At 43.9% G+C, this 124,883-nt stretch overlaps 1 protein-coding gene across 1 annotated transcript; it reads left to right on the top strand.

The window, feature by feature from the left end:
* The first annotated feature begins 29,635 nt into the window (after positions 1-29,635).
* Positions 29,636-124,322, top strand: NIN (ninein). Its single transcript, XM_080807323.1, has 31 exons — positions 29,636-29,783; positions 30,251-30,304; positions 38,671-38,874; positions 50,612-50,693; positions 62,139-62,299; positions 75,320-75,359; positions 76,718-76,908; positions 81,008-81,154; positions 81,809-81,976; positions 82,461-82,597; positions 82,909-83,049; positions 83,300-83,474; positions 85,928-86,038; positions 86,451-86,540; positions 88,566-88,704; positions 90,512-90,633; positions 91,917-92,422; positions 93,267-95,414; positions 96,695-96,820; positions 96,933-97,002; positions 98,408-98,623; positions 101,340-101,453; positions 104,491-104,613; positions 105,681-105,794; positions 106,581-106,727; positions 108,286-108,465; positions 110,080-110,229; positions 112,768-112,872; positions 116,910-117,110; positions 120,585-120,698; positions 122,849-124,322. Exons 3-31 carry the CDS (start codon positions 38,692-38,694, stop codon positions 123,056-123,058), a joined length of 6,411 nt encoding a protein of 2,136 aa, XP_080663449.1. The 5' UTR covers positions 29,636-29,783; positions 30,251-30,304; positions 38,671-38,691; the 3' UTR covers positions 123,059-124,322.
* Positions 124,323-124,883: the final 561 nt, after the last annotated feature.

Genomic DNA, 124,883 nt, shown 5'->3' with positions numbered 1-124,883 from the left:
CTATGCTGTTGAAGCTTTGTATTGTCTTTGCCTATATCAGATCTAATTTAAGGACTGATTTATTTTAGTTACAAGAGTGGGTGGTTGTTCTCGAGTTGAACTTGAGGGTGTTAATATGAGCTTCCTTTTAGCCAAAGGGGTGATTTCTTGGAGAAGAGAGAGCAATGGGAGAGCTGAAACAGGAAGTGAAGAGCTTGAGTGCCTTCTGTCTTCCCAAGAACCCCCTGCACGTTCCCAGACGTGGCCCACGGGCTCCCGTGTTCCGTGGCATGAGATGGGACTCTGGTTTTCCCTGTCTGTGGAAGCCCTGAGCCAGGAAGGAGTAAAACCCCGCGGTTAAAACTCCTCCCTCTCTAGGTGCTCTACTCCAAATTCCTCCCGCCATTCCTTAAAAGTGACTTGTTCTGTAGGCTTCCTTCCTAGCCCTGCTTCTCTTCTTGTGTTATACCAGTGTTTCCAAAACCACATGCAACTATTTGGAAAGCTTTGGGCTCAACGCAATAAAATATATTTCTTTGGCCAGAATCTCATGTCTCATAATCGTTACTTGGCCAACGTTCTATGAGAATCTCAAGAAGGAGGTATAGAACGCCACTTCTCTCTAACTCCATCGCTTCTCCTCCTTCCCCCAAACCTGTCCTATCTTGAAGAACAGCTCATCACACACCAGCCTTCCCAAGCCACAAACCTAGGATTCACCCTGGATTCTTCTGCTATCCCTTAAGCCTAGAATTCCCTCTAATATTCATTCACTTAACAAACACTTACTGAACTCATTTTAGATATTATCTGGCTTGGGAGGCTTACACTTTAATCGCAGGGACAGGACCCACACCGAGGAAAAGCTGAATAACAACCTGGAGCTCTATCACTAGGTAAATAAATAAATATGCATTACAGATAATATCGTGGGGCAGGCTCAGGAAACAACAGCTTTGTGGGCTGAAGAGGTCAGGCGAGGAGTTGGGGAAGTACTGTTCTGTTGCTTGGAAACCGCTTTCATAATGGGTGGTAATTTAAAATGGCTATCCAAAAGGCCTCGGAAGATGTTAAAACTGGAAGAAATATAAGCAATCATTTGCCAATACTCTCATTTTACATAGAGGAAACAAGAGACACCCACCCTCCCCACAGAGACCAAATGATAGATGTTCAGTAGCATTCATTCAGTAGTTATTGAGTTTCTACTGCATGCAGAGGCCACACTCATTCAGAAGAGCAAACAAAGTGAGAGTAATTCTCAAAGGAAACATGGTATCAGCGGCCCAATACCCTGTATCAAAGCGGCTCCAAGGAGCAGGGCTGTGACGGCAACATGATGGGACCCACTGGTGGTTAGAAACGGGGTGACGAGTCCTTCCACTTGCCCTTTAAAATACAGGAATTCAAATAGTTAATCACAGGTTAGTTATTTCTTCTTGGTGAGTCATGGGGGCGGAAGAATCCACCACCACCCACAGTGCCAGTCATCCCATCAGATAGCCAGGTAGGAGATTCTGAAGCAATCTTTACAGTGTCCACTCCACGGAAGCTGACATTGCCAGAATTTTTGTGAAATGGAAACACCATGGGTTGGTATTAGGACAAACAGACAGCATTGGGGGAGACTCTCACTGGCAGGGATTTTTTTGTTTGTTGTTGGTTTTTTGTTTTTTTTTTAACTTCTACTTGAGTTATTTTTTAAATGTGCCTCTAACAGATTCAGAGAAGGGCACTTCCATAACCACAGCCCAGCCTAAGGAAAACAATGACCTGGGGTTTCCATTCCCAAGGAAGTCTAACAGGAAAAGCGGAACGATTAGGTGAAAATACATTCATCTTCCTGAAAATGAAGGCACACTCCTGGAGAAATTGTGGAAGACAGGAAAAAAGTCCCAGCTGTGGATAGAGTAAACAGGAACTGGCCTTGCAATCCCAGGAGAGCAGAGATTTCCAACTCCGCGCTTTCTGGATGCCTGACAGGAGTTTGAAGTCATCTATTTCTCATTGTTTGTCCAATCTCCAACGTCGGTCCTCAAAGTAGCCTCATTTCCTTAGTTCCCCCTGTTCATGCCCCGAGTGTCTGTGCGCTCCCAGCGCAGCTTGAAATTCGTGTACTTTTTCATCTTTGCCTTTAGTTTTTAAACCAGCCGGGAGAGAACCCACGGGACCGGAGGCGCCTGCGCAGCGCGAGACTGCCCTGCGGAGGGATGTCGGGTAGCCCGAGGCGGGGCTTCATTATCCTCAGCCGGCCTGGCTTTGCAAGCTTGGAACAACCTGTCCCTAGAGAGGACTTTTAAAATAATCGTATGTAGTGTGAGATGAGATCATAGATATGAAAGCTCTCCTTTGAAGTTAAAAAAATTTTCAGCGGCAAATGCATGGTATTGATATTATTTATTAATTAGTGTATTTGATACTGTCTTTGTCCGGCTCCTAGTCCGATTTGCATGCATTCATTTAAAAATGCAATCATCAGCAATATGGCTTATAGACTAACATAGAAGTTTAATGACTAATAAATACAAACACACACATAGATGTACAGAGGAGGCCATGGGGCCGATCTCTTCTATTTCATCACCAACCAAAAGGAATGAAAAATTGATATCACAGGAGACTCTCTTCCTTCCCTGCAGCGTGAGAGACAAAGGAATGCCTGGGGGGGTGGGGGCAGGGGATGCTCTTCCCTCTCTTGCCTACTTAGTGTCAAAAAGGGTAGCAACTCCCAAAGGAGCCCTCCCAACGAAGCGATCACTAATTACTTAGCAAACACCAGCTCTGGGAGAGGGGGGCATTGAATACCATTGTGAGGTGACCAGAGGGGCTATAGGGTTTAGCATATAATCCCATAGTCTTGCAATGTATGAATCAGGAATCCTTGCCATGTTTGACATTCCCTGTCAAGTTGAAAACAGCATGGGTATCCCCAGGTCCAAGCATAATGCCTGACACAAAGCAAGTGTTCTGTAAGTCTTTTGCAAGATGAACGGGTGACTGGAAAACTTGAATCTGTTCAACAGTCAGTCCAGCGCCACAAAATCCCAACGTCCCCATCACCGTACGTTCTCTAGAGGCCCCTCCAGCATTCTCTGATTCACGCCTGTAAAATTCTGAGCTGTGTGATGAAGGAGAAATAGAACCCAAGACAGGCAAAAGTGCTGGAAGGTCTAGAAGCCTATGGCCGGTCCACTGCCTTATTTTCACCTTCCCCACCCAGGGCCAGGCTACAAGCTTGCTATGGCCCCCGTGCCCTCTGTAAGGGTGAGGTCTCTCCCCTCTCTGCCTTGGACCCATCTGAGGATTTGCTTCTCTCACGCAACTCCACTCAACAAGCATTTTAAAAAATCCAACTGCACATGTTATGCCATGCCAGGCACTATGGAGAAGAGCAGAAATGATAAGATATGACCCCTGATCTCAAGAGCCAAGATTATAGTAAGGGAAACTCTGCATTATTCTTTATCTATTCTACAAGTGTTTATTGAGCATAATGGGCTAAGTAGTGTTCAAAGTGTTGGGGATTCAGTGTTAACCAAACCAAAGAAATTCCCTTCTCTTATGATGCTGACATTCTACAGGGCGAAGACAAAAAAAAAATCTTACAAACCAGCACATAATACAAATTCAGATAAGTGCTATTAACATGAAATCAGGTCACAGAGGAGCTATTTTATCTGAGATCTCAATAACAAGACTTGAGAACAGAGTTCCAGCCAGAGGGAAGAGCAAGTTCAATGTCGCCCAGGTGGGAACACAAACTTCAAGTGTTCGGTAATACTACCTGTCCATTCACACTGTGCCCTTTACAGCTTCCTTTTGGGAGGAGACACGGGATTGGGTGGAAGACAATCTACCTTCAAGGGGCTGCAGCATCCTATGTGGGCTCAAAATTTGACTAGATTTGTTTGATTACTTTAGAGGAGCTAAAGCTCATGTCTTCTACCTTAGAGCTATTTTTGGATTGAGCAGCAAAAAATCCATGAGATCCACAGACAAGCAACATCTGCAACAGAAGGTTGCAGATGGCAGGTGACTTTGGGAAGTGACACTAGGGCTGCCCCTGCAGTATAGAAAGAATCTGGGATGAGGGTTAGGGGATGGCCCTTGCCTCCAGGCAGGTGATGTTTCTGCTAAAGGAAGTGACTCCTTGATCTATTCAGGATGGAAGGCATTTTCCAAATTCTATCCAGGACAACATGATATTCTGTGTGGCTCCCAATTTGTAAGAAGCGAGATGCAATGGAAATAAACAGCATGGATGAGCAAGAAACAGGAAGAATTGGTGCTTAATACAAACTCACAGAGGCAGGCTGGTTCCCATCAAGATGGGGATCCAACCGGCTCACTAAAGTCAAAGGTAGCAGGTGAGCACAAGGGAGGTTGCATTTTGATGTGCATTTGTTTGAGCCATTTCCCCAAAATTATTTCACATCAGAGACTCTGTGCAAACTTTCAGCCATCCTGAATACAGGATTTTTATTGAATGGTATAAATAAAACATAATGCACATCAATGAATAAGTCATGTGGTTTCTCTGCAAGGGGATATCATTAGTAAGACTTACATTGATAATATAATCATAACCCCTCCCTCTAAGGATTAATTTTAAATGTATCCGTCCAGCAAAGGCATGGTGAATTGAAAAAGAAAGGAAGAAAGAAAGGAAGGAAGAAAAAGAAAAGAATGAAAAAAGGTGATATAATCACATCTTCTAAAACGAAATTTTAAAATCTCACTTGGATTATACAGCTCTCACTAACAGCCTTAAACATTGCTTTAATTCTGCGTTTTTTATTGTCATGGGAGCTAATAGACTGGTGGGGGGTGGTTCCACCATTTATTCCGGAAGCCAAAAACTGTGTGGTGATTTTTAGCTCAGACACAAGGAGGCAGCAGTGAGCTAACGAGGAGCATAAACAATGGTAACAGCTTGGAGCCGGAAAAGTTTGACTCCAGACACTGAGAAACCCGCTAGCTGTTTAAAATCATTTAAACCCAAACAGAAACACTTTATTTAAAAGACTTTAAAATTAAACATTAGAAGAATTTACTGTTCTAGCATATGTTTTTTGCTCCCCGTTAGTGCTTACTTTCCCTACTTCCCAGATGTCTTTGTTTTTCCTACTGACGATTTTCTTTTTTAAGATTTTAAGTAATCTCCACACCCAACGTGGGGCTCGAACTCAACAAACCTGAGCTGGAACCTGGCCTGCTGTCCTACTGAGTGAGCCAGACAGGAGCCCGGACAATTTTCTTTTTTAATCCATTTAGGAGTTGGAGGAGTTGGAGCATTTTAAAGCTCCAGCATCTTTCTGTCTAGTCCAAGGTGAAGGCCGGGGCGCGGATCAGTTTGTTCCCAGCCCACCAGCACAGACAGCAAGCTTCTCGGCGGGGGTGGCGGGGAAGGCACAAGGAAACAAGGACCGCCTTTGGGCAGAACCCTCTGAGGACCACAGCTGACAACACTATTAGAGCAAATTGGCTTCCAAGGGCTCCTTTCCTTTAAATCCTCTTCCTCCCCAAAGAGGAAGATTGGTCTCCTCCCTGCCTCTCTGAAAACGGACTGGGCACCGCAGGCCGGGCATTCCGTGAACAAAGGTACCACACCCAATCCATCCTTCACCCACAGGCGAGGGTGCAGAGACTCCTGGAAGCAAAGGAGGGGGGTGTTGGCTGGGGGCAGGCTGGTCTGCCCCGGGGCGGGAGGAGGTATTGGGACTGACACCCCGCCCGGGAGGGTCTGGGCTCCCTCCCCTCTCCCCACCCCGTGGCCTCAGAAGCTCCGTCAAGGAGCACCCAGGGCCGTCCCCCTTGCTGCACCTCACAAGAGGCCTTTGTTAGGCGGTCAGGCCCGGTTTTATTTTTAAGCTCGCCGGGGGCTGCCCTCCTGGCTCCGGACTTTCCCCTCGCACAGCTGTGGCTTCTGCGGGCCTAAGGCCTGGCCCGAAGGTGCCGCGCTTCCCCTCGCCCGCGTCTGCCCCGACAAGTGGCAAAAAGGATGCAGCTGTCAAGGGGGGTCTGGGGCAGGTGGCTCCTGGGCCGAGGTTCCTCCTCCAGCCTGCGCTCCCAGATCCCCGCTCCGCCCGGCCCAGCCCTGAAGCGGTGGGCCTTCCCTTGTCCCCCCCACCCCCACCCCGCCCGCGCCCCCGCCCCCCGCGGGCTCCAACTTGGGCCTTTTCTGGAACTCAACCGCTGAGGCCCCGGGTGGGCAGCCGTATGGCGCAGAGCGTCCAACTCCAAAGCCTGCTCTCCTTTCTGGGCGATTTCCATCCAGTCTGCCTCTCTGGACAAATCGAGGAGTAATTTTACATTTCTGATTTTTTTGAGCCTGGCTGAACACAGCTGCAAACCTCCCTCGGTGGGTCTTTAAATCCGCACAGAAGCAGAGATTGCCTATGGGGAACAGGCAGCTGGGGGTTTTGTTTGTTTTTACTTTCTACCCTTCTTCGTTGTTTCGCCTTTCCCCGATTGTTATTTCATCATGTCTGAAAAGGAAAGAATGAGGACAGCTCTGACCAAAGTCAGGGTCATTGCCACGCTGGAAAGCAGGGCTCACACAGCCGGGTTTTCTCTTCTGTTCTTAAAACTAGGCTTCAATTCTTGCTCCCACTATTGTAGTCTCCTTTGCTAAGAGTATTAAGTGCCTAATATGTCCTTGGATGCCTATTTCCTGAGGAGCAGGCTGAAGGGCTTCCTGGTGGCCCAGCCCAGTGGCCTGCATCCCCAACCCTCCTCCCCCCAGCAGGCTGCGGTTTTTCCTCGTTTTCAGAAGCATGATGCTATCAGGCCCAAGAATTGGCCAGGGAAGGGCTCACTACAGACAGGACCTCTCAGAAAAACGGTCAGATAAGTCCATGCTGCATACGATACTCTGAAAAGCAAATTGTCCAGAGAGTGGGAGCAAACTGGCTGCTCTTTAACACTTTGTCCTCCGATTTGCATTCTCTCCTTAATCCAGTTAGCCTCCAAACACCCACCCAGCTCAAGGCTCTCTGGTTCTCTGCCAGTCCTGGGTTACAAAGGGAGGGAGACACATCCCGCACCCAGAGGACCCCACCTGTGTGGGATACAGTTCAGGGATGGGTGGGGGCCACAGAGCCCAGAGCCTCGGCCAGCCCCGCCAGCCCAGGTCCCAGAAGGTTGTCAGGAGGAGGAAATGCCTGAGGCGAGTCTGAAAGGACCAGTTGGCCAAGCGGAAAACATGGGAAAGGCCATTCCCCATGAGGGAAACATGAAATAAAAAGGGGGTCCTGCTGTAATTGAGCTTCTCTACATGTCCTGTTCCCCCCATTCTGAACACTGTGTGGGTCGTACACTTAGTTCTCACAACACAGTGGGGCAAGTGCTCTAACGGCTCCATGTCAAAGCCAAGGTCCCGGAGGCACGGAGGATGGAGTGATTCTTCAAGGTCACACACGCGTCATGAGCAGGGCAGTCAGAATTTGAGCAGAGGCAGTCTGGCTCCAGAGCCCTTGCTCTAACCCCCAATTAATTATCTTTCAGTTTGGGTAACTCCAGAAGTACGAGGTGACTGCAACAGAGTGGCAGGAACTGGGTGGAAAGGTAGGCAGAAGCCACAGGATGCCAAGGAGCCCACATTTGATACTGAAGTTGGGGAGAGGCTTGGAAACAATGGAGTGTCGTTATCAGATCTAGGTTTTAGAGACATCTGGGCTTCTGGAAGGATTGGTGAGGCGAATAGGGCAGCAGCCAGGTGGCTGTGAGCCATCTAATGGATGACTGAGGTGGTCAAGCCAGGTAGAGAAGGTGGATATTTCCGAGCTCTACTGAGAAGACAAGGCCTGATACTCAGCACCCAGTTTAGGGGATGGGATGTGGGGGTCTCTGCTCAGGTATGCTGGGGACACGGCAATGATAAGATCAGGCTTGGAAGTTGGGGGAGGAGCCAATCAGGGGTCTGTGGAAATTCCATACGGACAGAAGGACCCTAATTAGGTCACTGGCAGGAGGAACGGAGAAGAGGAGACAAGTGCCAGAGATCATTTTAAAGCAGGCGTTCTTAGCCTGGAAAGAATTCAAGAGGTTTGTAAATTTGTAGGGAAGAAATATTTTTCTTATTTTTATTTTTACCTTTCTCTTACTAAAATGTATCCTATTCTGTGATGATTAATATAAAAACACTACTGTAGCAACATTAGCAATATTTATGGCTTTGTCACCCATAGAAATCACAGATTTTTCACATCACATTTCACCGAGTATCTGTGAGTATCATTTGTGTTCAGCACTACTTTAAAATGATGGTAATTAGACTTGACATCGGATCTGAGTATTTAATACTATATTAGTGCATTATTACAATTTAGGGGCACCCAGTCACCCCTAAAAAGCATTATTTTTGAAGCAATCCAAAGTCTTCACCATGCCGCCAAGGTGGTTTAATGATTCAAAAATAAATAAATAAATAAAGTTACGAGCACCTGACTGAGGGGCACCTGGGTGGCTCAGTTAGTTAAGCGTCTGCCTTCGGCTCATGTCTTGATCCCAGGGTCCTGGGATTGAGCCCCACATCAGGCTCCCTGCTTAGTGGGGAGCCTGCTTCTCCCTCTCCCTCTGCCTGCCACTCGCCTTGCTTGTGTTCTCTCTCTCTCTCTCTTTCTTTCTGTCAAATAAATCAGTAAAATCTTAAAAAAAAAAAAAAAAAAACCTGACTGAAAGGTAAGGTAAGTTATGCTTGTTAATGGCTGGTGATGAGAGTGAGGGGGAAGAAGGAAAACAAGGAGCCTAAGAGAGCACCTGCATGATTGACAGCAGCACCTTCCACCACGGAGTACACAGAGGGAGGAGAGGTTTGGGGAGGATGGGGAGCAGGATCTTCATTTGTGAAAATGGCAGGTACAAGAAGCAGTTGGAGCTTCCTAGTGGAAAGCTGGAAACGTGGGCACAAAGTTCAGGAGCAACCATGGGAATGGAAATCTCGTTGCAGAGTCAACAGCAGAGATTTGTCATGGAATTGACAGGCATATCCAGGAAGAGCCTGTGAGATGGGGAGACAAGCGGTTGGAGCCTGGGGGACACTGGTAGGTACTTAAGGGAACCTGGGAAGGAGGGGGAGTGACAAACGGAGATCAGGCAGCCAGAGGGCAAGGAGGTGAACCAGGAGAACTGGCCATCCCATGGGGCCAGTACAGAAAGGATGCAGGGGACTGTGTTGAAGACACTGGCAGAAGCAGCACAGACACCCCATGAGATGAGGACCAATCAGAGGCCAGAGGCTGGCCCTGGCGACCCTAGGGGGTGGTTCTCAAAAGCTGTGAGGAACCAGATCTCAGTAAATAAGTAAGGAAAGAGGAAGCGGAGGCCATATATAGGAGCTTCTCTTTCAAACCATTTAATGGAGAGAGGACAAGAGTCAGGAAGCTTCTAAAACAGAGGAAGGCAGGGAGTGGGTGAGCAGAGTCAGGACAACACTCCTGAGCATGCTTGTGGTGTGACAGGGAAGAGTCAGTGAACAGCCATCCAAAGGTGGGGACATCAGCAGGAAGAAAGAGCTGCTGGACAAGGTGGGCGAGTCAGGTCAGAGGCCAGAGCCTGTCAGGGCGCATGTGGAGGGAACGAGTGGAACCATCTGTTCCTCTTGTAGGACAGAAGATGTTAAGTATAAAAGAACACACAGCTCAGTCTGGACGAAGTGAGAAAGGAGAGAAAACACATCCCCTCATTCTGGTTTCCTCCTGGGAGAGGTGGCTCCGGGGCTTGGGGGCCTGAAATGCATGCAGTTTGGGAGGAAGTCCTGTTTAAGAAAAAACACACAATATACAAAATCAAAATTAGGGACAAAATGGATATTATTTAGAATGAGAAAAGGAGTCACATAAATTACACCACAAACCCTATACCATTCAGAAGATAGTATGATTTCTATTCATTGACTGGCATGCCTCTCCAATACTTTATTTGCCCCTACATCTGTGGCCATAGATTCTGATCATATCTAAAATGGAGAAAATTTTGTAATATTTTCTAAAGAAGTCGTAGAAGAAGAATGCAATACTTCTCATGTGCTTTGTGGAAATTTTTTATTTTTAAAAATTTTAAAAAGGTTTTATTTCTTTTTTTTTTTTAAAAGATTTTATTTACTCATTTGACAGAGATCACAAGTAGGCAGAGAGGCAGGCAGAGAGAGAGAGGAAGGGAAGCAGGCTCCGTGCTGAGCAGGGAGTCCGACGCGGGGCTCGATCCCAGGACCCCGGGATCATGACCTGAGCCGAAGGCAGAGGCCTCAACCCACTGAGCCAACCAGAGAGAAAGAGATCACAAGTAAGCAGAGAGGCAGGCAGAGAGGGGGAAGCAGGCAATCCCAGGACCCTGAAACCATGACCTGAGCGGAAGGCAGAGGCTTAACCCACGAGTCACCCAGGCACCCCAAGAAATTGATTTTTTAATTTTGATGGGTGGGATGCATAAAGCTTGAAACCTCAACACAGACCACTTGGTGTTTGTAGAACTGCCATGGGCTTCTGGTCTGCAAATGCAGGAATTATAGTTTGCTCAGATGTGATTCCCATTAAAAAAGGGGAAAAAATGTACAATGTGTATCTTAGCTTAGGCCATTATAACAAAATACCCCAAACAAGGTGGCTTAAACAACAGACATTTACTTCTTCCAGCTCCAGAAGCCAGGAAGTCTGAGATCGGGTGCCAGCTGGGGCAGGTTCTGGTGAGAGCCTGCTTCCTGGCTTGTAGAGGCTGTCTTCTCGCTCTGTGCTCACAGGGCAAGGAGAAAAACAACAAGCTCTCTGCTCTCTTCTTATAAGGCCACTAACTCTGTCATAAGGACCCCATCCTCATGTCCTCATGACCTCATCTAAACCAAATTACCTCCTGAAGGCCCCGTCTCCAAATACCATCCCACTGGGTATTAGAATGTCAATGCCTACATGGGGGGGGGGCACAAACGTTCAGTCCATCAGAATGCATTAATAATTATTAACATTGCATTATCTGGCATGTTCCCGATAGGGAAGAATTCCTGTTTTGACTATGCCCTGAGAACCAAATCCTTTACTTATAATTTTATACATCAGAATTATACAAACTTACCAACTTTCCAGAAGACCGATTTCTGGCTCTGCACATTTCAAACCCTGTTTTCTCCTCAACCACTATGCTCCTGCTGTCATCCTGTGTGGGACACATTCCCTTCACCATGTCCCACCCTGTCCCTACGGCACAGTAGGTGGGAGGAGGCCTGGGAGCTGCCTCTACCCCGGGATGGCCAGCAGTAACCGCCATTGATATGAAAGTGGCCCAAACACGTAGATGTTCCCCACTAAACTCCAACTAAATGTGTCTCCAACTCAACTCTGTTAGCTGAATCCCCAAATGCCCCCAGCCACCTAATGCTACCTAAAACAGAGACATCTTAACCAGTGGGATTAAATTATCTTACTTTTATTTATATATGTGTGTATGTATATATCTTACGTTTGTAAACTTGACAAAAACACCACAGGAACACATCATTAGGACCTCTCTCAGGGCCTGGAAGTGAGTGACTTTGCCAAGCAAGGAGTTTTCCCTTCCAGGTGATTTGATCTCTGCCTGGGGGGCACAGGCTGTGAAGGGGAGGGTGGGAGCCATGATGAGACAGCTTACTGGGGGAAATGTTACTTGTGTATTAAGTCATTGAATCCTCTTAATGATGCTGTGAAGTTGGTACTATGAAAAATCTTCATTTTACAGATAGGGAAACTGAGTCATAGAGACATTAGGCAACATGCCTGGGGTCAGGCATATAGTAAGTGCCAGACCTGGGATTTGAACCCAGGCAGTCTGGCTCATATTTGTACCTAGAACAGGAAGCAGCCTCTCCACAGCATAGCTCACAACCTCCATGGCCCCTTAGGACACTGCAGTCCCACCTGTAACTTTCTGACAGTATATATTTCACTTATTTGCCTATTTTCTGTCCCTTGCTACTAAAATATAAACTTTCTGTGAGCAGAACTGTTTATTTTGCTCATTGCTGTCTCCCTGCACTTGGAATAATGCTGAGCCCACAGTAGGCATATAATAAACATTTTCTGTTTATCATAAATTCTTTAGTATTCTCCTAAACATTTTTTTAAGATTTTATGTATTTATTTGAGACAGAGAGAACATGGTGGGGGGGGGGGTGGGACAGAGGGAGAGGGAGAAGCAGACTCTCCCCTGAGCTGGGAGCCTGACGTGGGGCTCATTCCCAGGACCCCAGGATCATGACCTGAGCTGAAGTCAGATGTGCATGTAACAGACCGGGCTACCCTGATGCCCCATTCTTCTAAACTCTTTGAGTTGAAGTACTCTAATTGGAAGAATACAAATAAATAAATAATATCTTTGGAAAACTGCAAAAGAAAGTGAAAATTAGAGGAAGTGCATACCAAAAAAAGCGGGGGGTGGGGGGGGAATTTTGGCTGATATGAAATCCAGGAGAGAAAATGAAATTTATTATGTATTTTGAATATACGTAATACATTCACTACGGCTCTGTTCTAAGTGTCTGTGATTCATGTTCTCCCGTCCCATGTCTCTCAGATCAGGTTGGTTATACAGGGAACCAACAGGGGTGATCAGATCATCTTGAAACTCAGATGATCTTGAATGCCCAGTTGAGGTTTGAAATTCAAAATTTGTACTAACTCCTGATGGTGTATGTATTATGTGATTTTCTCCATTAATATTCAGGGCCCAAAGAAAATGGATAAATGGATCCAAAGTTGAAGCTTTGTTGACTGGCTGTGCCATTAAGTCAAAGGAGGAATGATGACAATATCCTGAAAACCAAGAGGGCTGGTGGCTGTTAGCTGGGGAGACCAAAGGCCAGATGCCTTGGTAAGACTGAAGATGGGGGGGTGCCTGTTAAGCAGCTAACTATTGGTTTTGGCTCAGGTCATGATCTCAGGATCCTGGAATGGAGCCCCATGTCAGGCTCCTTTCTCAGTGGGGAATCTGCTTCAGGATTCTCTCTCTCTCACTTGGCCCCTCTCCCTTCTCACTCTCTCTAAAATAAATAATTTTTAAAAAAGACTGAAGATGGGAGGAATGGTGGTGTAGGGTAGGAAGGTATAAGGTTGAGGTCAGAGTGGAATTTCCAAGTTCAAGATGTCAGAGGTGAAACAGTTCTAGGTGATGACAAGGTCTTGTAACAGGATAGGAGATATTGATGACAGGTGAGTACAGCTCTCAGATGAGTCATAGGATATGAGAAAATTTGATAGGATGTGGGTTAGGCCTGGATGTATAAGTTCATCGGCTTGAACCATGATTTGTAAACTGTAAAGCCAGCCTTAAATAGCACCTTCTCCAATACTCCACTTTTGACGGACAATACTTTATCTGCAATAATTCTAAAATAATGACCCTCCCCAAATTAACAAACCAGGCTCCTAGCATCATCTCAATTCAGTAGGCTTATAAAGTCGGGGCAGTTTTGCTTGTTGAAGGATTAATTCTGTTCATTTGCAGATAAACACACAAGAAAGAAATGTTGCTTCACAGCTCCAGTCCCTTTTAAGATGATACTGAAGAACCCATATTTTATTCAGTGTTACACACATCATAAAAGACTTGTGGTCTCCAGAAGTTCATATTCCAAGGTGACAAGCCCCTCAGTCAATGCATAAATATGATGCTAAACAATGGGAGGATGGATAAAAGCACTTATATCTCCCAGACACCCTGTCCATGAAGTGCTCCAATTACCAATATACCCAGCTGATTTTCAGAGAAACAAAGAACTTTACCAGATATTCACCAGGAGCTTTTAACATAGATAATAGAAGCTTGAAATTGGATGTAATGTCCAGTGAGGAGTAAGGTTTCAACTTCTTTCACTGTCAGGTGCAGCTGGGGATAGGCAAAGAAATGTTTTGTTTGGTTTTGCAGACTTTTTTCATTTAGAACTTAGCCTGAAACCTTAAAGAGCGGTATCAGAAATCCCAGATCAGCAGTAGCCAGCCAGGAAATTGATTTTACTTTAAGGGTATTCATAATAACAGAACCAATCTGTATGTTCATTAAATTCACCTGAAATGATAAGAAGTCTCACAGAAGTCTTTCAAAGTGGAGGTTTTGCAAAAAGGCTTTCAACCCTGCACATTTTCTAACCAGGGAGTAACTAGGCAATTTCTCCTCTCCCTGCTCTGGAGGAAAGATCGACAGGCACCTGGGTAATGTAGACGTTAGAAGTGAAGGAATCCATGGGCCAAATCTTGCATGTGAAGTAATTTTTAGAGATTTTATGGAGCTAGGGAAACAATTTTGCCCTTTCCATTTTTCCCCTACTGAGTTTTCCATATCTCCAAGACAGATGGAGCACATGTAACAAAACCAACCAAATGCAGAGAATGCAATCTGGGATATTAAAAATAAAATCTTTTCCAAATCTTCACAGGCTCCTTTAAAAACACTTCTACCCAAGTGCTAAAGCAGCTAACAGAGGTGTCTAAAAATGGAAAGAAGAGGTGCCCCAAGGGTTCTTTTTTTCAAAACCAGTCAGCATTAATATTTACTTCTCAGAAAGGGTTCTATACACAATCAGCAAATATGACCAAATTTAGTCATATGTGGATTGAAGATGATTATATCCCAGAGAGCTCTCCATTAAGAATCTTTAAATATAAAAATGTTGAATCTAATCCAGAAATAAGGCAAACGGGCAAATGCAATCAACACCCGGGTAAAATGTTAGTATTTCAATGGGCTCCAAATAAACACTCAGTACCATTATATTACTCAAAGAAACCAGTAAAGAGAATATGATGAGATAGATTTTGACATTGTATTGTTTGCCCTTTTACTAACTATAAACTTTATTATGGACATGCTGTAGCTTATATTTTACATTTTCATAGCATTTAAATTTTACATTTGTGTAATATTTAAATGTAGGAACCTATCAATCATGGCTCCTGGGTTTTTAATTTTCTATGTAAAACTAATTTATTCTGAACCGCATGTAATTTCAGATTTTCTAAGAGTAGATTAACCTCACAAAATTGTGTTCAAATATCACTATTCCTTTGCCATCATCCAAAGAATACATCAATATTCAATTAAATGTAAATAAAATTAATTTTTTTCTCCTTTTTTCCACTGGGGCATATAAGTAAATTGTTTGAAATGTATTACTGATGGAAATTAAATGTAAATTACTTATTTCTTAGTTTCTGGAACCTCCGTGCACTGGGAACTTATCTAGGTGCTGGGGATGAACAAAGTGAACAAGGCCCAGTCAGGCTGAGGGGGGAGCGGGGGTGGGGTATGTATGGGCAAAGCCCCATAAATAAGCAAATGAGTGAATAAGACCATTTCAGATAGCGATGAGTACTGTAAAGGAAAGGAAATCTGCTAATGGTATAGAAGGTGCTGAGAGGGGGCGAGGGGCAGGGAGCAGGGTGGTTGGGAAATTGGAGGCAGTGGTGTTTAGATCACTGGAGGGGAAGGAGGCAGCAATGCAGAGAGCTGGGGGCCCTGCGGTGGGGGGAGGGGGAGGCAAAGGGAACAGCGAGTGCAGGGAGGAACTCACTGTGCTCCTAAACAGAAGTGTGGCGGGTATGGCTGGGCTTGGCGGGGAGAGTAGTGAAAGATAAGATCCAGGTGTTAGAGCCAGCCTTTGTAGTAAGATTTGGAGTTTATTCTAAGAGTGAGAAGAAGCCACAGGAACTGACTGCATTCTTTTAAAGATAAGTCTGTCTCCTGCGAGGCAAATGGATGGGACGGGGCAAGAATGGAAACAGGGAGACCAGCTGGACTGATGTAGGACACTAGGAGAGCCACGATGGTGACCCCAAGTGGGCTGCTGGCAGTGGCCTTAGTGGGGATGGTGAGAAGTGTTCAAATTCAAAACATATTTTAGAGATACAACCTAAAGGACTTGCTGGTAGTTAACTGCATTTTCCCAAGCTAAGTTCTCTCTCTTGAGCTACATTTCCAAAGCTTTTCTGAAACAATTTTAGGTCCAAGCTCCTTGCCCCTCACCTCCCTACTCATATGCATATACATGCATATGAGTAGGCCATTGGGCCTCAGGAAAATGTCCCCCCAACCCCTTATTTTTTTTTTAAGATTTTATTTATTTATTTGACAGAGATCACAAGCAGGCAGAAAGTTGGAGTGGGGGGGAAGCAGGCGTCCTGCTAAGCAGAGACCCCCCCCCCCCAATGCAGGGCTCGATGCAGGGTTTCTGCCTGTCATTCACCCTCTGCTAGCTCACTCTCTGAATGAATGAATGAGTGAATGAATGAATGAAATCTTAAAAAAAAAAAAAAAAGAACACAGCTCTGGAGCCAGATTGCCTAAAATCGAATCTGAGTGTCACCACATTTTAGTGGCCTGACTTTGGATGAGACACTTAACCTCTCTCTCTGTGCCTCTCTTTGTTCATACATGAAGAAGACATGATAATACTTGCCTCAGGAGGTAGGGAGTAATGGAGCTACTGTGCATAGAGTGCTTAGAATGTGCCCTTGGCAAAGAACAAGTGCTTTGTAAGTGTTAGCTCTCACCCTCATCATTCTCTTGTCCCACCCACCAAGGCGTCACCCTCCTCTCTTATTTGTGAAATAGAAATTCAGCACTATGATTTTGGAGCCGTTACCCAGCCCCCTAGGAAGGTGCGCAGCAGGTGGATGTGGTTAGGGGAGAGGACAGTGGGGTCATTACAGAAAAGCTCGGTGGGGCAAAGTGATGAGGTGAGCTCAGAGATACTAGAGAGACACTTAAGAAGTTGTGATTAATTTACTCTGAATAATGCATCGATGTGAAGACATTTTTAAAGCGTTCTTCGGATTAAGTTACCTACTATTCCGAGGTTCATCTCACTGAGCAGGAAGTGTGTAGAGTGGACAGGGGCAGGCTGTCTTTTGCAGTAACTCAGAGCTAAGCTTCTGCATGTCAAGTTCTTGCCTTCCCTCCCCTGTTTCACTGAAGATTTGGGGATGTTTGGCAGTCAAAGTAAACCAGATTTATCTGTGGTCACAGTGCATTCCAGCAGCTTAGGATGAAAAAGTTTACTTCATGTTCATGCTACAAGCCCCCCATGGAAGGGACAAGAAGGTTTTACTTACTGAGGAACCAGACTGGAAGAGGCCCCATCTCAGTGGGCCTCCTTGATCATAGGGGCAGGGGAGAAGGAGCATGACAAAACACACGTTGCTCTTGAAGTTTCCACCTGGATATGACCCATCATATTGCTCAGATTTCTTTTGTCAAAGCAAGTCATATGGCCATGCCTGGGCTTAAAAGGGAGAACATGTATAATTTTTCTACAGGAAGTGCCCCAAATACTTGGGGACAAATTACCACAAGGAGTTTACTGAAAGTTAACAGAAAAACCCCTCTGAAAGTTACAGCTTAAACAATTAAGGGGTTATTTTCTTATACAACAAGAAGTTTGGAGGTAGGTCAAGGCTCAAATTGATAAATCCAGTAGCTCAAAGATGTTTTTAGGGACCCACTTTATTGACATCTTTCTACTTTCCCATCCTTAGGAAATCAGCAATGTATCTCTTCATGGTCACAAAATGGCTGCAGCAGTGCCAGCCACCACATGCAGAAAAGTAACATCCAGTGAAGAATGGAAGTGTTTCCTCCCACTAGTTGTATAGCATTGAGAAAATCTTTCCCAGAAACCCCAGCTTACCTTGGGTCCTGTCAGTCAGAATTAAATCACATGACCATGACTCATCCCATCATGAGCAAAAGGAAAGACCACTTCCTGGGATAAGAAAAGGCCTATTTTCCCTTTGCACAAACAACTCTGATTTCTATAAGGAATATGCCACTGAACATAAGAAATCAGGAAAACATAACCCAGTTTTACCAATTATGGTAAGCTCCTTTATTCAGGGTGTAAGTAAAGAAGGACAATTCCTTTATGAAAAGCCAACATTAGTGCTTACATAATAATTATTCACAGTTAAATAACTATGGGCAAATAAAGCAAGCAAAACAGGCATCTAACAGGGAAGGATCATTTACCTAAGGGACAGGGAAATAAGAAACTACTTTGGATTGATATTACATCCATCTCAAAAGAGTTGACCAAAAGAATTCACCACTCCCTTCTTTGTGGCCACCCTGGACTACAGCTTAAATGTTCTTTCTTCATCATTCACCCACACACTTCATTGCCTTTATCTGTGTACCTGTCTCCAACTGCAAGACGATAAGCTCTTTGAAAGATGTGGCCTGTTCCATTTGTTTATTCCTGTGCCTGCTAAAAAGAATAATGGGTAACATCATTTGATTGCCTACTGTGTAGCAGAACCCATTCTAAATTCTAAATGAATTGATTCTTGTAATGCAACTGTCCCATGAGGCATATGCTATTATCTATGCTTCATACATAAAGAGTTGTAGGGTAAAAAGGTTAAGTCATTTGACCAAATGTATACAACTATTAACTGATAGAGTTGAATTTCAAATGAAGGTAGCCTACTTGGGTTATGTGTGGCACATTTGCCCCCAAAATGGGTGAACCCAATATGCTTTAATACACAATATGAAGGTGTCAGAGAACAGGAGTGAAGGACAAGTGACATTGTCTTTTATTTACATGTAGAATTTGAAATTAAATATGATAGACTTAAATTCTCTGAGGGTGGAGAGCATGTATGTTTCCTTTGCTCAGTATGGAGTCTCTATCTCCTAGTATACTTCCTGGCACACAGTAGGTCCTCATGTGTTCCTGGAAGTGGGGGCGGGAGGACGGGAGGGAAGGAAAAAAGGGAAGGAGGGAGGAAGAGGGAACAAATGAATAAACACAGTTAATGTCTTTCTCTTGCTCCTTATATTTTCTACCTTTTCCTGTTTATTTCTATGGATAATTTGGTGTCTAAAATCTGTATCTTACCTCAGGTAGAAGGAAGTGTTAGTTTCTCTAAGTATCAAGGGTTCTCAAAGAGAAGAGTTTAAATGTAACATTGTTACAGAGTAGGGAGGCCTCTCTGCAGGTCTATAATTCATTTGGCTTTTGAAACAATGTGTCTTATTTAAAGTAGATTTTGTCCCTCAAATGGAAACATTTTTTAGAATTTGGACTTGTGCTTTTTCTTCTAACTGTGTGCAGCTTGAAATGTCAATACCATGCATGGACATATTGATTTATTTTTTTTTTAATCAATGCAAGGCCATAAACAAATGAACAGCAATAATTAAAGAAATGGCCACTGTCAGTAGATGGAAATATTACTCTAGCAGTCCCTCCACCAGCAGCACGTTTCAGGAGACAAATAATAGGTTGGGGCCACTAAAAACACCATGTTTCTCCTTTATTTTAGCACCAGCATCATTGGGGGCTGCTTCCATAGAATGTTCCAAACAGTCATACAGATTTAATACATTAGACCTAATCTTTAGACCACATAGACCCCCACTTTAGTTTCAATCCACAAAGTAAAATCCTGATGAAACTGAATCATTGCACTGTTGTCACAAGTGAATTTTAACTGTTCTTATTCGTAAAGGGTATCCAAGTTTCTACTGTTGACTTTGTTGTTTTGATTCTTATCCAGAGAGCTAATTTTAAAAAGCGTGTCTATGATCTAACCTTGAACTAGAGCTTCATGAGTCCCTGAATATCCCAATTTTCCCCAATATTCCATTTTTTCTTTGTTCTTTATTCTCAGATGATTTTCAGATTTCATTCAAATTTCTTTGAGTTATTAGGGATTTTTTTCAGATGTCTCATCCAATTTCAATATATCAATGAACCCACTAATTTCCCTCTGCCATCTGTCTTTCTCTCCTAGGTTCTGTCCCTTGGTTGATGGCACCATCATTCACTCTGTGATCCAAACCAACATTTAGCCACTTTTGATGGCTCTTGTTTTCCCACTTACATCCAGTTAGTTGATAAGTCCTTCCATTCAACCTCTATCTAGGTCCATCCTTTCCTTTTCACTCCACACCCTAAGTCAGTTCCTCATCAGCCTCACCCAAAATATTGCAGCAACCCCCCACCCCCAACTTCCACTGTGTATCTTTTATTCCCCCAACCCATCTTTTATATTGCCATTCAGTTATTTTCTAACAAAGAGATATATCACGTTTCTTCCCTGCTCAGAAACCTACAATGGTTCACTATTGCCAATTTTTAAAAAGTCCAAACTCTTGAATAACATTCAAGACTTGGGGCATCTGGGTGGCTCAGTCAGTTAAGCATCTGCCTTCGGCTCAGGTTGTGATCCCAGAGTCGTGGGATCGAGCCCTGCATTGGGCTCCCTGGGCTGGGAGCCTGCTTCTCCCTCTGCCTTCCACTTCCCTTGCTTGTGCTCTCTCTCTCTCTGTCAAATAAATAAATAAAATCTTAAAAAAAATCTTGGGGGGAAAAAAAAACTTTCAAGACTCATCTTCAATTATTTCCAGCCTTCCTTAGCAGTCCCATTTCCTATCACTCCCCATCATTACCTGCACATATATGTGTACTCCTCAGATTTATGTGATATTCCTCAGTATTATCTACCTGGCAAAATCCAAATTACCCTTCAAGGCCTAGTTCAAATACCCTCCTTGGTATCCAGGCAGAGTTAGTCAGTCATTCTCTGCTCTCATGTCCTTTTGTTTCTAATCTTATTGTGCCCCTATCTTAGGTCAGGTTCCCGGATGCAGACCCTGAGGAGAGGATTTGTAAGGAAGTCTTGTCTTTTCTTTTTGCTTTTCTTTTCTTTCTTCCTTCCTTCTTTTCTAAGATTTTATTTATTTGACAGAGAGCACAAGCAGGGGGAGCAGCGGGCAGAGGGAGATGCGGCTCATCAGTGAACAGGGAGCCTGATTCAGGGCTCCAACCCAGGACTCTGGGATCATGACTTGAGCCCAAGGCAGATGCTTAACCAACTGAGCCACCCAGGCGCCCCAGGGAAGCATTTCCTTAAGAAAATACTCTCAGAAAAGATTGGCGAGTGCAGGAGAAAAGGACACAGGCAAGAGAAAGGGAATGAGCAAGGGTGGCTTTAGACAAAGTCCCAGAGGGAGTGGCTCAGCCTCATTCAGTAGAGAAAGCCCAGACATTAATTTATGTCCTGCTCTATGGCAAGGGGCCTGGGCCTTCCTGCCCCCAAACCAGGCAGTCACTAGCAAGGAACTCAGCTCTCAAGCACTTCCTGCTCCCTGAATATGTTCGCAGTACTCAAGGACAGCCACTCAAGGCATCATAGGTGCAAGCCATTGGAAGCACAAGTATGTCAGAGCTGAATGGAGGGGAACGGGAATGGTAAAAAGGGATCCCCAGGCATGTGGGAGGAGTCAGACAGTGTCAGCTATGCTCCTCGGTATGGTCTGCCTTGTTTCCACCCCTGCACCTCCAGCCCAGGATAGTGAGTTACTCAGGAGGGAAGACCCCCTTCTTAGTCGTCCTTATGTCCCTACAGCAGGGAAGATACTACTTCACACCCAGAAAGTGCTTAAATAGCATGTATTGGTCCGAACTGAATACTCATTTTGTAGGTCTTTTGCAACATTTTGCTACTACTAATCATATTGCTGAGATCCCCCCCTGCCCCCTTGCTGGTTTAAGCTCACTAATAAAAGATAGGGCTTCTGGGGTTTCAAAACCTAAGGTTCAACTTTTCACCTTGTACTTTTCTCCCCAGGGCAACAATTTGCTCAGCATATCTCTTCCTAAATTCCAAGACAGGCTGCTTGCTCTGCTCAGTCAAGACTGCCAACCCAAGAAACATTTTCGAAAGATCACAGTCAACATCATTGCCAAAAGAAGAAGTTCTTGGCACACAAAAGACCTGGTTCAATATGAGATGCCAGATGGTGATTTCAACTTCAGCTAAATTCCTGCTGAAAAAAGTGTTTGAACTGCAGATGAGAAAAGCTTCTATGACAAATTTCCAAGCGTTAGAAGCTTCAGAGGGAGATGGCAAGTGTTGATACACCGCCCCCCCAAGCACATGCACACACCACAGACTTACTACCTGCAGCTGGTAATTAAGATTCCCACAAAGATGCCTCTGCTTTTTAAGAAGACTGAGCCCTGACTTGATTTTTATGAATATCAAAGTGTATTTACTGAGCCCATTGAAAGTAAATCCTAGTTGATTACATGTAGTGTTTTTCAAAGCATCTGCTTTCATTAGCATCTGCTGTAAGTTTTTTTAGTATCTGGAGGTAGTTCTTATTCCTCTCTACCAATAACTCCATTATTAAGCCAATTAATAATAAGCATGTCTTCCCTCTCTTACTAACTTACTTTCTTTCTCTCCCTAACTAATTTCAGATTACAGGGAATATACATGAAGTATAAATTGATGGTGCTCTGCCTGGACACTCTTGGGTCCCTGACTCCCTTTTTCCTTCCAGGAGATTGAGAGCCCAACTCTCCTGATTCCAGAGCTCCATTCAAGATTTAGCTGAGATTGGGACTTTGCCTGAAAGTGTGCCCTGGGCTGGTTCCTTCTCTTCTACTTTCCCTGTCTTGTTCCTCCCTCCCCATCCTTCTCCTCCCCTGAACTCCCTTACAGAACTAATGAACATTCCTTTAACAACACTCTTGCACCCAAATCTCATCTCAGGGTCTGCTTCTGGGGAAATGGCTTAAAATTCTGTGCAATGAGAAAATTCAAGGCATTTCATGCTGACAAAGAGAAGGGCCATGTTTCTGGGGCAAGAAATGTATGCATACCTACTTTATCAATCAAAATTTAGAAGGAAATAGTGGATACATTCAAATTAAATATTTGGAGAATAGTTAATCAAAGGACTGGTTATAAAGGGGTGGGCTGGGTGCAGAGAAACAAGGAGAGTGCCTGCCTGGAAACTGGTAACAGGGGGTGCCATTACCAACCCTAGGCTCCACTGGAAAGTGGAGAACTGGTGATGGAGTTGCATGGAGAGGGCTGTGGGACAGAAGTTGTGATTTTAAGGGATGCGGGCAGCCTAAGGGACCCTACACGGAGCAAGCTGGCCAAATACCCCGATCTCATGCTCCTTCATTCTTCCTGTCTTTTACCAGTGATCCCATCAGCTGAACCTAATGGGAAGCCAGGTGCAAAAGAGCCCCATCACACAGCACATCTAAGCTGGCCTCTAAGGACATTGGGCAGGTGGAGAAGGGCAGAGAGGGCATCCAGAAGGACAAACAGAAGCTATCCAGCGTACCTACCTATTTTTTCTCTCTCTCTCATCTGTCGTACACACACATATACACACACACTGTTCTTCCTGTTCTTTATTTTGACTTGTGACTAGACACACATAAATAGACCCTGATTTTTCTGTCTGCTGATCTCGTTTCTTTCAATCTTATTTATACTTCAGAGGACCCAGAGATAAGGCTGAATGATGTTACTCATCATGTAGACTATCAATAATCAAGAATCAGACAAAATACATTTTTTATTAAAGTCTGAGTATAGTATCTGGGCATTTCAACAGTAACCCCCAAACCCCAGCCTCTAAGGTGGCAATTTTGGTAGATTGAAATGTGACTCACAGAGCTTGCTACCATAAAATTTATCATCTCTTTGACCTCACCATTTTGGTGTAAAGAGCTCTAATTTCTATCCCTAGAGAACTCTATCCATTTTCTCCCAACTGAAAACAAAATACAAATCAAAGATTTATGTTGTTTTTTGTAATGATGTGTCTAATTGCTTTCTCACCAACCCAGGTGCAAAGATGCCCTCATTATTCGGCTTACTCCCAGATGTCCTCATTATTGGAAGCAATGCTCTCTTTCCATGGGTCTCATTTTCTGTGTGGAAATGGTCATTTTCCCCACAAGCAGCTCTGGCTTGGTTCAGAATATAAAGCTCCATGAAATGTGCAGAATGAAGACAAAGGGTCACTCAGTTATTTGAAGGTCTTTGAGATTACTCATGGAAAACAACATCCTGGTCCTCAGGTGGCTGGCAGGAGCCAATGTGGGGGAGATGAAGGGTAGATGATGGAGAAGCACCATTTCCCATATCCCTGGGGGACAGGCCATGCTCAGCAGTGCCTTCTGAGCCTCTAGCTCTCTCTCTTTCTGCTGGGTGCCTTGCAGACTCAGATATGGCTGAGCAGAAATCAGGTAGGTTGTGGTGCACCCATTAGCAAATGGCCCACAGGGCTGTCATTTCTAAGTATTAAAATAATATATATTGGGCTATTTTCTTCTGAAATTTTGTTTTTAAGATACTTTTGGAGGATCCAAAGGTTTTAGAGGGTAGTGATTAAAAAAAAAAAAAAAAGTCTCTAAACACCAGGCTTTCTTTTGAGGCAACTGTTCACATCACCCAGGCAAACTAACCACAGAAGGGGGTGTGAGGGGGGCTGAGCTTGCCTGGGCATCTGATGTGGTCACTGTGAGATTATGTGGAGCAAGGCACCCAACCGTCTGGAACCCAAGTTCCTAGTAACAAGAAGGAATGAGGTGAAATGAAATTAGAATCCTCTTCTTGTCCTAACATTGCACTGTGAGCTACAGTAACCACTGGCCACATATGGCTGGTCTAAACTGAGATGTGTGGCCGGTGCCCCAAATCACCAGATTGCTAAGACTCAGTACAAATGCAAACGTCAGGTATATCATTAAAAATTTTTATATCAATTATGTGTGGAAGTGATAACAATTTGAGATATCCTGGGTTAAATAGAATATAAAAATTTTACTAATTTACTATTTAAATTGTGGCTACTAGAAATTATGGAATTATACATGTGTCTTATATTACATTTCTATGGGACACAATGGTTTTATAAATTTATTTATTGAACTATTTAAAAATATATGTTTCTGGATTCCCATTTCATCTGGATGCACCTCAAATTCTAGAAAACTTGCAGTAGTCTTGCTTGGGAAAAAATGTTATATCATTTTTCCATGCAAATGTCTTTTTAGAACAAGAGGTAAAAATTTCATGTCATGATGGCTAAGTGTTGAAGAGAGTGTGAGGGGAAGGAACGGCAATGTTCCTTAAACTAGTATTTCATTTTCTTCTCCTTTGAGTGACGCTCGAGTGTCAGTCTTTAATTTCTAGAACAGTAGAACATTTCCAGATTGCAGAGACATGAAAATAGATGCTACCCAAAGTAAAGAGCAGCCCTCCTCCCCTGCCACGCACACGCATGCAACATCTCTTCCCCATGTGAGTGCCAAATATTTGGAAAGCACCTAAATGTTCAGTTCATGACCTCCAGAAGGCATATGTTCAATAACCACTTCCTGCTGTGTGTTAACTGCTGGGTCAAATAAAGAACAGTAGACAGAGACAGGGTATTACAATATGACTTAGGACTGATGATCGGGGCAGAAAGAGCAGCACAGGGAAGATTCAGAGGCACATAAGAGCAGAGTGGAAGGAGGGTGTGTTGTCAGGGGACACTGAGCAAACATCCATCTGCAGGGATCAAGTAGGGCCTTGCCTATCAGGAAGGAGATCTAGGATGTGACATGACAGATGCTGGGCTGAATCATCTAATGGAAGTCATGTTTTAGGGGACTCATCCCTCTCTTTCCTGTCATGCTATATGTGTGTGTCCCCCAACTGGAGGACCTAATTAGAATCCAGTGCTACCTAGGGGCACCTCGGTGGCTCAGTTGGTTAAACATCTGCCTTTGGCTCAGGTCATTGTCTGGCTCAGGTCATGATCCCAAGGTCCTGGGATTGAGGTCTTGGTCAGGGTCCCTGCTCAGTAGGGAGTCTGCCTCTCCCTCTGCCCCTCTCCCTGCTTGTGCTTTCTCTCTCTCTCTCTCTCAAATAAGTAAAATTTAAAAGAAGAAGAAGAACAACAACAACAATCCAGTGCTACCTAACGTTATTCCCTTACTCTCTCCTCTGTATGTTTTTGCTTCCCCAAGGGAGAAAGACACAGTCAAGGGCAAGAGCCAAGGCTGATGTTTCTTTAGAATATCTCATGATTTCCAGGACAGTTGTAGGCACAAAGTAGGTAATTCAATGCTTACTTTAAAAGTAATAATAATGAATTAAACTGTGCTAAATCCCTGTGTCCTCTTCTTTCATATATTTCATGAGGGAAAATGGGGAATCCTAATTTTTAATGAGGGTTCTTCAGGGACAAAAGTGTAAATCAGTTTGCCTTCTATTTCCTGTCCCTTTCCGGTATTTATCTCCTTTCTTCCCAGCATCTTCCTGGGTTCCTACCACCATTATTTTATCACTGAAATTTTCTCCTGGGCTTTGACTTGTGCATCTGGGTGGAACCCAAATTTCCCCCTTTCTCCTTTCACCACCCATTTCCTTAGGTTCTTGGGGGGAGAGTATGGTGCCCCTTCCACCCTGACAGTCCCTGACTTGGACTAGAAATGATGATCTGCTTTAACCAATTAGCCCTCCCTGACGCAGCTCTGTAACTTACCTGAAGCTTGTTTCTTTCTTTATTTCTTTCTTTTTTTAAAAGATTTTATTTATTTATTTGACACAGAGAGAGAGAGATCACAAGTAGGCAGAGAGGCAGGCAGAGAGAGAGGGGGAAGCAGGCTTCCCGCTGAGCAGAGTCCGATGTGGGGCTCCATCTGAGGGCCTCGAGATTATGACCTGAGCTGAAGGCAGAGGCTTAACCCATTGAGCCACCAGGCACTCTGAAGATTGTTTCTGATCAGTTCACATGGTCAGAGAAATAAGAAAGGCATTTATTGAAGAAGTGTAGAAGGGGCTGGGAGTTACCATGGAGGGACAGAAAGCATTTTTGTTTTGGTTTGGTTTTTGTTTCTGTTTTTTAAAGGTGTTATTTATTTATTTGTCAGAGAGAGAGAGAGAGAGAGAGACTGAACACACAGGGGGAGCTGCAGAGGGAGAGGGAGAAGGAGAAGCAGGCTCCTTGCAGAGCAGGGAGACTGATGTGGGGCTCCATCTCAGAACCCTGGAACCATGACCTGAGCTGAAGGCAGATGCTCCAGCAAGCCACCCAGGCGCCACCTGTTCTGCTTTGTTTTTAACTGTACTGTGAAAGAAATAACTTATACTTGAGTGTGACTCTGGGGGAGGGTAGACTGAGTCTGGTTAGAACTATGGGCTTTCCTTGCCCAGCAAAGAAAGATAACTCTGTAGTTCCCAGGAAATTTACAAAGCCTGAATTTTCTCTCTTAAAAAAAAAAAATTCACTTTTGTTGTCCTGACTTTAAACTAATCATTACAAAGTTACTTCAAGAAGAAAGATTATTCCCTCGATTATTCTTTGGTTAACTTTTTAGAGCTTTTAGCCACCTGAGAAAGCCAATCCAACACTGAAAAGTGTTGCCAAAAGCCACTCAAAAACATCACCTACCTTAATACTTTAAGGATCCTGAGTCCCTGAACAAGGCTCTTTGTAAGGTAAGAGTTAATATCAGAGACAGATAAACTGCAATGGATAAAAGTGAAATGTGGTCTGTAAAGGCTGGGTAAATGTTTCTGGCTCTTTTCTTTTTTCCTTCTATTGCGTATCATGCAGATTTGGAACCTGGCTACTATTTCTGCTATCTTCATTTTTGTTTAATAGAGAAAAGCGCAAGTAATAGGTTCTAAGGTAAGTCTCTGCTTTTTTCCAGTGACTCTAGACTGCACTAAGATTAACCTTCCCCCCCCCCCCCCTGTGCAACCTAAATTGCAGGCACATGGTATTACATTATCTGCCTTGGTAAGACTGTCCTTGCAAAACTACACTGCAAAGTAGACATGCTCCGGGCTCTCCCCTCCTCTGCTGCAAGGCTGGAGGTTGGATGTCATCCCAGGTTTCTAGCCCCAGCATTAACTCCACCCCACTCTCCCCCCTCAAGAAAGAGTATCTTCTGTTTCTCAAACCACACAACCCCCACCAATTCTGACCTTTCTTCATAGGGAGTGAATACCACCCCCAGGATCCCCTGACTCCCAGGAATCACCATTTTGAATTAATGAGCAATCCCAACCTTAAGGATTCTTGTAGGTAAAAAGGGATGCTCAGAGAACGTAGGATGAGGCTCCTATGGCCGAGATTAGGTGAAAAAAGGAAACATCTCTTCATTCTTACCTTCTAAGACTATTGGCTGTTTCCCTCCCCAGTGAACAATCTTCTCTATTTATAAGATGACACCTACGTAAGTATTCTGGTCACAAGTTAGCTATCCACTTAACAGTGTGTCTGTGTGTTGTCTAATTACTACTGGATGGAACCGCGCATAAAGTATATAAGTGTGTGTGTGATAAGAGTATTAAAAGCGGGGGGGGGGGGAGTGAGTATGTGTTGAAAGAGAACTTGGTTCTAAAATAAGACTGATATGCTTTAAAAAACAAACTTTTAATTTGGGGACAACTGTAGATTCACATTAAGTTTTAAGAAATAGTATAGAGAGACCCCTTATAGACCTTTTATCTGATGGTAATATTTTGAATAACTGTAGTACAATATCACAACCAGGAAACTGACGTTCATACAGTCCTAGGGCCTTACTCAATGTCACCTCTTCTGTATGTACTCATTTGTGTATTTAGTTTGGTGCAGTTTTGTCACATATGTAATCTGCTTTTGAATCTCAGCTAAGTACTAGCTATGTGACCTTGAACAATCTCCCTAGCTACTCTGAGGCCCAGTTTCCTCATCTGCAAAATGGGTATAATGTCTGTCTTCTAAAGATGGGGCCAGGATTAAGATCATGTCTGCTAAGTTTCCAGCACACTAGATTCTCAATAAATGCTGGTTTCCTTCCCGTCTATTCCTTGTTCTTTCAGTAGCAAGGGCATATTCTCCAGTTTCTTGCAGAAATAACCAGACTCGTGGGTTATAAGAAATCAGGCGGCTCCTTCTTTAAGGCCAATGCATTTAACCCTGCCGTTCAAAGAGAGCAAAGTGGATGTCACCTGCGCACAGCTGCTGCCTGTAGGACTGGACTTGGGATCCTATTTGTATCCAGATCAGAAGTGTAGAGATTGGGGTGGGGGGAGTGAAAAAGGAGAGACTCTGGGGGAGCTGTGGAGTAGGGGTAGGAAGCGGTAATTACTGAACAACCGTTGGCTGGAGAACTACCAGTTCCAAGGATTTTTCGTCCGGTGTGGCTAGTGACCAAGGGTTGGATGTACCCGCGGAAGGCTAGATAGGAGGCGGGAGCCTCTGAAGACATGGTGGGCAGGTGCGGAGCCGTCTAGACCTGGTAGGGGGATCACCTTCTTTCCAGAGTTCAGTCAAGTCTAGAGCTCTTCTGTCTTCTGGAGCCCTCTTTCAAGGACGGCGGAAGAGCGCTCAAGGGCCAAGAAATCCAGGACCGCCCGGGGGCAAGAGAGGCACCTGAGTCCCTACGTTAAGGTCCCGCTGGCTGGAGGAGGAGGCCTTTCCTCCACACGGAGACGTGGCTGGCTGGGAGTCTCAGGGGCAGCCGAGTGTGAGCGGGCGGGTTTGGAAGGAGAGGCTAGAGGGCAGGGGGTTCGCGGGGCGGACGCGCCTCTTCCACCTGCACCCCGCGAACCCTGGCTTTTCCAAGTTCAAATCTCCAAAGCGACCGCCCAGCGTCACGCAGCAGCCAAGCCGGGACCGGGGCTGTGTTCCCGCGACCCGACCAGTCCCCGGAGCCGGGGCGCAGTCCGCGTCGAGGTGGGGGGTGAGGGGAAGGACCCCGCGGGGGCCGGGACACCGCTCGGCGCTCCTCCCGGGGCCGCCCCCATTGCCGCGGGCCGCGGAGGAGGAGCCGCGCCCGGCCCGGCGTCGCCCTGGCTCCTCCTCCCCGCGCGGGCCTGGCCCTTCCTCCCCGGCGTCCAAAGCTCCGGGTGGCCGCGGCCGAGCCGGGAGCCGAGCGCGCTGGGCGCGGCCGTCCCGCTGCCGCCGCCTCCGAGCCCCGAGTTCGCCCGCGGCCATGGTCCCCGCGGCGGCGCCGGGCGCTTGAGCCCCGGAACGCGGTAAGCGAGGAGCCCGCTCCCGGGGTCTCCGGCCTCGCGGCCTGGGGGTGCGCGGAGGCCTCGCGCCGCCCCCGCGCCGTCGGCAGGGCCCTGCGCGCCCAGGGCGGACCCCGCACCGGGACGGGCTGGGGCTTCCCCTTCGGGGCCCGGGCGGGAGCTGTCCCTGCGCGTGGGGCGCCCCCGGGGGACGAGGCGGGGAGGGGGCGGCTTCGCGGGCGGGAGGAGGGGCCGGTCCTGGAGGCGCGGGCTGCGCTGCCGGGGGGCGGGCCGGCGGGCGGGGAGGATGCGCGCCGCAGCCCCGGAGAGCCGCGCTTTTGTACGCGCTGGCTCCTTACATATGGAAATGACGCTCGCGCGGGTCCCCAGTCGCGTCCTTTTGAAGGACGCCCGCCCGGAACCTAGGCGCCGGCTGCGAAGTATTGTCCCGCTTCTTGAGCCCTAACAAAGCGTCCTCCTTCGCTTTGCAGAGCACTGGAGGCGGGCGGCCGGCGGTGCGGGCGCAACGGAGAGGCCGCCAGAAGGTAGGCGAGGACGGCGGGGGCCGAGGCGGCGTGCCGCCTGGTGACACAATGGGGGTATTTGAGGTTTCTGGGGGTGCAACGGGCAGGCAGGTCGGAGACGCATCGGCATCACAGGTTGCCCGGGGACTCGGGCGGCGCGCCCGCCCTCCGGCCGCACCTCCGCCTCCCCGCCCGGCAGCGCGGCTGGGTCTGGGCTGCTCGGCCGCCCCCGCGGTCCCGGCCAGCCGGCGGCGGCTGAAAGCCGCTTCTGTGTGTAGACCCGGGAGCGGACTTGACCCCGGGAGGGAGCAGAAAGGGTGGTGGTGCTGTTGCCTTGTGCCACCAAGGCAGCCTCGTGATGGAGCCGCGGAATAGAAACCTGTCTGGGGAAACCCGAGGTGATGAGCCTGGGCTGTCTGAGCAGCGGAGAGCTGTTTGGGGGCGCTTAAAGGGGGGCATCTCAGAAGGCGGGGGCGGGGGGAACGCATATAGCAAGGCTTTCCCAGTGCACTGAGCAAGAACTAAGGGGGAAAGGACCAAATGACACGCGGTTATTGCCTGAAAACCTTGATCGCCAGACCAGTGAATTTGAAGTGTGGCGTGTTGCGGGAGAAGCTTCCAGGATTCCCAGTGCTGGGCTTCTGCGACTACCACACCGGTCCCTGACAAAAGGACAAAGCTGATGGAAACACCTGACTGCAGAAGGCTCTTTCTGTGAAGTAAAGAGACAGAGAAAGAGGCGTTTTCCTAGTCCCAGCCCTGACAAACCGGGGTCAAGGCGCACAGAAAAGGGGGGGTGTAAAGATTGCTCTACACTGTGTCTTGTTTCGACAACTTAGCGATTATGAGAACCCGGGCCTTCTTTACTCAACAGGAGCAGCGGAATTCCTGAGGTGGACTTGCCATACAACTTAACTCTTAATTTATGGAATCAAATCAGATAGCCTAGTTGTCTTTTGTGACTGCCATAGTAGCTTTTTAGGATTAAAATCCTGGTAAAATCCATCCCGGCATATGGGCCGAGCTCCTGAGGCCATGGAGGATTTCCTCAGTGGGGCTCCCTTAAATAGGTTGACAGAAATTTATGTCTGCTTGTTTCCAGAGGCTTGCCATTCTACAAGGAAATATATTTTTCCTGTGTCAGCTTAATTTTGTCTTGAATCGTCTCTGGTGGCTAGCATATTAGTGGATGACCTGAAATATTGGCAGACAACTGGCTGGAGTTGAGGTTTGGTGGGGCCGGGGGGGGGGGGGGCGGGTTGTGAAGATTTCCAGACTGTGTGTAAAAGTAACATTACAGGCTGGCTGAAAAGCAGTTTGTTGTCTCTTCAGCTGTTGTCAGTGTTCTTAGGGGGGTGAAGTGAACTCCTGGGGAGTTCGTTTACAGATTTATTTTCACCTGTTCCCTGGTGATTCTGCAGGGGTAACCATTCTGAACTGCAGTAGAGATAAAGGGAAGGACTTATAGATGTTCCAAATGGGTTGGGCATCAATAAAGATATTGCCAAGGCAGGAGAAGGCTTTACAGGGGCAGTGGAAAGGAAGCCATCAGAGGCACAGTCTTCACATTAAAAAATGTCAAGGATCAGTCATTTTAATAGGCCATTGCTCAGAATGGCCTGGTTTCTTTCTTCGTCTTTTTTCACTTCAGATATGCGATGACCCTTAATATAAAAAGATGTTGACTGTCACAGAGTGGGAGAAGAGGGCCCCAGTGAATTCTGAACAGCCAACCTTAATTTAATGGGCAATATTCTTATCATAAGTCAAATGTTAAATTGTTTTAAATGTCACTGCAAATGACTTTCTAAACTAACATTTCACCAGTCTTGATGCTTCCATTTTGTGTTGATAATGAAAATACATTTTACCAGTCTCACGTTGATAAAGGGTTGGCAAGTTAGCTGGATTCAAGCAGTCTAAAGCCTTTTCAGGAGGTTTATTTTTATAGATGCCAATTCATCTGTAAGCCAATAAATTATGTGGTTTGAATTCTGGCTATTGAGCTTACATCTGTTGGGCAGGAACTTGTGGAGAAACCAAGGCTTGCAAAAAGATGTTTTTCTCTTATTTACAAATAAAATAGAATTTTAAAAAGATTATGGGAATATGCAAGTGAGCAACTTTTTTTTTTTTTAATTAGGACACTTCTTTGTTGCAATGTATATCAGCAGTTAATCATTTATTGAAGTTTTTGAATGGAACAGTTACAAAGTGTTTATGTCCTACCATTCACATAAAATACAAAGTTGAGAAAACATTGTTTATAGGTGGGAAAAGAGATTCTCTTCCCCACGGCGGGGAGGGGGGGCGGCGGGGGAGGGGTGGACGGACGACTGTGCCCCTAGCTGCAGGCATTCTGAATTAATTCCAGTAAATATGGCTCAAGAAGTGAAAGTTGTTATGAGCAGTCTCTTTTAAGAAAGTAACAAACATGGAGCTCTGTTTTCTGCTTCTATGTTTTTACTTAGTAGCTGATTACAGGTTATTGACTCTACAATGTGCTAGGCTAATGATTTTTTTTTTCCTCCAGCTACCCTGAGTTAACTACTTGATTGGTAATCCACCTCACTGTTAGGTTTAACAAAAGCTTGGGTTTGGCACATGGTTCAGGGTAGTCACATACTAAAACTTTTTTTTAACTCTTTAGAATAAATGCTAGGAGAACGTCCTTGGTTAAATTCAGTTTAGTAGTGTAGTTAACCAAGGTGGTTATTGTCTTTCAAATATATGTAATGTCATTTTTGATTCTGTGCAGTGGCATTTAAACTTTTGTATCTTTATCCCGTGACTTTATTCCTGGTGATACTCAGGTGCCTGTGGTATCCAGCTAGGAATGAGGTACTGTCTGAGCTGAGAGGAGGCTACCTGACAGGTGTCGTTGTGATGAGCAGCCGTGGTTTCTGGCAGAAATATCCTATATAGATATGTAAATAGAGAGTCGCTTTTTCTATTAAACTTTTGCTCAACTTGAATTTATTCTTGTCACTATTTCGTTTTATACTGAAATGAATCCAAATGTTAAGAATGGAAATCTTTGCAACTAGAGTGGTTGCAAAAAAAAAAAAAAAAGAGAGAGAGAGAGAGAGAAGAAAAAGAAACATTTTAATTTGATCATTGACATTATGAGGCTCGGACTTGCCAAATGGTGAAAGCTAATGGCGTGAATGAAAAGTGTTCCCAGAGCAGGGTTTGTCCACGTTGACCGCTTTAGTTATAAAGTAACTAAATTAGTCACTTGGTGGTCACTGCCTGGTCTGTGGATCCCCAGTAGCTATGTCTGAACACAAACCTAAAAGCATCTATTGTGATACCCAAGGAAAGTGGCTGAGCCAAGAGGGGCATCCAGACATTCCACTTAGCTGTTCAGCTGCTGGACCATCTGGAGGGAAATAAAAGGCCTGGGCTAGGGGCTCTGGCATTGTGCTCATTTATTATTTGGTTTTCCCTTGCCAGACTTTGTCCCTTTTTCACTCCCTCTGGCCCAGAACAGACGTCCCCTTTGGCTGGGGTGCCATTCTTATAAGCTCCTTTCTGTACCCTGCATGCCGGAAAGTTCAGAAGTTCGCGTAGCCACTTCATAGTGGCCTTATGTTGGGGACTTCATTATTCCAGCGGCTCCTCACCTGTGTCTTTCCCAGTCCCAGGTGGTGCTGATTTCATCAGCCGGGGTTGCTGAGGGGCACACAGTAGCACAGACTGTGATGGACATCCCCGTCCGGGTCTACGCATTTTGGCAGCCTTGTTTTGAGTTATTTGGAAGGAAAACGCTCCAAATAGTTCTCATTATGGGTGCTTATTGGGTGGTAAATGTTTTGATAAATGGCTCTGTGCATCTGCCTCTTATTTAACCGTCCCTAGTTAGAACTCCCAAATACTGCCCACACTGGCCCTTCTATTCCAGAGGAACTGTGAAGGCTTCTGTCAGTGTGATGGGGAAGGTAGCAGGTGAAGAGAGGCCCCGGCTTTGCCGGGGTGGGGGCGGGGGGTGCTTTATAAAACTGGAATTTTTCTTTGTGATTTGAAGGAGGGTTTGTCACTCAAAACCCATCTCTGAGGAAGATTTCTGTCGCTGGTGGGTGTCCATTAGGCTTTAACTCTGGAAAGCACCGATGGCACAGATTAGACATACTTGAATATTTTGAGGGAGTAATTTAACAATGATCAATTTCTCGACCAGGCCCGCTGTTGGAAAATACAGGGCTCTTCTGATCATTTTTATTTAAAAAAAAAAAATGTGTTTCGTCCTTGCCCTAAATTCCAAAGCTGCTTTGGAAAAAAAGAGTGCTTATTCCATATATCTCTAGTGCCTTATAGGCTCTAATTATTCAATAAACGGATTAGAGTGGTAGGCAGGGAGAATCCCAACCCTTCCCCCCACTCCGATTGGGAGGAGTTTGTGGCCATCAGGTTTCCTGGCGGTTTCTGGTACTCAGTAGTCTAGCTGATTAACACATGAAGGTGGAGATAAGGGATTTGTCTTGATGTCATTTCAGTGGTCCCGTTCCTGTGTTCTGTGTGCACGCATCGCCCTGAGAGAGGGTCTGATTTAGAGTCAGACCAGAATTCAGATCTCAGTTCTACCCCTGTATTAGCACTCTCTCCTTAGACAAGTTGCTTAATTTCACCAAGCCCCAATATCTACATCTTAAATGGGAATGTGAGGTCTACTTTAAAGAATTAGAAGGATTAAATGAGCTCATTTATGTAAAGTACTCAGCATAGGCCAGACTTCTAGTAGATACCCAGAAGTTTAAAAAAAAAAAAAAGTTTCATCTTAAGTCCCAACTGTCTTTCAGCCTTTCTGCTTTTGTTTGATGTTAAATTTATCAGTAATCTGCCTTTAAAGATGGAGGTAGCGCTGAGCCTTACCCATTGCCATTGACCCGTTAGTAGTATGATATTGTTTATAGTTCTGCTCCCTGCCCTGTGCATTCTCGCTGTCTGTAAGGCATTCTGCAGCTCCTGCTCTGCTTCCTCGAAGGCAGATCCATAGTTGGTTGACTTGTAAGTTACCTTTCTTCAGCTTATTCTTCCTTGGTCAGTTGTTTCTATTTTCACGGTTGTTTTCTCAATTCCCCTCTTGTATCAACTTTCTCTGGGATTATCCTGTCACTCGCTTGCCATCTTTAACCCCCAGGACAGCCCTTCTAGATGGGTATTATTATTCCCATTTTATAAACAAGGGGACTTGGAAAAGTGTTTTATTACAGACTCTCTTCCAAAGTCACATCCTATAACCGCCCCCCTCCAAAACAACAACAACAACAACAAAACCCCAAAACAACAACAAAAACCCCAAATGCAGCTGAAGTTTATGACTCCCTTGGCTTAATCACTAACTCCTTAATCCAACTCCAGACGGTTCTGGATGCTATAGTTTGGGAGTGGGTCCTGGCTTCTACTTCTGCTTAGGTACATCTAAAACTGAAAATGCCTTTGAAGAAAGGGTTGGATGGGGGAAGGAGAGGTGTGCTTGTGGAAGAAATAGGCATTTCAAAGTCTTCCTGTGCCCATTATGTCACTCTCATCCAGGGGAAGTTTCCGCTCAAGGGATCTCCCTACACTAAGTCAGTCCTTGGTGTTTACTGAGTCCCTGGTGTGAGGACCAGACTGTACTATGTATTTGGGGGAGGATATAAAAGAAATGAGTTGTGGACCTTGTCCTGAAAGAAATTTCTGCCAAGCAGGGGGAAAAAATTCTTGCACATGAAATTACTCATGAACATTTGGGGGATAATATCATCCAGTAAAAAGGCATTCTGTGCCAAACGAGATCTGACAACTTGTCACCATATGCAACATCGTTTGGATGTTTCCGTATGCTCATTTGTTCCTCAGAGTTGGGACCGTTTTCCCCCTTCAGTCAAAAGAATGTTTTCCAAATCACTGTGTCTTGGGAAGAAGGAAGATGAAATAAAGAGATTAAAAAAAAAAAAAGTGAAAGAGATTTGCTTTAGCTAAAGTCCTATGACCTCCTGAAGACAGGGCATGATAGCTTACCAGATTCACAGCTGTGGATAAGATAGGACCTCTCAGTGTGTTATGAGTTTTATGCCCCTTTCATTGGTCTAAATGAACCAATCCCCATGCCTTAAAAATATTTTAAAAAAGAGGAAATGTTAGAATTCTTTCGCTTTTGAGGTTTTGTTTTTTTTTTTAAAATATGCAAAATCAAGTGAAAGCAGAATAGACTGCCTTTTGTGACATTAGTCAGATTGTAGCCCGGGTAGGGATGCTGAAGAGGTATGGAAGCCCCGAAAACCCCAGAGTACCCAGGGGTGGGGGTGGGGGGTTTGTTCTCAGCTCTCAGCCGACAGCAAACTGGCTGACTTGTAAGTGAATCTCACGAGCCAGGCATTGGCCTTGTCTAAATCCCTAACTTTGGTGGCTTTGCATTAACACCTTGGTGTTTCTTTTCTGGTGCTCTCATGTTTATATAGCACTCTCAACTTAATTGTGAAAACATTTGCATGGTGATTAGTTAACCCAACAGACCAACTCTGGGAAGGCAGCCAGAGCCAGCAGTACCTTAGTAATAGAAAAGCTGATAATTAGAAGAACCCCCATCCCACCTCCTCACCCCCAACACACACACCCAGACCAGCAGCCTGGACGTAAGTTGTGCTCCTTTGCTTTAAGGAGTGACCTTAGTGAAAACCGAGGAATGGTTGAGCCATTTGAATCCACCTTGAGTCCATCCAGTTCTGCTGAAACTCCTGGGATGGTCATGGCTCTGTGTGAGCTCATGATGTTCTGGACAGCTGTCTGTGGGGGAGAGAGAGCAACACTGATGGGTCTTGGGAGCCTCTCTCATTTTCAGTTCTGGCCACATTCCACACCTGAACTTGCACATTGCCCGTGTTTCCCATCTGTTCTATGAACAAACATCACCTCTAAGTTAGAGAGTTCTCTTACTCAGGGCTTTTATTAGTTAAAGGTGCTGCTTTTAAAACTAGAGTGAGGATTGCCAGGGGCTGGGGAAGGGGGTGGTGGGATGTGGCTCTGCAGAGGGTATAGTTTCCACTGTGCAAGACGAAACCATGCCAGAGATCTGCTGTACAGCGGTGCACATATAGTGAAGAAGGCTGTCCTGCACACGTAAAATTTTAAATAAATTTAAATTAAATAAATTTAAATAAATAGATGTCCTGTTATGTCTTTTTTAGCATAGTAAAAAAACATAGTGGCAAGATAAGAATATTTTTGCAAGTGCTGCTTTTTATAGTCCGGGGGCTGGTTCCGAGAGCCTGGTTTCAGATGGCTGAGGTCACCGTCTCGAGGGCGATGTCGTGTTTGGCTTCCATTGCATCAGGGTGAAGGTAGCTTCCGATGGGCTCATTTCAGGCTTTCGTCGGAAGCCCCACCACATTAAAAATGAATTACTGTGCCAGCAACCCCACCCCCAAAGATTTGACTGTTAATATATGAGGGACTCAGAATTTAATGATGTATATTTTTAGCAGAAGTGATTCTGCATTAATCCTGAGTCCACATTTCCACTGATCCCACGGAAGGTGGAGAAATGGAAGACTGGGGTTGGAAGGATGGAAGACAGATGAACCAGGTGTGCAGATAGGAGGTGGTCTGGATAAGGGAGGCTCCCTGACACTGTAGGATTATTGTGGCCTGCGGCTCCTCTGAACCTCCCCATCTGAAAGCTGGGAGTAGTGTTTTCCCCTTTCTCTAGGCAACTAGGCATTACCTAAAACTCCCGGGGGGCTAAAGTGAGCTTCAGGGAATACTCTTCCCGTCACACTTCATGTAATTGCTCCAAGGAAGTTAATTGCGCTGCTTTTTGAGGAACTTGTGTAAAAGGCATTGTGTCTTCTGTAAACAGGGAGGTGGTTTGCCCGGTGCCTCTCTGTGGCTGCTTGCCTGCAGGCTGACCGCGATGGGGGGCATCTAGGCTGCACGAAGGGGAACTAGATAGCCCCACCACGGAAGTGGGGTGCTACATCTGGGCAGGTGGTCCACAGCTCGCCGACTTACGTGGAAGCCTGTGGGTACTACCGGTTAGTTGGAAAGGACTGAGTATCCGAGGTGGCCTTTCACTGTTAAGTCCAGGGCCAGACGAGCTGATAGAGAACTGCTTTCGGTCTTGAGTTTGGGACTGGCCGCTCGCCCAAGGACCAGGCAGGAGAGGAGACTCCCTCATTCTGGTAACGCTACCCTGCATGACCAAACCTGTGGCTGGGGCCCTGGCGGCAGTGGCTTTGAAAGCTCAACTGGCCAGGGCTGGCTCCCGGAGAGCCCTGCAATCTCGCTGGGGGGAGGCGGGGAGAGGCGGCGGGGTGCAGCATTGTCTCTCCTGCCGGCCTCCACCGAGGTCCCAGTCGGCCAGCCCCAGGGGCTGCCATGACCCCGCTTGTCTCTGTCCCACACAGGTGAGCGCCGTGGGCTATGGGATGGATGAGGTGGAACAGGACCAGCATGAGGCCCGACTCAAGGAGCTGTTCGACAGTTTTGACACCACGGGCACCGGGTCCCTGGGGCAGGAAGAACTCACCGACCTTTGCCACATGTTGAGCTTGGAGGAGGTGGCCCCTGTGCTCCAGGAGACGCTGCTTCAGGACAACCTCTTGGGCAGGGTAAGGTCTGGGGAAGAAGGCAGGTGAATGGAAGTGGGTGCGGCTTCTGTGGGGAGGGGGCCTGGGTCGGGGGAGAGTGCGTGTGGCGACCTGCCTCTCACATCCTGGCTGTGTGTGCCCGGAGCTGTTAACCTGATAAACAGAAAGAGAAAATGTAATGGGCGGGACCAGCAGTGTGGTTTGCTCCGGATATGGAGGGCCTGCTTGAATTTGTGCTCTGGAGTGTACGTGTGCCCAGAGCATCTTAAATGAAGGGAGGAAAAGAGGCAATAGAAGCACGTTTTCCAACTCTTGTTCATGGTGGATCATTCTATGGACTTTGCATTCATCACTGGGGCAGAGGGAGGGGACCGAGGTTTCCCTTGAAGAGCAGGAAAACAGAGTAAGAAAATTGCTACTCACAGGACGAACAGTTTGCTGCTCTGACTTTTACTCCCAATAAAGCTATTTCTTGTGCAGATTGCTTCTAGGGTGAGGGATTAATTAAACCTTTCACCTAGGAAATATGACAGGAGGGTAAGTAAATACAGGGCAGGTTCATTTAAAACCCAGCACGACTTCAGCAAGGATATGCAAGTGTGTGCTGGTGGTAACTTCTGCATTTGACAAAAATAGTCCTGTTGTCCCCACAAACCAAGTCCCAGGAATGAGTACAGGGTGAGAAGGGGCCTTTTAAACTCCTGCTGTTAGTGGGAAGGGTGCTCCACCTATCTTGACCTCCCACTGCCTTCGGTTCTCGTAATTCTAATTAAGAGCATCATTTGTACGGCTTTGAGTTGAGTCTTGCTGTTGGTTGTTAGAATGGATGAGAGGGGAAAAATGGGCAACGCTTTCTGAGCTCTGTTGTTGTCATCGAAGACACTTCGTAGACAATGGTTTTTATCACGTGGCGCAAACTGAGGAAGGAGTTGTGAAATTCAACTTTATTCCGGTGACTGAATTTCCTTTTCTTCATTTCATTTTCACTGACTTTGAGTTGACAATTTGGGTAAGTGACCTCAGAGACAGTATGATGTATTGGCTCTCTGCGACAGGAGACAGGAGTAGCGATTATCCTGAAATTAATGTACAAAGGATGCTGTTCTCAGGGGCTTGGCACTATGAATGTCGTGGCTAACAGGGCTCCCTCTTAAAGAAAAACAAATGTGAGGTGTTTTACAAAACTGGAACCATTCTTGGTCACTCTGGGAGTGGGGACTAGCTGCTTGTGGACTCTAAAAAGTGCTGAAAACCTTGTTTCGGAAGCCTTAGCAATGGGAGGTTTGAGGATGAAGTCATCCCCCCACCCCCCCACCCCCCGCCCCGTAATGCTTTCAGATGTGTTTTTGTTCCGTCTCAATCCCGGACACCTTGGGGAGCCAGGAGAGCCAGGGGAGCCAAGTTTCCCACTGTGCTCCTGGGGGAGAAGGCGGAGTACCAAGAGTGGATATGTGTCAGGGCTGATGAAAGCCTGGAAGAGCTGGTACAACCTGAGACTTCCTTGGGAGGTTGTCTCCAAGTCAGCGTAAATGCACAGCCCTCTGCTAACAGACCGAGACTTGGCAGCACGTTCAGGGTTTCCCTCTCCAGATGTTGCCCCCCCCCCCCAAACCATTCGGCAAACTAAAGCAGGGGAACAGTTATCGATTGATTTGTTAACGACTTGACACTATCAGCCTGCTTTTTCCGTTTGCTATTTGCCTATGAATAATGAATACCTAAGTGGTCTAGAGCCTGATATTTACTTAGTGAGCCAGTGATAAAAGTTAAATAGATAGATGCATGTTGATTTCATGTAGGAGGTCCCTGGGGACTGTCTGGAGAGCAGGGTTGGCATGAATTAATGCACTCCTGTTCGATTTGCATTTTTTATGAAACTGAAATTATTCTCCTCAGATGATCACATAAACTTGGCCATATGTTGGTAAGATACTCTATATGGTCTATGATTTTAAATTATAAGGGAAAAGATTCCTTAGAATTTACTGAAGAATTCTAAGCGGTAACACGTTCTTGATCTATTGAGTATGGAGCTTAAGTTGTAAAATTATATGTTGTTTCCAATGCCAGTCATCTTTCTTCTCTTTAGATGGTATTTATAGAAAAACTTGTAAGGGTTTGCAGTTTGGTTTCATAAATAAGGAGAAGGAAATAGTAGCATGACAAATCTCAATATATTCAACTATTCAGTAATTCAACAAATACGTATTGAAGGGTCCCGCATGTTAGGCTTTCTGCTACTCTGTGGGGGTGCAACTTACTTATGTTTGTCATAGACTAAGGTTTTCCACTAAATTGGCTTTTGGGTACAGTAGTATCCAACAGCTTCCTGGAGGCTTAGGGTTTAATTGTATCTTTAAATATTAATGAGTATAATTTCTAAATGAAACAAAACTTCCAAGTTTACCTTTGTTGGAATCAGGCTGAATTAATCATTTTTTTTCTTGAAAAAGAAATAAAATAAAAGGCATTGCCCTCCTCATTAAGATATGAATATTTTCTGTTTTTTAATTTCCAAATCCATCTGTAAAACTTCCTGGGTTTTTTGGTTTTTTTTTTAAGGCCTAATGTTTCTTTGGACAGTTGTTGAGGAAGGTAACTGAAATTGACTCATTGACCTGCCATTTTCATGCATTTTACTCCTAGGCCATTTACCCCCAAATCAGGTTTCTTTCTTTCTTTCTTTTTTTTTTTTTTAACTCAAAAAAAAATAAATAAATAAATTTATAAATAATAAATTTATAAATAATAAATAAATAATAAATAAAAATAAATAAATAAATAAATCTTTTTTTTTAACTCAAAAAAAAAAAAAGGATTATTTATTTATTTATTTATTTGACAGATGGAGATCACAAGTAGGCAGAGAGGCAGGCAGAGAGAGGAGGAAGCAGGCTCCCTGCTGAGCAGGAGCCCATGTGGGGCTCCGTCCCAGAACCCTGGGATCATGACCTGAGGTGAAGGCAGAGGCTTTAACCCATTGAGCCACCTAGGCACCCCCCACCCCCCCTGCTCCAAATTGGTTTCAATTCATCTCTCTGATCTCGCTTTATAACTTGAAGTCATATTCCCCGGAGTATGGTGCTCACTAGATAAGGATTTGAAATGCCTGACAATTGTGGATCACTGATTTGAAAGAAGCAGGACAACAGTGGGTGTTTCCTGCTAGTTATCAAAAGAGCTCTATCCATATCTTTGTCCTCAGTTAAGTACCTGTCCGGTGGGTGGGAGTCCAAGATCCAGGGACTCCTGAAGACACTGAAGAACTTTTAGTCTGGTCAGCTAATGTTTGCCCGGCAGCTGAATAGTCCCTTTGTTTGTTTGTTTGTTTTAAAGGTTTTTTGTATTTGAGAGAGAGGGCTTGAGTGGGAGAGCCAAGGCCAGGGAGGGGAGGAGCAGAGGGAAAGGGAGAAGCAGATTCCCTGCTGTGAGCAGGGAGCCCAGCCTGGGGCATGAGATCACGACCCCAGCTGAAGGCACATGCCCAACTGTCTGAGTACCCAGGCATCCCCAGCTGAACAGCCCTGAGAGCAGATACTACAAACATATAAGAAAACATAACAGCATTAGCTCTTTTATGGAACCAAGTTTTCATCTGAGCAACTGATATTGGTCCTAGTGCTTCCTCTTTTTTGTCTTTTATTTTTATTATTTTTTTAAAAATTCAAATTAGTTAATATATAATGTGTATTATTAGCTTCAGGGTAGAGTTTAGGCTGCATCAGTTGCATGTAACACCCAGGGCTTATCATATCACGTGCCCTTCTTAATGCCCATCCCCCAGTTACCCCATAAACCACCCACTTCCCCTCCCGCGGCCCTCAGTTTGTTCCCTATAGTCAAGAGTCTCTTATGGTTTGCCTCTCTCTCTGCTTTTATGTTATTTTATTTTTCCTTCCCTTCCCCTCTGTTCATCTGCTTTGTCTCTTAAATGTATCTTTTAAATTAAATGTCATGTGCCTCTCTCTTTTATTAGAAATTAGGACATAACTATGATAGTCTACCTTGGTTTTTATTGAAGCTGTCGTATCAGTTTTAAAAATGCATTTTCCTTTACTTGAGGAATATAGCAACTTTGAGACATAACAGCTCCCTGAGATTCTAAGGAGTTTCCTTGCTGTGCTCTTTGATGGGAATCTGGACACTGAGGTGCCCCACGCCCTTGGCACGCTTTAGAATCTGAACAAGCCACCTGGTAGCAGAACCCACAGCTAACTTCCAAAGAGTCCCATAGGTGTGTGGACTTTGGTCATCAAAGGCACTTTGGAATTTTTAGTGTTAAAATCTTATAGCTTTACAAATATATGATTTAGCTCACTTTTCCTACCTTTCATTTTAAAGTGCTTGGGGGTTCTTTTATGAATATCGTGATTAATTTCATATGGTGGATTTGCTTATTTGTTTCCAGTTCCCTAAAAGCTTTTTAAGATTTCTTTCTCTTATACATATTTTAACCATTTGAAAAGCAAATCAGAATTACAGAAGTACTTTGTGGTTGTGATTATCTGGGCTTGTTCTCCGTGTGCAAAATTGTGCTTGATCATCAAATAGTGTCTATTTGCAACTACCCCACGTTCACGCTTCTGTTTCGTAGTATTGATCTGAGGCTTTTTAAATGCATTGGAGGAAATGGTGGCAAGCATTTCTCATTGCATCTCTTATTAAATGTCTGAAAGTTGCTGTATCTTATTGTTTAACCACCATAGTTTAACCTGAAATGGGGAAGGGAGTATTATCTCGTTCCCATTTGGTCTTGTGACTTTGTAAGCCATCACTCCCTTCCTTTACAACAGTCTCCACTGGGGTTGACTTGAACTCCCAAGGGCCAGTGGTTCTCAGTTATAGACAAGAAGACATTCTTTAAAAAAAAAAAAAAAAAGACATTTTGACTACGAGGCTGCGAGACTTGCTTCTACTCTCTATTAATACTTTGTTGTCAAACTTATTGCAAAGTTAACTTCGATTTTGTATGCTGCAAACCTCGAGCCTCTTAGAGCTATTGAGTCTAATGGGAAGCCAGAGCAAGGGGAGGGCTGGAGATGGGAACAAGTGCAGAAAGGCTCTTCTCTCCTACCTGCTTGATTTCAGTGATGACTGCCTCTTTCTCTGGAGAAAGTATGGTCCAGACTGCCAGTTTGATTTCTGCAGTATCCCACTGATACTCTTATGAGGAGCTTCTTGTTTGGACAGAGGGGACTTACAGTTCTTTAGTGTCCATCACGGAGTTTAGACTTCAGTGTTCTTCTGTATGACAGAGAAACCTTGGAACCCAGAACTTGGAAGAAAAGTACATTGGCCTGTCCAACTCATTTCAAGCAACAGCAGGATAGGAACCCAAATTCTCCATCCTTGAATTTGAATGCATGTCTTCACAGCCTCCTCAGACTCCAGATATGGGAAAGAAAGAATCTCATTCTCCACACCCCACCCCCACCCCCATCACCGCTAGCACCACATCAAGACAGTATAGGATTAGAGCACAGTCTTTGAAGTCAGCCCCAGATTCAGGTACTGATTCTTGCCGTTTATAGCACTATGGGCATGTTATCTTAAATAGTCTGAGCCTCAATTTCCTCATCTGTATAATGGGAAAAATAATACTCTCATTACAAAATTGTTTTTTGTTTTTTTTTAAGATTTTATTTATTTATTCGTCAGAGAGACAGCGAGAGAGAGAACACAAGCAGGGGGAGTGGGAGAGGGAGAAGCAGACTTCCCACTGAGCAGGGAGCCCAATGCAGGGCTGACCCCAGGACCCTGGGATCATGACCTAGGCTGAAGGCAGAGGCTTAACGACTAAGCCACCCAGGCGCCCCTCTTTACGAGATTGTCATGAGGGTTGAATTGGATTGTGTGTGTCAAAGACTTATCCTAGAGCTGGGCACACAGTTCACTACCATGTTCTAGGTCGGCCTGTATGCTTCTCTCCTCCCTCCTTCCCTTACATACCCAGAATGGGTCTTTGATAAATAGTGGCTTCCCAGTAATGATTTCCTGAGAAAGCTCCTAGGCGTGGAGAATGGATTTGCTAGAAATTCTCTTGTGTGGCCGCGGTTTGCATCTGTTTCCATCTGTAGGCAGGGCCCCTTGGCTCACTCTTGGAGTACGACCTCAAACGTTTGCTCTGGGTTTGGACTCGCCTTTGCCTCTCTTCACATTGTCTGCAGTAAACGACTACAATAACCTGAGTGCATTATTTAGAATCCGACATTTCACAACGATGTCTCTCATTATGAAACTGCGTCTCTTTATCTGTATCCTTTCTCTTTTGCATAATGCTGTACATATCATTTTTCTGCACGGTGACCTTCTGGAAATTTCCAATTTTCTCTTCCTGTGGCAGCGACCCCTTCATGTGTGGAGTGTTCTTTCATCGATTTCCCTTTGTATTAGGAGATCCGAACCTCCTTGGTGTGGTGATAGTTACGCAGGCCTTTGTCTCGTTTAATAAGATCACTTGGTTGAACACTTGGCTTGAGCCTCTCATCCTGGGGCTGTTTGAAGTGCTGCCTGCACACATGTGGAAACTCTATGTATTTCATCTCCATGATTGCAGGAGACAATTTTATGCAACATTGAGTTCCTTATTCTACTTCCTGTTACAGGGTTTGTGTGTGTGTGTGTGTGTGTGTGTACACGCGTACGTGTGTGGTTTGAAGTAGCGTTTGTTTCTTAGCCATGCTTACTTTCTTTCTTCAGAAAGGCAAATTGTGTTTCAAAAAAAGCATTCGAATAAAATGTGGAGAGGAAAGATGATGTAAATTTCTATTAGGCGGGGATGACACATGACAAAAAAAAAATCAGACTTGACTGGTCTTCCTGTTAATTTAGTTTTAATGTCATGTGTGTTTTTAGTCCAGCAGGTAATTTTCCCATTGCTGCAAACTGCCCTTTGAGGCATACAAGATAGAGGAATGCTTGTAAAATGAATGGCAGCAATTATTATTCAAATGAGGGGGTACCAACCCGGGGAAGCACAGCTTGGAGGCTTGTTACCACATGAGATTTAATTGGATTGTATATTTGTGAAGATTTCTAAATTTTAACATAAGGCAATAGCAAAGCTCCCTTGGAGGAGAAAAATGGTACTTACAAATTCCAGTTACTGAGCTTAGCGAGCCCACTGGTGCACATTTCTTCACAATAGAGGGCATTTATTAACGTTTGGGTTCTGGGATGTGCCCTCAGGGGCTTTTCCACCACATCAGTATTCATGTGCATTGTCAGAAAATAGCAGTCACCTGCCTGTATGAGCGAATTATCTTCTTGGAAGATGCAGAATTTACTGTTCTTTAAAGCGGAGGGTCCAGCGTCTATGTGCCTTTGCAGAAGGAAAAATAAACATCAGTTTAAGACTTAACGACAGTTGTTTTGATCAGTTTGCCGTATTTTCATTTTTGGAGTTTTAGATATGTGTGTGTGTGTGTGTGTGTGTGTGTGTGTTGAAGAGGTCCATCAGATAGGCACTGTTGGATTATGAAGAACCTCTGAGTTCAGCATGTCTAGTCTTTTATAGACCTTTTTCCTTTAAAAAAAAAAAAATGTGTCTCATCTAATAGGTCCGTTTTTGAAATGGTATAGCTCTGCCTGGGAATATCTTCGTGAAGCCACATGTCCCGAAACTGTCCCATCAGTTTCAAAGCTCTCACCAGACCCTACCTTCTAGGTGCTATCAGCTTTCCTCTCTTCTGCCCTCCCACAGTTAAGATTCTCTTCCTGCTCTCTTACCCACTGTCATCCCAGCATGTTGCTTTAGTGGGGTTTGTGCCGAGGATCTGACCACCAGGAAGGGCACAGGGATTTCCCTGAGATGTCAGACCAGCAGCGAAGCCTGTCTGGGGCGGGCAGGGCTGTCGGGCTTTGAGTCCAGTCGGAAGGCCTGGGTTCTGCAGGTAACCCCAAGGTTTCAAGACGTGAGGCCCCCATCAAGGCACATGCCTTCTTCATGCTCTGTCTCCTCAGTTCTACCGGGAGATACCTGCCTTGACCGACTCCCGTGGATGTTGTGAGATCCAAATGACCAAATGCCTGGGAAAGATTGAACCAGCAATAACACACCTGGTTCCTCTCGTGTGATCCAGGACCCACATTTCATTCAATTTTTCTAATAATTGGATCTCTTACCCCATTTAGTGACAGTCTTAAAAAAAAGAGTTAATCACTGGGGATTACAAACATTTTATTAAAGTTTTACCCTACCAAAGAGAATATGACACAAAATAAGGTTATTCACAATCATTTAAAATCTTCTTGGTCTGTCACTTACTCATCTGTGTTAAAAGAGCAGTTCTCTCAGGATTTACTTGGTGGCACATAATCCTTGCCTCAGCACTAAACAAGCCCAGCCTATTAGGTTTTTGACACCATGGCTTTTTAAACAGTTGGTATAGTTTTTAAAACCAGGTGTTTTAAGTGTAAAAATAGTGCTGTATTTTGGCTCAAGGGAAGAGAGTTCATGTCTTTTTACTCAATCCCAAGATGTCAGTCGTTACTTCTTGGAGTGGTTACCCCCGAGTACTCCTGTCTCTTGTTTGCTGCTTCTCATCTGTGGTGGGTGGGGAAGCAGGACAACAGAGCTACTAATAAATCAGGTAAAGTGACATAAATAGTTCCTGAGCTGCTTGTGCGGCATTTTCTGTGAGAAGAGTATGTGGGCTTTCTAGCACCTTCCTCAGCTTTGGACACCACTTGTTTGTGTTCTAGTTGTCTGCTCTTGCGTTGTGTGATAAGCAGTCTCTGTATAAATGAGGCTTTACTGGCTCAGAGGCTGGTGTGTTTCTAGGAGGCCTAAATGTCCCTCAGATGTGGTATAACGAAGTCTTGGAATTTGAATGGGATTAAGGTCGGGAGTGTAGGTACCTTGGTCATTTTTCAGGGTAAGATTGAGGTCCATAGACTCCTGGGCGACCTTCACGGCTCATACTCACTGAATTGAGCTATATCAGGACTAGATTCAGAAGGGCTCTTTCTGGTAGCCTCTGCCAAAGCTTGGGCCTTTAGAAGACTCAGCAGAGACCCGTGAGTGAAGCGTAAAGGACGTGAAGTTCTCAGGGCTAGTTACCTTCCTTTTGAAATAGGAGCCCCTTTCTGTCCAACTCACAGCTGGGAAGGAGAGACGGAGTTTTCTTTCAGGCCCTTTCCGTCAGCATCCTACAAGCAGAGAAACCCCTGAGCTGAGGTCCCTAAACACAGCACGCTGGATACGTCTCTCTGATGGGGGGCCACCTGTCCAAGTCTTGGTGGGGAGGCAAGATCCCGGCTGTCACCGCCCCCCCCCCCCCCCCCGGCCGTCCTGGTTACTCTCAAGGCTTTGCTTGAAAATGTGGCCGTCTCTCTGTACAAGTCGAGGAAGCAGTCATGCCATATACCGATTGGTAGTAACTAGCATTTACCTATCGGTAATTAACTACACCAAGTGGCTTTACTACCACTTGCTGAGTACCTGCTAAGTCCCTGGAAATTCTAGACACCTTGTGTAACTCTCCTTTGGATTTCCTCCTGCCGCTGTGAGGGAGGTGTTGTTACAAATCACATGAAATACATGCTGTGCACTTGACACAGTGGGTGCCCGGGCTCCCCGTGCCGTCTCTGGAAGATGCCCCCCGTGGTGGCATGATCTCCGTCACTCTTGTTTGCTAGGATAGTGCCTGGCCTGTAGCAGCTGCCCCATAGATATTTGTTGGATGGATAATAAAAATTGTTAGAGGTGGGGTGCCTGAGTGGCTCAGTGGGTTAAAGCCTCTGCCTTCAGCTCAGGTCATGATCTCAGAGTCCTGGGATCGAGCCCCACACTGGGCTCTCTGCTCAGCAGGGAGCCTGCCTCCCCTTCTCTCTCTGCCTGCCTCTCTGCCTGCTTGTGATTTCTGTCTGTCAAATAAATAAATTTAAAAAATCTTTAAAAAAATTTTTAAAAAATTGTTAGAGGTCCCCATTTTTACACCTGAGCAAACTAAAGCGCAGAGAGGGTTAGTTGTTGAGCTACAGCGGGAAGGCGGTGGCTGGGGCAGGGTCGGATCCTAGACCCGGCTGGCTCCAGCGCTGAGCCTGTGCTCCTAACCCTCCTACTGCCCACCCTGAGGGGAAGGGATGGTTCTAGTAGGCAGTGGTAAATGTCTGGCGAGTGTCCGAGACGGGAGAGCCCTTGGGTCTGTGCTGTTTGTGGACTGGCTGGTGCTGGGGAGACTGCCTTGCCCTTGGAAAGAGGAGCCAGGATGCCCAGTGCCTGAAGCCCATGCTCAGACTTTGGGCCAGCAGCAGGACTTGGCTCTCTTCCCTCCTGCAGGCTCCTTAGTCATCATTTGTCCCTTTCAGTCTCTTAACCTTCCATCGACTGCTGGACCCTGGCTCTCTAGCGGATGCCCTGCCTCCCTTGATGGATTGCCCTTTTTTTTTTTTTTTTTTTTTAAGTGGGAGAGGAGGAGGGCAGGGGCAGAGGGAGAAGGAGAAAGACTTCCAAACAGACCATCCTCTGGGCACAGAGCTTTACATGGGGCTCGATCTCATGACCCTGAGATCCTGACCTGAGCTGAAACCAAGAGTCGGATGCCCAACCCACTGAGCCACCCAGGCACCCCTGCCTTGACAGATTTCTGCTCTGTCTCCACAGAGTGTGCTGCTTTTTAGTCTATACTGGCTAAAGGAACATGATTTCAGAAAGTAATTGTAAGTGATGAAAATGGATGCGGTAGAAAAAGCACATACACTTGGGGAGAATGTGGTGAATTGCAAGCATATACAATTTTATGACATAGGAACCTTGATGGACTTCTCTCCCTCACATCGATTTGCATGGGTAAGACATGCTTTCCGTTGTTTAGGTAACTGACAAGGTTTGCTGCTTTTCCCAGTATAATTTGGCAGTGGTCTTCATCTGTCACCTATATTCCAGCTTCTAGGCAGTATTTTGTAATGACGTCCAAAGAGACCCATAGCAGCACAAATATCAAATCGACTGACTTCTGTATAAATATACTGGCTTCTGTATAAATAGGTGCCCCATTATCAAACGAGAAGGAATACCATCTTTCCCTTCTGCCCCATGGTGAGGTTACATAAATTTAAGTTACAGAAGAATACACTTGGCCATAAAGAAAATCATTTTACCCCTTCAGCCACAGCAATATCCCAATTCTGAGTAATTCATCCTTCTATCAAGGTAATTGTGTGTTTAAAAATTCAAGAAAATGCTTCCCAAGGTTCTTTTATTCTTTGTGTTTGCTATTGATTTCTTTTTGTTTATAGAATCACAGGGGCCTTGGGCGATAAATATTATATACCTGCCTCAGGCAAGACTATACTCAAGTCATCCTGAAACGGTTGCTCATTCTTCTCTAGAATGTCTGAAGAGAGGAAAGCATCCTGGGGGCATTGTTACAAAGGATCAATTATTTGGGGAGTTTTTCCTAAAATCTCACCTAACCTCTTTCTCTTCTGGTCTTGTTCAGAAAAATAAAAGGAGTTGAGTTCAAAACACATCTTTTCCTGAGTTTAAAAAGAGGGTTTTGCTCTATAGCTTTCCCCTCAGGGTTGAATAAATATTGATGTTGACGTTAGTGTTTTTGATGCTGGGGTGTCAGAAATGATCAGCCCACTTTGCCTTCAGTGCTTTACAGAAATGAAGAAAAGGGGACAAAGCAAGTTATGACGCACTTGGAGGCTGTCAGGATGCTACCTAATGGTTCTGGTACCTTGAAGATGGATTTACTTCCTTAAGGTTGTGGAAACTATTTTGAATTTATTTTTTGCTGTTTATTTTTAGGTACATTTTGACCAATTTAAAGAAGCATTAATACTGATCTTGTCTAGAACTCTGTCAAATGAAGAGCACTTTCAAGAACCAGGTAAGGGCACTCACTCACTTTTCTTCTCTACATTCCCTTTTAAAAAGTGTCCAGGGAAGAATTTAGGGACCCTGAAGCATGTCTATGAAAGCTTGGGTGTCTGCCTTTTACAGATTGAACAGTTATTTTCAGTGACTTGTCTTCTGATATAATCCTAAAAGCCTTGCAGCTGTTGAACACTAAAATGAGGCTTCTCTACCACAACAGTGTATTATGGAAGAAATAATTGGATTGTTCCTAGGCAATATGTCAGATGGAGCGCCTGTAACTCATTCCCAGAATGAGCAGAGTGAAGGCGGACCGTACCTCCTTCATCCTACTTCCTGTGTTCATGGAAGGATCTGAGTGGGGGGAGGGGGGAAGGATTTTGCCTGAAAGAAGAGTCATCAATCTAAAGATAATCTTATTTAGTCCTAGTAGGTGGATAACTCTCTGCTATAGATATTATCGCATTATATCGTAATTGATAATATCTGTCTCCAGCGATAGTTCTTGTGGACCATGTTGTTCATTTTCGTATTTTCAGTGTCTAGGAGAATGCTTCACACATGGTAAATATTCAATGAATGTTAAAAAGTAAAGGACTTAACATTATACTTCACTGGTTTTTTTTGAAAGCACCATAGATTATAAGACATCATTATTTTATGTATCCCTGTAAAGAAACATCTTTTGCCAGTTATATTAGTAAAACACCATTGATTGTAAGACTTATTCTAAAGTCATTGTTCAAATGTGTGTGGGGGAAGGTGTCTGTGTGTGTGTGTGTGTGTGTGTGTGTCTATCTGTCATAGGATCAGTGAAATATGGTGAATATTTAAAGGAAAGTCTGAACAGGGTTGATATTTGTATTATAATACAGTCTAGTTTTATCAAATCATTGGTTGTCAGATTTGGGCTAGGGGTTGGCTATAAGGGAGCATGAGGGGATTTTTGGGGTGATGAAACTGTTTCATATCTTGATGGTGGTGGTAGTTAGAGATACTATGTGTTTTCCCAATCCGTAGAATTGTGTGCTGAAAGTGAAATGCTGTGTGAATTACACCTCTATATACCTGCTTTTAGAAAAGATAACATAAAAATAATCCAGTTTTTGAGATTGAGGAGAACTCATTAACATTTTGTCACTACAACAACTCATTCAATGTGACCTATTTAGATAAAGCACAGATGGGAACTTTCATTTCTTCACTGGTGATCTAGTTCTTCACTGTACCTTCTGGAATGGTCAAGATTTGTGTCTTATGTATGAACATTGCGTTTAGCAGTGTTTTGTACCCCAGACTGAAGTTCCCCTTTCTGCCTATCGTCACCACCTCTAAGAAGGTTATCATCAACTCTGAGGCTTGCCAGTGCTCTCTAGAAGCCCGCAGTGAGCCTGTGGGGGAGGTTATTGCCTTCTGGAGATTTTCCAGACCACTAATAGAATTTCTGTAGATAACCACTGCTGGAACATGGGCTTCTGTTCTCAGGAGGTCTCACATTTTGTTGGTATTTTTACTTATTTAAGGTCGTCTTTCATCTTGATAACAATAGGGCAAAATCCTAGGGACCTGAGTAGAGCTATGGTGACATCTCCACATTTTAGTTCATGAGAGCCTCTGTAACCTCAGAATCCAGTTTGCTGCTCTTCTGTGTTGATCCCGTGCCTTTATGTGGGTTTGGAATGGGCAGTCCTGCCAGCAGTCCACATGATCTCTGTGCTGCCCTTTCCTCAAAACCTGTGTGGCCACCGGCCAGAGAAAGGTCCTACTAACTGTGCCAGTTTATGGTGACCCCAGATGTGAAGGGTACCTCCTAGAGCTGCTCGGTGTTGGGATCTAAATACTAGGATGGGGAAGGTAGGCAAAGGCTAGCTGAGCTTGGTCATAGCTGGGAAGTAACATTTACAAATCTGGCTCCGGATGGTGGGCTTGGAGTTATGGGTGTGCCCCGCTGCTGTGCAGGTCGAGACCATAATTTGGACAAATCTTCCAGGAGAACACACAGAAGGGGTTTTATCATGTCGCTGTGTGCTCCGTCCTTTGGGGACGCTGCAGCAGACCTTCAGGAGAGAGCCGTCCCAAATCAGCGGGATGAAGCAGCCGAGCACCTCTCGAGAGCATTTTGTACAGCGTTTGTGCCCCCTCCCCCCCAATGCCTGGCCTGCAGGATCAAAGCTAGGATTGAGCCAGCGCCTTGAAGAGTGTTTGATCTCCTCGGAGCCAGTGAGTCAGCCCTGCCTCCCACACTCCCCACTTTGTGCCCGGGTATCTCTGCTTTTTCTGTCCCTGGCCCCTCCAGTCGTTCCTGGGGATCACGCAGTCTGTTCCACTGCAGCATCCTCCCACCCACTTGAAAATGTGATTCAGCCCCCACAGGCTGACTGGCTTGGCAGGCAAGTGACAGAGAAAAAGGTTCAGGACTCAAATGCCGTATCAGGAGTCCACCTGAGGTCACCCCCTTCTTCTTCTGTATGAAGATGACTGTCCCCTAAATCCTAGACCATATCCCTGTAGGGCTGGAGAGAATGCTGGCATTTTCCCCATGAGCCCACCGAGGCCCGAAGAGACACGTGGCTTCATCAAAGTCTCACAGATAGTGGCAGAAGGGGTCGCTGCCGCCATGTCACTGGGGTGGCTCCTCCTCTCGAGGAAACTCTGGTTTAAGAATGTCAACCCCCAGATGGATGAGCTGGGGGCAGACCCACCCCTCAGTCCGTGCAGCCCAGCCCCAAGGATTCTGACAATTGGCCCGAGTCAGCAGGAAGGACTGAAAAGAGCAAGTTTCACCTGATCATTAGTGACAGGAATGCCTGTGTCTGCAGCATTCTTTGGCTTTTCAGCACTTAATTCATCTTGTACCATAAGGGCCAGACCTGTGGTATTTTTGTCTCGTCTTTTGAAATCAATGGACCAACTAGACTTTGAGAGCAAAGACTGCCCTTCAACTGTGCAAGGTGACTGAAAAAACAGGGCCACAGTGTGCAGCCTTTGAAACGGATTGGGTCACAAATGGATATTTTGTAACACCTGAGATTTTTATCCGTTAAAAATGCCAGATGCAGTGCCAGACTATAATATAGAAAGCCCAGCTTGATATGGTGGAAAGGCCCTCGAGCCAGGAGTTACAAAATACCAGCTCTGCCCCTCTACTTAGGTAGCCTTCTACGTCACCACCTCTGTGGTCTTCAGTCACCTCAAATGTGAAAGAGGTTGTACTGGAAGATACTTAAAATCTGTTCTGCTCCAGGATTCAGTCATGTCACTCTGAATATCTAAATGACATCCAAACTCGTGAAAATGGCTAGCTTTGTGTTTCTGTCAGATTTTACCCAACATAAACTGACACTGTGAAGTCCTGCTTGCTAAGGACAAATGCCTAGCAGACCTCATGCTTTCACGTTCCTCTAATAAAAGACAGTTATATATAAATTAAACAAAAACAAAACTCTATTAGAATTTGAGAGGGTGAGCACCTGGATGGCTCAGTCAGTTAAGTGTCTGAGTCTTGGTTTCTGCTCAGGTCCTGATCTCAGGGTGGTGAGATCAAGCCCCATGTCAGGCTCTGGGCTGGGCATGGAGCCTGCTTAAGATTTTTTCTCTCCCTCTCTCTGCTTCTTCTCTCTTTCTCTCCCTCTAAAGAAAGAAAGAAGAAAAAAAAAATTTGAGAGGAGATGGAATTAAGTCATTATTTCATAGACTTGGGTTCTGCCATTTATAATTTCTCTGAGGTACAATTTCTTTATTTTTAAAATTAGTGTGATGATTTTTCATACTAGATGATTTTCAGCATCTGTTTTACTCTGATAATTTATGATTCTAAGACTCTTAGAGAAGAGTTTTTCCCCTAAAAACAACAACAACAAAATGAAAAATGCTGATATTGAGATAGGGACAGAAAAATGGATTGGGGATGTAGGGAATTATTTGCAGATTCCTAATTGATTAATACCAGTGACTAATTCCTCCATATCTACATGCACAATTTAATTTTTAAACTATTTTCCCAGAATAAGAGGGACAAAAACTTAATTATTGGCTATTTATTCAATTTGCTCTGGCTTTGGATTATAGGATTTTTGTAATGGAAATGCCGGCATGGGCTCTGCGCTGTATGGTATCAACATACCGCCTGGGTCTGTTCTCCAGAGATTTTATCCTTGTTTGATGCATCTTGCATTAGATTTCTGTTCAGTAGTAGATGTTAGCATAGAAAGGAAGATGTTAGCAAAGAAAGGAAGCCCTTTCTTTCCCCATATGCTTAATGTAAAAATCTTCCCTTTGTTTATCTGGGGAGGGAAAGCTCAGATCTACAAAAGCCAAATCATGAAGAAAATAAGACTATGCGTGGTTTTGGTGCAGCTGACTCTTTGTTTTTTTAGATAATATTCCTAATTCCAGGGGCTGCCCTAGTTTAATTATTTTTCTTATATCTTGAAGAAGCTGTAACAATAAACAGATATCTTTTCATTCACTCACCAAGTTTGCAATGAAGCAGGTCTTATGGCCAGGCATCGGGCTGGAGGTGGTGTTTGCCACCTCCAGAGGCGTTGGGCCAGGCACCAAAGTCTGGCCGAGGGCCCTGTTTTTAGGAGATGAACACACAAATGGCCCAAGAGTTGAGTTCTGTTGTGCTCTGTCTGGTTGAGTCAAATAAGTAAGAACTTGGTTCCCTGTTCCCATGTTGTCTATGAAGACCAGAACAATGGGGACCAGAATATTTTCCCAAAAGTTAAAGGCAAAATAAAATCACCACCACTACCATCAAAAAAGGAGTGAGGAGTCACTTCCTAAGGTCAGGGGCAGTTGGAAACACTTACGCCCACTGCTAGTCACATAAAATGATAGGACCTTCTTGGAATTATGTGAAACAATGAATGGGCACCAGAAACTATAAAAATGCTTTTGGCTAATCAATGCAGCTTGCGGATTTTATGCTATGGAAATATTTATGGACGTGTACAAAGATGTGTGTTTAAGGATAGTCATTTGAAATAGTGGGAAAATATATATCAAGCATGAATATTTGATAATGTATAGTTAGACAAATTGTGATGTGTCTGTAATCAAAGAATAAATAGCAATTCAAATGTGCCAGAGAAGAATGCTTGTGATAATTTTACTAAGAATGCTTACTATGATGATCTTGCATGTGCTTTATTTTCACTAAGGGCAGGAAGGCATTTTTTGAAAAAACTACATATATTGTGCAAAAAACCCAAAATACTCCTGTGAACAAAACCATGGACTCAGGAGTTGTGCCTGTGTTGTAAGTTTGTGTCTGCTCCAGAGTTGGAGGAGGCTTCCAAAGCAGGGACACGAAGAGGAGAGTTAGGGGTGCCTGGGTGGCTCAGTGGATTAAAGCCTCTGCCTTCGGCTCAGGTCGTGATCCCAGGGTCCTGGGATCGAGCCCTGCATCAGGCTCTGCTCAGCAGGGAGCCTGCTTCCCTTCCTCTCTCTCTGGCTGCCTCTCTGCCTACCTGTGATCTCTGTCTGTCAAATAAATAAATAAAATCTTTAAAAAAAAAAAAAAAGAGGAGAGTTAGGGAGTCTTAGCGTCCCTCCCATTTCAGGTAATGGGGAAAGAGGTGACAAGAAAGAGAAAATTCAGGCAAGAATGACACGGAGGGGACTCCAGTTTCTGAGGTGACAGACTGGATCACATTATGCGTTTGCCGCTAATCTTACCCATTGCGAAAGAAAATGAGGTTAAGGAAGTTTGCTGCAGGTTTGGGGACCGTGGAGTCTCTGACTTTGCTCCCCCGGCTCGGCCCACTGGCTCCAGGCCACTGTTTGCCCCACAGAAGTTGGGGGGCGGGGAGGGACCCCATGGGGTGTGTCTTGAGCTTCTGGAGCACAAGCTGCCAGACAGAGCAGCGACCTTGTCCCACACGGTTGGTTTCCTTTCCAGATAAGTGGGCTAAGCCTTCATGACATTAAGTACTCCTGATCTTTACAAGGACTGAGGGTTCCGGTCCAGGTCTGTTTGAATCAAAGCCCAAGCTCTTTCCATGAAGCTCTGCTGCCCTAGAAAGCATCACAGCCCAGCTGGGTTGGTAATTCTACCAGGTAAAATGCCTTTAGGAAAAGAGGACTGTGATCGTTACAAAGTCAGGCGCTATCAACAGTGTGGGTGTCACTGAATTCATAGAAGAAAAGGTTCCATGAGAGTTGGGCCAAGCAGTGACTTGAGAGAAGTACATCGTGACTTGAACCTGGAACAATGGGGAGGATTCACTGAAGTGAATGTGAATTCTCCACCTCTTCCCCCAAAATGGCTCAGGCTGCATGGCCTTCCAACAGGGACGCAGCAATTGGACACCCCAAGAGAAGGCTGGGGAAACAGTCATGTCATCATTAGCGACTCAAAGTGGTTTTCTGTGGATCTGCAAGGGCTTTAGGGTTCCACGGAGCATCTAGTCAGACCACTCAGTCCTGTGGGTTGCCGGCCACACCCTTCCACCATCCTGGGCACCCTGGGGAGGTGCAGACCTTCACCTCAGAGCTTTCCTCCCAGGCAGGGTTAATCAGAGCTTCCCCCTCCTCCATTAACTTTGTGCCCCGAAGCACCTGTGCTCCAGCAAGAACCATCAATGCAGACTGGTGGCGACCATTCCTGAAATTCTGTCACCACATTTACTGAAAGCCCCGGAGGAGCCCCTGCGTCTTGTGTGCGGATTCCAGGAGAGAGCGGTAGCTGCAGAGCGGGGTGCTGGCAGCTAGGGAGCAGCTGCCCCGGAAAGGGCCGTATGTGCACAGAGGTGTGGGGGGACGACCCTGCTGGCTGGTGACCTCCCACGGAGGCAGAGAGGGCGCGGGGAGGCTGAAGGAACGTCCAAGTCTTCCCTGACGTCTTTATGTTGTTCATTCTCTCTTGGACTCTCTTCTCCCCTTCCCTCCTTGGGACATCCCCCTTCTCACCCCTTTCTTCTTTCTACCACTCCAGCGCACCTCTGCCCTCCTCCTTGGACCCCCGCTACACTTTGCCCTGACTTCTGATCCCCACCCCATCTGTTCCTCTTGCTTCCCACTGTCCATAGGCCTGTAGGTCCCTGCCAATCTCCTCCTCCCACCCCCTCACCCTCTCCCCACTTGTGTCTGTCCATGTCTGTCTCTCACTCCCTCTGCCCCTCCCACTTTCTCCCTCCCACCCCCCAGTCTTGGTCTCCCTTTAATTCTTTCTCTTCTCTCTCTCTTACTTAGGGTCAGGTATGGGGTTTCACTCTGTGTCATGCGCGTGTGAGGGTGTTCGCAGGAGGCCAGGAGGTGGGGATGGGCCACGGGGCTGGGTGGTGCTCATTTGCGGCCTGACTGCCCTCACCCAGGGAAGCTTCTTGGGGCCCCTTGTCCTGAGGGTTGCATATGCTTCGTCTTAGACTCCTTATTTTTAAATGAGTTTCAGGAATCCTATGAGCTCAGCAGAAATGTAATACAGGGGCCCCAGACTGGCGTCACTCCGTGCTGAGGGCCTTTGGCTTTGGAAGGGGCTGCTGTCCCCGGGAACTATTGTGCTAGGCTAACTGAATGGGGCAGGAAAGGAAGGAGAAAACAAGGGTCCATACAAGCATTTAAAAATAAGCATATCAGCACTAAAAAGACAGAGCTTTCTTCTTCTTCCTGGAAATATCCTGAGGTCAGTTTTGGGAACTGGGAAGTTTAAATCAAAAAGTGATAAAATATCCATCTTATCCCTCAATAGATACAATACAATACTTTGCCCGTGAACTTCCACTTGGATCCTCATTGTTTTGCCCTTTGGCCATTGGGAGGGCAGAGCTTCCAAATGGAGACCTCCATCCCTCAGCTGCAGTCAGTTCAAGGAGGAGGGGTGGACAGTCCCTCCTTAATGCTCAGCTAGAGCTTGAGGCAGGGAAGGGAGTCGAGAGGGATGAGTGGGTGAGTGTCTGTGGTTTTCCCTGCCTGCGGCTGGCTTGTCCCCTGAGTGGTCATTCTCACTGACTCTGCTTTTCAGTTTTCCTTTTATTGTAAGTGCAAGACATGTGGCTACAAGTCATACATATGTGTGCTGGTTCATCCTGATTCTGGAAGGTGGACATTATCGCAAGTCTGGAGTTCCTCTCCTTGGGACAGATGGAATATGGAGTAAAGAATACAGTGTCTAGCATCCAGATTTTGTTTCCTTGCTGAGGCTGGGAGAAATGGTATTTCTTTAGTCTTTGGAACTCCCTGTTTAGATCTTCCTCCCCTCCAACTGCTCTCTAGAGACTGTTGGTTGGTTCTGTGTTTCTCTAGCAATCTTTAGGGAAGTGAATCAGTATTTCTCTGTCCCTTACTCGTAACCAAGTGTTTGGTGTATGGCATAAAACCCAGATCATCTAAACTAAGTCACGTAGGACTGCTTCAAAGCCACCTTATTAGGACTGACGCATTTCACAATAAATTCTCCATGGATGGGGTCTAAGACTCCTCTAGGCAGTCTGGGCTTGTCCTCTTTCCTTCCAAGACCATTTTTACTTTTCTCAAATAGGAGAAACAGAAAACTGAAAGAAGCAAAAGTGACTCTGAAGCTTGGCAGTCCAGGAAGAGTCATAAATAAGTGTTCAAGGAAATAGACGCTGAAAGTTTGGCAGTCCTTTACGTATTGTTTGTTTCACTGGCATTTCATAGCCCTCCTTGGAGCACGTGATTGGAGCAGTCACTTACATTTATGTTAAAGAAAGCTGTTTGACGTAAACGATTTCATTTCTAAATAAATCAAGCTACACCCTATTATCTGGCATAGATAAACTTGTTCTGTGATGGAACCCTGAAATGTGCATCTTCCAGCTGGATGCACTCATAAAGGACAGAAACTTTGCCCCCAGGCTGCAGTTGTGTGAGTCTCTCTTGGGCATGGTATGGATGGGGTAGAGCATTCTTTAATTTAGGGGTACAAGAGTGTCTTAACGTTCATTTGGTGGGCTGCTGCCGTGGCCTTCTAAAGTTCTGGTTGAGATTGGTGAAGAAAATCATAGTTTTCAGATGCTTAACACACGAATGACTGTTGTCCATGAATGTTCTCTCCAGATGTCCTTACTTTTGCTCTCTCTTCGCTGCTTAGCATGTAAGTACAGTGATGCTCCTGCTCGAAATAGAGATGTGAGCATATAAGTCAGAGAAGTAACTGTTGATAATTGGTTCAATTAGTCTTTATTGGTCACAGAGATGGTTTTGGAAATTCGCTATCAGGTCACATGAACACCCTGTTCTTCCTCTCTGTGGGCTGATATCTTTAGTATCCCCAAAGAGTATACAATTTCATAGAGTTCTCTAGAAATTGATTTTGTGATGTAGTTACATTCTGTTAAAGATGCTAACTTAAAGTTTGCTCAAAATTACTTAAAATAATAAAATATGAAATAAATTAAAAAAAAATTCTTGGCAGTGCTAAAATAGATAAAATAAACCCAAACCTCACAGGGTTCCTAATGGCTTGTAATCCATTACCTTCTGTCCCTTATCCAAATCCACCGGCTGCTGCCCACATAACTGGGGAGTCATTTCCCCCCACAGGTGGTTCTGAAATAAATCCCAGGAGTTGTTTTAAGCAGGTCAGTCCCCTGTCCCACCAGTCTTTACCTCTGTAAAAGCACAACACGCAGCGAGAGCGCCTCTGTCACTCCCACCCTGAGACCACCAACCTTGTCACGTTGGGGACATGTCACGTTCCCATTTCTGACATCCTAAGTTTTTCTTTTCATCTTTTTCGACTCCCCCTGGTTCCCCCCACCCCCACCCCCCTCAACGTCACGAATGGTGTGTCTTGTCTGCCAGGAAAATTTAAGAATGTGTACTAAATTAAGGATGGTTCTGCATTGCCTCTTGTCTGACCAGCATCTGTGGGGGTCAGCTGCCAACACGTAGCTCGGGTATCTGGGCCGCTCCTGAATGCGCACAGGCTGACCCACTCTCTCCTGATGAAAGGTACCTTCAAGCATGCATGTGATTTTTCAATATAAATTGCGTCTGCTTAAAGCCTCTCTGTGAGAGAATCGCTCAACCAAATGAGATGACTTGGCTGGGACTTTCAAGAAGCTGGATATAAATATCGCTGGAAATTATAGAGCGAGCATAAATACTTCACTCTGAGCTCTGCTGAGCATTTTCAGGATGCTTCTGACCACATCTCTGAAATCTGAGCTGATACCAGAGGAAGGAGGGGAGCGGGGGGGTCAGGGAAGGGCAGAGTTAGCCAGACGGGATCACCCGGCCTCCCAGGGAAAGGACAACATAATGGCTAACCCTGAACATGGTTTCTGCGGTGGTCAAGGTAGGGTTTCACTCTTCCAGTCCTTCTCTAATCAGCCACGCCCCAGTTTTGATGATGGGTGTCCGCAGCTCATCTGAACATCTGCGTGTCTGAGTTCAGACACATCTTGTGAAGACTGCCCTGTTCAAACAGAACATTATGTTCTCTAGAGAGAACCAGTGCTTTTGTGGATGATAAGAACTGCAATCAAAGCTTTGCCAATCTTTAGTACTTTAATAGAATATCTTATTCTCCTAATTCTGTGCAAGGTGCTAAAAAAAAAATCTAAGATGATATTGGCATAGAGTGAAGTATTTATTCTACTGCTTTAAAGCTATCCATTGTAGAGAAAGGTTAGCATGTGGTGGTGGCGGTGACGGGTGACGGTGGTGGGTGACGGTGGTGGGTGATGGTGGCAGGTGATGGTGGTGACTGTTGCACCTGCGACACGTTACATCAGAATGCTGAGGTCCTCCTTTAAGGTCAAGAATGACTCTCCCCTTAATGCACACTCCTTTTTATTTTGTACAACACTGAAGTTCATGAAGAGGAGAAAAAAACATCACCTACTGTTTGCCTTTCTGCAGTTTTGCATTGACTATTTTATTCCCTAGGATTTCATTTTATAATGAGATCTCGATGCCAGGTTTCATGTAAGCGATGAGCTGTCATTAATTTATTAGGAGCCACTGTGTCAGTTTCTTTGTTCTGTCATCCCGCTTGTCTGATGGATCTGAAGGTGGGATGGGTAACAAAGGAGTCACTGAGGTACAGGAGGGGTGTGTGAATACTAACAGTACTGATGTGGCGTTTGGTTTAGCATTATTCTCCAAGACTTCCTCCGACATGCCTCTGTCGCCCTGTCCCTTTTCCCCTCTCTGCAAGACACCAGCTTCGTCAACAGAAGAGTAGATAGGACATCTGACTTTATCCCATTCTTAGTCCTGTCCTTCCCAGGGGAACCCTTCCTTGCCGGCATTGCATCTCTCCCATTGGAAGCAGGGATGTGCTCGGGGTGCTGTCAGTCACTCAGAATTAGAAGCCGTGCTCTGCATCTGACCTGATGGCTCAGATCCGCCCACAGCCAGCACAACTGGCCAACAGCGGTGGTTTATTTTGGGGCTAGTATAAGAGGCTGCATCTGACAGCTGTGACTGTCAGCCACGGGCTGAGTCTGTCATGTAATGTGGCCTCAACTCTTGTCTCCTCGCCTAGACTGCTCACTAGAAGCTCAGCCCAAATATGTTAAAGGTGGCAAGCGTTACGGACGAAGGTCCTTACCTGAGTTTCAAGAATCCGTGGAAGAGTTTGCAGAGATCGAGCCCCTGGATGGAGAAGCTCGGCCCTCACATACCCCCGCCGGGGACCGCAACGAGGTAAGGAGTTGGACAGGTGCGCCTTCCCCGGCCAGCGGTGGGGACACCCCCACCCACTCCCACAGCGGTGGTGTGGGGACAGGTGAACCGGGGGGGTCATGGCCTCTATCCGTTACCAACCACTGGCTAATCTTATTACTTGCCTTTGGGATATATATGGCCGATTTGTCTATCGTTTGAACGTTCTCGTCTCTGTTTCTTCTGGAGAGCTGACATTTCTGTGCCAGCCTTATGTTTATGTGTTTTAAAATTCAATGACTTTCACATTATCTGGGGTCTACCACTTTCAGCCCTGCTTGGGGATAAGCCTCTCCTCACGGCACTGCCATTTTTAGTTGTGTAAAAAGCTGCCCCCTTTGCCCCCCAGCCCCGGCACCCTGCAGTCCATAAACCAGCATCCGTGGCAGGTGTGAGAGGAAGGCGGTGTGCGTGGGCATCCTGAGAGCCACGCCTTATCTTTCGTGGCAGCAGAAGGCAGCTTTCAGACTTGGTTCTTGTGGCCTCGGCCGTCGCCACAGCTCTCCTTCCTGGGTGAGGAGCGCCCGGGCCCGCCTGGTCCTCCAGCAGCCCGATCTGCCTGCTTTGCTCATCTCCCTGCTTTTCCTTGTGCACGTCACCGTCATCTACCCGCAAAGGGGAAGCAGTAGCATTTTCTTTATTCTTTCCTTACGGCTCATTTACCAGCATGCCATTTATAGAATGTGGTCGAGAAGGCCGTGCTGAGCAAGCTCTAAATATTTCTTGCAAATCCCAGCTCCAACTGGGGATGCAAATATTTCAGATGTTAACATAAGCTGGGGAAGAGACAGAGTGCCTCAACTTTCTCGAAGCGGTCTGTCCATTAGGGGTTGGTGGACGTGCGCGTGCACGTGCGTACGCTCATTGCTGTCTGACGCCCATGTTCGGCTCCTTAAAGCCTGCAGGAGGCTTGCTCCAATAGCGTCCCCAGCGGCCAGACCTCTAGCATCTTCTGCCTTGCAGAATGCCCACAAAACCCGAGGTAACTGAAAAGAGCGCAGGCAATGAGCAGAAATGAAACCAGCCACAGTACTGTAATCTAGAAGACACAGGACTGGTCTGCCGATCCCAAGAGGTGGCCACCATGGTTTTAAACATAAGGAATGCCTGGGGACATCTGGGTGGCTCAGTCAGTTAAATGTCTGCCTTCGGCTCAGGGTCATGATCCCAGGGTGCTGGGATCGAGTCCCACATCGGGCTCCTTGCTCAGAGGGGAGCCTGCTTCTCCCTCTGCCTCTCTCTGCTGCTAGTGCTTAATCTCTTGCTCACTCTTTCTCTCAAATAAATAAATAAAATCTTTAGAGAAAAAAAAAAGATAAGGAATATTTGTCCTCGCACCAGCAGTGAAGAAACAGTGTCAGACATGTGAGTGAGACAAGAGGAAGAAAAGCAGACAAAGAAAGATAGAAAGACCCCCGAAGTGGTGTGAGAGTGTCATGGGTGAGAGGTGACAGCTGAAGACAGAAAAGGCCATGAGAAGCGAAGAAGAGAACGCTGCCTGGGATATCACAGCACGGGGCCATTTGGTTTGGAGCAGAGGCTACTTCCCTTCTTGGGTTCAATTTCAGACCCTTTTTGGGTCCCTGTGAGGATTTAGATCGGGCTCTTACCCCAGCAAAACACATGCACAAAAATTTGGCATATCCAATTTCAGAGATGCAAGTGGTTTTCCTACTTGAGTTATTGCTGTGTCCATAATGTTTATGTTGCTGTCAGGAAGGGTACCATTTTATTCCATAAAGTCTGTATCATAGCCCTGAGTACTGTGGAATGTATCTGAGACATTTCTCTATGAGGAAAAAATGGTTAAAATCTGTCTCAACACTGTAGGGGGTAAGCTTTCATTATGTGGAACACACTTTTAAGGCTAGTATCTCTTGTCTCCCAATGACTTTCAGTACCCAAGGCATTATTATTTGGTGGTAAGGAATAAAATGATTACTAATTTTTCGATAAGGTGATTTCCAGGGTCCTGGGATCAAGCCCCGCATTGGGCTCTCTGCTCAGTGGGGAGCCTGCTTCCCTTCCTCTCTCTGCCTGCTTCTCTGCCTACTTGTGATCTCTCTCTCTGTCAAATAAATAAAAAATAAAATCTTAAAAAAAAAAAAGTGAGACTTTGGGCTCATGTATACATAAAGGTAAGAGTTGAAGCCTAGTTTGGGCAAAATCTTGGTAAAAGGGTACATTGGGAGAACCATTTCATAGCCCCCACTGTGCCAGGTACTTCCACTCCCCTTAGTCTTCCAGGACCTCGTAGGTGAGACCTTCTGACACTGTAGATAGACGCTTTAGTACTCAGCGAGCCCTCTCCGTAGAACAGCGGATAGAGGCCCCAAAGGGTCCTTTCTCTCCATGTCTGTTCTCCCAGAGGACCCCTATTGACCTGACTTGGCCAGTCCATTGTATCCCACCCCCCCCAAAAGCCTTACAGGGGCACTGGATCACCCCCTTTTACCATTTTTTAAATTGCTGAAGGTGGACTCAAGCCAAAGTTCATCCAGATGCTTTCTTGCCTAAAAATGAAGTGTTTTGTGAGCTGAATTGAGCCTCTCAGTTCTCAAAGGGATTCCTCACTTTAAGAACTGCACGAGTGGGCGCCTGGGTGGCTCAGTTGGTTAAGCGACTGCCCTCAGCTCAGGTCATGATCCCAGGATCCTGGGATCGAGCTCCGCATCGGGCTCCCTGCTCAGTGGAGAACCTGCTTCTCCCTCTCCCTCTGCCTGCTACTCTGCCTATTTGTGATCTCTATCTGTCAGATAAATAAATAAAAATCTTAAAAAAAAAGAGCTGCACGAGTGACGTGTTTGGAGTTCCTCTTGTCAGCTCTTGTCCCAGCCACCGCCGTCCGTCACCCTCGCTGCCTTCACGGATACGTATAGTCCAGTGACGTCGTTTCCTCAGGATGTCGGTCCTATGGCACACTGTCCTGTCAGGATAGTGTTCCTGTTTTCCGGCCGGTTTCCACAGGAACCTCGGAGATCTAGGGCCACTCGTGGGCCAACAGAGCTCCATGCTCTGGGTGGCTAAAGCTTGTCCTGGGGAGTGCCCTTGTGTCTTTGGGAGTGCCTGCTCGTCCTCCTTATGCTAGAGTGGCCCCCACACAGAAACTGTGGGGAGGAGAACATTCTTAATAACCTGCAGGGTTTGTTTATTCTTAACTTAGAAGCAGTTGAGAATCTGTCAGGAGTTCTTTACTCTTCCATTGGCTTCTTTCTTCCCTTTGGGTTGCCTGAGGCCCTTTTGTCTCCTACCCTCGGGTGTTAAAAATTTATTTCTTGGGTGTGTTTGTTACCAGTGGTTCATACTTCATCTCGGTGTCGCTGGGCAGTCCTGAAGGAGGGAGCGGGGGTGCGGGAGCTGTCTCCTGACATGAATAATTCACAAGGGGTTGTCAGACGGGGAGCTGGAGATGGGCCTTCTTGGTTTCGATTGTGGGTTTCCTTCGACGCCTGGGACCTGGCTCAGGAAAGGTGAGAGCGCTAGCTTGCCGTCAGACTGCTGTCTCTGCCATCCCTGCTGCTCTCAGACACGCCTGATTTTCTCTAAAGTGACTTGAGAGTTTTTTTGGTGACGATGAAAGGACCTGAACTTGTTGTCAAAAGTTACCTGGAGCAGAAGCCCTTCTGTTGCTATGCAACAGGAGACCAACTTCTGCTCTTGGATGAATCTGTTGTTTTATTTATCTGAGCACATGGAGGGGGATGGGTAACTGAATGGAATGTGTCGCAAACACCTCTGAAAGCTGTCCTCTGGGTGGCTTTCTTCCTTCTAGGAACTCCTCCTATGGGGTAAGTGAGCAAACAATCATCTGAAGGGAAACAGTAACGCTCCCGCGTGCCCCCCACCCCCACTTCTTTCTAGGGTTATTCCATAATAGGGAAGTTGCCATGGATTGACAGTCCATTCCTCTCTCCCGGGTCAGTGGCTCACAACATTTTTCCTGCATCCTTATTCGGGAGGCCTTCTCCCATACGTCCAACCAGGATTACAGGGAATGCGGCACAGTTGTACTTCTCTGGAACTCCTGCCCTCCCTCCCACCCAAGAAGACACAGACACGCAGACGGATGAGAGGGATGCCATTGTAAAGTTTGCTTTCAAACAACTGGATTTATTTCTAATGTAAGTCCCATGGGAAGCTGCAGGCCTGGTTCATTACCTGGAATCCCTCTCATGACCGCTCACGGTCCACCCGTGTGCTGCGGTGCCTTGGCGGGGAACGCATGTGGTCGCCCCGGGGGACCATATGCTCACCACCTTGGCCTTATCCTCAGAATGGACTGTGTGACGATAAACTTTGTTAGGAGGTGCTTTTGATGGTGTAGTTCATGCACGTTGAATGAATAAAATGGTACACATTTTAATCCTCTCAATCCAGCTTTATTCCAGCAATTTGATTCTTTCCTGCTGAAACAGAAAATCTCTTACCTAGCTATTAAGCACGCCTCCCCTGCCATGTCTGGTTCACAAGGCCATAAAGCTATCACATAGGGAAAGACCTAGAATCTTCCTAAATTTTCAGTGCTAGAATGTGTCGTTCAGAATTTCTTTTGGAAACCCCGAAGCAGAATGTGATGATTTGCAAACGACAAGTGTTTTCCACCGTTGGCTGATTGTGTGTTCACCTTCCAGTTTAGTGTGTTTATCAGGCAAATGCATTCCCCTTGGGAGTGTGGCCGCTCCTCTCAGGTGGCATTGAAAGGAAAGTGGTGATTTTTCTTTTCTTTCTTTCTTTTTTTTTTTTTTTTATGGGATTATTTTCACTCAAGGCGGTTCAGTTGGACATTCTATTCTGAATTAATTGAGACCAACAAAGGGCACATTCTTGATTCCAGTGTAAGATGTGATTAATGAGACCATTTTGGAGGTGGTTTTTGCTTCACTTGGTTAAGAAATAGAAATGAGATTTGAGGGTCCAAAGAGTACATTTCCCCCCCTTTTTATATGCACACCTGCAGTGGCTACTGAAATGACCTTGAATTTTAATTTTGTGCTCTCTTCTCAGGATAGGTGGGAAAGGGGAGAAACAAAACTAATGCTCAGTTCTTCCTCAGACCTCGTGGGCGAGGCAGTTCCGTGAATATAATTGGGGCAGGGCCACTTTGCTTTCTGCCCTTGTTGAAAACAGGGGACACCTTGTTAACTGTTTTCCTCCACAGGGAGTAAAGCAGGTCTAGTAAGATTATTATCGGGAGCAGGAGGCTTTAAACAATGATTTCTTCAACTATAGACAATTGGAGTGTAAGCCAAAACCGGGCAGTTTAAGTGAGGACCTGAGAGAAAAGTGGAAGCCATTTGCTTCGTCTGCTCAACAATGGCCAAGCAATCACGGCTTTGTGTCAGGCCTGTGGAGGGAGGGAGAGGAGGGGTGCTGGGGGTTTAAGAACTCAGAAAGAAACAAACTAACCCCCCAAACTGGTTTTACTACCCTACAGAAAACCAAACTTGGCCAAGCAGTGGGAAAACTGACTTCTGGTCCCCTTACGTTCATTTTCTTATGTGCATAACTTTGCCGTTAACCTTCATGAATTACTCATTTATATTGTATAGAGGCAATATTTGATGCTGGAGCAAACATGTTAATAACAGAGAGATGGTCTGCTAAGAACTTTGGTAGTTGAAATGTACGTATTTTCCCTTCCTCCCATTAGATTTTCTTGTTCCAGTCTTTGACAAAGTAAGCAGTCTCATTACTGATGCCATTTATTTCCATCAAGCGATGTGACATCATCAGGATAGGGGTTTTTTTTTATTAATGGAATTCCAGCATTTCCTTTTCTTTTTTCTTAAGTCTATTAGATCCTTTGGCTATTCCCAGAGATGAAACGCTCATTCAAGATGCGATTGTAGACCACTTGAAAGTGATATAAAGAAGTCCCTTCAAAGCTAATAAAGTATCTCTCGTTCGAACACAGACTGCCGCTTTCAGACTTTGAGGCTTTGCTGTCCTGGTAAGCCTTCCTGACTTGATCCCAGAGGGAATTCCTTTGGCATCCAGCCCCGAACCCCACGTCCTTCCAGGTCAACAGTTTCCAGTAATTATTCTCCAACTAGAAAATAAAACAGACAGCAAATAAAAAAATCAACAAGTTAATTTTAATAAGAGTAACTTTTTCCAACTATACCATTAAGTTTATTTTCCAAATGGAAAAGCAGTGTTCACTACCCACCAAGGGCGGCTCTGATGAGTAAGATACGGTGAACAGATGTGTTTAAAAACCCCTTTCCTTAGGGACTTAAGAACCCAGTGAACCGAGAACACTCCCCAACCTTGGTATGAGGAGAGACTTAAGGCTCAAACTCTTAAATTCGGCATTTCTTCACACTGGCAGTCCTGGAGGCGTTTTGACAGTGTAGCAGGACTCCTCTACATGTGTGTGCCGTTAAAAATCCTACATTAACTCCTGTTGTTGGCGGTCCTTACCTGTAGCTCTTAATTACTGGTGAAGATAAAGGAAGTGATTGGCTTTGTGGTGGAGGCAGAAGACTTGCAACTGAGCAGCCTGTCCCTGGGTTCCAAGCGGAGAGATCAGGGGCTGGGTGGTCAGGACCTCCACTGCCTGGTGTGCCTTCAAAGGCAGGGCGGCAGAAAGGAACTGAAGTCCCAGGAAGGGTGTCCCTGCCGAAACAGGGGCCCTGCTGGTCGTCCGGGGCTCCCAGGACCTGGCTCAGAGCAAGGGCTTTATAGACATTTAAGACTATTCGTTACATACTCCATAGATGCTGTAGTTTTGAAAGGTCTCAAGTTTTTGGTTATAGGCACTCTTCTAAACTGATCTCTGTGTGGGTTTTTCCAGAGACTTCCTAAGACAGTCTAAGACACGTTAAGTGTGCTGCCTTCATCAAATGGACACTACAGCTCCATTTGTTTGGGGAGCTTTGTTATCCCGGTAAATTTCCTTCCTCCTTTTTCTGGGCTTGCAAGGCTTTCCCCTTTCAAAAAAGAAGGAAAAAAAAAACCCAAAACCAACACATCTGCTTAAGGCTGCTGAGATCAGTTCAGCCACCTCTGCTGGGAAAGAATAACCCCGTGTGCGCCCCCATAATCGTTTTAATTAGCCATACATTCTGTGGGGCACAGGTCTGCACTGCAGAGCAGATGGCTGGTGGGGGCTGTGACTGGGCTATTGTGGGCGGGGGCCTCACCAGGCCTGCAGGCTGCAGATGCTGCCCCCGCCTCAGGGCTGGAAGCCCGGGCTCCAAGAGGCTCAGGCCATCTGCTCTGCAGTCCAGCAAAGCAGGTGGCCCTCCCAAGAAAGCATTCCTGAAAGCAGTTTCACTGGTGTGGCCCATGTGCACAGGGCCCCCTGGTCCAGCTAGAGGATAGCCAGAACGCCGGCCACAATGGCCCAGGAGATGTGAAGAGGCACAGCCCATGTAGCGGGTGTGGGGCTCCCTTTGTCTGCTTTGGGTAGGGTGGTAGGGGGCTGGAGGCTGCCTTCTGTAGCAGCCATCTCGGGGCCCGGCAACCTCTGACCCTCTCCCCTCTGGCTGCTCTCAGTGGGGCTGTGGGCCAGCACTCTGGGCATGGTAATACAGAAGCCCCGGCCGCCCCTGCCAGCTGTGGCCACCCAGGGGACACTGCCACCCGTGGGGAGGGCTCTAGGGGGCCCTGCTCCTAAGTTGTATCACAGATTGACGGCTTCATCACAACTACTGTGTTCCAAGCTGTCGTTTCTACAGCCTCTTTGGGGTTTGTTCCAAAAGCTGACACTGGTCTATCAGCTGTGTCTTTTCTCTGCCCTTGTCCTAGCTTTGGACGCCCAAATAATAGGAGTAGTAATAGTGATATTTATTGGCTTAACAGACACTTAGCTCTGAATTTGTAGCAGGCACCGTTTTAAGTGCCTTCCAAGTATTAGCACGCCTTTGTAGGCAGGCATTGTGAGATAATCGAGGTGGGCGGGGAGTTAAGTAATGAGGCCGAGGCCGAGGTTGAACACACGTAGTGGGTGGAGCTGAAACAGAACTCGGGGGGTCCAGCTCCGGAGCCCAGATCCTTAACCACAACATCATCGTGGCTGAGCTAGTAGCAGTGGCTGACACATCCCAGGTGCCAGGTGCATGCTTCCTCGTCCCCCGGGGCAGCTCACCCCTGCCTTGTGACTGAGGCCGGGTACTGAGGGCTCCCAGAGTGCCGGAGCAGGACCGAACCCCGTCTCTCCGCTCAGCCCTGTGCTCACACCCTCTGCCATTTTGCCTCCAGCTTCTGCAGTCATTGAAGTCCCACAGGATGATTTTGAAGCATTTATTAATATCCGTTTCTGCAGTGAGAGGTGACATAAGACTTCAGGGGAAAAATTAAAAATCCCTTTTCATGAACTAGTCTGGAGAACACATGCCCGCAATTGTCCCTCCTTTCTCTCCCGACTTTTCCAAAGATTTGTGAGATTCTCTCCCTTCTGATGCTCATGGCTGGTCTGTGCCTGCCAGGCTTTCACTGCACTGGGTACACCAGCAGCAATTAAAAGACCTTGTTCCAGAATGATGCCTCCTTTTATTGGGCTGTTCTAGTAGGGAATGAGCTCATCCCCCCAACCTTCCAACCTGACATCTCCCCTTCCCCCTCCCCTTGCTTTTTAATTGGAACTACACGCTCCAGGCAGTGGGAATAAAAATGAGCTATGAATGAACTGAACCCCCCCCCACTCCACCCACCCCTCAAAATTGCAATTTAATAAACAAACACTCAGCCACTTTGTGCTTATCCCTCCCCCTTACTAAAGGAATGGACCCTTGGTGGAGAATGGGGACAAGCACAGCTCATTTCTGGGCAGCAAACTCCATCTCCAACTGAAGCAGTTGTGGAATGAAACTACAGCCATTCAGCATAAGTTTGCTGCTTCTAGAAGGCTGGTCCTAGCTTGGATCTAGGTTTCTTACACAGGGCCATGGGAGAAAGGCATGTGTGATCATCACCCTAGCCATTTTCTAACAAGTTCTCCCTTACCCACTACCGCTTGCCCAGAGGGTTTGGGTGAGATTGTTGAAGCTGCCCAAGCTGCTTGCCTGGCCTTCAGGAGGCCAGGCTGAACCTGATGCCACCGGGTTAAGCTGCCTCTAGTGTGTCACGATCTCAGGGCCCTATTCCGGTCTCTGACCAGTGTCCCCGATCTTTCCACACTCTGCTTAGTCCGGGAGGCACCGGCAGCAGCTTACACCTTCCTGAAGGGCACCTGGGACTCCTGCGAGGCCTCCCCTGCCAGGACACCAGGGGAAGGACGCTGCAAACGTCACAGAGGGTTGCATAGCAAAGGGAAAGTTCTTCTTCTTTCTCCCCATCCTCACGACATACGAAATTCATTTGGTGAGGATTTGAGGGCAGGTGGGTAAAAGAAAAAACAAAGTTGGACCTGTTTGTATTTTTTTTTTAAGATTTTATTTATTCATTTCAGAAAGAGAGAGTGCACAAGCAGGGGAAGGTGGTGGGGGGAGACAGGCCAAGAGAGAGGGAGAAGCAGGCTCCCCACTGAGCGGAGAGCCCAATGCAGGACTTGATCCCAGGACCCTGAGATCATGACCTGAGCTGAAGGCAGACACTTAACCAACTGAGCCACCCAGGCGCCCCATGGACCCCAGTGAACATCTAGAATAGCAAAGGAAATATAATTTTTTTGCCACATTCCCTCAACCAAATGCATCAATTCTGATTATGTCTGTTTCCTTCCAGTCTTTCTCTAATTGTATAAATATTTTTGCCAGCGGCAGTTGTAGTGTAGAGAGCATTTTTCCATCTCCTATATGGTTTTGTAATTATACTTTTAATGACTACATTATGATGTATAATTGTACTTTGTGCTCCATTGTTCAAAGTTTAAATTGTGTTCAGTACTCTTATAAAAAGTGCTAAATGTACATATCTATGCATATGCATTTTTCCTTTGATTTTTCTATCATTAGAAATCATGAAATTACTGGGTCAGAGAGTATGAACATTTTTATGGCTTTCAAACATGAAGCAATTTTCTTTACTAAAAGGCTAATGTCCATACACATTGCTACCAGTAACATTTAAACAGGCCTATTTTAAATAAATCATAACCTTGATGGTAATAGGACTCCTATCTTAAATACTTCTAATTTAATGGGAACAAAGTGATTCCTTGGTTTTAATTTATACTTTGCTGTTGAAATGAGTCTTTCCCCATATTTGTTTAACTGTGTTGCCTGTCTGTATTCTTTGCATATCTGCCAGACTTGGCATTTTTCTTATAAATTTATATGAATAACTGATACTGTCCTAGGGCCACCCAACTTAACACATTAAGTTTACACATGGTAAGAAAAATAAAATCTGCAAAAATTAATAGGTACTGCATAAACACATGCTCCATAAAAATAAGGTCTTATCGTGCTTGTTATGTGCCAAGCACAATTCTAAGCATTCTATCCAACTCTGTGAAATATGTACTACTTTATTCCCATTTTGTCGTTGGAGAAACTGAGGCAAAAGCAATTCATAAATGTGTCCAGGCCAAATTCAGTAGGTAAGGCAGTCTGGCTCCCATGTCCCCACACTCTTATTAGTTAGGAGGAAGAATTAGGGAAGGAGGGCAATACTGGGAATACTGTTCTGAGAAGTGACTCAGATACACGCATCCAGTCCCATAGAGTCACGAAATATATGACACAGCATATTGGAGCCTCTCGCACCTCTGAACGAATTGCTCCCTATTTTAAAATGAATTGAGAAGTGAGCAAATGTAAAATAAATCTTTCTGTCACTATACGCACCTCAATATGTTATGGATTGTTACTAAGGGTTTTTTTGAAGGTGTATGTTTGCATTTTCCCATCTGTGTATCCTAGTGGGGGCTCCCTTGCTTGTTTGGGTCCAGTGATGATATAAATTGTGTTACTTTTCTGTCCGTTTGTGCTGTTAAAAAATTGTCCCCTGCTCATGATTTTAGTAGGTTTTATTTTGCACAATGGTTCTTAGATCATAGAAACCCATTTTATTTGATTTAGGTGTATTTGAGGGATTCCGTGTTAGGGTCCTTCCAACTGACATGCTGAATGCTGAATGATACATTTTCACAATGTGGGGTGCCACAAAGAATTTAATTCTTTGCTCTGTGGGTGAGGAAATAAATATGCTGGGACAGAGAGGCAGGCTTCTTTTATTAGTGGGGCTTTATTGATTTAAATCATTTCCTATGGCAACAGTTGAATTCTCCCCGGAACCAGTAGTGTAAGAAACTGTATGTTGGGCTGCTTACCCCACTGCTCTTTCCCCACCCCCACTGTGCCTCCTCCATCCACCGGGTCAGCAGTGTGTCTTTATGAGGAAATGTGGACTGCTAAAATTGTAATCACAGACAAGCAAAAGTCACACTGTCCTCTAATTCTGTTTCCATAACTACCATGTGTATTAGTGACTTGCAGTTGTAATCTGAAGGACTTGTAGTAAACTTCCGCATTTCGAGTCACGGCCTTGTGACGTGTTCTTCATGGCAAGAATGACCCCTCCCAGCATTGCCAGCTTGGGTTTCACTATAGTGTGGCAGAACCAGGGGAACTTTCTGGTGCTAGCTTCAGTCTCTTTCTAACTAAAATATGGAACTGTGAAACCCTGGTAGACATCTGTCCTTTAATTTACTGGAGAGGACCAGTGTAAGTGAGTATGGGGAGGAAGAAAGTAGATGACCTCAACTCATCTCAGCTTGAATGAGATACTGAAAGTCAACATTCCAGCTTAGAATTTTGGGTGGCACACTGTTTGCTGTGAGGGATCCAAGCTCTTGCAAACTGGAGTTAACGAGACATATTTTTCTGTTGAGTTTCTTTAGGATCCCAGGAAATCAGATCAACTTGTGTAGTTCAGCCATCACAGAGAAAGGCTGGGTATTTGTAATCAAGGCAGCTTCATTCATCAAGTTGGATCTCTGCTGAGACAGCAGCCCCTTTCAAAAGGGGGAATACCCCCTTCTCAACAGGGTTTCCTGTGATGGTTGTAGAACCTCCCTGCAGGAGTGATTAGGCAGCTTGCTGGCTAGCCAGAGGCCACCGCAGACCTCCTTGTTGCCACTGACTGGAAGTAGACCTGTGCTGTGCTTGGTTGGTGGAGCGAGGGCTGGAGTTGGGTTCTGCTTTGTGCCCTTGGCTGGGTGCTTTTGTGTAGTACATGGACTACAGATGTATGCTGTGACTTGAAAAAGACCCAGTAGTAACACAGCACAGTAGTTAGGACCCTAACTGGTCCAGTTCAGGTAATTTTCATGGCTTCTTATGCAATTTACCAGTAACATACATTTTATTTAACTTGAGCTTTCTGGCCTACCTGTTTTGGGTTGCATCTCTGTCTCCTTCCTCACTGAGTCATGGACGCATTAGGCTCATTCTTGCCTCTTGTGCTTCAGCAAATAGTGGCTGTCCCTTCCTTTTCACTTGGCTGTCTCCAGCTCACCCTTCAGGTCTCAGTTCAGATGTTGCCTCTTTCAGGAAGTCTACCCTGATTTCCTGAGTCTGGAGGATCCCATTGAGATACCTGCATAACATTTTGAACTTCCCCATCATAACACTTCATATGCTACAATATTGTAGTTTCTGTGTTCTTGTCTGCATGTCTTCATTAGCATATGAACTTCTCGAGGCAAGAAATGTGTTTGTTCCATTCATAGTTGTATTCTCAAGATGTACCATAATACCTCGCACCCAGTACACATTGAAGAACAAATTCATAAATGCATGGTATGAATTTTTTGTTGGTTGACGGATTCTGAATATTTGCTTTGGCTTGGTTTTATTGGCTATGCTAGGTTTTGCTGTTGAATGAGTCAGTTTGCAAATGCGAAAGGCAAATCCCTAGTGAAATAGTGCAGGCTGCTACCTGGTGTTTTTTAGGAGTCTCTTCTGGATTGGCTGGTTGACTCCGGAGAGCCCACCTGGAGGGTTCTGAGTCATGGGACTCACCCAGCTGATGATTCCAGAACCAGAGAGTGCTCTGATCTTGGAAAAACTGAATATGTACTAAAACACACTAATCTTCTCTCACCTTCTCTAGCACTGGAAGACACAACGCAGTGAGGAGTATGAAGCAGAAGGTAGGAACTGAGTGTGTGTCCGGCTCTGCCCATCACAGGGCACTCTCCAGCCCCCACTTCCTGCATCTCCCAGCCTTCTTCCCAACAGCCTCCTAGCCTGGAGGCCAGCTGCAAAGTAACCTTAAGAACAACATTCACTAGAACAACCTCATTTCCAGGGGAACGGTCATAGTTTTAAAACCCTAGCCTTTGACCTCATGTAAGGTATGGCAACTAAGATGTGGGATTTTACTTATGGGTCAATTACTGTCTCATACAAACTTTCAAATTAATCTATGGGCCGTCCTAAAACTAAATAGAGCCCTTTTAAAACGCACCCATTGACAAGTTTCCCATGGTTTGAAGCAGATGCAGAGCCTGTTGGACTTCTGTGGCCAGCAGATGGCACTGTGGTTCAGCAGACAGAGACCCCCCCCCACCCCCCCACCCCCCCACCCCCCCCCACCCCCCCCACCCCCCCCACCCCCCCCCCCCCGCCTTCACAGCCTACCCTGGTGAAACTCCACTTTCCACTTTAGTGTAATTACTGTGTCTAACCTGGAAAGACACAGCAGTAATGAGCTTAATTTCTTCAATAAATAGTAAGGGTAGCACTAAATGCACTTCTCAGCCTCCTAAGGTTCTTCCAAGCACACAAAATTGTGCCAGTAATTATCCCATGATTCAGTAACGACTTCATAAATCTCTTAACGCCCAAGTGAAAAATTTAACTTGAAGTGAGAACTTTTAATAGAGGATAAATACATTTTGATTTTTAAATAGGAAGTCTGACCCTTAAGCGCTCGAATAAAACCTATCCTTAATGTTTAGATGATGAGTCACTTGCATTTTACAACCACGTACTCTTTCAAGTGGGTTTGTAGAGCAGAATATCTAAAGGTGTAAAGATTTAGAAAGAGGCTAATCCTGAGACTTTTAATGATTATGTTTTGATATTTATCATGAAATCATTTCCTTCTCTGTAAAAGCAGTTCTCATGCTTGGACTCGAAGGAGTGGTGATAGTGACATCTGGTAGCTATAGTTGGGGCTGGTTCTCAGCTAGCCTCTCTTCAATCACACCAAAGCCTGAAGCCTGTGCATGCTTTCAGTTGGAAGAAAACAAACCTAGAACATTCATATGCCTGTGCGGGAGGTGTTTCTTGCATGGTGTAGAAGAAGGTGCCTCTTGGCGCAAGTTGCAGCCCAAGAACCCATGGTTCCATTTCCTTTGAGCTGCAGATTCAAATCAAAATGGAACCAGCATCAATAGTCTCTTTCCTATAATACTGACTTTTACAAAGCACAATTCTCTTTGAGGATAGGCTTGCTCTCCTTGCACTTCCTTTGCGGACAGCACAATAGATGTTTTTATTTCAGGTCAGTTAAGATTTTGGAACCCAGATGACTTGAATGCCTCACAAAGTGGGTCTTCCGCTCCCCAAGACTGGATAGAAGAGAAACTACAGGAGGTTTGTGAAGACTTGGGGATCACCCGTGATGGTCACCTGAACCGAAAGAAGCTGGTCTCCATCTGTGAGCAGTACGGTCTGCAGAATGTGGATGGAGAGGTAAGCCTTGCACCATGTTTTCATTCAGGAATAATAATCATGATAAAATCTAGACAGGCCACAGGCTAGGAATAGCCGTGTTTTGGCTTCCTGTAGCATGTTACAGAGACTCTAGTCTCTTTTTTCCCCTAGGAAGTAAGCCATGAAGATTCTTTCTGGAGAAGCTCATGTTGTGTTACGGGGGGTAGCGGGGGAGGACCAACCCTGACAATAGCTGACACCTCCTGGGCACACACGATGTGCCCCTCACTGGCTAAGCATGTTACCCCACATCATCATGAGCCATGACCTCAGTGCAGCCACCATGTCAAATATATTTGTAGAAGTAGCTTTCACTGAGCAAAATGTGGGAAAGACTCCGAGGACAGATCACACAGGGAGTTGAGAGAATGGGAGCTGGCCGAGTGTTTATTTCAAAGGCCAGGCTGATGAGTTTAGGTTTTTGGAGAGATCTCAGTATCAACCATGGGTTCTTCAGTAGAGTGAGGAATATATGACAAACTTGGATCCTGAGGTGGGTCTGAGCTTTCCTTGTGGAGCATATTGGTGTCAGGACGGCCTGTGCGAGGGGCCCAGCCGGGAGCCATCACACTCTTCTGGTCATGAAGAAATGGAAAAGGGTAGGTTGGTAGTTTTGAAGGACACAGAAGAATCTTGAAGGAAACCCAAAGACTCCTGCTTGCTAAGATTCTGAGCTTTATCTTTTCTGAAGAATGAAGATGGGAACTGGCAGGACTGGGTGCTTTAACAGCTGTGAAACATGAGAAGAGAAGTAATTCTAAGGTATGTTTTTGCAAGAGTTGAAAACAAGGAGAGACTCAGAGGTTAGGGCTGCAGTTATAGTTGGGGAAGTCTTGGGTTATAATGATGTTTCAAACCATACTTTCTGCTTGTGCGGGGGCTACGTGGTATTATTTTCCTAAGCCAGGAAGATATTTATCATCAAAAGCCACCAAGTAGCCAAATTTGCAGAAAAGCCTTTTCCCTGCTTCTCCCTAGAATGTGTGACTGTTCTGTGCCCTTTGACTACCTTTTTAATGGCTCAGTGGTCATTTATTTTTCAAGGTTGGTTGTTGAATCATAAAATTAAATTCATCCTCCATACTGTAAACCAGCGCAGTATGCAGAGCCTTGGGCAGTTTTGCCAAGAAATATTGCGCACACTTGGATTATTTCTCTAAGAGCAATTCTTGGAATAATCTGTAGCCATTTGCGGGGAGTTGCATTTTCTTCCATGGTGGAGTTTCCAAAGCCCATGAAGAGAAGTAGCACAGCTGGTTATTTTCCTCTGATTGAGAATGAGTAAAAGATTGCTCATTGAATATAGCTTTTACTTAATGTCTCCCCTGCCAAAAAAAAAAATCATGAAATACTATAGTACTTCATACAATTGGCTCTAGACCACAGAGGAGCCGAAAGTTCAAGATGATCTCATCACCCAACAACTTGGGATCATAGGATTTCATGACTGAAAGCAATTATAGATTTAGTTCTCTCCTCATTTTATAGATAGAGAAAGGGATGTCCCTGAAGGGGAACTAGATTGCCTATCTCATGTACCCTGCTTCCCAGAAGCAAGGACAACTCTAGGGCAGGAATGGCAAATTAAGGCCTTAGATACCAAATATGGCCCAAGTTTTTGGGGCTTTTGGTTTTCTCCTTAGGCCTGCCAAATGTTTAAAACTGAACTTTTGCTATACTTTTTTTTTTTTTTTTTAATCAGGAGATTTTTCTAAGAACTAGAGTATTTGACTCCGTTATGCTAGCAGTGGGAGGCGACTGGTTAGCTCCTTTGGACAGGACTTGTGCTCATGTGCTCAATTCCCCACTTTAAATGGCGCCACTCTGTGATGTCTCAAGACCACCTAGCCTCATCTATCTATGTCACCTTCCTGGCCTCTCTGGGTATTTGGGTCTGTTAACCCTAATCTGGTGCATCATTTCCCAGCTGACACATTGGGAAATCAAACATCTGAGACCCAGCTGGTGTGTCATGAGGAGTAAGAATGTCCTCGGGGTTCTAGATTTGGCTCTTGTCCAGGGCCCAGGGGGGTACCCCTGTTGATGCCCATTTGCCTTGCATTCTGTTCAACCCAACCCTGCCTTCTCCAGAGTCCACAGGCATCTCTTTGCCACTTGTCCGCTCTGCTGTGTGCAATTCCTAGTGGGATTCACTTGCTCTGCCATTTTGAAGGGATGAGGTGATGGGTTTTTAGACATTCTGGAAGCTGTGCATCGACTTAGCAAAGGTCACAAGACCAAGCAGTGGTCTTGTGGAGCTAAGGTTAGAGTCAAAATCATGCTTAACTTTGGTCAGCACACCTGGATTTACTGTGACTTCTGGCTCGGTGGACCTCCAAGAAAGTGGTCTTTTGGTCAGTAAGAACGAGGCAGAAATGCTAAGAGATCTTAGTAACCTCAGAATCTCACCCCAAATACTTTTCCATTGGTTTTACCATTTAATTCTCTCTTAGGAACTGTTCTTCTTCCAGAGATTTCCACTCTTTAGAATGGTTTCTAAAAAAAAAAAAAAGAAAAGAAAAGAATGGTTTCTTGTTTCGGAGACCTCTCCAGAGGAAATGGTATTTAAAAAAAAAGAATAGAGACAGATGTTTCCTATTGGATGTGACTTGGAAAGAGGCATTTGAGATAAATGCCTCAGGCACATCCACAAATAATAAAATCAACAGTTATGAGACGACAAACCCTAGCAATAGTCCAGACTGGTGAAATGAATATTCAAAATTTGAAGATGTGTCACAAAGAGACCTTTTTTAGAATGGACCCGGTTGCAGACTCTATTGCCTCAAGAGTATTTCTGCTGCTTTTTATCGGTTCCTTTGCCACTCAGCAACATGGACATCACCTGAGAGCTTGTCAGAGATGCGGAATCTTGGGCCCCTGCCCCCAGATTTATATCAGCCCCCTGATAGCAGAATCTGCATTTTAATAAGATCCTCAGGTGATTTGTACAGTGGAGATGTTTCTGTATAGAAAAATCTTAGCCCCCAAAGTAAAGAGGAATCCAGCTGCCAGGAAAAAGGAGGTCATTGCCTTTCCTCCCCGTTTCATGGTGTCAGTGACTCATGCTGCTTTATTCATCCCTTTATATTCTTCTGTTGAGCTAGGACACAAACCACCTCCTAGGCAAGCCTCTGGAAGGGACTATAGTCCGGTTTTTCCTCCCCTGGTTACATCATTAGGACCACTTGGTTATTGTTAGAGGGTACAAAATAGCCAGGCAAAGTTCCATTCTCTTTACATCTTTTGGATCCTTCTGTTGAAAACACACAAATCCGTCTCAGCCGATCTTTATTTCTCCTGCACTAAAGCATTAAATAAAAACCCAAAACGTTCAGTGCTGTTCCAAGTAGTGCTCTAAATCCCAGGTCCTGGGTTTCAGACCCAAACTCTTAGATCATTGCAGTCTGTCCCAGACCAAATTCTGCTGTGCTAACGTACCAATTTCAAAAATTCAGTATAAGCAAAATATCGTGTAGAGTCACCACAATATAATGGCTTAATGATTGTAAAAAAAAAAAAAAAATTTTTTTTTTTTTATAGAGAGGTTGGGGAGGGACAGAGGGAGAGAGAGAATCTTAAGCAGATTCCATGCCCATTATGGGGCCGGCCTTGGGGCTCCATCTCATGACCCTGAAATCATGACCTGAGCTGAAATCAAGAGTCTGATGCTTAACCGACTCTGCCACCCAGCTGCCCCCAATCCAAACTTACTTCTTTTATTACAACACTGGGAAGCTAGACCTTTATGTTTTTTTAAGTAATTTTTTAATCCATAGACTCATGTATAGCAACATTACAGACGACCCATTTGAAGAGCATGAAGAGAAGAAAAAACAGGTAATTGCTAAATTGCATAAGATTATGAAAATGGACATTTACTTGGAGAAGGAAGTGGAGGAGGAAGGACATATTACTGAAAAGGAAAATAAATTCAGTGAAATGAGAATAAAGGGACATGTTCTGTTCCTGGAGCTCTAGGGTCAACAGTGGTGCCAATTCTATTGGCCACAGATGTACTTTGGGCCTTGTGTTATTTTGAGGGAAATATTGAAAGTAAGTGGTTACTGTTTTCTAGATGCTTGAGGAAGTCTTCCATAATCTTGATCCTGATGGTACAATGAGCGTAGAAGATTTTTTCTATGGCCTATTCAAAAATGGAAAATCCCTCACACCGTCAGCATCTACTCCCTACAGACAGTTGAAAAGGCACCTCTCCATGCAGGTAAGAAAGCATTAGGAAGTGGTTTCTCTGTGAGTAGAAGTTAGAACCCATTTGAATCATTTCTAGTGAATTAACCTGTTGTCTGAAGGAGGAGGAGGAGGAGAAAGAAGCCAAAGAAGAAGACAGACTAAACCACTGGGAGGGAAAAGTCGGATTTGAAAAGTGACCATAAATTACAGAGCGGGAAGCCACTAATTAGGCTCCTTAATGTTAGCTGTGGGTCAGAAGAAACCTGGTGTTAAGCAGAGACACATCTGTGTCGAGGGACTCGCTACCAGATGGACTATTCTTTTTTTTTTTTTTAAGATTTTATTTATTTATTTGACAGAGAGAGAGAGAGATCACAAGTAGGCAGAGAGAGAGGGGGAAGCAGGCTCCCTGCTGAGCAGAGAGCCCGACGTGGGGCTCGATCCCAGGACCTTGAGACCATGACCCGAGCCGAAGGCAGAGGCTTTAACCCACTGAGCCACCCAGGCGCCCCAGATGGACTATTCTTGATAAGTTTTGCATTCTTGACTCACTTGGGAAAGAAAGATCAAAGGGGCTGTATGACTTGTTTTTCTAGTAGTGTTAGAGAGGCGTGTCTCCTGCTCATTGTGGTCAGGACTGTCCAGTTTGGGTCAGCATCTGGCTTAAGTCTCTTTCTTCTTCCAGTCCTTTGATGAGAGTGGCCGACGCACCACAACCCCGTCGGTGATGACGAGTACCATTGGGTTTCGGGTCTTCTCCTGCCTGGACGATGGGATGGGCTATGCATCGGTGGAGAAGATACTCGACTCCTGGCAGGAAGAGGGCATTGAGAACAGCCAGGAGATCCTTAAGGTATGGCAGCTAACGTGGGACAAATAGGACAAATTGGGGAAGGGTTGAAAAATTCCAGGACTTTTGAAACTGATTTGATTTGATTTCTCCTTAATGATTCTTCTTTTCATAAGATCTCAGCGATAAGAGATCACTTTTCTTACCCCGTGTGACCAGGAGTCTGTTGCTAACTACTTTCCATGTTCGTAAATCATAAACTATTGACCAGTGCAATGCTCTTTAATGGATCTCTGGTTGATAAAGATTAGAGTCATACTGTTGTACTTATTTACAGTGCCAGATAATATTTTTTTAAACATGCAAATAAGTACATTATTTTTTCCTTAGAGGGAACTTAGATGAAGATGGTCCCTAAGCAGTCACTAAAGAGACATAATTATCCAGCTTCTTGACTATACAGTCTGCCTCTCTGAGTGTGTATGCCCTCCCCTGCTTCTGCTTTAGAGGACGGAACCTGTAATCGTCTTCAACTTGTGATTTCTAGGCCTTGGATTTTAGCCTTGATGGAAATGTCAACCTGACAGAATTGACACTGGCTCTTGAAAATGAACTTCTGGTCACCAAAAATGGCATCCACCAGGCAGCTCTGGCCAGCTTTAAGGCTGAGATCCGGCATTTGCTGTGAGTTGAGTAGAAGGTTTCACCTGCCCCGTCCCCTTTCCCACTCGAGCCACAAGTCCTTTAGATGCCCGGGACGCATTCTGTGCACACATGTGGCTCAAGTCCTTGCACCTCACTACTGTGGAAACCAGGTAGCACTTAGATTTGCATTAGGCTTTTGAAGGGGGCCGTGGAAATGTCTTTCTGTTTTGGAAGGGTTTGGGTTGTCTTGGTTTTGACTTTGTGTCGAAGCCAGCCAGATGAGAGCCTTTCTGGGTCTCCTTGTTGCTTCAAGACAGTTTCTCTTGAACTCAGTCTCTTCCTCCTTCTAGGGAGCGGGTTGACCAAGTGGTCAGAGAAAAGGAGAAGCTACGGTCAGATCTGGACAAGGCTGAGAAGCTCAAGACTCTCATGGCTTCAGAGGTGGACGATCACCACGCAGCCATAGAGCGGCGGAATGAGTACAACCTCAGGTGTGACCAGTAGGGCCATGGCCCTCCCTCCCGCCACCCCGGCCCCTCAAGGTGGGACTCAGCCTGCCCACCTGCATGGCCACACCCGGGCTGGGGCGACGTAGGTGTAGTCAAGCCTAGAGGAAAGCAGGACACATGAGATCCTTCAAGGAGGTTCCTGTCTCTGTGACCCTGTGTTTCCATTTTTGGTGGATCTACAGAGGCCCTCTGAGGGATTCGATGGCAGCTCGTTGGTCTTCCCTTCTCACAGGAAACTGGATGAAGAGTACAAGGAACGGATAGCGGCCTTAAAGAATGAACTCCGGAAGGAGAGAGAACAGATCCTGCAGCAGGTGGGCAAGCAGCGTTTGGAACTTGAGCAGGAAATCGAAAAGGCAAAAACGGAAGAGAACTACATCCGGGACCGCCTCGCTCTCTCTTTAAAGGTAATCCTCCTAGGAGGTCTCTGGCCTGTGGCCCTGCTGGGGATACTGCCGGAAAACTAGGGCTCTGTAAGAGGGCGGGTCTGTACATGACTGAGTCTCAGGATTCCTGGAAGTTTGCCCTGCTGGTCATGACCCAGGCATGGCCAAGCCCCTGCCGGGATCCAGATTTCAGGAGGAGCCAGGCTTCTGGTTTGCCGACAGTGTTGATTAGCGTATCTTGTTCTTCCCCCTTCCACCTGGTCAATGCCCTCTCCCTTCCCTGTCTCCCACCCCAGGTCAGAGCAGATGGCATTGTCTCCTGCCACACAGGGCTCAACAGCTTTGTTTCTTTGCTTCCAAATATGGGTTTTGCCTTGCACATCCTCCTCTCTTTTCCTGTGTCTCAGGAGAGGAAGTGATCTTTCTCTTTCTTGGACTCTGATATGGTACAGTGTAGTCTAAAGGGGGTTGGCTGTGGAGTCAGACTGCCTAGTTCCATTCTGGATACCACTACTTACTGGAAAAGCTTGATCACATTATCCCAACCTGTTTCCTGATGCCCCAAAATGGCGTCATTATGATGTCTACCTCAGAGCATATTTAAATATGTGGAGTTTGGAAGGTAATAAATATACATAGAATATGAAATATTGTTCCTGAAATTCCACACATCAAAAACTGAGTGAATTCTCCCACTCTCACCATCAAATTGGTTCCTTTTTGGAATTTCCTCCTTATTCTCCATCATTACCATGTGTTGTCACAGAAGCTAAGATCCTCAGTCGTCCTCACTCGTCGGTCTCTCAGATCTGTTGATGCTCTGAAAGGTCTCTCAGATTTATCCCCTTCCTCTCCGTGTCTGCAGCCTCTGCACAGGTTCAAATTCGTCAGAATTTCTCAGCTGACCTCTGTGCACCTTTTCTTCCATCTACGCAACCCCCAGCCACCAGAGTTACCTCACTTAAGAACTGACTGAAGAACATGCTGTTACCCTTAAAGTGCAGCCTGGTAGCACTGAAGGCCCCTGGAAGGGAGCCTGGCCTCCTGCTTTTCCAGCCATAGGTACTGCCAGTAGGCCCCCACCTGCCCTCACCTCTCTCGGTTCCTCAGTGGGCTTTTAGGCTCCTTCACTGCTTTTTCCAACATGGCCGACCACATGACTTTTTCATTCCCATGATGCTTGCTTTTTTCTTGCCAGAAGATAAGGCATCGTAGATGATTGTATCTATATCTGTCTCCCTCCCCACGGTCCAGACTGTGTTTTCCTTGTGGTCAGTAACAGAATCTGACTTGTTAAGTTTCCAGAGCACCAGCACAGGCCTGATACACAGAGATCACTCCTAACTGTTTTGACATCTAAATTTAGACATACTTTGAAAGATTAGAGTTTTAGAACTGGCATTTTGAGAGAAGGTGATTTTTTTTTTTTAAGAAAAAAAAAACTCTTCAAGCACATTCTTTTTTTATTCCATATTGCTATGTGAGGGTGTGAACTAGAATGTATTAAAAATATACTGACTTTATATTCTTTTGGCAGAATATACTCTGAAAATAATGTTCTTCCAATCAGCCTTTAACACTGGAACAAGAACGTATGTCAAAATGCACGTCTGGGAGGTTTTATTTATTTTTTTTAGCAAATGTGACTAGAAATCTCTCTAACAATTATTATACATACAGGTTAAAAAATCTTTTGTGACATCAGTTGATGTATTATTTTATTATAATAATTTAAACGTACAAGTAATGAAAAATCTTTATGTGTAGCTTTTATATCTTTAAGCCAAAATAAAATTGTAAATATAAATCAAACTATATCATCAGTAAATGAAAGCGATGTTCATTATTCTCCTTTTTAAATTTTTCTGAGTTCTTTTTTGCTATCAGATGAACAAGGTATCCTGCTACCAATTTTGACAATATATTGAGAATGTTTTTCATGTCAATAAATACTATATTGCAACACTATCCCATAGAAATACAATGCAAGCCAAATATGTAACTTAAAATTTTCAAATGGCCACATAAAATGAAATAGGTGAATTTAATCCCGAATTATTTTTATTTTATCCAGTATCTCCAAAACATTACTTTGACACATAATCAAGATACAAAAAGTATTATTAAGCCATTTTGCATTTTTGCAGTAACTCCCCAAAGTCTGGTGAGTATTTTACACGCTTAGAGTGTATCTCATATAACCACATTTCAGGTGCTCACTATCCACACATGACTGCTAGTCGCTACCGAATTAGACAGCATCGTTCTGTAGGGTCAAAGAAAGAGGAGGTAGACTTTTGGGTTATAAGATAAATATCAATTTTTTAATATTTATTTTTGTCCTCTCTAATCTACTGAAACTTTCAAGATGGACAAATTCAATCCAGAGCACAAATTTATGCATCCTCCCAAAAGATTCAACCCTTTGCTTATTTTTAATTCTGTGCCCATTTAATTTCTCCAAATTTCTTCAGGAGAACAATCGTCTAGAAAATGAGCTTCTAGAAAATGCAGAGAAGTTGGCAGAGTATGAGAATCTGACAAACAAACTCCAGCGAAATTTGGAAAACGTGCTAGCCGAAAAGGTAAATCTGTTTAAATTTGATCTCCTGACATGCAGCCCAAAGTATAGTTCACTCAAAAGCGCAGAAGCAACGCCCCCGCGGAAGTTTCTATTAGGGAAGTATTTTGATGGCTCAAGGAGGCCGTCAGTTTGCCAGGGATATAATTTCAGAGCTTGGATACGAGGGAAAATACTGCCCAGCGCTGAGAAGTGATCCCTGCCTTAGCTGAACATATCGCTCTAGTATTTTCTTCCCATCATGCAGTTGGTAATGTTCTGCTTAAATGTCCCATTCCTTTCATACTTAAGAGACCATCCTTTGGGTCAAGAGACCATCCTCTGGGTGAACACCAGAAACTGGGACTTTTGGTGGGTTAAAGGTCCAAGAGAGATATTTGGGGAAAATGAAAACTATGCCATTTCTCTGTTTCTAGTTTGGTGACCTTGATCCCAGCAGTGCTGAATTCTTTCTGCAAGAGGAGAGGCTGACACAGATGAGAAATGAATATGAGCAGCAGTGCAGGGTGAGTGACTAAGGAGAACCTAACAGGTGCAGGAGGGCCGGGGTTCAAGGCCCACCTCACCACTTACTAGTGACCATAGGCAGGTCACTTAATAATCTGTGGGCACCTCAGTTCCTCATTGGTAAGACGGGAAACATGAGGGTACCCGCTCAGTAGCTTGTTGTGAAGAGTCAATGGGTGAATATTTGTGAAGCGCTTAGAACAGAGCCTGGACCTAGGAAGCACTTACCCAAACGTTAGCTGTATCCCCAAAATATTAGGAAATCATGCAAACTGCATTTAAGTCTGCTTTATCTAGGTCAGAAATTGCTAGTGCTTAGAGGAGAATATCATTTCATTCCAAGTGGAGAAATACAACATGGTCATGTTGATGGGCTTATTCCAAAATGAGCCTTTCTTAATCAAACACTGCAGACCTAATCTGATGTAATTTGCTTTGTCCTGTGGTTTTTGGGTTTTTTTTTTTTCTGAATACATTCCTTATTTTATTTACAAAATGCAAATGAAGCAAAACCACTCAAGTCTTCAGCCAGTAAATCCTCATACATTCCTACCAGAAAAGACAAAAACATCCTTATAAATAATAGGAATCTTTGATTTTTTTTTTTTAAGTAACTCTCCTAAGTTTAGGAATTTGGGATTTTTTTTTTCCTTAAATCACAAATACTTGTGGCTCTTAACAAGGGTAAATATAACAGTTCTAATAACTACTTTAGATGAAAATTGTACTCATGCAGAAACAAGGAAAACAATCACATCCTTATGAGGGCACTCATGGCCTGCCTTCCCAGGAAATACATGGGCACATTTTGAGAAAAGAAATGAAACATTAGTGCCACTTTTACAATTAAGTTTTGATTCTAGGCGCTAATCAAGTAGAGGTATTTTCCTTATAGATCTTCAAAGTTACGATTTCTTTAGTAAAATCTGTCATCTCTATCTCCCCAAATTCCCCAGATTCACTCAATGTTTCTTTTTTTTTAATAGATTTATATACCATTCACCCATACAATTCATCCATTTAAGGTGTACAGTTCCGTATCTTTTAGTATATTCACAGAATTATACAATCATTGCCATAATCAGTCAAGGTTAGAATATTTTCATCCCCCCAAAAAGAAACTCCCACTCCACTTAGCTATAATCTCTCCCTAGGCAAATAATAATCTACTTTTTGTCTCTGTAGATTCACCTGTTCTTTACATTTCATGTAAATGGAATCATATAATACGTGTCATTCGTGGCTGGCCTCCTTCACTTAACCATAATATTGTCATGGCTCATCCTCAGCCCTTCCTTCCTTTTATTGCTGTGTTGTAGTCCCTTCTATGGTTATACACATTTTATTTATCCATTCATTAGTTGATGAACATCGGGGTTAGTCTGTTATGAATAATGCCGCTGTGAATATCTGTATGTAAGTTTTTGCATGGCTACATTTTCATTTCTCTTGGGTATCTAGCTAGGAGGGGAATTGCTGGGTTAGAAGATCACTGCATGTTTAACCTTTGGAGGAACTGCCAAACTTTTCCCAAGAGGGTTGCACCATTTTACATTCCCACCAATATGAGCGTTCCAGTTTCTGCACATCCTTGCCAATAGTTGTTCTGGCTGTGGCTTTTGGAGTCGAGCCATCCCTTGGGGTTATGAAGTGGTACCTTACTGGGTGTTTTATTTGCATTTCCCTGATGACGAAGCCTTTGAGTATCTCTTCAAGTGCTTATCAGCATCCCTCTTTTGGAAAAAGATCTATCTGACATCCTTTGCCTAATTTTTAAATGGATTGTCTTTTTATTATTGAGTTGTAGTAACTATATATTGTAGGCTCATATATTGTAGTTACAAGTCCCTTGTCAGACCACATAATTTGCAAAAACTATTCTGCCACTCTGTGGGTGGTCTTCTTACGGTCATGACCCTTCGAAACAAAAGGTTTTTTGTTTGGTGATGTCCAGTGTGTTTTGTCTTTCGCTGCTTGTGCTTTTGCTGTCACATATAAGACTACTGTTGGATTTTAAATTCAAGGTATTACAAGACCAAGTGGATGAACTCCAGTCTGAGCTGGAAGAATTTCGTACACAAGGCAAAGTGTTGAGACTTCCCTTGAAGAACTCACTGTCCGAAGAACTCGATGCTAATGGGGGTTGCATTGAGCCTGACCAGGGTAAGCCATTTGACATCATCTTTTCAGAGGCTGGGCTTCAGTTTTTGCTTTTAAGGCCATGTTTGAATGTAAAATTGCACAACTTTGGCAACCAACAAAAACAAAACAAAAAAACCTGGCAGTACTATTTTCTTGAGCTATTTCACTTGTGGTCTATTTTTTCATTTGTCTTTAAAGTCTTTATGAAAATATTTCTATCTGATTTTTATGGATATCAACAAAAGAATGGAAAAATCAAACCACAAGGATATTTGTTTTATTTTAAAAAACAAAACAAAAACAACTGACCACAGGTCTGAGAGTCTAAAGCCTTGGGAGCATTAGAATTCAGACACTGAGCTGTTGGGGAGTCCTCCCTTTCTTGAGTGCCTCACCAGTATGGTTATGGTTTTGGAGAATAGGCCAAGCGGAAACCAGAATTTGGTTTTCTTATGCTGGCTGTGCTAAATACCAGCATTGCCTCTGTAAAATAACAAATAAGTCAATGTTGGTTGACTGTGCCTATGAGGAGGATTTTGAGTGGTGAGGTGGAAAGGCAGAGTTAGCCCTGCTACATTCATTATTAGCTCTTTTCCTCCTTCCTGTGCTGAGTTTGCATTTCAGAAAGGGCTCATAATAAATTCTTCTGTTATAGTCTTCCCCACTGCTACAGAAGTACAGGTTCTTAGAAGGTTTGTTTATTCCTCTTCTTATCTATTCATTCTAGAATAAATAAGGGATTGGGGAGGGGACTGGGAGAGAGTGGAAGACCTTTCCTGTGGTTCTGAGTATGTGATCAGTAGCTTTACTGTAGTGTGAGGATGGAACCCAGCTGATCATATGATGTATCTCAGAAGCTTTCCTGGGACTTTCTTCATAGTGTTGGGGGTTCTCCTCATAGGCGTGTGAAGCTGTGCCATCTTAGGGAGGCTTACACCCCAAGTATCACTTCTCACATTGGGGCTATGCCACCTGAAAAGAAACAATATATGAAAAGAAACCCCAAGGCAAGACTGACAATCCCAGGTGCCAGACAGGCTCTTTCTCCTATCTGCCTGTGGGCCCCCACACGAAAAGCCTTTTTGAATCCCCTCCCTTCAGAGACTTCCACATAGTATTAGACATCATCATTTTGTTTGTGTACTGCCTCAGCCTCTAATTTTCACTTCACATTTCAGTGTTGTTCTCAGTCATCGTCATGGGCAGTTGTGGAAGTGAACCCATATGTATGAGTTGAGAATTTTTCTCCCAAACTGCCTATATCTAGGTTCCTAACTGGTGCCCTGTATTTATAAAATTTGAGCTGATAATTGAAAATGGGGTTCCACTTGCACCATAGGGAACCAATATTGTAATACTCGATCTTCTGTAACTGAGTGGTGGATTGGAGATCTTGACCCATGAAGGTAATGCCTCCAGGCGCCTTCTACCACATTGCCCCTCTGCTAGTTTGTTCCATAGTATTTGTTGGATGGGATAGAAGGTGGGTTGGTGTCACCGAATTACCTCACTCTGTGGCATTTTCATTTAGAAGGTCATCTTTAAACAACAATTTCCACCCCTACCTGCATACTTTTCAAAAAGATGGAATCTGTTAAGGTCTGGCACAGAGTCTATCCATGAAAGAATCTTACAGTACTGCCCATTCACCTTCATTTTTAATGCTTGAAAACAAGAAGCCTCTTGGGTTCTTATGGTATCCTAGTAGATCTCATTAGGGGTAATTTAGCCTAAAAATGATCCCTTAAGCTGGACGTCCCTTCCTCAGATGCCAGTTGTGTTACTGAAAGAACCTGCCACAGGGTCAACAGATCCCATGTGTTTTTAGGGCTCAGTTCTGAAGAATGCAATCCATTGAACATGAGCATCGAGGCGGAGCTGGTCATTGAACAGATGAAAGAACAACATCACAGGGACTTGTGTCACTTGAGACTGGAACTTGAAGATAAAGTAAGTCCTTCTTATCCTGTACATTTCTTTGAGCTCTGACAAGCGTTTGCATGAAGGATGTTCTTAATTCTTTTTACTCATAGAGCATCACTTTCTATACATTTCCTCATGCGTCTGGTAGCTCAGGATGGTTTCATAAGCAGAGCCTGAGGACTTTTCTTCCTAGGAGAGAGTTTCTCCAAAATGTATTATCTTCAGACCTAGCAAACATGGAACTTGAAGGCCAATACATTATTTCCAGCTGGTTCCAAAACATCTTAAAACCAAAAAAGCCCTTTGATATAGCTAGCATTAGGTACAAGTTCTGAATCTTGGCCTCCAAAACCCTCCACCATGTTGCTTCAACTTATATTTTTAGTCTTCTCTTTTACCTTCTTCTCTAGTCAAACCAGGAGTTCACTGTTCTCCATGAAACTGTCCTCTCTTGTTCATGCTATTACATGCTATGTTATTTTTTTCCTACTCTTAAGAGTCTCCTTACCCTTCAGAGTTTATATCAGATGTTACCTCTTGCATGAACCCATTCCCAAATACCCTTGACCAAATGTGATTTCTTTTCCGTCTTTGGATCTCCAGGTTACAATGTAGCTTTGTTTCCTAGACCTTTTATATTTTTCATTCTGCCTTGTGGTATGCTTGTTTGTACTTGTCAAAACCATGTCTAGGGTGGTTTCCCCTGGATGGCAGGACTATATCTTATCTCACTTTGGGTCCCCACAAGGCCCACCGAGTGCCTATGATCAGCGTTCAAGAAATGCTTGAATTTAATTATTTTAACACCCTACATTTACAGCTGGATGGGATGCCTGGGAAGACAGATGGTATCTATGGGAAAGTCTAGTCATTTTTTTAAGAGTTGTTCTGAAACTAATAAAATTTAGGGCACTTGGGTGGCTCAGTTGGTAGGACATCGGACTCTTGATTTCGGCTCAGGTCATGATCCCAGGGTCATAGGATGGAGCCCTGCATCAGACTCCCCACTCAGTCCAGAGTCCGCCTGAGATTCTCTCCCTCTGCTCCGCCCCCCCTTCCCCTGCTCATGTGCATGTGTGCAGGCTCTCTCTCAAATAAATAACATCTCAAATAAATAATAAAGATTCAATGAAGTTAAAAAGGAAAGCAAACCATGCCTGACTCAAATATATCTTATTTGATATGTTTTCAAATCATTAAAATGGGAAAACTGAAGAATGTCTCATAGGCAAAAAGTGGCCATGGCCCCTGTCACCTTTCCACAGCCTTGAGTTGAATAACACTGTGGTGGTTTCACTTTCTGACCTCAGGTGCAGCATTATGAAAAGCAGCTAGATGAAACCAAGGTCGCCTATGAACAGGAGCAAGAGAACATGAAGCAAAAGTATGAGAATGAAGTGCATGTGTTGGAAAAACAAATAAGTGACCTTAAAAGTGAACTAGCAGAACTTCAGGGTCAGGCGGTGGTGCTCAGGGAGGCACAGCATACAACTATCTGCAGACATGAGGACGAGAAAAAACAACTGCAAAGGAAATGGGAGGAGGAAAAGACTCACCTGCAGGAGAAGCTGAGGTTGGAACACGAATTGGAACTCAAGGCTCGCCTGGAGCAGGCAGAGGAAAGCTTTAACCGAGAGAGAGAAGGACTCATTCAAAATGGCGCCTGGACAGAAGAGAAGGTGAGAGGCTTGACTCAGGAACTAGAGCAGTTTCACCAGGAGCAGCTTAAAAGCCTGATGGAGAAGCACACTCTTGAGAAAGAGGAGTTGCGAAAAGAGCTCTTGGAGAAACACCAAAGGGAACTTCAAGAGGGAAGGTAAGAAAATAGGGGAAAATGGAGAAGCCTGGGGCACTGTCCCTTGGGGGCACCAGAAGTTCCAGTCACGTAGGGTGACTTTGACTAGGCTCTTTAGTTTCTCAGCCCATTTTGCCATTGTTTAGACATAAGCCTATCCTGGAATTATTGGAACTGTTGTGTTTTTTTTCAAAGACCGTATTTCTTATATCAACAAGTATCCTTTCAGGTTCCAGATGAGAATAATTGTTGTGTTTGAGAAACGCTATTTGTGAGCTAAATTCTGGGTAAAGTTCTGTTGCTGCCAAAAGTATGAAATGCTGCTTTGTGCTTCCCTTCCTCATGTGAAATCTCAAGCACATGTGAAGAATTTGATGCTTCATACTCTGATTCACTGGGTGCTGCTTTATTAAACAAGAAGGAAAAACAATGATTATGTTAATAGGTATGGTTTACAGGACTACTGTCCTCCAGTGTGTACTTAATTAAAATGAAGGAATTTTATATATTTCCCAAGTTACAGATTAGGTTAATATGCATTTGATCATTGACGTGAAATATCAGTTTACGTTTCCCACACACAAATATACCCAGGAGTATGTCAAGGAAGTCCGTGTCTCAATTTTCCCTCTAAATGCAGACAGAGAGGTAGGTCTTATAAATTGATTATGGTTGCCCGTCATAGCCCTCAGAAATGAGATCCTGTCTCTGTAGAAATCAGTTACGTAGGAATAAGTGAAGACCGTTTTTAGAAAGCGTTTAAATTTATTTGCCTGGCAGCTTCCTCTGTGCATGGGAAAATATGTTTTGTTTGCTTCTGGAGTTGGTGGCAGTTTCAGTAATGCTGTATGTTGACTACATTTAGGGAAAAAATGGAGACTGAGTGTAATAGAAGAACCTGTCAGATAGAAGCCCAGTTTCAGGCTGATTGTCAGAAAGTCACTGAGAGATGTGAGAACGCTCTGCGGAGCCTGGAGGGGCGCTACCGCCAACAGCTGAAGGAGCTCCTAGAGCAGCAGCGTGAGGAGAGATCCCAGTGGGAGTTCGAGAAGGACGAGCTCACCCAGGAGTGCGCAGAAGCCCAGGAGCAGCTGAAGGAGACTCTCCAAAGAGAGAAAGCAACCTCTCTGGTCCTCACGCAGGAGAGAGAGATGCTGGAGAAAACCTACAAAGAACATTTGAATAGTATGGTTGTTGAGAGGGAGCAGCTTCTCAAAGACCTGGAAGATCTAAGAAACGTGTCAGCGAGTCAGCAGAGCCTCCTGTCCGACCAGATCCTCGAGCTGAAGAGCAGTCGGGAAAGGGAGCTGAGGGACAGCGAGCCGGTCCCGGGCCGGGCGGGGACCTCAGAGCCGCTGGCCAGCCAGCAGCTGGAGAAGCTCGCCACAGAACGGGACCGGGAGCGGCAGGAGATGGTGTCCAAGCTTCAGGCCATGGAGAGTGTCCACAGAGTGACCTGTGAGAAAGCAGACCGAGAGAGGGCGGAGATGAGCACCGAAATCTCCAGGCTTCAGAACAAAATTAAGGAAATGCAGCAGGTGGCTTGTCCTTTGTCCAGGAGAGAGACTGGCTGCCAGGCAGCAGGAGGGGAGGAGGCGGACGGAAGTGGAGCCATGTCCCTGCTCCAGCAAGGAAAGCAGCTGTTGGAAGAAAATGGAGATGTCCTCTTAAGCCTGCAGAGAGCTCACGAGCGAGCGGTGAAGGAAAATGTGAAAATGGCCACGGAAATTTCGAGGTTGCGACAGAAGCTGCAAACATTAGAGCCGGGGTCGGTAACGTCCTCTTGTTCAGAGGAGCCAGCGACTGGCCTATTTGGAAACTCTGTGGAACAAACAGAGCCCTTCTTGCTGCAAAACCAGATGAAACAGGTGGAAGGTGTGAGCCCACGGTGCGTCCTCAGTGACCTCCCGGACGATGAGGCCCAGGATCTGGGCAGTCCAGGGACGAGCTCTGCTCAGAGACAGGAGGTCAAGATGCAGGAGTCTGAAGCATCGATGGAGAGCTTTTCCGAGCTGGAAAATAGCGAAGGGACCAGGACTGAGACGTGGGACCTGCAGAATCAGATTTGTCAGCTTAAGGAACAACTGACAATCCTACGTGCAGACTGCAGTCGAGCCTCCGAAAAGAAACAGGACCTGCTCTTTGATGTTTGCGTGCTGAAGAAGAAACTGAAGATGCTTGAGCGAATCCCCGAGGCTTCCCCCAAGTATAAACTGTTGTATGAAGACGCCAGCAGGGAAAATGACTGCCTCCAAGAGGAGCTGCGAGTGACCGAGCTGCGCTACGATGAAGCCCTAGAGAGCAACAAAGAACTCGCTTCGGAAGTGTTCAAACTGCAGGACGAGCTCCAGAAGGCGGCTGAGGTGACGGACGCGTTCCTTAGCCTGGAGAAGAGCTACGAGGAGGTCAAAAGAGAAAACGAGGAGCTGCATGTTCTGGTGTTGAGACTTCAGGGCAAGCTAGAGAAGCTGCAGGCTGGCGCCGGGCTGCGGCGGGACTGCTTCTCCTCCCGGGAGGCCCCCTTTGCTGCCCTTGGAGCCCCGCCCGACGGGAAGGTACTCGAACTCCGTCAGACCCCGGAAGAGCGTGCAGCGAAGATGATGGACGTGCACCATGTTATAGAGGAACATTATCAAGAAAACCAGTACCTCGAGCAGGAGAACACACAGCTCCTGGAAAGAGTACAGGCCCGTGAGATCTCCTGGCTGCGTAGAACGATCCGGACACGTCGAGAAAGGCCCCGTGTCCAGAGCCCGGTTATACCAGAGGAGGAAGACGCCGCTCTCCCAGGCCTTCAAGACAGACACCTGCAGCGTCAGGCCACGCTAGCAGAGTTAGAACTGGAGAAGGAAAAGCTGCAGGAGCTGACCAGGAAGTTGAGGGAGCGAGTCACTGCTGTAGTTAGGCAGAAGGATGCACCTTGTCAAGGAGAAAACGAGGAAGAGCTGAAGGCCATGATGCACGACTTGCAAAGCACGTGCAGTGAGATGCAACAGAAAGTTGAACTTCTGAGGTAACGTATGTACCTTCTAAGCTCCCTGGACTCCCGAGAGCAACTCACCACATCTAACTCCCACTGCTTGCTCTGCCTAGAGAAACTAACCTGCTAGTCTTCAAGGAGAGAGCACTACTGTAGACTTCCTTCTGCTTCTGTGTCGTATTAACAAGTAGAATAACCCGGCCTAGGAGGCGCTCCCGTCCCCCGTAGGAGATGCGTGTCGTTCGTTTGCCGTGTCGGAGTGGAGAGTGTTTGCCATTTAACCATGTGCCTCATCAGTGTACGTCAAGTCTTTAACTCCTCTCTAGTGTCTCATTTGGATTGATAGTGGTTCGGTTTGGTTTTTGGCTCAGTGTTATTTTGTCATGTGGCGGAACATGTTCTAGGAGAATGCCTTTTGTGTATTGTTAACTCACTTGACAAGGTCAGAACTCTGATCCTGTACTCATAGAAGGAAAAGGTCATGCCTTGTGGCGTATAGTTTTTCACTGATAGCAGTTGAAGTACATGCTGGTATTCTGTAAACAATGGAAATTTATCGTAGAATGTAGAATTTTACTGAAGAGCTATCAGATTCTAATAAATGTGCTCAAAATAAAGACAGAAATAAGACTAATTTGAACCATTGCTCTCTTGACTTTATATACTATAAATTTGTCTTCTAACAAATTTGGTTTTTAAAAACCTTGTAAAATATTACATGTTTCTGAAATATCTTGATATGAAACAAAGTAATTCTGGATGTAGTTTTTCCTCTTCAGACCATTTTGAAGTTCTAAAAATCAGAATATAATGAGCTGAAAAGAAATTACAAAGTAAACATGAGTGTACATATTTCAGTGTGGTCTTTTGATTTATGTAGTGAATTTTCTTTCTCTAGGAAACCTGAGGCCTGTAACTAAAGCTAATAAGCTTAAGTAATAGGCTTATTCCCATCCGGAGCAAGTAGGACTTGAGACTGAGATAAATGAAGTTATCTGCTCAAAGCAGTATGCTTGCCACTGAGAAAATTAGCAACTTTGGTGGGCAGAGTCTCAATTCCTATCTCTATGCTCAAGTGTTTTAGAGACACTTCCCTAACGTCTTTTCGTGAAATTCTTAACTTCCCAAAAGAAATGAGTCAATATGTCATAGCTTGACTTCCATTACTAAGAGTCTACTAATTTAGACTTCTCTTTCTAACTGGCATGGAAAACTTGTTTTATTGGAAGTTACTAGAAAGCATTTTCCAAAGATGCCAGATGACTGCCTTGTTACAACTGTTTTGTTGTTTTTTTTTAATCTCTGTAATTCAGATATGAATCTGAAAAGCTTCAAGAAGAAAATTCTATTTTGAGAAATGAAATTACTACTTTGAATGAAGAAGATAGCAATTCTAACCTGAAATTAGGGAAATTAAATGGATCTCAGGAAGAAATGTGGTAAGACATATACTTAAATTTTCTTAAGGCATTTTTGCAAGGACTAAAACTGTTTTGCTTCCTTCAACTTTTAAAGGCTAACTCTTAGGTTATATTTTCACTGTCCCTTTAGGCAAAAAATAGAAACTGTAAAACAGGAAAAAGCTGCAGTTCAGAAGATGGTCGAAAGTTTAAAGAAACAGGTAAGGAGATACTTAGTATTTCCCAGTGTTTCTTGATTCTCTGAAATTTTCCTTATTTGTAATTTATAAACTTATAGGATATGCTACTGGAAGAGCATGTACCTAATGATAGTAAAGTTGTAAATCCAGAGTTCCAGAATGGAAACTCACGCCATGCTGACTCTAAACTAGGTTTCTATTTTTTGGTGAATATCATAATATATATACTACTTCTAGATTCTGAGTGCTTAATATAAGCTTTATAACCAGTGGGAATGGGGAGATGATACCTCTAATACCATTTCTATGAAATACTAGCTCTATCCCTCACATTCTTTCATGTAATGTTAACTCCTTCCTCTTTCATCACCATGATTGAAACCAGAAAGTTAAGGACACAATTTTCACAGATACAGAGTAATGGTTCATCAGTATGTCTTTGCATAGAATTACAGTATATTCTGATAGCTTGTGCCATTTGGCACCCGATTTGTATAACAACAGGCAATTGTGCAGGGAAAGGGCATTTAAGGGTGTGTATGAAACAGCCAAAAGACAAGGACATCCTAAGAAAAGAGCATTTTCAGGACTTGAAACAGACAGGGTCTTAACATCCAAAATATATTCTGTACTCTTACAAATAAATGGCAAAATCCAGTTGAAAGACGGATAATTGGGTGTGAAGAACTCAGTGTACTCATACATTTTGGGGAGAAGTATAAGTTGGTAGCACTGTGAGGAAGACACTTTGGGGATCTCTCTCCAAACAGCGACGTGTATGCAGACCTTCTAACCCAGCGGCCCCACTTCTAAGGAAATGATCCTAAATACAAAATGGTATCATTTTTCAAAAGATTATTCTGTTTCTTCACAATTAAAAGAACAATAACAGTCCTATATGTCTGTCAATGTGGAAATGATAAATACGTTATGGAATGTCTTGACACATAGAATATGCTGTTGCCACTAAAAAACAGAGCATGTGGTGGTTTCTAAATGCACTGACTTAGGAAGATAAAAGTCTGCAAGAGACTAAGTGGAAAAAAGCAGGTTGTCCAAACATCTGAAATGATTCCTATTTTTGTTTTAAAGAGGAGAAAAACCTCTATGTGCATTTGAGTTTTGTATATACACAGAAAGCAATCTGGAAGGAGACAGACCCAGCTGTGAACAGTGCTATCCCCCTGCAGTTAGACTGAACCGAGGGTCTCTCACTTCCTCATCCACTTCCCAACTGATGGAATTTGTAATAACGAGTACTGTATTCGTTCTGTTAGTACCGGGGTGGGGGGTGGAGTGTGTGCGTGTGTACGTATCTATGTAGAAAACCTTATCTACAGAGGAGGAAGAACCAGTTAGTCTCTATATCTGTTTTTTAGTAGACGTGGGGTAACTCATTTTTAAAACTTATCTCAATTTTAATTAGATTTCAGAATTAAAAACCAAAAACCAAGAGTTGGATTTGGAAAATTCTGAACTTAGCCAAAAGAACTCTCAGAATGAGAAAGAACTGAAGGAACTTCATGAGCGTCTGGCGGAAATGCTGTGCCAGGAGGAGGAAGAGCCGGGACCCAGTGCATTTGAGGAGTGGAAACAACGAGAGTCTCACCTGAAAGAAGAACTGGAACAATGTAGAGCCCAGGTATGGAGGAGAGCCGCCCTGCAGCCCGAGGGGGAGGAAATCCCAAGAAATAAAGCAATGCTGGTATTAAATTTCTTACATATACAGTCTTAATAATTACAACAGTGTGGTACTGGCAAATGAATGGGCAAATAGATACATGGACTAGAAAGTCTAGAATTAGACCCCAGCACAGATGGAAACTTAGTATATAACAAAGGTACCTTCTCCAATCACTGGGGTAAAGATGGAGTTTTCTTTTTTTTTTTTTAATGAGCGGTTCCTGGAACACTCAGTAGACATTTGGGAAGAGATAAAATGAGATGCATATCTTGTACAGTACGTAAGGACCAACTCTAATTGGGTAAGGAGTCTAAATATCAGAAACAAAACTGCATAAGTCCTAGAAGAAAACATGAATGAATTTGTCTTTAAGCATAGTATAGAAAAAAGCTGTCCAACTATGACTCATAAACCAGAGGCCAAAAAAAAAAAAAAAAATCAAAATTTTTGTTCATGGTAAAAAAAAAATACCATAAAGTCAAAAGATAATTCACAAACTGGGAGAAAAATGTTTACATCACATACTGCAGAGAGTAGGGCTAATATCCCTACTGTGTAAAGAACTTTTAAAAATCCATGGATTTGGGGCACCTGGGTGGCTCAGTCAGTTCAGTGTCTCCCCTCAACTCAGGTTATGATCCCAGGGTCCTGGGATCAAGCCCCATGTGGGGCTCTCCCTCTGTCCACCCCATGGTCATATGCACACACTCTCTCTCTCAAATAAATTTAAAAAAAAATCTTTAAGAAAAAATGCCCCAAATCACTCATCATTAGAAAACTGCAAATAAAAACAACACTGATACATCTTTTCTCACCTATGAGATTGGAAACAATTTAAAAATAGGACTTTCTGTTGGCAAGGCTTTGGGGAAGCAGGCACTTTTATACATTGCTGGTGGGGCTGTAAACTGAGGTTATCCTTCTGGAGGGAGATTTGCTAATTCTTATCAAAATTACATATGGCTTACCATTTGTCCCGGCAATACTATTTCTAGGGATTTACCCTAAAAGTATACCTCCAACAGTGTGAATATTCATATGCACAGAGCTTGGAAACAACCTAAATGTTCATATATAGGAGAATGGTTGAATAAATGTGGATGCAGTCACAGCGCAAAGTAGTATTTAGCTATAAAAGGAAGGAAGGAAGGGAGAGAAGGAAAGAGAGACTTCTACTTGATATGAAATTATTTCCAGGACATACTGTTAAGTGAAAAAGAAAAGCACAAGAGTATAGGATGCCTCTTTCATGTAAGAGAGAAGGGGACGTGAAAAAATACACATATACTTGCTCATTTGTGTGAAAGAAACCCAAGAATGATAAACCAGAAACTAAAGATAAGGTTACCTATAGTGGGTAGATGGGAAAGGGACGGAAGAGAGGAATGGGAATGGTGTCAAAGGGAGGAAGGAAGGGAGTATATCTTTTCGCATAGCTCTGACTCAAGGAATCATAGCAGTGTTTTCCAAACTCTTCACATACCCCAAAAGAAACACAATTAGAATCAATCAAGATGGCAGGGGATACCAACATGGAATGCAAACACTTAAGAAATGAACCTAACCGTATTATAAATGGATAATGTAATTACGATAGGGAAGAAAAGAATTCAGTCATTTGGAAATTATTATCTGACTCCATACTGTAGGGCTAAAGATAGAAGTGTACACAAATGCTATAATAATGTAGTCCATAAATGTGTTTCTCATGGGGGATAAGTTAGTAATTCTGAAACTGTATATATTAGAAGTGAGTAAATAAGTAAATAGATTATAGGCAACAGAACTGAGTCTCTCACTTTTGGAGAAGGAAGCTTCAAGTAGGAAAGTGGGGAAACTATCTTCTGGTGTTGGACTGGAATTTAAGGCATTAGTATAAACTCATGTTTCTTAGTATATATACAGATTGACACAGAGATAGAGATGTGTGTGTATGGATGGAGTGTCCAAATCTTGGTTTCTAAACACCATTCTTCTATAGAAGAAACCAGAGCTCCTTGGAAAAATGATTTATTCCAGGGCCGGAGCAGGGAAGATTCAAGATGAGCCCAAATACCTCGTGGTGCCAAAAAGAAAAAAGTGTTTAAAAAAAAAAAAAAAGAAGGGCACATTAAAAGGACACAAATCCCCACCTGAAGGAGCTCTTACTGGCCAAAGCTAGAATGGTTTGATCAACAAAATAAATAATTCTAGTATAGCATAAGATAAATATAAAATGAAATATGTATGGGCACATCCTGATATTAAAAATTGATTAAATAAATGGGGGAGAAATAACAGCTCTTCTTCACAGTAGAATTCCAATTAATGAATGTAGAAAGAAAGAAGGAAAAAGAAGGTCATCAGGCCAACACGAGGGTAATAAGTGTTGTAGACAAAATCCACTGAGAGAAACTAAAACAAACAGAAGTTTCAGGAGAAACATGATTTTTGTAGTCTCAAACTATGTTCCCCCAGGAGAAAGTAACTTTGCAGTAGAGAAACCCGCAACACCCATCTCAGAAATCAAGTTCCTACCGTTCAGGTACCCAGCCCTTCAGAGGATAGCTTTGGTTCAGAGCTTGTTACTGAACTGGGGCTTGGGTTCCCTGACTTCTGCCTTTTGTGAGCCTCGTACGTGTCCCCAGGCTACGTGAAGATGCCTTTGTCTTGACTTCCTAATTTTTCGTCTTAGTCCTCTACTTTAGTGTCTTCTCTGGAGGCAGAACTTTCTGAAGTTAAAATCCAGACTCATATCGTGGAACAGGAAAACCTCCTTCTCAAAGATGAACTGGAGCAAATGAAACAAGTAAGACTGTTTGCTGCTTGGAGTGGGCGTCGGGGAGGCTCATAGAACAATATGGTACCTGAAGGTCTGGCTTTCCAGCCACCGGATGTCCTTTCTACGGAGTCCTGAGGGTTTGCAGGACAAGTCCACTTCCAGGGCTCCAATTGCCAATTCTCTAAATGCTGTTCTAGTGTGTAACTTACATATGTGGCAGACTGAAGTTCTATTACTACAAATCAGTCACAACCACTTCAGTTTAAGAAGTTTGTTCTGCTTTCTTCCAGCCAGGTGATAAAGTAATAGAAGTGTGTCTAAAAAGAAAGCGACTTTCTTGCTCTTAACTTTAATAACTATGCATCTAGATTTGTAAGACACACGTGGAGCTCGTCCCTCTTTCCCTTTATTCTTACACTAAGTTTGAGGCTTCAATCTTGGACTAAAGAGTAGATTCTAGAACATTATCAGGGATGCAGTCTCACTTGTGAACTTGGCTTTAAGAAGCCTATTTCAAAGTTCCAAACAGACTTAATTTTAAACATAAAAGAGGGCTCACCTTAAAGTTACATCCTGAATGTTGCCCTATTTTATTCTTTATTCTGAACTTTTCAGTGGGTATAGGATTTGAGCAATCCCGATTTATGAATAGGAGAATTTGGTTCTGTTTTTTTTTTAAATTTGCTTCACTAAAGGTTTATTTTGATATTATGACATCCTTAGATTATAAAATTTTCTCACTTGTGTCTGTTCAGCTTATGAGAATAAAGGTGTCCTCTGCATGCTGAAATACTGGGTCTCCACCGCTGAGTTTTCTGTTTGTGTTGATCTGTAGTTGACTGATTTCCTAATAGGATTGTAAGACTTCCAGGGAATTTGTGTCCCCCGTACATGATTGATACCTGATAGGAGCTTTATAAGAACTTTTCGACTCAGATGCTGCTATGCAAAGTATAAGCCTTCTGCCATAACAGAAGCTGTCTGCCATTATAAACATTCCAGAAGTTAAAATTCATGAGGCCTTTCTGTTGATGCATAAGTATTCCAAAGCTGTTACTACCAAGTTCATCCTAATTACTGTGGGCATACTATTCTCCTTTACCTCTTGAAAATCTGTTGTGCAGCCTTTAAGATGGTTAGTGGTGGACTCCAGATCCATAGCAAGAGAAGTACGTGTTTTGTGATTTCACTAAGCTAGAGATCAGAAGAAGAGGAGTGGATGGGGGGAGTAAAGCAGCATGGGGAGGACATTATATGGCACATTTTTATTGTCTATTTTTTACATTGGTAAAAATAGTGAAGTGGAAAAATGGTGAGCCCTGTCTGCCTCTGGTAGAAGGTGTTTCACGGCCCCTGGGCTCTTTTGGATCCCAACAGTGGGATAGTATCCGCCCATTGTTGATGACATACAGTTTGGACATAGGAAGTATGTGCGGCTCTGTAGGACCTAATACAAGTAAAATACTTCGTGAGTGAGAAATTCTCTGTTGCGCAGAAAAGAAACAAGAGTAGCATCAGCAGAAGTCTTATACCAGTCTCTACACCCAAAATGGCACCAGACTTTGTGAGGGTCTGGGGAGGCGGAAGCAAGGTAGTGAGCAAAGGAGACAGGTCCTCTAGTCAACCAAAGTCCAGGTACTCTAAAATACATTTTACTATGTCCTTCTAACTTTAGATATGTAAGGGATGCTGGATTTGTTGTCAGCTGAAGATGAGATTCAACCCTCAGAGTCGGTTTGTCATATTATTCCTAAAGTGAATGTAAAGGAACGTAAGGTAGGAAGTAGAAGGATGACCATAAAATCATAACGAATAATAAAGAATTGAAGATGGGAAAGCCAAGTGAAACAGAGGGAAATTAAAAATGTAGGAACTATGGGAAAGGGTAAAGTATAAGAAACAGTCATTCTCTTTAGAGCAGTTGTTATTGGAGGTGGGAATTACTCCCCCACCCTGGGACATCTAGCAATGTCTAGGTCCATTTTTGGCTTTCACAACTGGTATGTGGGGAAGGGAGTGCAACGGGCATCTACTAGGTAAAGCCAAAGATGTTTCTGACCATCCGCCAGTGCACAGGACACTCTCCCCAACAAAGAATTATCTGGCCCAGAATGTCAATGCTTGTAAGTTAGGTGCTGAAATGGAACAGAAACTTGGTTTGACTTGTTTTCAGTAGAGAGGAGAAAGCCAGTTTGTCCACACTGGACATTTTCTGAAGCAAGTCAGTTTTGGCTTCTTCCAAAGGGAAGGGCACGTGGAATAAACTGAAAAACAGTCACTGTTTTAGCTGTAAGACTTGCCCTTGTATTGATTCACTGTACTTTGTTCATGCCAATTCTATAGTCCTAAGATTTCTTTCTTTCTTTTTTTTTTTTTAAAGATTTTATTTATTTATTTATTTATTTGACAGACAGAGATCACAAGTAGGGAGAGAGGCAGACAGAGAGAGAGGAGGAAGCAGGCTCCCCACTGAGCAGAGAGCCCGATGCGGGGCTTGATCCCAGGACCCTGGGATCATGACCTGAGCCGAAGGCAGAGGCTTTAACCCACTGAGCCACTCAGGTGCCCCCTGACTGAGATTTCTGAAAAAGATTTTTTTCTTGTTAAAAAAGCTGAGGAGGGGCGCCTGGGTGGCTCAATGGGTTAAAGCCTCTGCCTTCGGCTCAGGTCATGATCCCAGGGTCCTGGGATCGAGCCCCGCATTGGGGAAAAAAAAAAAGCCTGAGGAAAATGTACTGTGCTATATATGTGCACAAGTTAAAGTCATGACAGAATGGCGGTATATTACTTATTTTGCCCTGAAGGTGAAACAAAGCAAGGACCATGATGTAACCGTATCTGTCTATGTGAATCTCTCTGGGCAGACATTTTGGCAGTCGATTGGAGAATGGAGAGAATGTAGCAGGGAGCATTCTGTTGAATTTAATTTTAGTCCCCTCAGTTTATATGTCCTCTGAAATATCTATATAGATAGGAAATAGCAGCAACAATGAAAAAGCCTTGTTTATAAATACTCTTTATAAACACAGCCATGAGATGTGATGGGATTGTTTATCTCTTACAGCTGCACAGATGTCCTGATCTCTCCGACTTCCAGCAAAAACTTTCTAGTGTTCTAAGCTACAATGAAAAACTGCTGAAAGAAAAGGAAGCTCTGAATGAAGAATTAAATAGCTGTGTGGATAAGGTAGTAAACATAAGACATTTTACCATTATTATATGGTGTATACCCTAATGAGCATTTCTCTGGACAATGGCATATGGGCCTCCCATTTTAGCCTAATTGTTCCAAGGTCTCCTAGTAGAACAACATTTCAGCTGGCCTTATGTGACCTAAGAATTCCCAAGGTCATGATTTTGACAGGCCTCTATGTTGGTTAATAATTATATTATTATATATATAGTAATATGTAGTTTATCTCATTTTAATATATAACCATGTTACTTAATGTATATTACTTAAACATTTACTTATTATTGAGAGAGAGCATGAGCAGAGGCAGGGGACAGAGGGGGAGGGAGAGAGAACCTTAAGCATACTCCACACCCAACCTGGGGCTCAATCTCACAACCCTGAGATCATGACCTGAGCCAAAATCAGGAGTCAGACCCTGAACTGACTGAGCCATCCAGGTGCCCCTTAATGTATATTATTAGATATATCACTATTAACATGTAATGTAAATATCGTTTCTTTTCATAATCTGAGATCCATTCCTTTGACACTTTTTTTCTATTTTCCCTAGCAAATCCCCAAACACTACATTTGTCCCACAGGCCTTGATAGGCATTTCATATTTTCCTGATATGGTACTGTCTCGAGACTGAGGTGGGGAGGTTGTAGGCGGGGGAGAGGCCTAGAGAGAATCCCAAGCAGGCTCCATGCCCAGTGCAGAGCCCATCTCGGGGCTCAATCTCACGACCCTGAGATCATGATCTAAGCTGAAATCAAGAGTCAGACACCCAACCAACTGAGCCACCCAGGGGCCTCTTGAAATTTCTGATTGCCTTCCAGCCTACCATTTCTCACCCACAATGAGGCAATGAGAGAGAAAAATGGAAATCGCCAAAAAGAAGAGACTCCTCAAAACTGAAGGTAGAAAGGGAGTCAGGAAGACACCTTTCTTTGACCTTGCCCTTCTCCCCCATGTAAACAGACGGTGCTTGATCTTTTCAGTATATGCAGCAGTACAGAAATTAAGGCTAGATATGTGTGCAAAAAGCCCTGTTCCCTCTTTTCTTTTCCCGAAACAGTTGGCAAAATCAAGTCTTTTAGAGCACAGAATTGCTACTATGAAGCAAGAACAGAAGTCTTGGGAACACCAGAGTGAAACCTTAAAGTCCCAACTCGTGGCTTCACAGGAAAAGGTATGTGGCCAATTCTTGTTTCATCTGCCCAGTTAATATTTTCCTGGATATTCCAGCAGAACTCCCAGTAGAAAGAATATTCCAGGTGGAATTGGCCAACGAGGGCTCAGATGATGCAACTTGACTAATACCTGTCACATGTTTATGGTATGATGAAATAATTTGAACAGTTCCCTCAAAGCTCATTGTTAGAATTATGAGATTATCTCATCATTATGAGATTACTGATGAAAGCTTGAGAATAATGTGTAGAAAGGACTGCTTTTTTTCTCATTTAGAAAAAGGGTTTCTAAGGCTGATTCATGCCCTATTAAAGATCTCTATCAACCTTGCTTTTACAAATTTAAATTATTTTTAATTAAAATATATACTAGATGTTAGCATGGAGTAGTTTTCTGACAGCTACATATTTTCATTTCTAACTAAGAGATCCTTTACAAACCAACACCACTGGCTAAAACACAATCTCTACAAAATTGAGTAAAGCCATCTTCTGTCATGCCAGTTGGTCTCATTGGTTCTGTGAGATACCACTTGGTAATATACCAGATGACGCTATCAGCAAGACCCTGTTCCAGAGCACAGTTCATCACTGACCTAAATATTGCATCCTGTAAATATACATAATATCTGGGGTTTCCACTAAGCTACTGAAAAAAGCTGTATATAAATAAAAAGAAACAGAAGGGACCTTGGAATTCTCTTGTCCTAGCTCATTCATTCCTGGACATGTTTGGTGGGACCGTGAGGATCTGTGTCAAGTGTAAGATTGTTCTTATGATGCAGGTTCAGAGTTTAGAAGACACCCTGCAGAATGTAAACTTGCAAATGTCACTGATTAAATCTGACCTACGAGTGACTCAGCAGGAAAAGGAGGCTTTAAAACAAGAAGTGATGTCTTTATATAAGCAACTTCAGAATGCTGGTGACAAGGTAATTTCTTTTTTATTGAGGTATAACTTTATACAGTAAAGCGCACAAGTTTTAAGTCTATAACTTATCTATTATGCGCATACCTATCTATTATGTGCATATGTTTATATTTGTGTAAACACCTCCTCGCTCAAAATACAGACCATTTCCAGCACCCAGCAGGTTCTCTGGTCTCCTCTCTGGTTGGTAACCACAAGGGAACCACTTCTCTGCCCTCTGCCACCATAGGTTAGGGATGCCTGTTTCTGAACTTCAAATAAATGGAACCACAGTGACAAGGTTGTTTTTTGTAATGGGCAAGACAGAAGACCATGCTGAGTTATTTTGTAGTAACAAAACTAAAACACTTTGATGTTGTATAAAGTGTGTCTTATTTTAATATATCAAAATGCTGCTTCACCTGTGTGCATAGAAATGAAAAATGGTGTTATTGATGTCAGCCCTGTGGAGATGTTAAGAGTTTTGCCTACTGTAAAAGTAGGACAGTTATTTTAATCCAGTTATTTCATATCTTTTTTATATATATATATATATATAATTTTTTTTTTTACGTAGGCTACATACGAACGTGGGGTTCGAACTCATGACCCCGAGACTAAGATTCTCATGCTGTACCCACTGAGCCATCTAAGTGCCTCCTTTTTATTTTTTATTTTGTTAAAGGAAAATAGTTGTTTCCATTTTTTAAAATTACTTCTGGGCTGATGTCTTCCTCAAAATGAAATTGTAACTTTTTTTCTTTTTCATGTTTTGGCTTAAAAAGCAAAAGGCTTACCTACTTGTTACCTTTTTAAAAGCATTTTCCAGGATCCAAAAAAAAACGCTCTGATAGCTAAAAGCATGTTCTGGAGTTCAGGCCTCAATTACATGGACAGTATGTGCTTTAGATTCTAAAAAAAGGATCTGACTGCAAATGTGAAAAGAGTTTAGCTTGTGAAGGCTTTCAAGTTAGCCGTGCATTTTAAAGTTCCCTTTGTGTCCTCTGTTAACCAAAAGGATAGTTATCTGGGGCCCAAAGCGTTACCTTCATAAGGATGAAGCAATTTTTAAGGCCATCGATCTCTATACACTTGGGTTCTCTATAGAATCAGACTTGCCCTATAGTCATCTTTCCTATTAGATTTGCTGGGGCATTTTGCCAAAGATCATTTTCAGCAGAATCTCCAAACCTTTTAAAAATCAAACTCCCAGGGGCGCCTGGGTGGCTCAGTGGGTTAAAGCCTCTGCCTTCGGCTCAGGTCATGATCTCAGGGTCCTGGGATCGAGCCCCGCATCGGGCTCTCTGCTCAGCGGGGAGCCTGCTTCTCCCTCTCTCTCTGCCTGCCTCTCTGCCTACTTGTGATCTCTGTCTGTCAAATAAATAAATAAAATCTTTAAAAAAAAAAAAATCAAACTCCCAAAATACTGTTTTTATATCTATGTATACAACATACAGTCACACCTCCATTAGAAAAAGTGAAGCATGAAAGATGCTAAGAATTATTGTCATTGAGTTAAATACACTCAAAACAGAAATGAGCTTGTTTTTAAGGCTTAACTCTGCCCTTTGCTCTTTAAGAACCGGGCCCCAGAAACAGCCACCCATCCACCAGGATTCCATACGCAGCAGCCAAAGCTGACTTGGGACAAGATGGATCATCTGATAAAGGAGGAACAACAGCTACTTCGGCAGGAGAACGAGAGACTCCAAACCGTGGTGCGGAACACCAGAGCTGAACTCACGCACTCCCGGGACAAGGTAACTTGAAAAGCTGCAGTTGCTGGCATAGATTTGAAAATACTTTGTTTGATGGGAAAATGTGATCGAAATGGCTCTAGGGTGTGGATTTGAGTATTCTGCCATGGCAGACTTACTTTCAGAATGTATACTTTTTTTTTTTTTAAAGGTTTTATTTATTTGACAGGCAGATATCACAAGTAGGCAGAGAGGCAGACAGAGAGGAAGAAGCAGGCTCCCGCTGAGCAGAGAGCCCCATGCGGGGCTCGATCCCAGCACCCTGGGATCATGAACTGAGCCGAAGGCAGAGGCTTTAACTTACTGAGCCACTCAGGTGCCCCCCCCTTTTCTAAAGATTTTATTTATTTATTTGACAGACAGAGATCACAAGTAGACAGAGGCAGGCAGAGAGAGGGGGGGTGGGGGGGGGAAGCAGGCTCCCTGCTGAGCAGAGATCCCAGTGCAGGGCTTGATCCCAGGGCCCTGGGACCATGACCTGAGCCGAAGGCAGAGGCTTTAATCCACTGAGCCACCCAGGCGCCCCAAGAATGTATAATTTATCATTTACTTGCCAATGATTTTACTGTGGTATGTTTATAGAATAGTTTTCATTTTGCATCATCAGTTCTATATTAAAGTCAATGATTTTAATCCTCCTATCCAGAATAGCCTCAGGGAAATTATGTTACCCGTATATTCTTTGTTCAAATGGACTAGCTGCCAAGACTGGTAATAAAAAAATGGCAAAATTAGACTTTTTGGAGAGAAAAGGGACCTCTTTTTAAAAAGACTCAAGGTTAGAATGGTCTCTGAAAAGGGGCTTTTCCAGCCACCGATGTTTATATTCTTTACTTCCACTGAGTAGCTGACCAGCTCTGCTGAAACACCTCTTTTAAGGAAGAACTCTCAGAAGAGCTGCAGAGTCATTTAGAAGACCCGCTCTGTGCCCGAGACTGCGCTCACAGAAGGTGCAGTGTCGACAAGACAGACGGGGTCGCTGTCCTCAGGGAACTTGGTTGATATAAATGCATTGTTTCAGGTGTGAACAGTCCAAGACAAAGTGGAGGGGACTGTCACCTCATTGACTCCTAAAAGCTATGCTCCTGTCAGAACATGCCTAGGACTACATCTGTTTTTGCAACAGCCATGTCACACTATTCGACTCCCTGTAGTTTGGTAGATTCAGAGGTCCCCCGTATCTCAGTCTGATCCTTATAGGGTTGGAATTTTATACCCAACCAGACTAAAAATCGATTTCCCCAGGATTTTTTGAAATGCAAAAAAGCAGACTTCAAGAATTGACAGATTTGGAGTGCCTGGGTGGCTCAAGTTAGTTAAGCATCTGCCTTCGGCTTGGGTCATGACCTCAGGGTCCTGGAATTGGGCCCCACGTTGGCCTCCCTGCTCAGTGGGGAGTCTTTCTTTCTCTCTCTCTGTCTCCCCAACTCTGTCTCTCAAATAAATAGAATCTTTAAAAAAAAAAAAAAAGGAATTGGCAGACTTGACTGGGAAAAAAAAAGCATTTTTAATACAACAAAACCCAAAGGTGAAAAAAAAATTTTTTATGTTCTTTTTTTTTCTTTCTTGCTGGATGACTAGACTAACATTTCTTCCTCTCACATATGTTCTTGTTAGGTCCGTCAGCTGGAATCCAACCTTCTTCTCCCCAAGCATCAAAAACATCTAAACCCATCAGGTACTGTGAAGCCCACAGAGCAAGAGAAGTTGAGCTTAAAGAGAGAGTGTGAACAGTTTCAAAAGGAACAATCTCCTACTAATAAGAAGGTGAGTTTTAAGACTTTATACCATGTGTCTGTGTCCTTACCATGATGTGTCCCTATGTGTAGGTTTCTTTGCCTGCAGGCTTCCAGGGAAATGATTCCAGTGGACTGTTTTGGTTCTTCCATCTTTCTATACTTTTGTGATCTTATCAAATAGTATCATAGTTCTTTCTGATTTAGTGATGGTTAGAAAGGAGCAATTTAATATTCATAATGAAGATGGTTAATCATCTTCAGTAGTACTATAGCCCTTTTAAGTTAGTGAACTCTATTTTTAAATGTACATATCCTGAATATTAGAAACATCTTAGAATGTTATTAGTTACCTATTGCTGTGTAACAAATTAAAACAACACACGTCTGTTGTCTCAGCGTCTCTGGGGGTGGGGAATTCAGAAGCAGCTTAGCTGAGTGGTTCTGGTTGCGGGGGCTCACAAGGTTGCAGTCCACGTATCAGCTGGGACTGTGTTTATCTGAAGGCTTCTGAAGTACTAGAGGTTCCACTTCCAAGTTCAATAATGTAACTGTTAGGGAGCGCCTGGGTGGTTCAGTGGGTTAAAGCCTCTGCCTTCAGCTCAGGTCATGATCTCAGAGTCCTGGGATCGAGCCCCGCATTGGGCTCTCTGCTCAGCGGAGGGCCTGCTTCCCCCTCTCTCTCTGCCTCTCTCTCTGCCTGCTTGTGATCTCTCTCTGTCAAATAAATAAATAAAATCTTAAAAAAATAATAATAATGTAACTGTTAGGAGGAGGTTTCTCTTCCCTGCTGGCTGATTACCAGAGGCCTCAGCTCCTCACTACCCGGGCCTTTTCTCAGGACAGAGCAGTGATAGGAGAAAGATCCCAAAAGTTGTAGAGCCTTTTATAAACTAATCATGAAAGTGACACACCGTCATTTCTGCTGTCTTCTGTCGGTCACAGAGACTGACCCTAGTACAGGAAAACTACACAATGGTGTGAACCCCAGGAGGGGGGTGGAGATCATGAGGGACCATCTTGGAGGCTGGTTACCACATGGTTGAACCTCAGTGGCATCACTCGGTTTGCTTTCTGTACTTTGTTCCACGATGTAAGAGTTTTAAAACCAATGTTACCCTGGGAGTTCTTGTTGTTACTTGTTTTCTTTTTTTTCTTCTAAACTAAAACCCGGAGTTTTCACTGTTACCTTCCTCTTCTGAAAATTATGGTTTGTGTAAAAATTATGGGAAGAATGATGAACAGTCAATTACTTGTTATAAAAATTGTATGAAACTTTTAAGTTTGTAAAATTTAGCATGACCATAGGCAGTAAGAAGCCTGGTTTGTGCTCTCAAGGGGGAGATACCATTCAGTTTTAGGTACATTCAAGTAAACTGTTCAGAAAGATAAAGGGTTTCATCCAGCTGCTAAGGGAAAAGTCTAATGGTAGTTTTAACCTGAGAAGATTACACTTCTAACAATTGTTGCTCCTTTCCTCAGCTCTTTTTGATAGAAACCAAAATCAGCATTCTAGAAGTGTCCTGTATTTTCTGCTTAGCAATATTCTGAATTCCAGGATCATGTAGCTCATTGAAGTCCTCCTATAATAGAGAATTCCAAAAATGGATACTCCCCAAATCTTCAAATTTCATCTTTAAAATTGAGAAAGGAGTTCTCCAACTCAGGTTTTATGTACTCTCTGTTTTAAAGCCTTAAACTTTGCCTTAGGGCCCCTGGGTGGCTCAGTCTTTAAGCATCTGCCTTCTGCTCAGGTCATGATCCTGGGCTCCTGGGATGGAGCCCCACATTGGGCTCCCTGCTCCACGGGGAGCCTGCTTCTCCCTCTCCCACTCCCCCTGCTTGTGTTCCCTCTCTCACTGTCTCTGTCTCTGTCAAATAAATAAAATCCTAAAAAAGAATAAATAAGCTTTGCCTTAAAGACAGTGTTTTTCCCACTGCAGCTCCATAGTAGAGGGTCATGAAATTTAGTGATTCAGCCTTTTTTATTAATAAAATATGCTAGGAAGTATCAGAGTACATGGCTCATGGTAAGGATAAATTTCATTTCATGTAAGCTTTCTTTCAGGGATATGTACTTATAACTGGTTATGGGCGTGGGCTTATGTCCTGGATATATTTTGTACAGTGGGCGGCACTGAAGTTTGAAAGCCAAGTGCCTTCTGGAATCTGTTCCACATAAGCAGTGGTGATTAAAAACTATCCTAGGGGCACCTGGGTGGCTCAGTCTGTTAAGCATCTGCCTTCAGCTCAGGTCATGATCCTAGGGTCCTGGGATTGAGCCCCTCATCGGGCTCCTTGCTCAGAGGGGAGCCTGCTTCTCCCTCTCCCTGCCACTCCCGCTGCTTTTGCTCTCTCTGACAAATAAATAAATAAAATCTTAAAAAAAAAAAAACCACTATCCTACTTAAATGTAACCAATGCACTCAGTTATATTGTTGTTTTCCTTCACTGAGTGAACTCTGCTTTCTTCCAAGGGTTAAGATTTCTGACTAGCACAAATTTGTCAAAATAAAGTAGAGCAACCCAAGGGTTTGGCTTTTTTAAAGGGAATTTTTTTGTTTTTTAGCAGGTCAGTCAGATGAATTCCCTTGAAAGAGAACTAGAAACAATTCATTTGGAAAATGAAGGCCTGAAAAAGAAACAAGTAAAACTGGACGAGCAGCTAATGGAGGTAAGTTTTTAAGCAGCTGGCCTTAGGTGTGAAGAATATTTTAATCCATGGATGTGACATTTGTTGGGAAAGGCTAACCTAGCACTGAATTCTGATTATGAAGAAAAGTGGAAAAGTATGCCGCCAAGCTGAATTCTTTGGTTTGTCTTACCAAGACTGATAGTCATTTTTGCTCATTACGTAGTCACAGGGATTCATAGTTGTTCACAGAGGAAGGAATAATATTGACTGTCCTAAAATGCAAGGAAGGACACAGACCTCCACAAATTCAGGTGGGTGGGGACTTGGTCTGATCTTGGCCAAGAGGTCCAGAGCTCCCCCTCCCCCCACCCCGCCCCTTGGGTTATAACAGTTTCCTAATACCTCCCCCGTTGTAGTGTTTTACAGATGGGATTGCTAACAGCCTTTTTAGTTAGGAAATCCATGCAGGGAATTTGGGAGCATTAGCATTTAGAAGCTTAATCTTCAAGTGCTGTCACTGTGCATTACTATGTTCGAAACTCAGCACGGCCTTGTGAGGGGTAATCTGTTCAATACAAAAATGGACTTGTAAAATTTTTCAGCTTGGACACTGAGTTTCTAGATCTCTTTCTGAATATAAATGCAGTTATAGCATCTAAAACAACTTACGTACAAATCCTCCTTAATAAGTAAAAATTGCACCAAGATTTTTGGCTTGGGCAGATGAGCATGTCATGTAGTGAGCTGTAAAGTTTATTTAAGGTAGAGAGGCATGGGTAGGAAATGTCTTTTTGTGCTCTTAGAAAGTACTAGGTATGCAAATATTTTAGAGCCAGAATTAGAGGATGAAAGAGATTTAAATATTTTCTTTTATGAAGCTGGACACATGCAGAAGTAGCTTTAAATGAATGTTTTTTAAACGTGAAATATGGGCAGATATGTCATACTGGCATTTAAATGACCACTGAGGTTTCTGCCAATTTTATGTTCTCTGATTTATTCACTAATAGGGAGATTAAACTATAAATAGTGAAATCCAAACCATTTTTTTTCTTTGTCTGACAGCATATAATAAATGTGTTCCAGCGCTTGAGCTGCAGGCTGTGTTTTGATGTAGACATGCTTTCTGATGAAATAATTATATATTGTGATGAATAAGAGATCTGAAGCTAAGCTCCACATGTCTCGTCCCAAACTGAACAGTAACAGGGTATACTTAGTCACTGGGAGAGCCTCTCCAAATGTTCTGCCAGCAGGCCCGCTCTTCTCCCAGCCACTCTCGCCGGCCTCAGAAACCCCTCTCTCTTCCTAACTCCGCTTTACATGATTAGCCATCATAACCAATTTCCCTTCATTATTTTTCTCCTCGATCGAATAGTAAATATTTGCTCATGAATGAGGCAAATTGACTGTTCCTGGCACCAGAGCTGAATAACTAAAGAAAAGGCATGAATTTTCCATTGGAACACTGAAAAGAACATCTTTTCTAATGAAACACTATTCTAATGAAACTTTTTTAGGCAATAGGAGAGCTATTAACTCTGTATAGACCGATACAAATTTAACATGTAAGTCATATACCATATAAGCTCACCAATTTAAAGTATAATTTTATGACTTTGGTATTTGCGTAACAAAATTTGCCATTTTAAAATTCAGCAGCATGAATTACATTCACGGTGTTCTACAGCCATCACCACTACTTCTAAAACTTTTGCATCACCTCAAACACTCTAACCATTAAGCAGTAACTCTCCCCATCCTGCTAGCCCTACGAAACAGGTTCTTATTTATGTTCTGCTATCTATAAATTAGGCCACTTTGGGGCACGTATGGTAGTTTTCATACCATTTTTTATTCCCACCTCACCTGAGAGATAGGTACATTCCTCTCACTTGGCAGGGATTCTCACTGGGTTTGGGTGAGAGCAAGGCAGGGAGATGTTCCTCCATCAGAATCTTTGGTATCGAGGATTTTAAGAAAAGCTTTCTAGGCCATTCTGATCTGGTGTATGCCCTCCCTCGCGGGAAGGAGTTTCTCCTCATCCTTGTATGCCAGTTTACATGTCACTGATCTAGGGGCCCCTGGCTGGCTCAGTCATTGGAGCGTGCAGCTCTGAGTTTGAGCCCTGTGTTGAGTGTAGAGATTTTGCTTAAAAATAAAATCTTAAAAAAAGTCACTGAGCTAATACAATACATACCCATAGCCTCCATAGCCTAGGGCAATTAAATTCCTCCATTTCCTCATCTAGTGATCTGGGATCTTCAATTCCCACTCCAGGGCTTTTTCAGCGACATGAGGCAATGTTCTATAAACAATTCAATGTGAACATTCAGGGAAAGGGTTACAGTCTGTATCAGCAGTTCTCAGGTCTGCCTTAGCCAATGGTTCCAACACTTGAGCACCAAAATTGCCATTTAGAGAGGCAGAATATAAACTATAAAAGACTTAGTATCTGATCCATCCAGACTGGACCTGGAATGTTCTAAATAATTCTTTGGGGATAGGTGGAGGTAAGGGTGTTAAGTTCACAAACTAACCACACCACAGTAGGTGAAGAAGCAGTTACAGGAGTAAAGCAATGAGACATTTTAAGGTCTGCGAAACTGATACACAGAGAAATGTAAATGTTGGTCCCTTGTAAGTTCTTACGGACTAGACCACACATGTTCAGGTATATAATATACCCAGTTTTAACTGTTCTCTTTTTATAACTCATACTTTTCTTCCTCTTTTTATGACTCCTGTAATTTTCTCTTGTTTCTGTTTTGTCTGTGGCTAACCTGTACCTAGAAGTCTGTGGTTGGAACTAGCAGAGAAGGGTGCAGTTCTCTGCCTGAGATAGTGTGTGAAGGTAGAATGTTCTCTTTCAATGAATTTCACAGCATGGAGATATCTCATTAGACTCCTTGTTCACATAATCATTTCTACTGATTGTGACAGTAATACATAAGAGCCAATATTCATTTTCATCTTGCTTTGACTATGGAATAGGTCTCTGTTTACATGTACACCAGGATTTCCCTCCGTATTTGAAGACCTACCTGAAGAAAATCATCCTGCTGGTATAAAATCATGGGATCAAAATTCTCCCTATTTTTTATTCCTGAAAATAAAATGGTGGGTTTCTGAATCTACAACTAGAAAATTTCAAGATGGGTCATCTCCCACCTCCGAAGTTTAGATTTCAGGAAATGGATAGTGGCTCTGAAGTTTTATAACATTTAAATAGAGTTGTGTCTTGGAGGGCCTTTTTCCCTTCTCACAAGCCTGGAGGAGCTGCTGCTTGAGTCTGGTACCTGGTCATGTTCATTGCATGCCTTCTGTGGAGTCCTGTGTCTGCTGAATGTGTCGATAGATGGGAAGGGGCATGCCTCCCTGGCCAAATGCAGTGCGTTCTCCTCCGTTTTCCTCTCCCCAGCTTTGGCATGTGATACACATACCATTTCCTCATTGTCTTGAACAAATACTTCTGTTCCACGTACTTCAGTTCCCTGGGGGGTTCTCGGATATCCCCCCTTTGTCCCAGAATTGCTTATCTTACAGTGCTGTTTAAGAGTTTAACATTGGTAAACTAAAACAGGGTCAAATAATTTTAGATAGGAGGTTCTGTGGCTATCCTGGAAAATAGGTGGTCCCTGAACATTTGCTTTTAAGAATCTTTATGAATGGTAAGTAAAGTGGCAAAACCCTAAAGCATTATCACTTTCTCCCCTTCGCTTACTCCAACCCTGTGTTTTGTTTGTTTAAAGTGGCGTAATTAAACATTCTAGTATAGGGAGACAGTGAGGTAGAATTTAGACACACTATGTATATCGTGTACCTCATGCCTTTAAGGTCCCTCAAGAGTGAGGAAGTACAGTGTTTCAAGTCGAAAACTATATTATCTCCTAAGGAAAACGATGCTTCCCCATTACTTCTACTCCAGTCACGTACTGTCCTGTTTTCAAGTTATCAGGGGGTCTGAGAGGCCATTACTGAATCCGTCAGCTTCATTCACTCTGCTTGACATTTTCAAGAGTAGCACTGTGCTGGGACGCAGCACCGCTGACTCGGGCTTTGCCTTTGTCCTCCAGAAGCAGCACCTGAGGTCCACTGTGACGCTTAGCCCGTCCCCTCACTCCTGGGATCTCCAGCTGCGCCAGCAGCAAGCCTGTCCAATGGTGCCCAGGGAGCAGTTCCTGCAGCTTCAACACCAGCTGCTGCAGGCAGAGAGGATAAACCAGTGCCTGCAGGAGGAACTTGAAAACAGGACCTCCGAAACCAACACACCGCAGGTACGAGGCTCTTTCTTCCCTGCCAGCTAACTCAGCTCTCGGAATTTGGCCTGTTTATAGGAAAGTTGTACCCATTCCGGGGTGGGGCAGAGAACTGAAATCTCTGTCAGAGAGCTCCACCTTTCCTGTAGGACAAATCCGCAGAACTGCAGTGTTATTTTGGGGTTTGGTTTTGGTGTTTTTGCAGTGATGCTCTTGTGCTCTCAGCTTCCAAGCTAGGTAACAGAGTGTTCTGGGTCTCCTTTGCACCTTCGTAATTGATGAAGTATCAAGATCACCTGAGCATAATGTATAACCAAGTTTTTTTGACTTGACATTTGTCTGATGCCAAAAATATTACAGAATTCAAGTGCAATTGATCGAGTTTGAAAACCTCTTTTTAAGAAAAGGAACATCTTTTCCCCTTTCCTTTGTAGTAGCATTACCCTAGCTCGCTGCAGACACAATGTGATAGTACCTGGGTTTTCAAATACTTCTCTTAAAGTGCTTCATTCATAGTCAAGCTTTTTCAGAAGTCTCTTAACGCTTTTTGCTTGCCCAATTTGTTTATTCAGAACTAGGAATAAAATTAAAAAATACTCCTTAGTCTGTATAATTCTGAATTCGTTCTGGTTTGAATGCTTTTCTTCTGTTGTCTCTCAGTTGACTTTTCATAAGGAATTTCTCCACCTCCTTTTCTGTAATCCTATCAAAGTGGCTTTACAAGTCAAATTAGCACCATAATTATACTCTGAAGCAGTTCTGTCTTCCCCTTCTAGTAGTAGATAGCTATACTCTGTCATGATACGCTTCTGTCAGCTCTGCTTTCAAACAAAACCTTAAAATTATTTTTGTCTTTTGTGCTTTAAAAATCTACGTTTTTGGAAGTTTCTGCTATTCCACTTCAGTTTCCCATAGTAAAACTGTGCCGGTGGGGTATTGAACAGATGCTTCAACAATTCAAGTTATAGAACTGAATTATAAAACCTTGACCTCAGTTTTTTTTTTTATCAACATATAATGTGTCATTCGTTTCAGGGGTGCAGATCTGTGACTCATCAGTCTTACACAACTCACAGCGCTCACCTTAGCACATACCCTACTCCCCAGTATCCATCACCCAGCCACCCCGCCCCCTCCCACCGCCCTCCCCTCCAGCAACCCTCAGTTTGTTTCCTGAGATTAGGAGACTCTTATGGTTTGTCTCCCTTCCCCATCCCATCTTGACCTCACTTTTTGACAGACATTTTAAACCAAAGGATTAGGCGAAGACTTTATCCACTGCTTTCTCATATACACTGTTTTCAGAGCACGCTTTTCCACCCCACCTGCCAGTGTTTAAAAATGATATCCTTTTACTCTGATTACTTCAGGATTAGGAGGACAAAAACTGTTAAGATTTTTTGTGCAGAGAAAAAAACATGTCTCCAGCCGACCGCAGAGTGGACTGCTTATTGTTCTCACTAGAATGCCACTGCCCACTCTCCTACTTCTGTTAGAACTGAGTTGACACGAATTTGAAGATGACAGAACATTATTAGAATCTGCACCTTGCCTCTCTGTGTGGAGTGATGATTTCTCCTGCCTCTGTGTTGCTTTGCTTGCAGATGGAGTGTTAATGTGTGTGCTTTTCAAAACTGTTTGCATTATAAATGTGTGAATTTAGACTCCTCCCAAAACATAATCTTGACATCAGGGTGAAGTGTACCACTTGCCTTCTTTCTCTAGGCCTTGCTACCGGAGCAGCGAGCAGTGCACGCAGATTCCTACAGAAGGATTGGGCACCTGTGAAAACTGGGCTGCTTTTGCTGACATTTCTTACCCTGGCAGATACTCAGTGCACACACCCACACACTCCCCCCACACACACACACACATAAGCTGAAAACCGTTTTGGAATCAAGTGCTCTTTTAAATTATTATTTTTATTTTCATTTTTAAGCCTTTGCAGTATTATGTCTCTTATTTATTAATGTAGAAATGACAGATATTGTGAATCAAATTCACAAACTTAAGCTTGTTTTGAATCGTTTTATTTATACCATTTAAAGAGTGTGGACTTGAGATTCTTAAAAGGATGTATTCTATTTTCTCATTCCATATGCTGTAACTATTTTTAATGGGAGGTACTACTTTTATATATGGAATTTGAAGAAAATTTGGGTTATTTATACTGTTTTGTATAAGATGTATAATGCTTTTTTGACAGGAAAAAGGAAATTTTTGACAAAATAATAAAATAAATTTTAAATATATGACTGCCTTTGTTTTTCCTCTTTCCCCGTTTGCCGTGTTCTGTGTTCTTTGAGTTATCTGTTACAGTTTTTTGTTGTTGTTGTTGCTTTGCTTTGTTTTTTTTAGGCAAGTAGAAATCAGGCATTTTCCATTTATGTTTGAAATGTAAAAAGCCATTATAGCTTTTAAAAGAGTGTTTTTTAAAGCTAGATGTTGTCAAGGCCTGATTTCTTGAGGTTTACTTTCTGCATTAGACTTCTGCCTACTACAGTTTTTGTCTTCAAATCATCACATGGTTTAGTTGCTTTTATCTGAATAAATGCTGTTATTTTATCCCAACCAGTGTTGGCTCTCAACCCATGTTTGGTCATTCTGCATGCTTTTAAAAGGACTAATACTATCAGCCATTAACACCTGAGTTTTGCTTAAACATTTGAAGAACCTTTTAAAATCTCAAATTTCTTATGTGGACATTTTAGCGGCCTGCCGGGAGGGGCAGTTGGTAGTACTGAGTCTCTCCCTGGTTCCTCGGGCTCTCCATACCCCACACAACTCCTTAAATCCATCACTGTTGTGTGGGGAGAGAAGGAACAGCCAGGGTCTTCTCCCCTATTATTCTACCTAGGAGTCGTGGAGGCGGAGAGGATTCCTAATTTTACATCTTTTATGATAAACCCAACCTCCAGTGCGTGTGTTTGCTTCACACTGACAAGCAAACTGGGAACCACTGACTACAGTAACTGGCAGGAAGAAGCTGTTACGAGGAAAGGAATACTAACACCCTTCCAGTAACCAGCCCTTCCATGCAGGAAAATGGACACACACATTGCAAGCCGATTGTCTTTGTTTTGTTTGTTTTATTCTTGAGAGACCCACAGTATGGCAAAGGCCCCAGTCACAGATGGAAGTTTGATAACCATAGCTTAATTTACTTTGGATACCTATTTTACTGGAAGAGACGCACACAGGTACTAAATTCTGGGTTTTAAGAATATTGCTTTATCTCAGGGGAAGATGGTAACACAGGTAAGATTTTTTTTTTAATCTTTGATTCTTTCTCTGATAGGGTTTCTTTCCTAATGTGCAACCCCAGTGTTCAGAAACCCCATTTCACCAGAAATCCACCCTTCCAGTTCCAAAGGCAAACATTTCCTGTCCTTTGTCTAAGCATCTTGTGGGAAAAAAATAAATTACTAGTGTTTTCTTTCCAGTACGGCATGATTTTCCAATGATAATACCCTTTTCTGTTCTTCCCTTCAGGGAAGCCAGGAGCAACTGGTAACGGTCATGGAGGAACGAATGATGGAAGTTGAACAGAAACTGAAACTGGTGAAAAGGCTTCTTCAGGAGAAAGTGAATCAGCTCAAAGAACAAGTGAGCCTCCCGGGTCACCTCTACCCGCCCACCTCACATTCCACTTTTAACTCCAGCTTTCCATTCCTTTATCGCCATTAACTCATTCACTTTTGCTGTCAAATAAAGGCAAATGCTACTACAAATGTATATAGCTGAATTTAGGACTAACTCTTCCCCCATACCACTCCAGAAGCATGAATTCTGTATTCTGCATTATTTTCCCAAAGCTCTTTTAAGGCATGTTGGTCCACAATTTTAAAAATGTACATTTGCTGACAGAGACTGATGCAGACCTAACGAATTAATTCCTAACAAAGTTCAGCTCAAATTTAATTTTTGTAGGTTTTTTTATTTGCCCAAGACCGGAAACATTCTATTTAAATAAACACAAAATTTATGTTGGTAAAATGGGGGGATAATAAGTGGAACTTTAGCTTTCCGATTTGCAACAACTATAAAGACCTCAAAAAGTACTTATGGCTATAAGTACTTATGGGAATAGGGACCCGGAATTCCAGGACCACTGTGCATCCTTTTCACCTGCTGCTAGCAGGTGGGGCCTGTGTTTGTAAAGTATTTGTGTAACATCTGATGACATGTGAAAAAAGGACTACTTTATAGGAATGTGTTGTAGTGCTTTGGAAACTGAGATTCAGAACTGAGGGGCAGGAGCAGAAATTGTCCAAGTGGTTTTCCAGATATATAAAAAGAAGAAGAAGCCCAAGAGTATGCCTTAATGCAGAGGTAGACTGGAATTTTCCTTTGCTCAATGTCTTAATCTCAAAATGGAAAGAAAGTAAAGTCTTATACAATAAGCATTTATTCAGTCCTTTAATCACTCACTTATTCAAAACATAGCTACTATGTGCTAAGTCCTGTTCTAAGCACTAGAAATACAGCAGAGAACAAAACAAAATCCTGCCCATGTGGAAGGTAGTTCATTTACAAGGTATTGAGCATTTGGCAAAAAATAAAGAAAATAGAGTCCACTTCCGCAGAGGGGAACATAGAGAAGAAATACTTGATCCAACTCAGGAGTTTAAAGCGAGTTTCCTGAAGGCCTCTTAAAGCAGGTACTGATGCTGAGTAAGATTTAAACAGATGAAGAAGTGTGAGAAGGGCAGCCTAGGCTATGGGAACATCATGCAGTTATGGCAACAGATGGGGCGTGGACATCTACAAACATTTGGCAATAACAGTTCATACTGTCCTGAAAGAAGCAGAAGAAACTAGAGCAATAGGGAGGAGTGGGCGGTAGAGAGCCTTAGGTGCTGAGCTGTGGAGTTTGCATTTCATTCTGCAGGTGATGAAGAGCCATCAAAGTGTTTTTTAAAAGGGAGGAAGGGAGGGAGGGAAAGAGAGAGATGAAAAGTTTCTTAGGCCAGTTCAGTAGAGTAGGTCAGTATGTTACACCTGAGAGTCATCCGGGTCCTGGGCTTCAGTGTTAACCCTTCTGAAATGCTAATAAGTTTCAGTTCTTCATTCCCTAAGATCTCTATACTTTCAGATGCCCTGGTTAAAACTGGGTATAAAATGAGGCATAAATGGGGGATTGGAATACATTAATAGGAACCATAATAAAATTATCCCAAGGCTGCTGACAAATTTTCCTAGCCCAACCTAGACTTTGTCTTCTAACCCTAAAAATTAAAATATATCTTCTAGGCAAGCTCTCCCATGCAAAAGGGAAAGAGTTAAGGAAAAATAACTGCCCAATCTTACCTCTTTGTTCTATGTAATACATAGACCAAAGTTTAAAATAATCAGGAGGTTATAACTATGAATGTTCTTAACAGATGTTTGAGCTTCCCAGAGTTAAAGTTCATACTCTATACCTCAAAAACTACAAACATATTCTGATATTTTTTTAGAGAATGAAAAAGCAGTAACCATTTATTTAGATGGAAAAAGACTTTGATTTTTGAGCCTTCAAATATCAATTATGTTCTTTTCGTTAGTGACTTCTAAAAACATGCAGAGAAACAGCTTGGAAGAAGTGGATTTGCTCTATTTGTATCCCTGATGCCAGGTCTGATGTTAAACCTGTGTTGTAAAATAAAAGAATATAACCGATAGACGTCATTTGCCTTTATGAACAACTGTCCTAATGTCACCCCTTAAACTTAATTACAGAAATGGAGTCAAGATGTTTCTGGTTCTGTTTCTAGCTCTGCAAGAATACTAAAGCAGATACAGTGGTGAAGGACTTGTATGTTGAAAATGCCCAGTTGTTGAAAGCTCTGGAAATGACTGAACAGCGACAAAAAACAGCAGAGAAGAAAAATTACCTCCTAGAAGAGAAGATTGCCAGCCTCAGTAATATAGTCAGGAATCTGGCACCAGCACCACTGACTTCTACGCCTCCATTGAGGTCATAGCCAAGCCAAAGGATACACTCATATTTGTGCACTTGACTAGAATGGATGGAACATTTCAGTAGGTTCTCTCAACCATTTTTTTTTAACCTTTAATGGTTTAAAGTTAAGCTCAACCTAAAACTGCCAGCAACAGACCTGGAGTCTCCATTCAGTATAATTAGTTTTTCTAAAGAGACTAAATTATTCCCAAGTTTTGAATTAAAAAAAAAAAAAATCCTAATAGCCACCAGAATGGTAGATATATGAACACAACACAAAGAGTCTTAAAACCCCAGTTTTGAATGAGTTTAAAAAAAAAAAAAATACTATGTACAATGCTATGTGTCAATCCTAGATATTTAAAGTTTGAGATCCGGTGACTGTTTTAATCTTTATTTACAAAAAAAAAAAATGTATGTCTTCTTACACATTCAAATATGAAAAGTCATTGTTTCCAATAATTTTGGTTCTTTGGTAACAGACCCTGGGCTCAATAACCACAGAGGTCAGAAAAGCCAGAGTCCATAGTACTCTATCTTCTAACACCTGTGACAGTATTACCGCTCTCGATGTATAATAGATGTGAAACTGATTTATTCAATTGCACTGTTAACTAATGTTAAAACTGTACTTTCTTTAAACATTTTTTTTTCCTTCCTAGAAGTTTCATTTGGGGAGCTTATCTTCTAAAAAATGGATAAAGCCACATTCTTAAAGCATTTGAACTATAGGGAAAGCAGGGAACAAATCACTTTGGAGTAAACATCTGCTCTTAGAAGGGAGATAAGTAAACCATGTAGGTTTCTCTCTCAACTCTTGGAGTTCATGAACTTACTTTTAGGGTTGCTTCAAGAACTCAGGGAACAATACTTTGAATGGTCTTCCTGAAACACTGTAGGGCCTCTTTAAGAATTTGAAATGCATAAACCATGTGACCTTATTTAGAGCTATACTATGATTTTTATTTCTACATTTTTGGTGAATTTACTCTCCTGAAAATCCTTGATTTTAGAATTAAAAACTTACGGAAGAGTTACTTAGTTGTTTAACATACGTTAAAATTTCCATGCTTCCTATTCTTCTAACACTTCAATTCTGATCATAAGAATTTCTTACTTTGGGGACACCTGGGTGGCTTGGCTCAGTCTGTTAGGCATCTGCCTTTGGCTCGGCTCAAGTCCCACATGGGGCTCCCTGCTCAGTAGGGAGTTTCCTTCTCCCTCTGAACCTATCCCCTCTCGTGCTTGCGCGCACGCGCGCGCGCTCTCTCTCTGAAATAAATAAGATCTTTAAAAAAAAAAAAAGGAATTTCTTACCCCAAAAGCACTGGCATGCCATCTGAGGTAAAAGAGTGCCAAGTAGGATTTTCCATTCAGTTCTCAAAACGAACTTTATAGAGCAGTCAACATTTTTACGATGGGTAATCATTTTCCCCCAAATCAAATCTTTGCTTCTTAGCCTACTTCAGCCGGCCACCCATGGGTGGAGGACTTATGTTTAGGACACTAACAAAGCTCAGTATAGTCACCTATTTGTTTTTGTGGAACAGCAATTAGATAAATATTCACTCTGATGTATTTCTAGAAGGCCAAGACCATAGATTTATAAGACAGGTAACAGCAAAATCACACACAGAGTTATGGGCAGGAACAAAAGATTCAAGAACACTGCCTAAGAAGTCATATGATGTTTCAAAATCTCAACAAAATAATTTGCATCAAGCAACTTTCAGGTTCCTCATGGCCTAACCATCTATTGGTCCCACCTGACAAGCTTAGGGCCAACACAAGTCCTTACTACAAGAGCTCTGACAAGGCATGGCAGTTTGTGGGACTGGAATTCACAC

This window comes from Martes martes (genome assembly GCF_963455335.1).
Source record: "Martes martes genome assembly, chromosome: 7".
NCBI lineage: Eukaryota > Metazoa > Chordata > Mammalia > Carnivora > Mustelidae > Martes > Martes martes.
The sequence above is the reverse complement of the archived record's forward strand: the minus strand, read 5'-3'. Positions and strand labels throughout refer to the sequence as shown.

Excerpts from the sequence above, each read along its gene's own strand:
- NIN (XM_080807323.1), top strand. The coding sequence starts at position 38,692 with ATGGATGAGGTGGAACAGGACCAGCATGAGGCCCGACTCAAGGAGCTG. Across the intron at positions 81,155-81,808 it reads AAAGGCACCTCTCCATGCAG|TCCTTTGATGAGAGTGGCCG; the intron begins GTAAGAAAGCAT and ends TTCTTCTTCCAG. Across the intron at positions 96,821-96,932 it reads GGATCTCAGGAAGAAATGTG|GCAAAAAATAGAAACTGTAA; the intron begins GTAAGACATATA and ends CTGTCCCTTTAG.